Source organism: Anolis carolinensis, chromosome 5, assembly GCF_035594765.1.
Source record: "Anolis carolinensis isolate JA03-04 chromosome 5, rAnoCar3.1.pri, whole genome shotgun sequence".
NCBI lineage: Eukaryota > Metazoa > Chordata > Lepidosauria > Squamata > Dactyloidae > Anolis > Anolis carolinensis.
In genome coordinates, this window is record NC_085845.1 from 51702674 (window position 1) to 51818107 (window position 115434).

Here is a 115434-nt window from a genome sequence, read left to right on the forward strand (position 1 = left end):
ATTAAAGAAATGATATAAAAAGGAAAAATACCAAGGAGTCAGTAAAAGATATAAAATGTGCTTCTCAAAAGAAGCCAGCATTCAGAAACAGTAATCCAAAAATGCCAGGTTAGAACACAAAACCAAGGAATCCAAAACCACATCATTAATCCAAAGGTATATCCAGGAACATGTAGACAGGAACTTCTCCAAGGTAATTTCTCCAAAGACACATAGGCATGAAAAGAAACATGAAACAGGAACATGAAACAGGAACCTTGACAATACATCAACCAAGAACTTAGAATAATTAACAGGAGACTGATTTCCTTTAGCAACGTTGTCTCCTCTGAAGGCCTGAAAGCAAAACCACTTAATTTAAGCCCTCCAAGACATCCATGACATCATGCCGAACACATCTGGGCCTCAAGGTCTTATCTCAAATCCTCTGAGAATATCTAATTTGCTGACTTTTAATGCCCTGTGTTCTCTGGTCTAATCTATTCTCCCTTGAAAACTTTTCATCTTCCCAAGGCCTTTTCTCAAGGGAACTGGTACCTCCAGTTTCCTCTGTTGCCTGGAAAAGAGCTGAAGAATCCAAAACATCAGCCTCATCTGCCTGCAATTCACTCACAGGACCCTCATTTTGGAACCCATCATCCCTCTCATCCTCCGAACATTCAGAAAAATCCTCTGATGCTTGCTAGACTACCACAAGTACTTCTTGATTCAGCATCATTCTGGCAGCAACAGAGCTCTGGAGGAAGGGATGGGGGTTACTTCCAGGCTCTTACGCTGCCAGAATGATGTTAAATCAGGAGGTACAGACCCTGCATCAATGGCAAGGGACACTTTTCTGTGGTTTTGGTGGAGAATGGGGTGGAAAGGAGGGTAAGATAGCCAGCTGATTACCAAACCAACTTTGGCACAGCTGAAATGTCTGGCCAGTCTTCCATTGTGGAAGCCTCTTAAGGCCACTTAAAAGCTGGTTTCAGCTGCATTTCACAGCTGTGTGGAAGGGCTCTGAGTGAGGCCCAAAAGCCTCCTAGATGGCCACAAGACACTTTACCCCATTTGGGGTGGGTGGGAAACACACTGATTTGGGAGTAATTTTTTACCTGGCCCAAAGCTTCCCAAGTTCCCCCCAAATGTAGCACTTTGTTTTCCCCAACCTCCCACTTTCCCTTTCCTCTTGTAGTTCTTGAAAACCTGTGGCCTGTTCACATTGCTCAATTATAACAGAACGATTCCACTTTGATTGCAATTTCTATGAAATCCTGGAATTTGTCATTTGGTGAGGCAGTAGAAATTCCTGTCTGGGAATTCTAAATACCCCCTCCCTAAATTGTGAATTTCAGCATTTATCTCAGTTATTTGTAGTGGAATCATAGTGTTGTCAATATATTGTGTGAAAAGGTTGAGAAACCATCTGGAGCAATTTTTATGTTTATTTTTCATTAATGTGGAGCTTCCGATGGCCTAGGGGATAAAAGCCTTGTGACTTGAAGGTTGGGTTGCTGACCTGAAGGCTGCCAGGTTCGAATCCCACCCGGGGACAGCGTGGATGAGCTCCCTCTATCAGCTCCAGCTCCATGCAGAGACATGAGAGAAGCCTCCCACAAGGATGGTAAAACATCAAAACATCCAGGCGTCCCCTGGGCAACGTCCTTGCAGACGACCAATTCTCTCACTCCAGAAGTAACTCCGGTTGCTCCTGACACGAAAAAAAAAAAATTAATAGGAAGAAAAAAAATCCCATTTCTGCTGGGGCTGGATGCAAAAATGGACCACTGTACAGTGACCCATGTTCTTATCTATAGTATATATTACTACATCCATACTCTTCCGGCCATTCCTTCCATTAGCGAGAGCTCTAATTTATAGTATGCGTGTGTTTTCCTTTGTGCCACAGACACGAGAAAAGAGTATCATAACAAAATTAATACTTGAAAGCAGGATTTTAAGAAAGTTGGAAAGATTTTTGGACACATCCAGGCTAAGAAATGAATGAATCAATCTGGTTTTTGAGTTAACAGCTGGTTCAAAATAAAACCGAAAAGGGCATTTTTAATATGAGCTCTCTGTACTCAGTATTTACAGCATACAAGAGGATTTTTTCAGCCTCTGGAGTGAGTACACTGAAAGAGAAATAAATAAGGAGTATTTTCTTTCTGTGTAGGAAAAATAAAGCAAAGCAAAAACATGTATGGTTGTTAACTATATGGGAAAACTGACCCCCAAAATGCTGTTGGATTCCAGTTCCCATCAGCTCCAGTTAGCATAGTGATGAATAAGGAAGAATGGAACTGTAGTCCAAATGATCCAGAGGATCATGGATCCATACAAAGCCATGGCAGTAGTCATCATTTTACCCCAAAGTGGGAGGAATGATTTGGATCTGTGAAATGGCTAATGCAGATTATGCTAAAATATTAAAGTCATCACAGATCTCACCATCGCATTTTTTAAAAATTGTGTCAGAAGCGACTTGAGAACATACTGCAAGTTGCTTCTGGTGTGAGAGAATTGGCTGTCTACAGAGACATTATCCCAGGATGCCCAGATGTGTTATTGGAAGGCTTCTCTCGTGTTCCTACAAGGTAGTGCTGACAGATGGAAGCTCACCCTGTCCTGCAGATTCGAACTGGCAACCTTCAGGTCAACAGCCAACCTTCAGGTAAGCAGTTCACAAGGGTTTAACCCATTGCACCACCATGGCTCCTACCATCGCGTTAAAAGCACACATAATGTAAAGTGGGTCGTTACTGTTGTTACTGCTACAAGTATATGGTTGCTTTTCACTGCGTATCATAAATTAATATCGAAGTCATGCACAACAGTAAAACAACACTAGATTAATATCTAGACATATATTCACATGTTCAACAGAGAGTCATCAGATGAGTGAGCACTGAATAATGTATGTATGTGGAATTTTCCTAATTATGTGGGATAATGAAAAAATACGGCTGGCTTTTGTCTATTGTCAGTGGGAAGGAAGCAATTTTTTATGCTGTTTGAAGACACATTTCATCTAATTAGGAGGAAAGCTGCCAAACTCTAATTGCAAAAGTATGCATTAGCACATAAAGGTGAATAAATTATCTTATCACATGTATGGACAGGTAAAACACATGTCACAAATGGGCTTTTAACTGTTTTTTCTCAGGTGGGCATAAGTATTATCTGAGGTGCATGTGAATACAGAAAGTTTTAATTGTGTTTCCCAGATATGTTTAGATCATTAATGTCACAAGTGGCTACAAGAGAACAAAATATGTTATTCCGGATATCGCACCCAGCTGTCATACTAAAAAAAAAAGTCCCCCTTTCTATATTTTTTAAAAAATATAACAATCTGAGTAAATCCACATTTTGGAAAACGTGTCTTAGTTTCACACATAAGCAAGACTACAAAGCTTATGTCACCACAAAACCTCAAAATTGATCCTAGACTAGAAAAATGTGGTATTATTTAAGATGGTAAATGTCATGTGGTTAACCAAGTGCCATACCCAATGTTATGTCATGTTTTACTTTCAGGGGTAAAATTGATTGCACTGTACTTGCTTTGGTTGTAACATATTCTATTTCCTGATTAAAAACTACCTGATTTAAACATTCTTCCAATTAGAAATAGCCCATAGAAATGTATAAGACTTGTTAGTCAATGCAAATATAGTGATTTCAATTGGTTTACTCTATTTGGGAATAAAATTGCATTTAGTTCTATATATTGTATTTCTTCTGTCTCTGTTCAAATATAGATTGATTATTCAACCAACTGCACTATCTCACACAGAGGCATGTACAAAAAAAAAGAATCCAGTTGGAACCAAGTTAATGATTGCACAAAATTGGAACATTATATAAAAAAGGTCTTGTACTACATTCCGTGTGAAAAATCAATCGCAAAATGAGCTGTGCAATTAATCAGACTTTCTCTGTCATTCTCTAAAGACTGTAACAATAGACAATACCAATAAGCAACATAGATTCAAATGAGGTTGACTAAGGACATGGTCTGTGTGCCAGTACAGCTAGTGAGGCACCAATTATATCTCAAACAGAACCCTCTTGGCTGCAAAGTGCTATATAGTGTTTTGGGGACAAGAAAACTGAGTAGACCCTTGTCACCACATCCAAACCGATATGCTTCTCAAGACCAAAATGACTCAGACATAAGAGAATGAGAAATAAAAACAGATTGCAGGAGGCTACAGGAAAGGCATCAATTAGTAATTTTTCCAATGGCAAGACAGCTGCCCAAACAAGCTGTGTTTATTTGTTTGATGCTAGAGGCGGCTGGTAGCTCCCATGTCAGTGAAGTGGTGAAGCGATTATAAGTTTTATCCTGGACATAAAAAGGAGCCAAGCCAGGTTCTGAAACTACTTGGGGCATAGGATTCAGCACCTTGGGAAGCTCCTTTAATGTCTGGGTTAAAACCAGGAATGGATTTGCTGGTCTACTGCCATGGAAGACCCCGGTCACTATTCTTTGATGTTCATTCAAACAGGTCTGTTTTTGTAGTTGATTCCAGCACTTGAGTACTCAGAAAAGGGAGACTGTAAGAGAGGAGACGGGTAACCAAAGAGAGACAGAAAGAGAAAGGTTACCTGTCTATTTTTGGCTCTGCTCATGCCTTCTGCGGGACCCACTGTCTAAGTGCAGATTATGACCTATAAAGCCTTAAATAATTCAGGTCCTATCCTATCTTTGTGACTGCATCTTTCCCTATGAACTGGCGCAGGCTCTAAGATCTGCCGGGGAGGCCCTTCTCTCGCTCCCACTACCGTCACAAGCATGGTTGGTGGGGACGAGGGAGAAGGCCTTCTCGGTGGCCAGCCCTATGCCATGCTATTTGCACTATCCCATGCCTGGCCCTTCTTATAGCCTGGTCACGCCCATTGTACTACTGGCAATTGGTTTGTTGAATATTGTTTTGATTGAGCTTTTGCTGTTTTATTTTCTGCTGTTTTATCTGTGTTTTATCTAGTTTGTTATATTTTATCATGTTTTTATTTTAATTCTGTTTTTGATTTAATGGATTGGTTTTTTAAATGTTTTGTGGGCATTTTGCCCCATATGTGAGACAAAAGTGGTCTCTAACTCCAAATAACATCATCATTTGTACTATTGGGAAAGAAGGATCAGATTTTCATAACGGTATCAAAGTAAATATGCTGGTGGAGATTTTCATTCTGTAAGCAGTCAAATGGGAATTTGTGCTCATCTACACCTACCAAAAGATCCAGGGCTAGTCAACAATGGCACCCATGACAGCCAAGAGCTTTCCATAGCTTTGCTACTGCTACAACAAGGTGTGTATATATGTGTGTGTCTGACAGAGGCCTAAGTGCAAGGAAAAGAGGTGGCTGCTGGTCCATGTGGACAGTAGAATGGCTTTCATTGGAGCCATTTTGCTGTCAAAATTCCTCCTGAATGTCATTTGAAGCAACTTCTGGTCCATTTTGGGTTTTAGAGCTAGTGTAGACAAACCCTTAGATTCCGCTTCCAGCTTAAGTGAGCAATAAGACAACTGGCCTGAACTGGGTAACACACACTATACAGATCTAGATCTATATCCCAGTTTAGCTTCCCATGCCAGACACTGCTTTACTTGTATTCCTAGAGAGATAAGTTGATTTGTTTCAACACAGTCTTTTCATGAGCCTCCAAAAGGAAGCCTGTTTAGAAACCCGTACTAGAGGACTCACTGGAGAAGGAAACCCCTTGTTTCTGTAGACCTCCTTATGCAATGCCAGAAAAAGCAGGTCTGTTAGCACAACTTCACCTGCTGTAAAGACACAAGAGGGTTCTATCTGGAGTTGTCACCTTTTATTTTCCATGGAACATGTAGGGCTACCTTGTTTTATTGTTTAAAATACATTTATAGGATAATATTTTATAGATTTTGGAAAGTGGTTGTGATTACTGTACCAAGCAAACACCCAATTAATGTCATACTGATTACAATTCTAGGTTGTTACTTGATGGAGAGATGAAAAGATTTTATACAATCTATATAGTCCAATAATCAGAGGTTGGACTTCTTTTATTGTGATTTTCCACAAAGTAGGGAGATCAACTCTACCCATAGAATTTCAGAACAGGAACACTGCTTATTAGTGACAGTGAAATGATTTTTTTTTTTCGTGTCAGGAGCAACCGGAGTTGCTTCTGGAGTGAGAGAATTGGCCGTCTGCAAGGATGTTGCCCAGGGGATGCCCGAATGTTTTTTTTTTGTTTTGTTTTTTTGATGTTTTTACCATCCTTGTGGGAGGCTTCTCTCATGTCCCTGCATGGAGCTGGAGCTGATAGAGGGAGCTCATCCACACTCTCCCCAGGTGGGATTCGAACCTGGCAGCTTTCAGGTCAGCAACCCAACCTTCAAGTCACTTAGTCCACTACACCATCTGGGGGCTCCAGTGAAATGATTAACAGCCAATAAGAACAAGATAAGTGTAGCTTTCCTGCTAGAAAAATGTGGGAGTCACCGGTTGCCATTTTACATCTTCCAGCAATTATTGCAATGCTTTGTGCTGCTGGTAGATCTATATAATGTACCACTACTTCTGTTCTTCTCTCCAATTACTGTAGGATATCATAAGGCAGAATCTTTTTTTCATCTGAAGACATAATCACCTTGAAATAAGAAATATTCCACAAAGTTTTCTACTGTTTTAATGAATGGTCATCAAGAGAATAACAAAAGCCATTAATAGCAAGTCACAGCAAAGGTGATGATACCCAATTAGAGAATGTTGTATTTTTTGTGCTGCCCGGCTTATTTCCGTGTATGAAATGGCAAGGGAAAACATGTTGTGTTTAGTGATAATTTGCCTGTTTTTTTCAACGTGTTAAGCAGAAAGAATTTCTTTATGCATTTGATGCTATGACATATCAAAGAGCATCCCCTTTGAAATGGCTTCCATGATATTGAATTCTTTTTATGTGAGAGGGTTTTTTTTAATTGAATGGCACTGAGAAGAAAAACTTCAAGGAATACATCAATCATTCAAAATGTTATATATTGATAGTTACACAGGATACTCCATAAAACCAAGATTCAAAATTATTCTGATGATGATGGTGTCCAAATATTTCTTTCTAAACCTTTGTTAATACAATGATAGCTATCAAATTCCTATGTCTTGGTATTCAGTATTAACCAGTACAATCTTTACTAAATTGTTTACACAAAGTCAGTCCTTTTAAAGGCAGTGCGAATTTTTTGGGGGGAAAAGATATAATATTGACTCTAATTCTCTATTACTCATCTAAACTCTAAAAAAATATGCTCATTATTTTCCTCTAATGGAAAAAAGCACTACATGATTAATAGAATGGTAAATATATAAATGTTGAAACAGGTGTTTAGCTAAAGTATTACAGCACTGAGAGGGTTGTTTTAAACAATCTATATATATTGATTTGAGGAATAGGATTAAGTGTGAACAGAGGCACACTTGTTTGGAATTCAACTGCAGTTGAAGCTGGACAAATGTTACCAAATATATATGTTTAAAATCTTAATATATTCCGAGCAAGAGATCATGTTTGTCTTACTGAAGAGAAAACTTTACCTTAAATAAAATATGTTTGGTAATAGGGAGAAAAGCTTGGTAGCATTGCATTATTGGACTACAACCCCTAGAATTTCCCAGTCACCATGTCAGTGAATGACTTACTACTTAGGCAATCCCTCGTTTTCTGAATATGATGGCCTTCCAAGTGTAGTGTCTTGGTGGTGGATACATAGCTGACCGTGGAACCCTATTCTTGATCTGCATGTTCTTAAACAGTGAAGGCAGTCCCAACAAGGGTTGGTTTGACATGCCTTCCTCTAGGCACATTTCTCCTTTTCACCCTCCATTTGTGCCTCTTCGAATTCCACATCACTGCTGGTCACAGCTGACCTACAGCTAGAGCACTCAAGGACCAGGGCTCCCCAGTTCTTGGTGTCTCTGCCACAGTTTTTAAGGTTGGCTTTATGCCCATCTTTAAATCCCTTTTCCTGTCCACCAACATTCCATTTTCCATTCTTGAGTTGGGAATATAGTAACCGCTTTGGAAGATGGTGATTGGGCATTCAGACAATGTGGCCAGCGGAGTTGATGGCTAAAGGAGCATCACTTCAATGCTGGTGGTCTTTGCTTCTTCCAGCATGTTGATGTTTGTCGGCTTGTCTTTCCAAGAGATTTGCAGGATTTTTTTGGAGGAAATGCTGATGGAATGGTTCCAGGAGTGTGACATCTGTAGACAGTCCATGTCTTGCAGGAGTATAACAAGGTTGGGAAGACAATAGCTTTATAAACAAGCACCTTGGTATCCCTTTGGATGTCCCGATCCTCAAACACTCTCTGCTTCATTCAGAAAATTTCTGCACTTGCACAGCTCAGGCAGTGTTGTCTTTCAGTGTCAATGTTGACCTTTGTGGAGAGGTGGCTGCCAAGGTAGAGGAAATGGTCAACATTTTCAAATGTTATACAATTAAGCTGTATTTCTGGCATTGCAGAGAGACTGGCTGGTACCTGCTGGAAGAGCACTTTGGTTTCTCCATGTTCAGTGAGAGGCCGAGCTTCTTGTATGCTTCTATAAAGGTGTGTAGAGGGGCTTGTAGGTCTTCTTCTGAATGACTGGGAGATTCTGAGAATTATGCTCCCCAAAAACATGTTTCCAAAGGATATATAGAGATGCTTTAGCAGTTTTATCAATTAAGAGGGCCGGCCCCACTATAGAGGCCCCTGACGCCGCCGCCTCGGGCGCAGGCCCGGGGGGGCGCCGTCAGGCTGGGTGGGAGGCGGGGCACCGCCCTGACGGTGCCCCGCCTCCCGCCCAGTGCGCCCTGGCCCGTCTGGCCTTTTCTAGCTGGCCAGACTGCAGCGGAGGTCCCTCCAGGCCGCAATTGCGGCCTGCAGGGACCTCCGCTGCAGTCTGGCCAGCTAGAAAAGGCCAGACGGGCGAGCGGGAGTAGCGTGGGAGGCGGAGCCAGCTCTGGCGCCGCCCCCCCCGCCCAGCGTGCCTTGGCCCCGCCTCCCACGCAGCGTGGGAGGCGGGGCCAGGGCACCCTGGGCGGGGGGGGCCAGAGCTGGCCCCGCCTCCCACGCTACTTCCGCTCGCCCGTCTGGCCTTTTCTAGCAGGCCAGACTGCAGCGGAGGTCCCTCCAGGCCGCAATTGCGGCCTGCAGGGACCTCCGCTGCAGTCTGGCCTGCTAGAAAAGGCCAGACGGGCGAGCGGGAGTAGCGTGGGAGGCGGAGCCAGCTCTGGCGCCGCCCCCCCCCGCCCAGCGTGCCTTGGCCCCGCCTCCCACGCAGCGTGGGAGGCGGGGCCAGGGCACCCTGGGCGGGGGGGCCAGAGCTGGCCCCGCCTCCCACGCTACTTCCGCTCGCCCGTCTGGCCTTTTCTAGCAGGCCAGACTGCAGCGGAGGTCCCTCCAGGCCGCGATTGCGGCCTGAAGGGACCTCCGCTGCAGTCTGGCCAGCTAGAAAAGGCCAGACGGGCGAGCGGGAGTAGCGTGGGAGGCGGGGCCAACTCTAGCGCCGCCCCCCCACCCAGCGTGCCTTGGCCCCGCCTCCCACGCACCGTGGGAGGCAGGGCCAAGGCACGCTGGGCGGGGGGGCGGCGCCAGAGCTGGCTCCGCCTCCCACGCTACTCCCGCTCGCCCGTCTGGCCTTTTCTAGCAGGCCAGACTGCAGCGGAGGTCCCTGCAGGCCGCAATCGCGGCCTGGAGGGACCTCCGCTGCAGTCTGGCCTGCTAGAAAAGGCCAGACGGGCGAGCAGGAGTAGCGTGGGAGGCGGGGCCAGCTCTGGCGCCGCCCCCCCGCCCAGCGTGCCCTGGCCCCGCCTCCCATGCTGCGTGGGAGGCGGGGCCAGGGCACGCTGGGCGGGGGGCGGGGCCAACTCTGGCCCCGCCTCCCTCACTATTCGCCCTGGCCCCGCCTCCCACGCAGCGTGGTAGGCGGGGCCAGGGCACGCTGGGCGGGGCCAGGGCGCGGGAGGCAGGGCCGGTGGCGGGGGCGCTTTTCAGCACCCCCGCTTCACATTAAAAAATATCTCCGGCCGGCCCTGTCAATTACCCTTCCACAAGGTGGACAAAAAGAGATCATATTGCTCTGATGGAAAGCGAGTGGGCTTTATCATTAATTTCTCAGCTTATTTTTGACTTTTCTAGTATATTCTAACTGTATCCCAATGGGAATGCTTGCATTGGGGATATTTCCTCCTCATTGTTAAAGGCACTGATCTACAACCCTTAGAATTCTGACATTATTTATTTCTACGTAGATGGGACATTGAGAAGGGTGAGATGCTGACACTCTGAATATGGTGCTTTCCCTATCTGTCAGGTTTACATCTCTCACCATAGCGAGCTAATGGCCATGGTAATTTTAGTTGATGGGTGTAAACAGTCCACACATGTAAAGCTGACCAGCTTACTTGATAAGGTTTGTTTTGTTTATAGTGAGGAAATAGATATGAAAGAGGAGTGCTGAACTAAACTAATGGAAGCACTTCTTTCTGAGAACATATACAGATGCATTGACATTTACTGTCCACATATTTTTAAAAGTTGTTTTAGTTATCCTTCACAGCTTGGTTTCAAGGACATGTAGAGATGGTACTTTATGACTTGCATTTTGATGTGCCGCAGTCATAAAGTGAGTTATCAATCCCTGAGGTGTTCCCAGTAATATATTTCTCCGAGGCGACTGTCCATCCCCTTGAGACTTACTCTGGAAGTCTTTGCTGTACTTTACAAGCTGGGTTGTTTCCATTAGCCTTTGAAGAGACTGAAAATGAATCCGTTAACAGAACTGATTTGTTCTACTGCAAGGCAATTTTTGCATGGCCCTTCTGCAAAAGCTACTCTCGGGAAAATACATCTCTTTGGCTCTTCACATGGCAACCTCTAGATCAGGGGGTCCCCAAACTTTTAAAACAGGAGGCCAGTTCATGGTCCCTCAGACAGTTGGAGGGCCGGACTATGGTTTGTTTGTTTTTAAACTATGAACAAATTCCTATGCACTGCACACTGCACATATCTTATTTTGAAGTTAAAAAAAAAAACAGGAATAAATACAGCCTCAATGTTAATCATAATCATAATAAAAATAATAAAGAGGGTTGGAAGAGACCCCTTGGGCCATTTAGTCCAACCTCCTTCTGCCTTTGTGCACCAAAAGCACTAACAAAGCACCCCTTAATAATGAATTATTAATTAAATAATAATTAAAATACCATTATAAACAAGCAAAGCTTTGGAAGGCACACACCAGGCGAGGGAGGAGACGGGAAAGGTGTGCCCCTTTCCCTCTTACCCCACGCCTCACGCACCTTCCTCGGCAGAGGAGGAGGGAGCTGCCACCACAGGGGCCGGATAAATGGTTTTGATGGGCCGCATGTGGCCCCCGGGCCTTAGTTTGGGGACCCCTGCTCTAGATCATTGCTTTTCAGCCTGTGGGTCCCAGGTGTTTTGGCCTACAACTCCCAGAAATCCTAGCCAGTTTACCAGCTGTTATGATTTTTGGGAGTTGAAGGCCAAAACATCTCGAGACCTACAGGTTGAGAACCACTGCTCTAGATGCTGTTACTATCAATACCATAGTATTGGAAAAGGTGATCATATGAGAGATTTAAAGCTTAGAAAACCTTTTCCAAACACTGGATGAGTTTTAATCATTCAAAGTATCTCTGAAAATATGGAACTCCCTGCTAATTTTGATTGTAAGATGTAGAGCCCTTGGTATCATGGGTTCATGTTTTGTAACTTTTTCAAAGTTCAATGTTTTTTTTTAAAAAAAAATCCTTAGATGCTGAATATATGGCTATTATTGAGTAATAACATTGTTGGGTAGATTTAACAAAATGCTTTGACCCTTTAAGAAAAACAGTAATGAGTACCAGCAGCAGCACCCCCTGCCCTCCCTTCCCAGTACACCAAAGCACTTTGCTATTTTTACCAGGTTCTGTTTGTTCTAGCTCTGTGAAAGCTGTGTACTTCCAGAATAAAAAGAAGGATAAGTATGACTGCCTAAATCCCTATAGAAAAACAAGCATCCCATGGCTATGGAAAGCATGTTTCCAGCACTAGGAGGACAGCCCTACCTTGAAGCAAAGTACGATTTTATGATTTAGATTCTGGAGGAACACTGAGATCTTATGCATGTTATGCACTATGTGATCATCCCCTCCTTGCCCTCACCACATCCCTTGAACCTGCCTGCACTGTTCTTCATAGTACAAAGATGTGATCCTTGGACTCTATTATTCCATAATGTTGAACTAGGACTCTCCAGAAATCACATCAGCACAACACAAAGGCAGTAGGTCTCTCTACTACTATGAGTAGTGTGACAGTAGGGATTAGATCCAAGATGACCAAAACATGGCCCTAGAGTAGCATGGGATTTCAAAGACTGGGATTTTCAGTCTCAACCTCCTCTAAACCTCCTAAACTACCCTTTTCAAATTCAAAAAAAGAAAAGTTGGAATGAAGTGGGAAGGAACTATCTCTTCCTGAAGCCTCTATGAAGAAGGAATCAGCTTTTAAAATAATTTACCATCCCCTAATGCCTGAAAAACTAATCACTTTCAGTTTCAACCCCTGTGATGCCTCATGGGCCCTGTAGTCCTGTTCCTAGTACTATTGCGGCACATGAAGATGAAAACATGGGGTTTTCGCCGGTGCAACAAGAGCCGGAGTCTCTTCACCTGCCGGATGTTGACGTTTGCCCTCAAGAATTCAGTAAAACAGGCCTTGGGCAGAACTCCCCTCCGTTTCCCAGGAAATAATTTTATTCTAAAGACAGAGGAGTCAGAGAAGCCCAGCGGAGGAGTTTGCGGATTGCAGCCAAACAACAGACTGATTAGGCCTGCTTCCCTTGGGAAAATCTAAGGAGTCTTGCATCTGGACAGAGTTGGGTTTCGTTTCTTGTTCTCTAGGGAAAGAGATTTGTTGGCGGGAAACGAGACCCAATATAGGTGGTTGACACGGGAGATTCTTTGCGGAGTCAATTGATCAGCTTCAGGAGAGAGATCGTGTGTGGACTTCGTAACCCCAGTTCCTTGCTTCCCGGATCAAGCTTCAAGCCTTGCCTTGCCTTGCGGTTTAACCACGGACCCTGCTCCACGCTTCATGTTTTGCCTTGTCTCCAGTCACGGACCTAGCCAAGTACCAAGTTTATTTCCAGCCTTGTTGTCAAGCTTCATTGGACTCTAAGACTCTGTCATTTCCCCACACTATTGCTTGGCAATAGTGTGTGTTTCGGTCAAGTGGATTAAAACTTTGGACTCTAATATCATTTATTGGACAATACATTTTTGGACTATATTTGACCTCATTTGAAAGGTCTGCTTCTGAACTATATTCTTCACTTGTTTTTATTGCTTTTATATATTTCTTTAATAAAGATATTAGATAGAGACTGGCCTCCGTGTAAGGTTATTGGTGCCCAGCAGCCAGGGTTCTGACAGCCCCCACCTTCCCCCCCACAAGCCAAATTAATGTCCTTAGCCCCCAAACCCAGTCATAGAATCATAGAATCATAGAGTTGGAAGAGACCTTGTGGGCCATCCAGTCCAACCCCCTGCCAAGAAGCAGGAAAATCACATTCAAAGCACCCCTGACAGATGGCCATCCAACCTCTGTCAAATGATTTGGAATACAAGAAAGAATATCTACCAAAAAGCGACATGGTTTCCATTTGTTCGTCTTCACAGCATCTCTGTTCCACCGTAAAGCTGCTCTGAAGTTTACAACATTCATCAGAACAACATGGAATGTCATATAGATTACAATGGGAGAAGAAAACTGGCAGAATCAGATCAGAGTACCTTACTCAATTGTGTAAACAAGCCATTAAAGAAATTCCTTTTATTATGTCTGCTATGGAATCCATTAAAAACGTGCCCAACCTTGTTTGGAGTCCATACCTGTTAAATGGGAGAGGGTGTGACATTATCCTTCACTCAAATTGCTTCATGGTGTTTCAGGAACTTAAGTCGCTATGGAAGCATCAAATTTTGACATATCCAAATGTCTTCAATACAGTCATCCTTTAAGACTTTAATAAGGCTGCTCAGTGGGTTGTTTCAGCATGCCTTCAAAATAACTCCTAACAAGAATTAATATTAATAGACAAGTGTTTATTTGAATTCTATAACATAATTGGGGGGGATTCATTCAGAGGCACATATTTAATTGCTATTTTGATGGATCTGCCAACCATCTAGTCTAAAAGTTTCTGAAACACTGCTGCCTTAAACCTAACTCATGGAAGTGGGGGTGTTTAACCCAGAATCTCAGTACTGTAGATCAACTTCTAATCTGCCATTTTTAGGACATGCCATGCATTTGGGGAAAAACATTTGTTTCCCATAATATACTTTCATGGAGCCCCTGGTGTCACAGTGGATTAAACCGCTGAGCTGCTGAACTTGCTGACCCCAAAGGTTGGTAGTTTGAATCTGGGGAATGGGGTAAGCTCCCGCTGTTAGCCCCAGCTTCTGGCAACTAGCAGTTTGAAAACATGCAACTGTTAATAGATCAATAGGTACTGCTCTGGTGGGAAGGTACCAGTGCTTCATGCAGTCATGCTGGCCACATGACCTTGAAGGAGTCTATGAACAATGCCGGCTCTTCGGCTTTGAAATGGAGATGAGCACCAACCACCAGAGTCGGACATGACTAGATTTAATGTCAGGGGGAAACTTTTACCTTATCTTACTTTCAGAATGCTGTGACAGAACAATTTTTAAGCAGAAGAGTAAATATGTGATAGGACTGTAATTGATGGTTAAATGAGGGTATTTTTAAGGTTTAAAATTGTATTGTTTTTAAGGTTGTGAGCTGCTTTGGGCCTCAGTCAAGACAGAAATGTGGGAAAGGAGAAGGAGGAGTTGCAGTTGCTAAAAGGGATGTGTAGATGTGTATTCCCTGACAGTACTAACCCATTTTCAATCTTACAATTGGATATTTTTAGAGATATATTTCTCAGCAATTAGATTTGCTAATTAAACTTATGTGCTTCAATGACCAAACATAAAACAAAGCATGGTAAATGCAAGTTACAGAGGGGAGAAAAATATTGTGCTATACAAACAGACATATTTTATCACTTGAACACTTTTGCAAAAAAAAAAAAGTGCTAAACTCATCTAGTTTTACACTGTGTGACAGATACACATTTGGCATGCAAAATATCCTGGGTCCAATCCCTGATGTGTAGGGCTGGGTAATCTCCAAGAAGCCACTACAATGCAGAACATAGTGAAGTCGATCTGTTTGGTGCAAGGCAGGTTCCTATTAGTTGCACACACTTTCTTCAAAAGGCAAGTTGAGAAAGATTCACTGCTAGAAATCTATTAAAATGTTCATGCATGACACTATATATATGTGTTCCCACTGCCCACATGCTTTACCTTTTTGTGACACACACAACACACACTTTCTGTAGTTTCTAGTCCACACATCACACTCTCCACTGTTCCTGTAACTTGCAAACTTGTTAAGATATTTGTGTGAATCTCTCTGTTTTGTTTCAGTTCACACATTATGGTGTAGACACATTCCCACTTCCTGCACATTTGTTTATAAGTATGTGGGAATCATAGACACAATAACTCTCTGTTTGGGAAATGCTTTCAGTTTGGGGTGGAAGCTAGGAGAAAGCCTACATCACATCCTCAGAGACCTCAACAATTCTGGGCCTGCATAGAGAGGGAGGAAAACTTATTTCAGTGAGTCTCCCCTTGTTAGGATTAACAATTGGATTTATACCATTGAATTGACGACTCATCATTTCTATTGCCAAACAGAGTCCATCTAATAAAATTACTTCTTATTGCTTCTATCTTTGTCCAATTGGTAAGCAAGACTTCTACCACAAACCCAATAATACTAATTGATGTCACTGCACTGAAAAATGTGTATATGTATATTCTTTGAAATATACTCTGAAAAATAGTGGTTGACAGCTAATGTACCATCATACTTAAAATCATAACCAGAGGTCATCCCTTGTAATATTACAAAGTTTTTATTCATATGTCTCAGGTCTTGACCCTGGCAAGATATGAACCTGGCAACTGTACTTTTTTTTAATTGTGTCCGAAGTGACTTGAGAACATATTGCAAGTTGCTTCTGGTGTGAGAGAATTGGCTGTCTACAGAGATATTGCCCAGGGGATGCCTGGATGTGTTACCATCCTGCTGGGAGGCTTTTCTCATGTCCCCACAAGCTAGAGCTGACAGACAGACAGCTCACCTCATCTTGCGGATTCGAATCAGCAATTTTCAAATTAGCAACCCAACCTTTAGGTCAGCAGTCCAGCCAGCAAAAGAGTTTAACCCATTGTGCCACCGCAGCTCCACCCATCTATGGACTCAGTCTGGCTACAAACAGTTGTATAACTTGCATGAGAATTACAGATCTAAAAAGACAATTTTTCAGGGACAGTCATTGAAGGATAAAAAAACCCCAGCATTTTCCCCCAAATAGAACTGTGGATTGGGATAATTGCCTTTCTACATATTGGTCTCAAGTGTTTGTTTTTATTCCTTGGGACCACTCCTGACTTGATTGTGTTTTATTACTACCCTGTGGCTCTTTTAAAATCTGTTGATGACTTTTACTTCTTTGAGAGCCTCTTAACTTGAAGAAAACACAATCAAAAGAATGGAGGACAGCAATCAGTGATGATTAAACTGATAGAAGACCTGTCTCTTTCTAAGATGGTGTTTCAAACATGCTAATCCAAGAGTAAGCCCTCTTGAATGTTTTGGAACTTACTTTTGACTGAAGACATAAATGATTTCACTGTTAATCTCTGACATGGAGATGCATTTTGCAGTGGTAGTGATAAACCAAATTATATCAAAAAAGAAGATGTCAAATAGAAGGAACTGGTATGAACTAGGAGAAGTCAGTTTTCAAATTGTTTTTATCTTAATGTTTGTGAACAATGCTCAGTGACTTCATTTATATTGACATCACTCGAACACTGAAGGATGATTCTGTCTTTCTGACAGCTAAAAACAACAAAAGCTCTTTCAATATTCTTTTGGGAATAAATTGTACCAAGGACTTTTGTCTAGAAAGTCAAAAATATCTCTTTGACAAACACAACTTTTGATATGTGCCAGGGCTTAAAGCCAATTGTTAGTCCTAGTTAGAATATGCCCATTGAATCAATGGTACTTACATAAGTACTGACTTATCAGATTTCCAAAAAAATCTAATCTACTGCAGTTGGGACTAGCAACTGGATTTTGGCTCTTATCATTTTGTTCAAAAAGACATCAAAAGATATTAAGAAGCATCTGTTTTCAAATAACTGGTATGTAATTTATAAAATACATTTAATAAATAACTTTAAAAGTATTATCAGGTAGGCCAAATGCTCTATTCGATGGCTGAGAATATATAGTCCTTATTAGATTCCTGTCAAAATTGAAAGAAAAAAACTTTTGTGCCATGAATTTGCCAACTTTGTCATATTTCTTTCTACAAAATGGGGATAGACACTATCGTGTCTTACTCTATGGGGTCGTTGTGGAAAACAAATATAATAATAATAATAATTATTATTATTATTATTATTATTTATTTATTTATTTATATTCTGCCTATCTCCCCAGTCTCAGGGCAGATTCCAAACATAAAAGGCAAACATTCAATGCCCTAACACAACAACAATACACCCATAATAACAAAAATTGACAAAATAATGAAATGTTGAATAAAACTTTGCAAGAAGTACAATACAAATATAAACTATAGCATGTAAACAGTATTTTGGGGGATGGGGTTAGGCTCAAAGTTTCTTCCTCTTTTTATACAATTTGTCATTTCAGGAGGTGTCAGTTTTCTGACACAGAAATCCAAATGCCTTGCAAAACTACAAATCTCAGGAGCCCATCCAGAAAACTGTTAGTAACTTTGTAAACAAGCAAAGGGTGGGATTAATTTTACAACAAGGGAGAAGGAAGCAGCTGCCTTGGGTGATTAAAGATAGGATAGACTTAGTGGTCAGAACAGTGGTCACATTTTTTTTGTGTCAGGAGCAACTTGAGAAACTGCAAGTCGCTTCTGGTGTGAGAGAATTGGCCGTCTACAAGGACGTTGCCCAGGTGATGCCTGGATGTTAGATGTTTTACTATCTCATGGGAGGCTTCTCTCAGGTCCCTATGTAGGGAGCTGGAGCTGACAGATGGAGGTCACCCACTCTGCCCAGATTTGAACCACCAACCTGTTGCCAGCAGTCTTGCCGGCATAAGGGTTTAACCCGTTGCACCACCAAGCAATCCTACTGGTCACTGATAGGTTCCATATTAGTGAGGCATTGGGTTTTAGTCTGAACCCAGCCCTTAAAACAGGTTCAGCACCTTGGATAGCTCCTTCAAAAACGTAGGAATAAAACCTAGAGAGGATTGGCATGGGACCTGCCAGTTGCCATTGATGACATTGTTGCTTTATGCACCAAATTTTTCATGACATGAAAAGGTGTCAAGTGGCTACTTATCATTGTACTGCTGCATTTCTTACTGCTGAGAGCAGGGAGGAGTGCTTGTAGGATTTTTTGATGGGGTGCCAATTTTTTTTTTAGTTGAGCTTGGATAGTATTCCCTTGACATAATGATAGGTGCTCCTTTTGACATCTTCGGGTTGCCCTGATTGATCATATTCTATCAAGTTACTCAACAAAAATAGATCACAAAACTTCAGGGTAAGAGCAGTTTGCTTCACTGATATGAAGGATCCCAGCATAAAAAGTAGACAATAGTATCTCAAGACAGTTGCAAAAGGAATGAGAGCCATTCACAAGGCTTTCATGTGTACAAATTAGACATGTTTGAAAGATCTGTTCCAATGGGCCTACACACCACTTGCCATCAGTTTGGGAAAACTATTTTTCCCAAACTGCTCCAAGAATCTCCTAGTTGGCACATCCACTGACCCTACTAGATGGGGGATTCTGGAAAACACAGCCCAATTGAGCACTTTTCCAGCCTCTACAATGGTTCACAACTACTGGATGGATACCACCAATCCTTAGATACCCATATGTGAAGGTAGATGTTTGCAAACAGGCAGGGAAGTTAACCATGTGGATTGCCTGTTCTAACTCACCTCAAGATCTTTGCAGATGTCTGGTTGTGAAGTATAGATCCATTTGGGTTGAATTAGTAGCACACCTCCAACGTGCATTATCAGTGTATACTATGGATAGATTGATAGCTTACAAACAGAACTTAAGATGTGAAAGCAGGTAAAATATGTTGTTTCAATAACATTTAAGGGAATAAATATTCTCCATAACCAACAAAGACTCTGGACACCATCCAGCACAAGGTGAATGTTTATGAATGTCATTGAAATCAGCCGTTGAGTCATTGAAATCAAGGTGGCCTTAACATATCTAATTTATGCTGATTCTGAAGATTGCTTTCCATTGCAAACTTCCTTGATTTCTGAGATTGGCACCCAGTCTTTTCATTTTGGGACGTTCCTAGCATATGACCAGATCCTGAAAAGTTTGCTTGTTTGGACTACGGCCCCTAGAATTTCCCAGTCTAGGAACTATAATGGCTGGGGGATTCAGAGAGTTGTAATCCAAAGAATATTTTTAAGGTTTGATATATGGATCATTTTCTTCATTGAAGCCTCTGGATCAATATCTTTGAACTAAATATGGCAGAGAGTTTTGCCAGATGATTCCTATAAAGTTTATGATATAGATATATAGTTTATGATATAGATACATACATAGATAGATATTCATTACTTTTGTAATTTGGGTTTCTAGTTTTATTCTGAATCTTGATTTGATTGTATACACTGTCCAAAAGCTTGTTGTTTATCAAATCACTCTTAGAAAATCATCCTTTCCATCAGAAGGTTGATTATCAGATCAATGCTTTATGTCTGAAATGTAAATGGATGTGTTTCCTAAAAACTGTAAGTTTTAAAAATAGGATGGTTCATAGCACCATGTTTTAGTCAAATTAGGTTCTTCAAATTTATCAAAATCTGCCAGTTTGTTATGGCTTTCACTCACTTGTTCCATTTACTGGAGCAGACAAGTTTGGTTAAATAATGTGAAATTCATGGAATAAAATCATTTAATTATGCATATTTATGGACCATATTGTACCATCAATTTTTCATTGGCTTCTCATTGCTGTCAAGAGGGAGCTACTAAAACATTGATGGCACATTGCAAAGTGGTGTGCTGTGTTCTATTTTAAACACAGAACAAAGAAAGATTTGCTGGAGCACAATCCAAGGGGGATAAACTGCAACACACTCTCACACACACAGCCTTGGGCAAGTCACGTAAGGACAGAAGACAAGTCAAATTGCAGTTCAGATTTTTGCCAGCAAACCCTTAGGCCAAAAACACAAAAAATAAAAGAGCTACATTAGAGTTACAGTGCCCTAATATTTCAAATAAACTGTGCAAAAGGTCTAAGTGTAATAGTGTATTACCTTGCTTGTCTGCTTTTGCTATCGCAGGCATCTTTTTGAGGATATGAAGGTGTGCTGGTTTTCTTTATGCTTCAGCAAAGTAATTTCTCCCCCTCTCAAACACCCCTAATCTTTCTTCTTTTGACTCAGCCTTCTTAATTCTTTCCAGAATCTGCTAGAGAGGAAGACAGGAACCAGAAAAATATTATACAGCTCTTCAGTCTTTTCTTCTGTCACAAAGAATAATAGCCCAATTTATACTATAACTGCTACTGAATGAGGTTTAACAAGAAACAGAAAATGCAACAGACTTCTTAAATTTGAAACATCAGAAAACTTTTTTCCCCAGCTACTGGAGTTTTTGAGTTGGAGCTTCATGGAACTGAGTGGAGATCCTGGTGTGGGCTCACTGATTCATGGCTTCAGAGACTAAGATTTTAGCCATAGAATCATAGAGTTGGAAGAGACCACAAGGGCCATCCAATCCAACCCGCTGCCATGTTGGAAAAGCACAATCAAAGCACACACCCCTCCAAACATATGGCTATCTAGCCTTTGTTTAAAATCCTATATGCTCTGTATGTCTGTCTGTTTGTTAGCATGTTTATCTGCATCCTCAGCCCAAACTTCTTATGTTTGCAGGCTTATGATCTAAAAGATTCACCATACAGATAAGGAAGTGGGAGAGAGGAAAAAAAACAAGTTGCCACTTCATATGTCTTAGTGGAAAACAACTGTTTCCCATGTGTTGTCGAAAGCTTTCATGGCCGGGATCACAGGGTCGTTGTATGTTTTCCGGGCTGTATGGCCATGTTCTAGAAGTATTCTCTCCTGATGTTTCACCCACATCTATGGCAGGCATCCCCAGAGGTTGTGAGGTATGAAGAAACTAAGCAAGGAAGGTTTATATATATCTGTGGGAAGTCCAGGGTGAGGGAAGAACTCTTATCAGTTGGAGGCCAGTGTAACTGTTTCCTATTTCATTTCCCTCTGTGTCAACCTACTAGAACAGTGGTTCTCAACCTGTGGATCCCCAGGTGTTTTGGCCTACAGCTAGCAGAAATCCCAGCCAGTTTACCAGCTGTTAGGATTTCTGGTAGTTGAAGGCCAAAACATCTGGGGACCCACAGATTGAGAACCACTGTACTAGAATTTCTCAATTGTATCACTTTTGTGTCAGGTGACTGACTAAATAATGGAAATGTGGTTCAAGGAGCAATGTTTATGCATGGTGCATGAGGAGTCAAATCCATTAAAACTTCACAATGGAGTTTTAGATTTAGATATGAGAAATCTCAATTTTGTTCAGCCATGAAACTCATTGAGTAGCTTTGGACAATTCATTGTTCTCTTACACTATATGTTGTATCTTCTGTTGTTATTGTTGTTGTGTGCTTTCAAGTTATATCACATGTATAGTGATCCTAAGGTGTTACGGAGTTTCCTTGGGTTAGGAGTGTGTAATTCACCCAAGATCATCCAATGGATTTCCATGACTAAGTGGATAAATAACCCCTGGTCTCCAGAGTTTAATGTTCAAACTGCTACCAAAAAGACTGTTGTGGTTATTTTTTTTTCCTGTCAGGAGCGACTTGAGAAACTGCAAGTCACTTCTGGTGTGAGCAAATTGGTCATCTTCAAGGACGTTGCCCAGGGGACGCCTGGATGTTTGGTGTTTTACCATCCTGTGGGAGGCTTCTCTCATGTCTCCACATGGGGAGCTAGAGCTGACAGCCAGGAACTCGTCCCGCTCCTCGGATTCAAACCACAGACCTTTCAGTCAACATTCATGCCAGCACAAGGATTTAACCCACTGCACCACGAGTTAATATGTGATTAATATGAATGATATAAATAGATTCAGAAGTACAGTTCCCCATTCTGGGGTGGCATGAACCATTACAGTCTTACTACCATTTGTGACATTGTTGAAACCATTTGCCTTCAAAAAATATTACCCAAATCTCCCATTTTTGTCCCTCTGTATCCATGGATTCAACCATCCATGGCCTATATATATATATATATATATATATATATAGTTCCAAAAACAAGCCTTGATTTTGCCATTTTAAATAAAGAAAAGCATTTACTACAACAGTGTGTATAATGGAACATGAGCATCCATGAGATGGGAGGTGGGAGGAGAGGTGGGTTCCTGGAAGCAATCCCTCATGGAAACCACAGCCACACTTATTATTCAAAGTATGGAGACTGTTGGAGTTATCATTGGGGTAGAAAATAAAGAAGATGTATACCATATCCCCTAACCATAATCTAAATCTGAGTACCCAATACAGTGGAATTTTTCTTGGGTTGAAAAGTAACCCACAACTTATTTGATGAATGTTGTTTTTTCCTGATATACATGGGTTAAGTCTGGAAGTGATTTATGGTCCAGTAGTTCAGTCCCCTATTAAGTATGATCCAGCTTGCTGTTTCAAGAAACTAAATAGCCTTGGGCCAGGTAGACCCTCGCAAATATAAATTAGACTCCAGTAGTGTTGTTAATATATGTGTCTTCAAGCTTATTTTGTGGAGAAATGTTGTTCTTATTATGAGGAAACTAGAGGTGCTATTTGAATTCTAGCCTATTCTGGTTTCTCAAACCCTGCAAACTTATTTATAGACCTTGAAAGTACATAACCAAACATGGGTAAAACTATTTCCAGGGAAACAGTGTGTGTGTTTAACCCCGCCCCACGCCTTTGACGAAGCAATCTTTGTTCAGGAAATGCTAATATCAGACACTACTTTGTTTCTTTGTGTACAGTGTGTTTGGACGTTTTCTTTGAACAGTACAGGGTAGAAGGGCATTTTGACCTCCTCTGTGTAGGATACCATGTTTCAAAATTTGTTGTTATGTTAGGTCATCTTGACAAGTTTATTGTCATATATAAGGTTTGAAAATCAGCATTACTAGTGAGTTTTGTGTAACCACAGAAAGATATGACAACCATTTTCATGGAAAACAAAACATATTCCCCTTGCTCAAAATGTTGGAATAAGATTTTTTTTCCCTGTCTCTCACACAAAAAAGATGACTGGAATACTCTTATACTGTATGCACTAGGCACATTCCATGATCTCATATCATGCTCAAAATTAGGCAGGCATTTTCTTTTGAGTGAGAACCACTGTGACAGAAGTTTCATACTAGAGACTCTCTCTGCTACTTTAAAATTCACAAGCAGTGGCAACATCTGCAGTACTATCACTCCCATCTGTTTCCCAGGTGCCAAAATAATCTGCTGACCTTTCTGCTTCTCCTACCAGCTGTACCAAGCAAGACTTGAGCTTTGTGTCACATCAGACAGAAGCAACTCACAGGTGGAGGGATGCCTGGAAAAACACCATAAGAAGCAACATTGCTGCCTACTGATTCATCCATTCTTTTAAAATTTCAGGCTTTAGTTTTTGTGTAACGTACATTGTTCTACCACATACACACAAGATCACAGCTTTGAATTCCATGTTACTTTATCTAAAAGAAATATCCAGACTGCCCACTACTTTTGTATTCACAAGGTCAAAAATTCATTAGGCAGCTTTTTACAGCCTTGCATTAAACCACAGTTTGCATCATCTCAGTGTTCATAGGGATGATAAGTATTACAGTGCAACGAGTTTTTGAGATTAATGAGATGTAGTTTATTCAAAGTTACTTACCTCAGGCAAACATCCTGGATGTAAAATGGGTCCACCTCTTACACAGTTTCTGAATCAATGTGTTCCCTTTTTCTTCCAAGGGCAGCTGATAAACCAGTTTATGTCTTGACATGCCATTTATGACACAGGGGCATCAGATCAGCTCTGTGACCATTATATGACACACAGAGATAATCTAATATAACTGTGCCACTTTCCGTTCTGTACACCAGCACAGGGAAAGGGGATAACACCTGCCTTGCCCCCCTCTAACTTACCTTAGCAGTGCCCATCAGGCACCAAAATGACAACAAACACTTCTTGACACTTGGAATTACAACAACAACAACAATAACACTTTTTTTTATATACCACCCTATCTCCCTCAGAGGACTCAGGGTGGTTTCCAACATCAGCAAAACATTCAATTGCCAATAGGCCGTACAACAAAAGTAACATCATCAAACGAAAACATACAATCATTCTAAAACAACTACAGCATTTAAAATCCAGTTTCAGTCTACTCCATCAGATGAGTTAAAGATACCAATGACTAGAATTTCAGAATGGACATGGCCAAATATGAAGGACTAGTCAAAGGCTAATGCAACAGAGTATCATAGAGCCGGGGAAGTGGGTAAAGTGTAGAGCAGGGTCCTGGTTGGCAACCAAGTAGGAGGGGCCTAGGGACTAATCATGCTAAAAAAACCTGCTGGAACCACCAGGGTTTCAGGTCCCTACAAAAGGAGGACAGTGTGGGGGCCACCACCAAGAAGGCTCTCTCCCTTGTCCCCACCAACTGTGCTTGTGACGGTAGTGGGAACAAGAGGAGGGCCTCCCTGGCAGATCTTAGAGCCCGTGCTGGTTTGTAAGGGGAGAGGTAATCATGGAGGGTCCAAGCCATTTAGGGCTTTGTAGGTTATCACCTGCACCTTGAATTTGGACTGGCAGCTTATCGGCATAATGCTAAGGAGATTAGAGACAGAGGAGTGATTTTTCCTCTCTTCTCCAATATCAGCATTTGAGGTGCTGAGGAATAATCAGTGCCATTTTGGAGCCCATGGTCATCACTGAGGTAAGTTAGAAGAGGATAAGATACTAGTGCTGTGGACAGCTGGCAGAGAACCAATTTTGATGCAGCTACTGGGTAGGCTCAGAGGCCATGCAGTTCATCTACCACCAATGCTGATCTGGAGTAGGTCCCTTAATGCTGATCCAGAGTAGCTCACTCTGCATCAGCATCAGGACAACTGCCCTGTGGAGATACATCCCTGGTTTAACATTTCAGCAAAAAGAAACAATTGGGGAGAATATTTATTTTCCCCAACTAGAGCTGAAGTAGGCCTGCTTGCTTCTCCCCAGTTGTAAACTGTGATGTATCTTGTATACAGCTGATTAGATTTCAGTAGGCTGCCCAGAAAGCTGAAATCCTTTTTGCCCATTTAGTTTAGCATGAAATGCCTGCTCAGCCTTGGTTGCAAATGTAATCAGTGGAATTTGCAGTAATAAGTGGGCAATCTCAAAAGAACAAAATGCATGTAAGATTTCATTTAGGAGGTAAAAAGTGCACCACCTGTATAATGCATCTTCATTAATTTTGCCTACTGTTCCTTTACATTTCAAACACCATTAATATGTATGATATCCTTGATTGTGTTTTGCTGGCTGAAGGTCACCTTGCTGCAGCCCGGTGTAATCAGCTTCTGTTAAAAAGAACTGGAATTATTCCAGTGTTGTTTCTCTCTCCTCCCAATGTGCTGATAGGCAACAGCTTATAGGAATGACTAAGTTTTACTATGATGGTTTTCTCATTTTACACCTGCAACTGCTGCAATTTGTCATGGCTTATAAAGCATCATGTGAAGGAAATGAGTTTTTACATCACCATTTTTACTATTTTATCCACTTGTTTAGTTTCTGAATATCAAGGTTGCTGGCAGGCAGCAGATTAGAAAGTTCTGCCTTTTATTAATGTAACAATTTGTGTGAACTGTATGCACTCACACATCCTGTGTGTACAACATATTTTCAAACAACACATAGGAAAATTCATTTCATTTACAGAAATAAGCATGGTGAAATGATTGAGATATAATTGTTCACTGCTTTATGAATTTTCTTCCTACCATTAGAGAGACTTCAAAAATTGCATGTGAAAAATTTGACTGATCATAATAAATTATTCATTTATGCCATTGTTTTGCATGGAGAACAGCATTTTCTGCTCAGGAAACAGCTTTAGTTGAAAAGAAAATATTATTTTGTATAGTAAACACTGTTTCTTGCAGTTATATGTACTCATGCTATTTTCAATGCAAGCCAACCTCATACTAATCTGTGAATGGATAGGCCTGGATCTATGTGGATGCTGAAGTAAAACATGACTCTGATTAGTCTAAAACAGACTGTGTTAACTGTTATATTTTAGGTGGATATATAGAATCATAGAATCATAGAATAGTAGAGTTGGAAGAGACCACATGGGCCATCTAGTCCAACCCCCTGCTAAGAAGCAGGAAATCGCATTCAAAGCACCCCCGACAGATGGCCATCCAGCCTCTGCTTAAAAGCCTCCAAGGAAGGAGCGTCCACCACGGCCCCGGGGAGAGAGTTCCACTGTCGAACAGCTCTCACAGTGAGGAAGTTCTTCCTGATGTTCAAGTGGAATCTCCTTTCCTGTAGTTTGAAGCCATTGTTCCGTGTCCTAGTCTGCAGGGCAGCAGAAAACAAGCTTGCTCCCTCTTCCCTATGACTTCCCTTCACATATTTGTACATGGCTATCATATCTCCTCTCAGCCTTCTCTTCTGCAGGCTAAACATGCCCAGCTCTTTAAGCCGCTCCTCATAGGGCTTGTTCTCCAGACCCTTAATCATTTTAGTCGCCCTCCTCTGGACGCTTTCCAGCTTGTCAACATCTCCCTTCAACTGTGGTGCCCAAAATTGGACACAGTATTCCAGGTGTGGTCTGACCAAGGCAGAATAGAGGGGGAGCATAACTTCCCTGGATCTAGACGCTATTCCCCTATTGATGCAGGCCAGAATCCCATTGGCTTTTTTAGCAGCCACATCACATTGTTGGCTCATGTTTAACTTGTTGTCCACAAGGACTCCAAGGTCTTTTTCGCACACACTGCTGTCAAGCCAGGCGTCCCCCATTCTGTATCTTTGATTTCCATTTTTTCTGCCGAAGTGAAGTATCTTGCATTTGTCCCTGTTGAACTTCATTTTGTTAGTTTTGGCCCATCTCTCTAGTCTGTCAAGATCGTTTTGAATTCTGCTCCTGTCTTCTGGAGTGTTAGCTATCCCTCCCAGTTTTGTGTTGTCTGCAAACTTGATGATCGTGCCTTCTAACCCTTCGTCTAAGTCGTTAATAAAGATGTTGAACAGAACCGGGCCCAGGACGGAGCCCTGCGGCACTCCACTTGTCACTTCTTTCCATGATGAAGACGACGCATTGGTGAGCACCCTTTGGGTTCGTTCGCTTAGCCAATTACAGATCCACCTAACCGTAGTTTTGTCTAGCCCACATTTTACTAGTTTGTTTGCCAGAAGGTCGTGGGGGACTTTGTCGAAGGCCTTACTGAAATCCAGGTACGCTACATCCACAGCATTCCCTGTATCGACCCAACTCGTAACTCTATCGAAAAAAGAGATCAGATTAGTCTGGCATGACTTGTTTTTGGTAAATCCGTGTTGACTATTAGCAATGACCGCATTTGTTTCTAAGTGTTCGCAGACCACTTCCTTAATGATCTTTTCCAGAATTTTGCCTGGTATTGATGTGAGGCTGACCGGACGGTAATTGTTTGGGTCGTTCTTTTTTCCCTTCTTGAAGATAGGGACCACATTCGCCCTCCTCCAATCTGCTGGGACTTCTCCCGTTCTCCAAGAACTCTCGAAGATAATTGCCAGTGGTTCTGAAATAACTTCTGCTAGTTCCTTCAGTACTCTTGGGTGTAGCTGATCTGGCCCTGGGGACTTGAATTCGTTTAGAGAGGCCAGGTGTTCCTGGACAACGTGTCTCCCTATTTGGGGTTGGATTTCCCCCAATCCTTCGTCCATTCCGTGTTGCTGAGGTTGAAGATGGCTTTCTTTTTCTGAGAAGACCGAGGCAAAGAAGGCATTGAGCAGTTCTGCCTTTTCCCTGTCCCCTGTCGCCATCACCCCATATAATGGGAAGGAGAAGTAAATTCCACTATGTCTGAGGTTGACTGCTGTTTCAGCATTGGGTTTCAACCTTGGATTGTCTCAATGAACCACAGAACCTGATTTGTAAGCTGAAGGGAGCATTGGAATCATTCTTCTTGAACAATAGCTTCATGCTATGTGGGAGAAAGGCTTTTGACACCAAGGAGTAGGTCAAAAATAGCTTGGGATATGGTAGGAGGTTCTGCTATTCAAAAAGATGGTAATACATTTTGCTTTTGATAAACTGAGATCCAGAATAATTTAAGGACAACCTCCTCACATCTCATTATATAGAAACCTTTCTCTGTGTGGCAGGCATGATAAGTTTAAAAAAGAGAAAATGTCATCTCCATAGCTGCTACAAAACCCTATAATTTCTTTCCCCAAAAGGTCAGACTGGCACCCTCTTTGAATTGTATTTTGGCAAATAATTCTGTTCAGGCAGGTATTTGCTTCTGGTGTAGACTTGTGCGTGAATCTGTTTTCCTTCGGTACTTCCGGTACCTTCAGTACCTTCAGGAGAACGTAACAGAAGGTGCCCTCCCGATACAAAAATCTTCTCAACACAAAAGCAAGCGGAAGCCAATCTCAGCTCATCCTCTCCTATTCGGCATCACAGTTTAATCTTTTTTATTAATCCCAGCAAACAAAAAACTCTCGTTCACTGAAAACTACCACTTAGTTACCTATCCCCTACTAGAAAATATAAACAGCTCTTAGGAAGCGTTAAAACCAAAGCAGAAAGGAGATTGAATCATGCCAAGAAAAAAAGGGGGATTTTTAAGGTAGCCCAGGGAGGATAGCTCCAGGAGATCATCACTCCTCCTTACTTGGAAGTAGGAAGCCACCTTAAAATGCCTTCTCCTAGGAAACAGCTATAAGAACTTGCCTCCTTTAAATGCCTTGGAAAGAGTGTGTGTGTGTGTGTGGCATGAAGGCCCAGGAGATAAAGTGTGCACCCCTGCCTGCCTGCAGTGCCTCTCCTCGCCTCCTCTAGAACAGGAAACAACTTAAATGCCTAAAATGATGAAAAGAGAAGCCTTGGAAGCACTCCCCTCCCCATTATGGGCCAGATTGAAAATGAATCTTTCTGCTCCCCAGAACGAAAACGGATGTCTGCCCTCCCAAACTCTGGAGGCTTTTGAAAAAAACAGATGGAGGTCCCATGAAAACCTGGGACACAGAAACAGATTGCGGTTTACCTTGATTGCACAGCCTATTCTGGAGTGCTTTGTAATGCTGCATTCATATTCTATCTTCTTTTATTATATTGTATATTTATATGTTTACTTTACCTTTATATTTATATGTTATCTTTTATAACTGCTATTGGTTGCTATAAGACAGTATTTAGATACTATAAGGGTTGTGTGTGTATGAGAGAGAGAATACATAATTAAACAGGCAAACAAGCAACCACATTGCAAGGGCTTTTTGGCTCATTAGGAGTGACTGCAGGTGGGTTGTGCATGGAGCTATCATAAGGACATCAAGTACGAAATTTTATTTTGAGTTTTAAAAATGGAAAATAATTCAAGCATAGTCTCAGAAACAACAGTCAGTGCCATTGCAGGTCACCAGCTCATTTGCACTGTGCAAAAGCAACATTCTGACACATGTTTATCTCATGAGCTATTTTTAAAGGAATCCACTTGTGGTGATGGAGACTTTACAACTTCCCCTGCAATTTGTTCCACTTCCTAAATATGTTTATGTTTAGAAAACTCTCTTTTACACTTATCTTTCTTCCTGCAACTTTATCTCACTTCCCTTAGTTTGCTTCTCCGTTGCCATAGTGAGCATTTTGTCAGACGGTTGAGTTTGGAAACATCTAGAAGTTTTTCCTTCTGTTCTGAGGACAGAATATCTCACAGAGTAAATACAATGAAGGAATCTACTTGCGTTATGACAGATTGCTATATATATCTGAAAATGATTGTTTTTTTCTGGTTATATCCATTACCAGTATGTGGCAAACATACACAATCATACATCTAATCAGCAGTCCCATCAGTTAAACCCATAACTGTTGATAGACTCTATAAGTTAGCTGGCATTGCCCCCCCCAAGATGCGTGATGGGAAGTTGCTGCCAATTCTGAGAGAAATAAGGTTGAACACTGTAAAAACCACTCACTGTATGTGTATCAGCCTTCTCTCAGTATAATTAAATCAAGGAAAAGTTTTATGAGAACCCCCACTCCTCTAAATGTTCCTCTAGCAACAACAAGAATATCCCTGTGGGTAGAAAAATCAGGCAATTCCAGCTGGATTCCCCCCCCCCCCCCCCAAGAGGGCCTTCCTCCAGGAGCAAACCAAAAATGGGCAACTTGGAAGTCCCTGAACAGACTCAGAAATGGAGTTGGCAGTTCAAAAAGACAACCTGGCAAAATGACACTACCTAGAGGAATCTCCCACATTATGCAACTGTGGAGTAGAAGAAACTACTCAACATCTATATGCTTGCCCACAATGCCCTCATGCACAGAGGAAAAACTGTTTAAAGCTACAGACAATGCAGTCACTGTTACCTGTTTTTGGTCTAAAACAGTTTAGCTGCTTATGATCCCTTCATTTTATCTGTTTTAAACTTATTTATTTATGCAATGCTTTTGACATGAAATAAATACATAAATCAGTCCCAACTGGAACTGGAATCAATTGTTGAATGATTTGTCAATGTTTATGTACATTCCATTGATTTATTTAATCATTTCTAGCTTGGACTAGCAATTAGATATAGTAAGAATCCCAGAATGGACAGGGCTGAAAAGTAAAGACTATTGAGTCCAATCTGCCACATTTAGACCTGAGAGGAAGTTTCCAATACTCTGCTCTTTTGAACAATGAATCAATATATAGACTCATCCAGGCCAACCACCTATTTCATCCATGAACAGCCAACTCCAGCAAGATGGCTCTTGAATCCTGTGTTGTTTGATCCTAATACCTGACAGATAATGTATCAAAAGGCTGGACTGTTTGATATCAGATCTGAGAACTAAGTTAACATTTTAATTTTAAAAAACAAAACAAATGTAAATGCATATGAACATCTCAGCATTCAATCAGTGAACTCCACAGGCTAACTTGTATGAAGAGTTGCTTTCTTTATTCTTCCTCGGTCTGCCACATAATCAATTTAATTGGATGACCCCAATTAAGTTCTTGTTTTTAAGGGACTGTGACCTTTTTCTTAATTCATTATTACTATAGAGTGAATTATCTTACAATTTAATTTCTTCTTAAACTGCAACATTGATCAGATAGAGACAGGCAATGTATTCACAACTGTTGATCACTAATTGAGTTTCCCCGGTGAACTTGAAAAGTTCAAAGATTGGTATTTTACAACAATGACATTATCATTCTGTTTAGTCACTGTGTAGACATAGTAAATATCTATCTAGGGTTGTTTTATAAATCTAAGCTAATTGCATGATTCACTAAAGATGGAAAAGGTGTTGAAAAATACTACAATTGATAATCCTGATAATTTGTTAAGGAAATTAAATAAAGAAGCTGATATATATATGGAGCCCCGGTGGCGAAGTGGGTTAAAGCGCTGAGCTTCTGAACTTGCAGACCGAAAGGTCCCAGGTTAAAATCCCGGGAGCGGCGTGAGCACCCGCTGTTAGCTCCAGCTCCTGCCAACCTAGCAGTTCGAAAACATGCAAATGTGAGGTACCGCTCCGGCGGGAAGGTAACGGCTCTCCATGCAGTCATGCCAGCCACATGACCTTGGAGGTGTCTACGGACAACGCCGGCTCTTCGGCTTAGAAATGGAGATGAGCACCAACCCCCAGAGTCAGACATGACTGGACTTAACGTCAGAGGAAACCTTTACCTTATATATATATATGATTTGACATGTACGATATGATAGTAGTAGTGGTTGCAGTAGCAGTAGTGATGATGTTGTTTCTTTTGTCTAGCTCTCATTACCATTTCTCTCCTTACTATTGTTATATGTTTTGTGGGTTGGGGGAAATAAGTCCCCACATGGTATTTTTATCGTGTCAGAAGCAACTTGAGAACATATTGCAAGTCACTTTTGGTGTGAGAGAACTGGCCATCTACAGAGACGATGCTCAGATGTGTTGTTGGGAGGCTTCTCTCATGTCCCTGCAAGATAGAGCTGACAGATGGGAACTCATCCCATCTCATGGATTTGAACTGGCAACCTTCAGGTCAGCAACCCATTCTTCAGGTCAGCAGTTCAGTCGGCACAAAGATTTAATCCATTGCACCACCACAACTATCCCACATGGTGTAGTGGTTTGAGTGTTGGCTAGGACTCTAGAGACTAAAGTTAAATTCCTCACTAATAGTGGTAGCCCACTATTATTGCTACCTCTTATCTGCTTCTCTCTCCCAGTGTATCAATTAATGGGCAAGACTTCTCCCCAAAACTCAAGAATGCTAATGGTCTAATTAAAAGCAAGAACTTAAGAGGACAAGCAGGATACTTGCTATTTTCCCAAGAGCAGTTATTATTTTCTTCAACAGAGTAGATCAGTGGCTCCTTCAAAACCTCTTTTATGATCCTAGTGACTTTTCTTTGCAGCATTTTGTCAGCATCTTCCTTAAATCATGTTCTCTTGGAGTGAAGAGTTTACCCTACATATAGATATGAATGTATTACTGCTAAGCAAGTATGGTATAGTGAGTGTTGGAACTATAACTCTGGAGATAAGAGTTCAAATCCTTGCTCAGCAATGGAAACCCAGCAGGTGAAATTGGGCAAATCATACTTTCCCAGCCTTGGAGAAAGGAAAGGGCAAATCCCTTTCTGAACTACAGTAGAGTTCTACTTATCTGACTTCCACTTATCTGACACACCATATTATCTGACGCGCCACCAGGAGCTTGGTGGCATGTCGTATTCTCCCCGCGCCTTGCTTGCTCACCTTTGAGGAGCTCTGTGGTTCCCACCAGCTGCACCGAGTGGTAGACGATGGGGCAGGCTCCATGCGGATGAGGGCGCGGAACTGCAAAGAGGCACAGGAGGAAGCTGCCACTGCCACTCATGGCTGCTGCTGCCTCTGCAACCCCCTCCTCCGCTGCCTCCTCCTTCGCATCCTCCTGGGGCAGCCCGGGGAAGGGAGCGCTGTTGAGCCGGAGGGAGCTCAAGAGAGGGAGAGGGAGGAGGACTTTTCTCTCCCTCTTCCTCAGGCTGCCCCAGAAAGATGCGAAGGAGGCGGCGGCGGAGGAGGGGGAGGCAGATGCAGCGGCAGAGGCAGCCATGGAAGAGGAAACTCCGGTAAGGGCCCGGGCCTTTCGAGAAGCCCAGAGTGTGTTGCTAAACAGCAACACACCCCATGCTTCCCTAAGCCAGGGCACTTGCCAACATATCCCACATATCTGATTATCCAACATTCGGCCCACCCGTTTAAGTTGGATAACTGGAACTCAACTGTAATTCCATTAATCACAAATGACTTGAAGGCATACAACAACAGCAACAACAACAACAACAACAAGAAGCACCACCATTGTTGGGACCAGCAATTTGGTTAAGGCCGTGGTTCTCAACCTGTGGGTCCCCAGGTGTTTTGGCCTACAACTCCCAAAAATCCTAGCCAGTTTACCAGCTGTTAGGATTTCTGGGAGTTGAAGGCGAAAAAATGTGGGGACCCACAGGTTGAGAACCATTGGGTTAAGGCTTTGAGATAGGATTGGGAATGGTATGCCCGCCTACTATTCCTCACCATTGACTGTCCTGGCTAGAACCACTGCAATTTAACATTTTGAGGGGAGCATGATTCCCATCTCTGCTTTAAATGCAATCTTTCAAAATGTCATTTCTAATTTCATGAATATTCGAATGCAATATATTTCTGGAGGGCCAGTATGTGAAGTCTATGGAGAAGTGTATTTTCAGAGATTTCTTTCTTCCCCATATCATTCTTGCATTTGAATTGATTAGGAAACATGCTAATTCTTTTCAAGGAGCTCTATTCAGACTTGGAGCCTCCAACTGAATATTTTGATTTGAAATCTGATTGGTTTCTGAACATTTCCAGACAGGTGGATTTTTTTCCAAAGTTCATTTCTACTGCTTTTTTTAAAAAAAAAATTCTTAAATGCCTAGATGCCTGTGCATAGCTCAAGCCAAATCAGAAATCTAAACCATTGCCAAATACTACTTCACAACAGCTGCTATCAACAGAGCCTTAGACCCCTTCCACACAGCTGTATAAAATCCACATTGAATTGGATTATATGGCAGTGTGAATTCAGATAATCCATTTCAAAGCAGATATTATGAATTATTTGCCTTTATATTCTAGGTTATATGGCTGTGTGGAAGGGCCCTTAGAGTAATAATGGACCCCTGAAAATAAACAGGATGTAGAGCAAACAATATGAAGATCAGCTAAGATTCCAGACAAAGCTATGAGTGTTGCCTGCTAGTCTGGGCAGGCAAGAGGGCATGTAACAATAATATAAACATGATTGCTCGTTCATCATCATTATCAGCACCACTATCATTATCATGACCATAATACACGAACAAATTAAATAAAAGTGAGTTACTTTAGAGCAGCAGAAAGGAATGGGTCTTCCAGATGTTGCTGAATGTGGTCACCATTGCTTATGCTGGCAGGTATGTCTAGGAGATAGAGTCTAAGAACAGCATGATTTCAACAATACTGTTGCATTCAACATTTGGGCTGTCCAACAAGGTAAGTAGAAAAACAGCCTTTAAAAAAAGAAGGTAACGGATTACTTTGATGGACATGGTGTTTTTTAACTAGGCTAAGGAAGAACTGGGCCATCAAATTTACATCATTTCTTAAATGTCCCAAAGCCATTTGGTTGCATCCTCTGAAAACATTTCAGTCTTAGAGCAGTCTACTTATTGTAGTAGGAACATGGGAAAGTCAGAGCAGAAGATGGCTTCACTTGGTTTGTTGCTTTTTAAAAACTCAGCCCCTGGTGTTGCAGTGGTTTAAACCACCAAGCTGCTGAAGTTGCTGATTGAAAGGTCGGTGGTTTGCATCTGGGGAGTGGAGTGAGCTCCTATTGTCGGCCCCAGCTTCAGCCAACGTAGCCATTCGAAAACATGCAAATGTGAGCAAATCAATAGCTACTGCTTCTGTGAAAAGGTAACAGTGCTCCATGCAGTCATGTCGGCCACATGACTTTGGAGGTGTCTACAGACAACACCGGCTCTTCGGCTTAGAAATGGAGATGAGCACCAAACCCCAGAGTCGGACATGACTGGACTTAATGTCAGGGAAAAACTTTTACTTTTACTTTAAATACTTTTTGGAATTGGGTAAAGGGTACCGATTCATTCCATCTGCTCCCAACCATCAGGGCCATTTTTAAGGCAACATTCTGCCTTTGTCTCCTTAGATCGGGCCTCCTCAACCTGTGACTCTACAAGAGTTTTGGACTTCAGCTCCCAGGAGTCTTGACAATTGGACAAGCTAGCTAGGGCTCCTGGCACTATGAGTCCCAAACACTTGAAGAGGCCAGGTTGTGCAGGCCTGCCTTAGAGCCAACAATGAGAGGTTGATAGCGTGTAATGTCTTGTTGATGAACTGGACAGCTGCACTTAAGCCTATTTTTTTAATTCCTGAAAATGTAAATTTGAAATAACAGGAAAGGAAGTAGATAGACAACATGAATTCTAGCTGTCTCATTGTTCTTCTAAAAACAGAATTTGGGCAGTTAAATAACATGAATAACAGTGACACAAAGCTTGCCAAATAGTGCTTGTCAGAAACAATTAAGGTAAAGTTCATTACAGCCTATATCTTCCAGCCATTATAATACAACAGATTTTTTTATACTGAGTCATACAACATTTAGCTTCAATAGTGTTTCAATCAAAATAGCAAAATACCAGCAGTCCCTTTTATAAGGATGATATTTACAGGCATAATTAGAGTGCAGATTGGAAAGAGCAATAGAGTGAAATATTAGGACCATCACAATTTTAAATTCCTTGTAATTCTTTATATGACTGTAGGGAAAATATGAGCTTTCACTTTCAGAGACAAAAAAATAGACAAATTTATATTGGGAATGTCAGTCCTGACAGTTGCATTGCTTTTTCGGCACAGGAAAAGAACCCTGTGTATTTAATGGCTACTATAATCCTCAAGATGTGCTAGAACTCCCCCAAACAGTCTATATTGTGATAAATGAAAGAATAGCAAGCTTGGAAGTAATCCAAAAATGCAGCAGACATTCAAATGAAAAATCTGGGTCTCCTCTGTTGAACTGAGTGGGTGATTTTGGTCACATTTTATTTGGTTGTTCAAAGGCTCACACAGTTGAATATGAAGCATTGCACAGATTTCACATTTGCATGCTCCCTCTTTGTATTAGCCAGATATGGTTTTCCAACCTGTCATAGAGGGTACTAGTTGACTCCTAATTATTTTGAACTGGGTGACATTTCAAAACCCTTTTACTGCGTTTTCATTTTTGCACCTTTAAAGTCACCAGAGAGCTAACTGGGATGCATGCAAGCTGAAATATATCTAAATATGAGGAATCCTTGGTGCTATATACCTATTGGTATGCAGAATGTTTACCTATATCCTCAAGAACTTAAAAGTGCTATTGTAATCAGATATATATATAAAATCTTATTAACCACAATTGTTGGTGAGTGATTTTCTCATCTGGCTCAGGTATGTGCAATATGAAAAATACATTTAGTTTCAGGTAGTTAGATAGCTGCTTGTTTCAGAATAGCATTGTTCCCGTGTGTGAAAATGTGATGGCAGTTGAATTAAACAGTTCCAGTGACTGTTACCATTTATTTCATAATGGTTATTAAAACAGTCTACTTTGTTTTTTTAGTTGTTGAACTAAAAATATCCACTCTTTGGAAGAACATCCAGCCCAGGTCAAATGCTCTGATAAGAGCAACATTTTGTTCTGTAGAACGTTTACAGAACGGAGCTAATGAGTCACAGTTAAAAGTGTTGAGATTGAGATTTAGAAACCAACACTTAATGGATTCCAACTTCTTACCAAGGAACTTTAAAAAAAAGTTTTAGTTTTTTAAAAATGGTATCTCGTTTTACCTTTTTAAAAATCAAAACATCTAATAAACACATTTAATCCATATATTGTAAATGAACTGTTGAAAAGGAACAAATCCACAAAATTAGAGCAGAGAAAAGGGGGGAAATAGAATCAGCTGGCCAAAAGAACCCAAACCTTTTCAGAAAATTTCAGATCATTTCCTGAAAAGCCAGATTTCTATCTAGTATCTGAAAGCATACAGTTTTGGGCAAGTTTGGCATCCTGGGGAGACTATCTAATAATATTAAACGATTACTGAGAAAATCTTCCTCATAGTAGACAGCCACCAAACTACTTGTAGACATCAGAAAAGAAGGCTGAAAGGAGACATGATGCCTTGGTGAGACCCAGAGCCGGCCCTAGGTAATTTTCAAGTGTAGGCGAACAGAATTTTGACGCCCCCCCCCAAAACCAATCACTGAAAAATAAAAGCGTTGGATAAGCAAAAATGTTGGATAATAAGGAGGAATTAAGGAAAAGCCTATTAAACATCAAATTACATTAAGATTTTACAAATTAAGCACCAAAGCATCATGTTTCACAACAAATCAACAGAAAAAGCAGTCTCAACTGTGCCCTCGTATGTTTTGCGCCCCAAGTGACCGCTTAATTCGCCTCATTGTTGGACCAGCTCTGGTGAGACCACACCTGGAATACTGTGTCCAATTGTGGATATTGCAATTTAAGGGAGAGGTTGACAAGCTGAAATGTGTCCAGAGGAGGCTGACTAAAATAATCAAGAGTCTGGAGAACAAGCCCTATGAGAAGCGTCTTAAAGAGCTGGGCATGTTTAGCCTGCAGAAGAGAAGGCTGAGAGGAGACATGAAAGACAGGAATAAATATGTGAGGGAGAGTCATAGGGAGGAGGGAGCAAGCTTGTTTTCTGCTGCCCCAGAGACTAGGATGTGGAACAATGGCTTCAAACTACCAGAAAGGAGATTCCACCTGAACATTAAGAAGAACTTCCTCACTGTGAGAGCTGTTCAGCAGTGGAACTCTCTGCTCCAAACTGTGGTGGAAGCTCCTTCTCCAAAGAAGCCTCCAAAGGCTTTTAAACAGAGGCTGGATGGCCATCTGTCGGGGGTGCTTTGAATGTCATCTTCCTGCTTCTTGGCAGGGGTTTGGACTGGATGGCCCACAAGTTCTCTTCCAACTCTCTGATTCTACCATCAAATTTGTTTGATGCCACTTGACAAAGGCATGTGGACCAAGTACACAAAAGTTGAATGGAGTGTGTATAAGATGATGAACCTAGAAGGTCCCAAAAATAACTAGTATCCAAACTATTTAGCATGATAAATGTCTTATAACTTAGATACTTGAAGAACCCAGCACAGGTGAGAACAAGCACCTTGACCTGGGCTTGAAAATGAACAGGGAGTCAAGTCAGTTCAAATGACAGTGAGGCAATACAGTCTTATCAAGTATCAGGTAGCAGCCCAGTGAAGTTTATGAGTGCTTTTCAAGTTTACCATCTTGTAGAGCACATTACAGCCCTTTTATTGTCGGTCCTGGGGCATTCTAGGACATGTATTCAATATGGCCAAGTTCATCTACTTCAGGAAGGGACTCAGGTGACAAGGCACCTGGAAATAGGCAAAATTGTCAATGGAACATCTCACAGTAATCCTGGACAGAGGGCAGGAACCAGAGTCTTCAGAGGAAATGTGACCCCACCCAAGACAGGCCAAATACTCATTTCTGGATGAGACATACATTCCCAACCAACAGTGCCTCCATTTATTTTCTCTCCAACCCCCTAGAACTGCTACACAACATTTCATAGATATCTCATATTAGAATGGGTATAAGTTACTACTTAGTCATGAAGCCACTGTAAAATTAATGTGATTTGACATCACTTTAACTGCCATGGCTCAATCCTATGGGATCATGTGAGTTGCAGTTTTACAAAATCTTTAGCCTTCTTGGCCAAACTATAATTCCCATGTTTCTATAGCATTAAACCATGGCAGTTAAAGTGGTGTTAAGTGTCATTAATTCTACAGTGTAGCTTCACTGCTTGAGCAGAGGACTTTTGTATAAATTAACATCTCCCAATTTAAGTCTCTCACAAGGTGGTTTTACAAAGGATAAGAATGATAAAACATTTAGTAAACTACAATGGTCACACATGTGATGAATAATAACATACTCAGTGGTCACATTACAGTAAATGATGTGAGTATAAAAGAAAATCTAATCCAAAAGCAAATGTAAATAACATTAGAGGCAATCTTTATAATAATGATGTGAAAATGTTTCTGGCATTTATTACCACTTAAGAACTTAAGACTTTTCATCTGTATAAACCAGAGTAATTGCAAAACTACCGTCAGTCAAATGTTAGCCCAATTAATGATTCAGCCTCTTGAATGAGAAAGATTTCATCTGCATCCAATTGTGTGGGGTTTTCTTTTACAAAAACATTACATGATTTTTGGAATACAGTGCACACACAGAGGATTTTCCCATAAAGTGAAGAGTGGATCCAGATGTTTGTGAAAAGGAGACATTTTATTATCAGCTTCAGAAATACTGTGCGTGCATTTGTTGATCCTCATGGGGCTTTTGCCAAGTCATAGCACATTAAATGGTTACAAAATACAAATCAACATATTAAAATCCCAAACAAAACTTAGGTTCATGCATCAGTGCAAAGTACAGAAGTCCTCATATTGAAACATTATGGAGTTGAAGCAGTATTTGCTGTATGAACATGGCAAAATTAGATTGCTTTTTTGAAGGAAAATGTTAAGAAGAGTTAAACAATACATGTACACAACTCCATTTAGATCAATAATTATTAAGATATGCTAGAATTATATTTCTGACTTCCTCCCCCCCCCCCATTTTATCTTTTTATATCTGTAGATTTCAAAACATTGCCTATCATTATTGTGTAGACTCTGCATGCCCACTGTGCAAACAATTGCTTGTACTGTGTATTTTTGCATTTGCATTATTTGTTTTCTTCTTAATACACTGATAACTTTGTAGTAGCTAGCTAGGGTTGCCAGATCTCAGGCCTGTCCCAGAGATCTGGCTATCATGACCCTAGAGATTATCGTGGGTCATCTCTAGCCAGAAAACAAGGCTACAAATTCTCCTATTATGTGGGGCTCACTCCAGACAAGAGGGGAAAAAAAAACTACATGCAGATCTCCAGCTCAGGTAGGAGGAAATCTTCATATGCCATTTGCAAGGCTCAGTGTTACACAGCACCTAAAGAAGGCAGTGTAATTCTAGGCTATCTCAATAATACTATAGTGTCTAGACCAGGGGTCCCCAAACTAAGGCCCGGGGGCCGGATGCGGCCCTCCAAGGTCATTTACCTGGCCCCCACCCTCAGTTTCATAATATAATATTTTATATCAGTTTTAATAATATAATATATTGTATATACATATATTGATAATAATATTATGTTATACAATATAATACTAATAGTAATACCATATAATAATATTAATTATATGTTATATATTACATATTATATAATAGTATAGTGGTATAGTTCAATATAGTAATATATAATGTTAATATTGTGTTATGCTAATAATATAATATATTGTATGTACATACAGCTGCTCTGAGTCCCCTTCGGAGTGAGAAGGGTGGGATATAAATGTAGTAAATAAATGTAGTAAATGAATAATTAATTTTAGACTTAGGCTCGGCCAAAGTCTGAAATGTCTTGAAGGCACACAACAACAACAACAATCCTAATTAACTTGACTATCTCATTGGCCAGTAGCAGGCCCACACTTTCCACTGAAATCCTGATAGGTTTATGCTGGTTAAAATTGTTTTAATTTTTAAATATTGTATTGTTTTTTCATTGTTGTTGTTGTTGCACTATAAATAAGACATGTGCAGTATGCATAGGAATTTGTTTCGTTTTTTTCAAATGATAATTCGGCCCCTCAACAGTCTGAAGGATTGTGGACTGGCCCTCTGCTTCAAAAGTTTGGGGACCCCTGGTCTAGACCAATAGTTCTTAACCTGTGGGTCCCCAGATGTTTTGGCTTTCAACTCCCAGAAATCCTAATAGCTGGTAAACTGGCTGGGATTTCTGGGAGTTGTAGGACAAAAACACTTGGAGACCCCAGATCGAGAAGCACTGGTCTAAACTCTACTCTCTATTCTACTCACTTGGAATACTGTGTCCAGTTCTGGGCATTGCAATTCAACAAGGATATTCACAAGGAGGAATGTATCCGGAGAAGGGTGACTAATATGACAAAAAGTCTGGAGACCAAGTCCTCTGAGGAACAGCTTAAAGAGCTGGATATGTTTAGCATGAAGAAAAGATTGAGAGGGGACATGGCAACTGTGTTTAAATATTTGAAAGGATGTCAAGCTTTTTTTATGCTGCTCTAGAGACTTAGGACCTCATAAAAAAACTCCATGGACTTGCCCTACATCAGGGCGAATCCATGGGCTCTCTGTGGGGCACATGAAGAAGCTGCTGCTCCACACCACGTATTGTCCACTTTACCTTGCCCCACACCTTATGGGGGAAAGTGTCATTGCCCGGCTTCCCCACATTACTGGTAAGGCAACACAGAAAGGTATTACGCCAAAATGCTAATGTGTATGTGTGTGTGTGAAGAAATCCTTGCAAAAGTTAGTTTGCAAGGGAACTCTGCAAAGGGAGCTCAGCTCTTTGCAGAGAGGAGAAGCCACGCCTAAAACAATGTATCGTTTTGAGAGCAGGTGGCTCAGATTGTCAGTTGGAATTTGAGCTTGCTAGAGAGAGCACACAGAAATGGAGAAGGCTCGCTAATAGCTACGGTCAAGTAGCTGATTAATATGCTATGCTGTATATATATTGATGCTGATTGATTAGGTTATTGATCTTATGCAACTACAAGGACATTGTAAGATTGCAGAACTGTTTTATATTTCAACTCTACAAGCAAGAGTAAAGTTCCTTTGTTCATTTCAATTCCTCTGCCTGGTCTGAGTCTTTTGCACATGGTGTTAACTGGACGCTACTGATTCCGCTATACTCTCACCTGGTAACAAAAGGTTCCTATGTTGGTTGAGTGAGTCTCTTCCTTTTTGACATGGAACCTGACTAGAAGTGCCTGTACACTGTGTGAAGGGCTCCATGCTGAAAATGGAGGGGTAGCAGCAAACGACGGGCAAATAGGCCCATCTGATGAGGTAGTAGGACACAGAGCAATGGATTCAAATTGTAGGAAATGAGATTCCACCTAAACATTAGGAAGAACTTCCTGATGATAAGAACGGTTTGGCAGTGGAATATGCTGTCTTGGAGTGTGGTGGAGTCTTTCCCTCTGTTTTTTTTTTAAACTGAGATTAAATGACCATCTTTCGAGAGTGCTTTAGTTGGCCTGGATGGCCCTTGTGGTTTCTTCTAAATCTATGATGCTCTGATTTGTTGTTGCAATTTGCAAAGACCCAATAGGGATGTCTTAGTATGCTACCTTGTTTTCTTCCTTCCAGTATTTGTGTGTCAAGGCTCATCCTCTTTTCTGCTCTACATCCACCTTCTAGCTAAAAGCCAGCAGATTAAATGCCTTTTAGCAGAGATTTCTCTCTTAATTTCCTACTCGAAAATATGTTATGTGTCTCTTTTAATGACTGTAAGCATCTGTAGTCAATACTGAATGCATAACATTTGATAATATCACCAGAGATAGTCACCAGATCTCACAATTTGGCCTGGAAATTTCAGGGCCAAGGACAATCCTAAACTGACAACTTTAGTAGTAGGTCTTGATTAGTACATGGTCCCAACATAAGAAAATTCTTGCTCCACAGCCATCGCTCCTCTGTCCATTTTTAGAACATCAATCTTTCAAACATGAAGATAAATATAGCCAATGTAAATTGCTGGAAGGAAAAGGGATCTAGAAAACTAACAATTTATTTATATCAGAATTGTTCAAACAATTTTAAAAAATAAGCTAAAGCCAATTAAAAACATTTCAGACAAATATAATCAGGAAACAAGCACCTCCCCCCCCCCATAAAAGCATTAATATTATCTGAATCAATGGGCAATGAGAAATCAAACCAAACTAAAGCACAAGTATCAAAATTACACCAGGTAATTTCGGAAGGAAAATTTGGAACATTACATTGACTAAGATTAGTATGGGAATCAGACAGACGATTTAAAATTAAAGAGAAGCAATGGGACTTAATCTGGAAAACTCAAACATATAAATCAATTTCGGCACAACTAAGGGAAAATACTTTGAACATTTATTGTCAAAGGCTTTCACAGCTAGAATCACTGGGTTGCTTTGAGTTTTTCGGGCTGTATGACCATGTTCCAGAAGCATTCTCTCCTGACGTTTCACCCTCATCTATGGTAGGCATCCTCAGAGGTTGAGGGGTCTGTTGGAAAAAAACTAAGCAAGGAAGGTTTATATATCTGTGGAAGGTCCAGGGTGGGAGAAAGAACTCTTGTCTGTTGGAGGCAGGTGTGAATGTTGTAATTAATCACCTTGGTTAGCATTTAATGGCCCTGTGGCTTCAAGGCCTGGCTGCTTCCTGCTTAGGAGAATATTTTGTGGGGAGGTATTAGCTGTCCTTGATCGTTTCATGTCTAGATTTCCTCTGTTTTCACAGTGTTGTTCTTTATTTACTGTCCTGATTTTAGAGGTTTTTTTAAATACTGATAGCCAGATTTTGTTCATTTTCATTGTTACCTCCTTTCTGTTGAAATTGTCCACAAGCTTGTGAATTTCAATGGCTTCTCTGTGTAGTCTGACATGACAGTTGTTAGAGTGGTCCAGAATTTCTATCTTCTCAAATAATATGCTGTGTCAGATTGGTTCATCAAGTGCTCTTCTATGGCTGACTTCTCTGGTTGAAGTAGTCTGAAGTGCCTTTCATGTTCCTTGATTCGTGCTGCTCCCTATGTAGACTTGTCCACAGCTGTATACAGTAGACTCCTGCAGAGGTGAGAGGATCCCTGTTGTCCTTAGCTGGATGTAGCATTTGTTGGATTTTCTTAGTGGGTCTGTAGATAGTTTCTAGGTTGTGCTTCTTCATCAGCTTCCCTATGTGGTCAGTGGTTCCCTTGATGTATGGTAAGAACACTTTTCTTCTGGGTGGATCTTTATCTTTACTCCCGTGGTTTGTTCTTGGCCTTGCAGCTCTTCTGGTGTCTGTGGTGGAGTATCCATTGGCCTGTAGAGCCCAGTTTAGATGCTTTAGTTCCCCTTGGAGGAGGTGAGTTTCGCAGATACTTTGTGCATGGTCTGTCGGGGCTTTGATTGTGCTTCTTTTTCGACTTGGGTGATGGTTGGAGTTTTGATGTAGGTATCTATCCATGTGTGTAGTTTTTCTGTAAAATGTGTAGCCCAAGTGTTGATTGGCTTTGCATATGACCAGGACATCTAGAAAAGGCTGTTTTCCTTTACTTTGGAAATTATACATAGATGGTGCTACTATCTGCTTAAACTACATAGAATTAATAATAGTCTCCCTATACTCTTTTGGAGAAAGTGTGAAGAAATGGGATTGGGCCCAAATGGGGCTAATGTGCCCAAAAGTACAACTATTTTAAGATGAAGTTCTAGCATGGATAAAGCCAGTAGTGGGAGAAACAATACACTTCAGGAGAGCTCTGCTACCAATCTATATATTCAAAAATGAAAATAAAGATTTTGTAAATAAAAACCTTATATCACTCATGCTGGGCACTGCAAGGCTTGAAACAGTCAGAACATGGGAAAAAGTAGAAAAATTGTCAATAAAGAATGGGCTAAATAAGATATGGGCTATCGCAGATAAGTTAATCTACAATTCAAGATTAGCAAAAGGGGAAACAAAAGAAGACCTATTTGAAAGTACATGGAAGCCACTTATTAGATACATGTGCAAAAGGAATAGCAAATTTAAACCACCAAAGGAACAAGAAAAATTATGAATGAACAATTAGAAAAAATTACCATAAGAACTACAGTATATGTAATGGTTGAAATTAGAATAACTAAAAGCAAGAGAATTGACAAAGCCGTAATTGGACAGTTATGTGTATGATGGGGGTACGGTGGGTGAGCATAAAGCTGGGAATAATCAATGTAACAATGTAATTGCATCATGTTAATTATTTTTATTATAAAAAGAGTTTTAAAAATTAAGATAAAAAAACTTTAGTAGTAGTAGTATGTGCAATTATACCAACAGCTGCGATCACTTCAATCCTGAATAAAGTCACTTAGAAATCAGTCAGATTTATTTCAAGGACATGAGTCCAAATAAGCATACTTTAAATAAAAGCTTGAGGAAAATCCCCAAGAAAAGAAACCACTGGGGAAATACATTATTAAGCACATTTTCTCCCCCTTTTTTGTTATATTCATCTCAACCATGAATCCCTTTCACCTGCTTAGAATAAGTGATCTTCTACTACATTGCATGGAATGTAACCTTATGTGGCTTATTATTGCTTTCATCACAGCTCACATGAATGATTTCAATAATAGCTGCATTATTTTAAAAACTGAAGGATCACTTCTACTGGGAATAAGATTTTCTTCATAGTATTCAAAATCTTTTGTTAAATTGCACAAATATTTTGCCTGTTAGGATTTATATATTAATTGCACTTATTTTTCTTTTTAAAACCCTGCTTTTTATTGTCTATTTTAATTTTAGTGTTTTTCAGAGTCAAAATATTTTTAATGTTGACCTTTTATATTAAAAAAATACTACACTGAACCTGTTTTAATCTGTAAGTTTCTTTGAGTCCTCTTTTGGGGAAAAAGAAAGTTATAAACTCAAACAAAGCCTTTGATAAAGAAGCTTCCTTTTCCAAAATCTTTTAACATAAGCCAAGCCTCCTTTTCCTCCTTGTTCTGTTTCACATGAAGAGCATTGATAGTTGACACTGGGATGATAGTGAAAGAGAACAGACAAAAACACTGGTAACAATTTTTAGCAATGTGACTACAGGTAGAATTTATTATTTATTTATCGTGTCAGAAGCAAACCAAGGTACAAGTTGTAATGTATTTGAAAAAACAAACAAAGTTTTAAAAACTTGGCATTATATTAAATGTCCTTTGACTAGTAGCTGGCCACTTGGAGTGCCTTTGGTGTTGCTATAAGAAGGTCCTCCATTGTGCATGTGGCGGGGCTCAGACTGCATTGTAGTAGGTGATCTGTGGTTTGCGCTTCTCCACACTCGCATGTTGTGGACCCCACTTTGTAGCCCCATTTTTTAAGGTTGGCTCTGCATCTCGTGATGCCAGTCTATTCAGCACCTTCCAAGTTGCCGAGTCTTCTGTGTGCTCATGAGAGAGTCTCTCATCTGGCCAGCCATTGATTGAGGTTCCAGGTTTTAGCCTGCCACTTTTGGTCTTCTGTTTGCTGGGGTTTTCCTGTGAGTATCTCTGTACATTTTAGAAAACTATTTCTTGATTTAAGGCATTGGTGTGCTGGCTGATATCTGAACAGGGGATGGGCCGGAGATGTCAATGCCTTGATCCTTTTATTCTAGGCTGCTACTTCTCAGCGGATGTCAGGTGGTGCTGTGCCAGCTAAATAGTATAATTTCTCCAGCAGTGTGGAGCTTAGACATCCTGTGATAATGTGGCATGCCTCATTAAGAGCTACATCCACTGTTTTAATGTGGTGAGATGTATTCCACACTGGGCATGCGTATTTAGCAGCAGAGTAGCAAAGTGGAAGGGCAGATGTCTTCATTGTGTCTGGTTGTGATCCCCAGGTTGTGCCAGTCATCTTTTGTACAATGTTATTTCTAGTGCCCACTTTTTGCTTGATATTCAAGCAGTGCTTCTTGTAAGTCAGAGCATGGTCCAGGGTAACTCCCAAGAATTTTGGTGTGCTGCAATGTTCCAGTGGGATTCCTTCCCAGGTAATCCTCAGAGCTTGAGATGCTTTCCTGTTCTTAAGGTGAAAAGCACACGTCTGCATTTTAGATGGATTAGGGATCAGCTGATTTTTCCTGTAATAGGCAGTAAGACCACCTAAAGCTTCGGAGAGCTTCTGTTCGACCATTTCAGAGCTCCCTGCTTGGGCAGAATGGCAGGATCGTCAGCATAGATGAAATGCTCTGTCTCTTCTGGCAGTGGCTGATCATTTGTGTAAATGTTAAACATTTACACTTACAACATACAAATACAGGTATGATGGAATCTGAATAAAGGGCTCAAAATGATAGATTAAATTGCAACCATGCATCATTAAAACACATACAAAACACTCCCAAAAATCCTGGCACTTAGTACACACTTACAAGCCAAGATATATAACTATCAAAGTCTAAAATGGGACCTTTCCTCACCTAATGATGCAAAGTTGGGCCACAGAAGACAGAAAAATTTTACAGAGCAAAATTTAGATTACAAATGGAATGTGGGAGCTCATTTCTCAAAGCATGGATTTGGAAGAAAGAAAAAAGAGTACTTTCCAACAAGAAATATTAAAAATGTTTGCAGAACACAAGTATTGCTGGCTAACATTGTTTAAAAAACCCATGAAATACCATGTTATTGGCGGTACTGAACAAGCTATCCACCAAACAGAAAAATAACAAATGTATTGTTTCATAATAAGTTACAAAAAGAAAGAAATACTGTTAGAATGGTTCTGATCTGAACATATAGACACATCCTAACTTTCTTTTACTAAGCTACACACTGATCTTTCATCCAGTAAGAAAGCATTGTCCCTACAATGTTGAAGTGCTGGAGGATCTTTTTATAATTTGCACTGAACAGTTTTATTGATTTGAAATGGCAGTTTAAGGGGTTCTTGAAGGAAAGAATTGCTGAAAAAGAAAAGCTTTCCATGAACATCCAGTATGTATTTCAGTGGCAGTTCAATCCTCTTGATCATGGATTTGTTTTCCTCTATATCTGAAAGCCATCACTGTGTCAGATGACATAATAGCATAGTCTTGCAGACATTAGAGCCAGACAGGAGAAGGAGGGTTTGCAACAGCAGCCAAAAACATGCATCTGCTTGAGACAAGTAGAACATACAAGAATGAGGCAAAAATATAGAAGCTGGCTTTTCCGATACTTTAATGTTTGAAATATATAATTATAGTAGAGTCTCACTTATCCAAGCCTCGCTTATCCAAGCCTCTGGATAATCCAAGCCATTTTTGTAGTCAATGTTTTCAATATATCATGATATTTTGGTGCTAAATTCATAAATACAGTAATTACAACATAACATTACTGCTTATTGAACTACTTTTTCTGTCAAATTTGTTGTATAACATGAAGTTTTGGTGCTTAATTTGTAAAATCATAACCTAATTTGATGTTTAATAGGCTTTTCCTTAATCCCTCCTTATTATCCAAGATATTCGCTTATCCAAGTTTCTGCCGGCCCGTTTAGCTTGGATAAGTGAGACTCTACTGTACTAGGTTTTGCCGTAAAGCAAAAGAGAGAAGTCTGGATTGTAGCTGTTTTCGTGTTTCCAGAGACAGGAACACATCAGTTTGTCTCCATCCAGCAGACATTGGTGGATGATATGTGAGATCTGCATGCCTTTCAGTGATGCATTAAGACCACATTCTCCATTTCTGGAGCAGTAAGAGGTCATGTCTCTCATATCATTAGGCCAGGGAATCTACATTTTGAAAGATAGGCCTTTGTATCTTGACTAGTTCCAATTGCAGAATGTTAGTTGGTCCCACAAAAAGGCTAATGCATTTCTGGATTTGGGAACAGCTAGTTGTGGCAACCAGGAATGCATCTGTGTCCAGCAAATGGATTGATGGGTGACTCCAGGGAATAATAAATGTCTCACTTTGTCAGGGTAAGCTTCTATTGCTTGCATCCCATTTTGGAGCAAGCTGCAATGCAGACATTCTTGGAGGAGACAGATTATTCCGAAGCTTTCGAAGCTAGATTGTGACACCAAAATAGCCTTTGTTGTCCTAATTGATGACTCACTTTGGATAAAAGATGATGGGGGTGGGGATGCAACCCTGTTGATTCTGCTAGATCTTTCAACAAGTTTTAATATCACTGATTATACCACCATCAGTATTATGGGTGAAGATGGGCTATTCTTCTGCTCTTACCTACATAGTAATTTGCAGAGAGTGGCACTAATCCAAGGAAGTCATGATACCCCCTTATTCTTCCTTGGCCAGACCACACCTGGTATCACACTGTGTCCAATTCTGGACATTGTAATTTAAGGGAGAGGTTGACAAGCTGGAATATGTGCAGAGGAGGGTGACTAAAATGATCAAGAGTCTGGAGAACAAGCCCCATGAGAAGCGGCTTAAAGAGCTGGGCATGTTTAGCCCACAGAAGAGAAGGCTGAGAAGATATATGATGGTCATGTATAAATATGTGAGGGAGAATCATAGGGAGGAGAGAGCAAGCTCGTTTTCTGCTACCTTGGAGACTAGGATTCAGAACAGTGGCTTCAAACTACAGAAAATGAGTTTAGGAACATTGGGAAGAACTTCTTAACTGTGAGCTGTTCAGCAGTGGAACTCTTTGCCCTGGAGTATGGTGGAGGCTCCTTCTTTGGAGGCTTTTAAACAGAGGCTGGATGGGCCATCTGTCTGGGGTGATTTGAATGTGATTTTTTGGCTTCTTGGCAGGGGTTAGACTGGATGGTCTCTTCCAACTCCATGATTCTATGTGTTATATATAGAATAGCTATATATCTTGAGATTACTCCTATATCCATCTCTGTTGCTGGTTTGTGTGTGTGTGTGTGTGTGTTAGGAATGACTTGAGAAACTGCAAGTCACTTCTGGTATGAGAGAATTGGCTGTCTGCAAGTCCATTGCCCAGGGGACGCCCAGATGTTTTGATGTTTTTGCCATCCTTGTGGGAAGCTTCTCTCATGTCCCCACATGGAGCTGGAGCTGATAGAGGGAGCTCATCTGTGCTCTCCCCTGGTTGGATTCAAATCGGCAACCTTCAGGTCATCAACCCATCCTTCAAGTCTTCAGTCCTCCCAGCACAAGGGTTTAACCCACTGCACCACTGGGGGCTCCTCTCTGTTGCTGGTAAACAACCTGGACTCCATGGTTCAATTTAGCACTGCTCTGCCAACAATGATTTATCATGTACTGGGGACAACATGGCACAGACATTCATTGTGCTGGTAATTTTCCAGTTAGACTGTTATAACACGCTGCATGGAGTAGTGGTTTGAGCACAGGACTATTACTCTGGAGACCAGGGTTTGAATCCTTGTTTGACCATGAAGCCAATAATACAGTAGAGTCTCACTTATCCAACATAAACGGGCCGAAAGAATGTTGGATAAGCGAATATGTTGGATAATAAGGAGGGATTAAGGAAAAGCCTATTAAACATCGAATTAGGTTATGATTTTACAGATTAAGCACCAAAACATCATGTTATACAACAAATTTGAAATAAAAAGTAGTTCAATACGCAATAATGCTATGTAGTAATTACTGTATTAACAAATTTGGCACCAAAATATCACGATGTATTGAAAACATTGACTACAAAGATGCATTGGATAATCCGGAATGTTGGATAAGCAAATGTTGGATAAGTGAGACTCTACTGTAATACTAAAAAAAACTTTATTTATAACCCGCTTCCATCTCCCCTAAGGGACTTGGAGCGTTTCACGTGGAGAACAAGCCCAATCAACAGATAAAACAACATGACGATATCATATATAATTAAAATAACAGTAAAATAACATTCATAAAATACTTCAGTGAGCATCAGGACTAAATGGCGGGGCTATTAAGAAATTACAGGGAAGGCAAGAGTGTGCAAAAACGCAAGGCAATGAGATTCAGGAATAGGGTAAAGTGCTGAGAGTTAGGGCAGTAAATAGTTAAGACTGGATGGTGATAAAAACAGACCTACTGTTCAAAAGCACATTGAAACATCCAAATCTTCACATTTTTACAGAATGTGGTCAGGGTAGGTGCTAATTGATCTCCCTAGGGAGAAAGTTTCAGATCTGGGGGGCCACCAGTGAGAAGGCCCTCTCCCTCATCCCCACCAGTCGTGTTTGTGACAGAGGCGGGAGCGAGAGAATGGCCTCCACGGCGGATCTAAGAGCTCACTCTGGTTCATAGGAGGAGATACGGTTTTAAATAAGCAGGACTGAGCCATTTAGGGCTTTATAAGTCATAACCTGCACTTTGAATTGGGACCGGTAAGTTATCGGCAGCCTGTGGAGCTGCTTCCGGAGAGGCGTCATACGCTTCCTGTAGCTAGTTCCTGTTAGTTCTCATCCAGTCCACCACAGCAGTTAGGCACTGGTCCAAGACACAGGGAGCTTCCTTGGAATTAGGTGGAAAAGAGTGATAGAGTTGAGTGTCATTTGCATAGAGATGGCACTGAACTCCAAAACTCCAGATGACCTCACCCAGCAGTTTCATGTAGATGTTGCAAAGCATGGGAGCAAGAATAGAACCTTGCAGGACTCCACAGGTCAAAGGCTAGGGGTCCGAGCAGGGGTCTCCCAGCTTCACCAACTGGGTATGACCCTCCATGAAGGAGCAGAGCCACAGCAGAGCCGTGCTCCCAAGGCCCATTCCAGAGAGCCGTCCCAGGAGGATACCATGGTTGATGGTATTACGATGGTATACACAAGGGGAGAGACGGAGAGGGAAGGAAAGAAGGGAAGATGAAACCCAGGGGAGTGGGAGCTGTAACTGGTTGACCATGAGGAAACCACACACTCAGCCTCAGGTAATGGTAATGTAAACAAATCAAAATTGGGTTGAGGTAGTGCTTCTGTTCTGGAGGGGCTTTAATTGTTTTCTTTGCATACATAGACTTGGCATGGGGATTTTGTTAACCAGTTAAAATTCATGAGTAAACCTAGTTGGTTTTTTGGTTACCTGAAAACATTTGGGGGTGTTTTGAATCCCTAAAAAGGAGCCCCTGGTGGTGCAGTGGATTAAACTGTTGAGCTGATGAATTTGCTGACCGAAAGGTTGGTGGTTCGAATCTGGGGAGGGGAGTGAGCTCCTGCTGTTAGCTCCAGCTTCTGCCAACCTAGACATACAAATGTGAGTAGATCAATAGGTACTGCTTCGGCCAAAAGGTAACGGTGCTCCATGCAGTCATGCTGGCCACATGACCTAGGAGGTGTCTACGGGCAATGCCGGCTCTTAGAAATGGAGATGAACACAATCCCCAGAGTCGGACACGAGGAGACTTAATGTCAGGGGGAAACGTTTTGCTTTACTTTGAACCCCTGAATCGCCCCCTTGGCTGCAGGCTTGGTTGGCACTTGCAGCGTGGCCCCATGGAGAGGGGGAGAGGTCTCTGGGTGCGCATCTGTCTGGGCTTCTTCGGACAGCTCCCTCTCTGCCTGCAGCCCCCGGGCTTCCTCTTCCCTCCCTCCCTCCCCGTCTCTCCCTTTTTGTGCGCCTCCCTCCCCTCCCTCCTTCCTCTTGAGCGCCTCCCTGATTGGGCAGCGGCCGAGGCGCCTCCTCGCTGGGAGACAGAAGAAGCGGCTGAAGCCAGCCGTCCGAGCGCACGCTTCCAACATGAGTTAGTGAAGCCCCGGAGAGAGAGAGAAAGAGAGAGGCAGAAGCAGGGTGGAAAAACGCGCTTCTCAGACCCCCGAGCGGCTGCTGTCGGGCTTTCAGAGACGGTGAGTCCAAGCCCAAAATAAGAGGGAATTGAAAGGTTAAGTGGCTGCCTTCCCCAGAGGACGACGCTGTGTGTGTGTGTCTCCGTCTCTTTTCCCCTCCCCTGGCAAGACCAGAAGGCGAAGTAGACGCGAAGGGGCCAAAGGGGGACCCTGGACAGCGCCAAAAGGAGAGCAGCGGGGGGGGGGGGGGCGCAGTGGGAGGAGCCAAGAGGGACCCCACCTGCCTGACTCCGAGACACCTGCGTGCGCACCCCTCCTCTCCCTCCTCCGTGGTTTCGCCCCCCTCTTCTGGGCTGAATTAAGGGATACTTTTCAAGGGAGGGAGATTTGGGAGGAGTGGGATGTTCCACCTGCGGGAGTGGAGGGGGGGGGGGGGGATTTGGGAAGGAGGAAAAGTACCTCGGCTTGTTTTCTCTCAGAGGAAGGCAGTGGCAAAAAAACAAACAAAAAAAACCCACCCCTTGGGTTGCTGTGAGTTTTCCGGGCTGTATGCCCATGTTCCAAATGTATTAGTTTGGAGCCTAAGTAGTAGTATACTATTATTACACACACACACACACACATATATAGATACACTAGAGTCTCACTTATCCAACGTTCTGGATTATCCAACGCATTTTTGTAGTCGGTGATTTCAAAACATCATGATATTTTGGTGCTAAATTCGTAAATACAGTAATTACTACATAGCATTACTGCATATTGAACTACTTTTTCTGTCAAATTTGTTGTATAACATGATGTTTTGGTGCTTAATTTGTAAAGTCATAACCTAATTTGATGTTTAATAGGCTTTTCCTTAATCCCTCCTTATTATTCAACATATTCACTTATCCAACGTTCTGCCGGCCCGTTTATGTTGGATAAGTGAGACTCTACTGTGTATGTGTGTGTGTATATATATATATATATATATATATATATATAATATTATTATACTATTATATTATACTATTATACTATGTACTATTATATGTACTATACAAATAGTAAATTGTGACCCCTTATAGAAAATATATTATCTGAGAAACGATTATAGAACACTAATAGCTGAGAAGTATTGCACTGTATGCAACAGTGCAATAAATGTATGTCTATTTGAATAAATAAAAAATGGGGAAAAAGTATTATCTCCTGATGTTTTGCCCACATCTATGACAGGCATCTTCAGAGGTTGTGAGGTCTATTGGAAACAAGGCACGGGAGGTTTATCTATCTGTGGAAGGTCCAGGGTGGGAGAAAGAATTCTTATCTGTTGGAGGCAAGTGTGAATGTCGCAAATAATCACCTTGATTAGCATTGAAAAGCCTTGCAGCTTCAAGGCCTAGCTGATTTTGCCTGGAGGAATCCTTTGTTGGGAGGTGTTAGCTGGCCCTGATTTATTCATGTCTGGAATTCCCCTGTTTTCAGAGTGGTGTTCTTTATTTACTGTTCTGCTTTTAGAGTTTAAATAGTAGCCAGATTTTGTTCATTTTCATGGTTCCCTTCTTTTGTTGAAATTGTCCACATGTTTGTTGATTTCAGTGTCTTCTCTGTGTAGTCTGACATGATGGTTGTGAGAATGGTCCAGCAATTCTGTGTACTCAAATAATATGCTGTGCCCAGGTTGGTTCATCAAGTGCTTTGCTATGGCTGACTTCTCTTGTTGAGTTAGTCAGCAGGGCCTTTCATGTTCTTTGAATTCCGGAAACAATCAGGGCCAGCTAATCACTTTCCATCAAAGGATTCCCAGAGGCAGGAAGAAGCCAGGCCTTGAAGCTGCAAGGCCATAAAATGCTAATCAAGGGGATTAATTGCAACATTCACACTTGCCTCCAACAGACAAGAGTTCTTTCTCCCACCATGGATCGTCCAGATATATAAATCTCATTTGCCTAGTTTCTAACAAACCTCACAACCTCTGAGGATGTCTGCCATAGATGTGGGTGAAACGTCAGGAGAGAATGCTTCTGGAACATGGCTAGACAGCCCGGAAAACTCACAGCAACCCAGTGATTCTGGCCATGCAAGCCTTCGACAGCACAAAAAAAAAAACCCTTGCCTTGATAGTCATCATGACTTGAAAGCTGTAGCCGCCAGACAACAAAGCGTGGGAAAGAAAGCCTTTGAATGTGCCCCAGTGCTCTGTGGTTTGTCTCATCCCCACCCAGACCTCAAAGAAGGCCCAGGATTTTCTCTGTCATCAACAGCACAGCAAAACCAGTTTCTTCAATATTTTGTTTGAAACAGCATTAAATGCTCAGTGGAGATGGGGGGTTTGTCGGAGTTTTTTTTTTTTTTTGCCTAAACAGGAGCGTACCTCATCACACTAGATCATCTGTCCACTTTAAATCTGGTTGCTGCCTCCAGCAGAATTCTGGGATTTGTAGTTTAGAGAGGGGCCTTTAAACTGCTCATCCAGGCAAGTCCGGGGCTTCACTAAACTAAAAATCTCCGAACTCTGCAGGAGGCAGCAACCAGATTCAAAGTGGATATATGCTTTAGTGCAGGCATGGGAAAATTTCAGCCCTCCGGATGTTTTGGACTTCAGCTCCCACAATTCCTAACAGCCTACCAAATTTGCCCATGCCAGCTCTAGTGTGATGAAGACCTTGTGGGGAGATATCCCCACACATCACTCCTGTTCTCATTTAGAAGGGCAAACTGAGTGGGTATGGAAGAGGTATCTCTATTTTATTCCATTGGTTATTGGAGATAATGCTGATTGTTTTCTTGTATCCCTCTTAGGACACAGTCTATAGCATTGCATGAAGGAATGAAGTTAGGTCCCACTTTTAAGTGTCATGACTTACAGCCCTTCCACACAGCTATATAACCCAGAATATCAAGGCAGATAATGCACAATATCTGCTTTGAACTGGATTATTAGTCTACACTGCCATATAATCCAGTTCAATGTGGATTTTGTATAGCTGTGTGGAAGGGGCCTTAGGCCCCCTCTACACTGCCATATAACATCCAGATTATCTGCTTGGAAATGGATTATATGGCAGTGTAGAATCATAATCCAATTCAAATTAGATAATGTGGATTATCTGCTTTGATAATCTGTTTTATATGGCAGTGTAGAAGGCCTTATTAATGTGGAATTGTGGGAGTTGTAGTTTGGTAAAGCACCAGCAATCTTTGCTAGAGAAGGCCCAAGAACTTGTAGAACTATAACTCCCCATGGCATTGAAGCATGGCAGTTTAAAGTAGTGTCAAACTGCAGTCATTCTACAGTGTTGATGTATCCTTCCTCTAGTCATAATGGCTCCCAAAATGACTCCCCATTACAATTATCCTTGGTATCTACTGGGGGTTGATTCCAGCATTCCCATGGATACTAAAACCCATGGATACTCAAATCCCATCATATACACTTGCATAGTAACATGAGGTCCTATATATAAAATGGCAAAATCAAGATTTGCTTTCGGGAATTTTTTTGGAGAGGAATATTTTCAAGCTGTGGATCGTGGAATCTGTGAATGCAGAACCCATGAACCCAGAAAACTAATTGTATACATGTATTTGTGTGTGTGCCTTTCAGTTGTCTGTCTACTTGTACAAATCCCATGAATGGTATTGAGCTTTCTTAGGCAAGGACATTTTTAGGCAAAGTTTACTCAGAAGTAATCCAACATAATAGGCCAGTGGTTCTCAACCTGTGGGTCCCCAGATGTTTTGGCCTTCAACTCCCAGAAATTTTAACAGCTGGAAACTGGCTGGGATTTCTGGGAGCTGTAGGCCAAAATACCTGGGGACCCACAGGTTGAGAACCTCTGATATAAGCACAAGCCAATTGCTAGGGCAGGGGTTCCCAACCTTTGGTCCTTCAGATGTTTTGGATGTCAACTCCCAGACATCCCAGCTATTTTGCTAGCTGTGGGAACTAAAGTCCAAAACACTTGGGAGACCTTTGAGTCAGGAACCACCATAGGGGATTGTGGAAACATCTGGAGGGTCAACCGTTTCTTAGCTTTTCTGTAAGGAACAGAGAAACATTCACCAGGGCCCTGCCACACTATACTATGATTCAGTTTTAACTGTCATGGAAACATCCTGTGGAATCCCTGGGTTTGCAGTTTCTATGTGTGTGTGTGTTTGAGTGCCTTCAAATCACCTGTTGACTTCTGGTGACCCCACAGAGTCTTCTTAGGCAAGGAATCCTCATGAGTGGTTTTGCTAGCTCTTTCCTCTGAAATATATCATGCAGCACCTGATATTTATTGGCAGTCTCCCATCCAAGTGCTAAAAAAGGGTTGACTCTGCTTAGTTAGGATGCTTAAGGACTCTGGGATGTCTTACAAGGTGTTCCACACATACATGCTCACTCTTCTTGACCCTGTGATATAGAAAAGGCTCAAAGAAAATCAGTGGGTCAAAGAGACCCAGTGAGCTCCCTGGTTAAGAGGGAATTTGAATCTCCACTCTTCAGCTCAGAATTTCTAACCACAGCAGCATACTGACTGGTGCTGTGGTTAAGCAACAATTAAAAACGATGCTATGTAAAATAAGTAGTTATAAACCAGAACAAGCTGTTCAAAGGAGAAAAGGACAACAGCAGGGGGAAGGGTGGAGGCACATTTTCTAGCACTCCTAATAGTAAAGGGAAATTAAAAGGGGCAACACTTAAAAATATCTCTGTCCCCTTGGTGTAGATGAAAAAATATGCTGACCTTTTCTCCAGGGAAAAGGAAAAGGACAGTTTGGATTTGTGAAAAGCTTCACTTTCACATGTTTATGCATCAAGAAGCTATTAAAAGTGTGAGAATAAGCTGACACAGGTTTGTTTCTGGTCAGTTTGGCTAACGAAACTGAGAATGCACTCCACCAGATGACAGAAAAAGGAATAAGACAAGGTTGCAAAAAAACAAAACAAAAACAAAAAAAAAACCCTTCCCTCCCATGAATTCTGCACTTGGTTCTGAAATACATTTTTATGCAGGCTGCATCACTAGAAATTCACCAAATTGGTTAATTCCAAGTATTTGTTTACAATTCCTTTGTATGTGTGTGTGATGTATTATTATGATTATTACCATCACCATCTTTATTTGTGTCCTGCCTTTCTACCCATAAAGAAATTGCTTAATTTAAGTGTGTGACCTAGATTAGGAGAAGGGCTGCACTTGGCAAAATGCTGTTTACAACTATGATTTTATATCCTGTTGCAATGGTGTTTTCAGTAACGTAAGAGAAAGAGTTTGTATTGAATACAACAATATTTGGTGTATTATGTATTTCATGTGCTATAGTGCGCTGTGGTCTTTGGAAAGGTGTATTAGTGGATAGGAATATGTAACTTTCTCTGTTGCTTACTGAGACAGTGGATTGCTGGATGCGTGGCCAGAACTTTATTCAGGTTTAGGAAGGACCTCACAATTGATTCTGATGTTGTATTTGGCTCCACAAATGCTGTTGGGAGTAAAATGGAAAGCTTGTGGTTATGATGATATATTTGAGTTACTACTGGGAAAAGAAGCCTGGGGGAAAAAACCCTAAAAGCTAAAAATGGTTCAAGATACTAAGCTAAAAATTCCTTCTCTTTCTAGCTGTTTCTCTCTATTTTTAATTCAGTGTGAAAACATTCAGCACTGTTCATTTAATATGTTTTGATGTTATTTTTTGTCTTTTGCATGTTTAGACATGCAAAAGACACCTTATACCAAGAGATGCATAGTGTAAACATTCTTGAGTCTGCCTCATCACATGCGTGACAACAAGGGTTCCTGGTCAGAAAAGCTTTAGTACAATGCTTTCCGTGAATATCAAGAGGCCTCCAACATGGAACCTTTATGACTTATTGTACTGTTTTACAGATTGCCATTTGCTGGCTTTTTGGTTTTGATAGGCACTGTAATGCTCATGGAGAAAATAAAGCTTTTCATCTTCAAATATTGTGCATTGTAAAATCACAGCAGTGTGGGATAGAGTTGTGGTAATAATATTTTTTGGATATTTTTTTAAGGAGTGGCAAAGAAATTTTTTAATATTGTTAAATTTCTCTTTTCATTGAAAGAATAAGTTCTTTCCAATTAATTTTTTAAAATGCAAAATAATACCCATATGTGATAAATGTCTAGTATTATTTTCCTAGCTGTTTGTATTCATAGAAGATACATCACCAGTTCTATATTTTTTATTTAATGGGATAACCATGTTAACACATTGCCTGATCTCTGGGTGATTTTATCTTTTTGCATCATTACCGCTATCGGCTGCCATCTGCACTATCAGTAGAAGCAACCCCTTTTCTGATGTTTAGTAGAAATAATGAAGATCAGGCTTGGAATCGGAGCCTCTGGTGGCCTAGGGGATCAAAGTCTCGTGACTTGAAGGTTGGGTTGCTGACCTGAAAGCTGCCAGGTTCGAATCCCACCCGGGGAGAGTGTGGATGAGCTCCCTCTATCAGCTCAAGCTCCATGCGGGGACATGAGAGAAGCCTCCCACAAGGATGGTAAAACATCAAAACATCCGGGCATCCCCTGGGCAACGTCCTTGCAGTCGGCCAATTATCTCACTCTAGAAGCAACTCCGGTTGCTCCTGACACGAAAAAAAAAAAGGCTTGGAATGCTGCAAATATGAATGTCCGTCCTCAGAATTTAGTTTTGTGGATTCTGAATGAATGGATCATTTGTTCTTTATATATTTTAAAAAATCAGTACTGGTTTTCATTAGTAGCTACAAAAATATAGATGTAGGGAAGTAGGACAAATGATTTAAAGCAAATGGTGCAGCATCATATCATGTTTTGTAAATTGGTGCCAAGAACTTCCATAGAGATAAAGGGCCCTTCAACACAGTCATATAACCCAGAATATCAAGGCAGAAAATCCCACAATATCTGCTTTGAACTGGGTTATCTGAGTCCACACTGCCATATATCCCAGTTCAAAACAGATAGTGTGGGATTTTATTCAGCTGTGTGGAAGGGGCCTGAGTCCACACTGCCATATATTCCAGTTCAAAACAATGTGGGATTTTATTTAGCTGCATGGAAGGGGCCCTTTATGAGATAAAAAATCTCCTGGAAACATGGTTTTTTATATAATATAAGCTACATTTGCTTCAGATAGGCAAGATTTAAAAAAAAACATAAAAACCTTCACGAAATTATAATATCCACCTACATATCTACTGTCCATCTGTGTAAAGATTAGATAGATATATACTGTAGATTATATTTCTAATTTTTCAACCTTTCTGAAGTCCTCCACCCCTATCAATTGTAATGCATTTTGTGTGTGCGGTGCTTTGATTTCTGGCTTTTCAGGCCTTGAGCCCAGGCCTCTGTCAATCATGAGAAGACCTGAAAGATTACTAAGGAAAGAGAGGATGAGAGGCCCATCAGCTGAGCCGATCATTATCTCTCAATAGCAGAGTAACCAAAGGAATTATTTCCATCTACAATCCTAGGAGGGGAAGCAAAAGAAGCAGGAAACTGGAAAAGCATCAGTGGGCGATCATAATCTGATTATTCTTTGTGGTCTATTTCTTATGATAGCAGAGTAGGCAACTAATGGTTGTGTAATAATGAAAATAATTGTGCTGTAATGCAACTGAATATACTTTGCAGTTGTTTGAGGCCTTTTTAAAACCTTCCTTTTTATCAGCTATCTGGGGGCAATCTATGAAAAGCATGATTCTCCTCTCTGATGTGATCTTAAATTACTCTTGGTCAACTGATGGGGAAACCAAGTGATATCACGCTTTATTAAAGCATCCTTACATGCTTCAGACGTCATTGCTTAGAATTTCAAAACAGTAAAATCCTATTTGCACACAGTCCTAAACCTGTATATCTGAAAGTAGATATTGAAATTAAGAGGCCTTGGGGACTATTGGCATCAATATCTAAATGGGGCCGCGGTGGTGCAACAGATTAAACTGCTGAGCTGCTGAACTTGTTGACTGAATGGTTGGTGGTTCAAATCCAGGGAGCAGGGTGAGCTTCCATGGTTAGCCCCAGCTTCTGCCAACCTAGCAGTTTAAAAGCATGCAAATGTGAGTAGATCAATAGATACAACCCGGTGGGAAGGTAACAGTGCTCCATGCAGTCATGCTGGCCACATGACCTTGGGGTGTCTATGGACAACACTGGCTCTTCGGCTTAGAAATGGAGATGAGCAAATACCCCGTTGGACACGACTAGACTTAATGTCAAGGGGAAACCTTTACCTTTTTATCTAATTGTACTAATGGTGGGACTTTAGAATTAGTTTTGGGCATCAGTATGTCTCTTGCAAAATGTGTGAAGCATTCCATGGCACTATACTTATGTCACCCATAATATTCACCTGGTCTTTTCAGTAGGAAAGGCTTAAATGCTCTAATGGTGCCAGAACCCACCTGATCTTCAGAGGAAGAAACTCTTTGCCTAAGAAAACTATGAAATTCATAGTTTCACTATAAATTAGCAGGTCTTTGAAGGCACACACATATACATACCTTTTAGTGGCATATAGAAATGATCCCTTATATCGAACATACATAAGAATATATTTATGAGCTTTAATATGAAAGCATTCCTCATGTTCTTCCCCATACAGTATTTATTTATTTATTTACATCATTTATTTCCGCCCTTCTCACCCCGAAGGGGACTCAGGGCGGATCACATTACACATATTAGGCAAACATTCAATGCCTTTTTAACACAGGACAAAGACGAACAACATAGCTCCGAGTGGGCCTCGAACTTATGACCTCCTGGTCAGTGACTCATTGCTCTCCCGTCTGCACCACAGCCCCGGGCAGTACATGCAAGGAAGTGCTAATTTCCCAACCTAGTATGGAAGCCTACAGGTTGAGGCAAATAATCAGTATGTAGATCAAATCAGTATGTTATACTTATTTTCTTTCAAGTGAGTATGCTTCTGATAACTTCCCTGCAGGAGGAAGTTAATCATAACTGAGTATGAACTGAAGCAATCTAATAAAAAAGAACAAATTTTTTCATGAATATAGATAAGTGTTTTGTGCCTTCTCTGTCAAGGGACAGTGGATGAAAGTGCAGAGCTACGTATATTCCTTTTGAAAGAATGGCAACTATGTTTGTTTTGTTAGTATAAATGCTTTGTTTTATATAGCAACATAGACCTTTGATAGCTGCTGAAGTGTTATATGAATTATATTAAAATCATTCTTCTGAGTTTTCTCTCTTGTACAATTGTAGATTGTTTCCCTCTCAAATGTACACTTAATAGCAAATGAAATAAAGTGATCAGAGATAAATTATAGGGATGATTATAGTTTCCTGGCAATAAAATGAAATATATTACCAGATTATTTTGAATTTTTGAACTGGGAGCCTTCTCTCATGTCCTCGCTAGCTAGAGCTGACAGAAAGGAGCTCGCCCCGTCTCACGGATTCGAACTGGTAACCTTCAGGTCAGCAACCCAGCCTTCAGGTCAACCCAACTACAGTTCATCTGGCACAAGGGTTTAACCCATTGAAGAGGAAAATAGCATGATGTTTCCTTAAAAAAAAACTCCAAAAACCTGAGATAGTAAACATGTACAGTTCCTGAAAAAATTGGAAAGTAAGCATTTAAACCCATTTTTGAACATTTCCCCATTAATTGGTATTTTAAAGCCCCGAGATAGAATCCAGAGGAAAATACCTGTACCTGTTTTATCATGAAGGATCCGGAAATAAAAAGTTTGCCTTGTGTATTTTTACATGGGTGTATTTATGTACCTATATTAGCTATATAAGAAGAAAATACCGCAAGGGATGCATTGATAACATTTTGATGAAAATCCTGTTTGTCAAATTTTGTATGGAAGTTTTTAGAGCACACTTCCTAAATGCTACGAAATATAAGACCATCTACGTTTGTTTGCCTTTATTATCTTTACCATAAGATCAATGGATTTAATAGTGGTGTACTGGGTATGATAGACTGGAACAAAGCTGGAACATCCTTGGCCACTACTTATCCTTGTTTATGTGACACCCTTAGTTGCTTTTCCAGACATTTAGGACGTTATTTATTCCTGGGGTAAGGAGGAGATCTAAGATCATTGTTGCTCCATGGAATCTGTATCCAGAAAAGGGAAAAGAAAACAATTTTGAATACAGGCAGCAGAAGAAACAGTTTTTGGGGAGTCAACTGGTGCTTTTGTCAACTGGTGTTTATTTCAAATGCCTGCTTCCTGCCCATCCCATTCCCACTTAAGCTGCATGTTTTTAAATAAATTGATCTCCAAAAAGCACCACAACTCTGCAGTACTTTGGTTTCCTAATGTAATTTACTTTAGAAAACATTGCTTGGAGACTATTGAACAGCGTTATATAATATGAAAAAAACAAACTTCATCAAAATGAAAGCTTCATAGTATCAATGAGTTTGTTTAATATTTTAAGGCATTCTGTGGAAGAGAATCACAGTATTTCAAGCACATTGAAAGGATCGTTCTGTTAAAAGTTATGAGTTTATAATGCAAGGATTTTAGTACAACTTGGAGAGTTTCTTGAACTAGCTTCCAAATGGCTGGCATCTACGAAATAGCTAATGAGAACTATTCCATGTAATCATAATTATATTTTTGTATTTTCCTATAATGTTTGGCTTAATACTGTGACTTATTTGAAGAAAGTCTGTGATTGGTTGCTGTGAGTTTTCTGGGCTGTATGGCCATGTTCCAGAAGCATTCTCTCCTAACATTTTACCCACATCTATGGCATTCTCACAACTTCTGAGGATGCCTGCCATAAATGTGGGCAAAATGTCGGGAGAGAATGGTTCTGGAACATGGCCATACTGCCTGGAAAACACACAGTAACCCAATGATTCCGGTCATGAAAGCCTTCGACAACGCAAAGTCTGTGATCTCAATTTAAGATACAGATGGGGGGATTACAATTACAATAAATGGTTTTGAGTTGGTTAGTTTCCTAAAATCGTTTAGGCATGTTCAGAGTGTGTACTTTAAAATTCTTTATTCCCAATGTTTTATCTCATCTCTGAATTTCTGGGAGCAAAATCATATGAAGCTGTCTAATATCTGAACCGAGATGACAAACGGCTAGGTTAGAAAGATAGGAAACTTCAAAGCAATTAGCCATAAACATTACTAGCCAGTTTAGACCTCCCTGAAAAGATGAGTCTGTTTTGTTTTTTGTTGTTTTAGAGGTTTCCACTAATGCTTATAATCACTGACCCAATTCTAAATCAAGCTGAAGGGATTTGCATTCTCTTGTGACTACAGTAAGGTGTTCTCATATGGCTATTCTTGGTTGGCAAACATAGCTCTGAAAATTAAAGTCACGAGACTTGACTTAAAATAGTGAGATTAAAAAACTATATAGAACTCAAATCATATGCATCGAGTGTAGTAAACCTAGAGGCAAAACTGACTAGGCTTTTTTTTCCTCCAGTTAAAATGCTATCCCTACCTATTGCTCAAATGCTTTAATTAAAAACCCTATTTATCCTGTTTCTTTTTAAATACCTTAATAGATTTCCATAATGTGCTAGAGTTTCCCCCTTGTGTGTGTGTGTGTGTGTGTGTGTGTGTGTGTGTGTGTGTGAATATGATGAAACCGTCTAGAAATAAACAAATAACAGGGTGGACATTGTTGGCACATTCCTTATCATACAGAGCTAGAAATGCTAGACTGCATCACACTGGAGAAAAGATCTGTTAGAACTGACCACAAAAGAGATGATGTTTAATAGGAGGGAAGTAGGAGAAATTTAAATATATAGCCTACTTTCTTGAAACTCTTCACAAGTTAATCTGCCTCAAAGGGCATTCTGAATGTTGTCAAAGGCTTTCATGGCCAGAATCACTGGGTTGCTGTGAGTTTTCCAAGCTGTATGGCCATATTCCAGAAGCATTTTCTCCTGATGTTTCACTCATATATATGGCAGGCATCCTCAGAGGTTGTGAGGATGCCTGCCATAGATGTGAGTGATACGTCAGGAGAGATTGCTTCTGGAACATAGCCAGACAGCCCAGAAAACTCACAGCAACCCATTCTGAACATTGTTAGGTTTGTGTCACATTGTATTTTGTTGTTGATATTTTAAATAAAGTAACATGCTTTCCTTTAAAAAAGGAATACCATATTTACATGATTCTCATGCTCACCTTTTTGACTAAATACCTTCCCAAAATTATGGTGCGCATTAGATTTGTGTAATATGGTAAATACTTTTTGGGTTTCAGGGTTTTGAAAATTGAGGAGTGCATTAGATTCAATTGCACATTAGATTTGAATAATTAAGTGGATTTTTTCTCTAGTGTGATGAAGTAGTAAATACAATAACATGAATGTCTGTATGACTTCATGATCTTCAACTGCCATTCATGATTGGCAGCTGAAGACCATCTAAACCACTACCTTTCCTTTCTCCTGACCATTCTATCCATTTATGTGTCTTTGTGTTAAACAATGTGTGTTAATATTTTTCGGTTTTATTTCAGTGTTGAAATAAAAAAGCAACAACAACAAACAAACCAAAGACATAAGATATGTAGAATTTTCCACTGTACTGTACCACAAATCCTGTGTATAGAAAGATCTTTTTAAAATATCCAAGGCTCTCATATTTTAACGTATACAACGTTTTTCTTCATTTGAGTCTTTAGTTTCTAGATATTCTGTAAATGACTTGTGGTTTGTATTGTCGAAGGCTTTCATGGCCAGAATCACTGGGTTGCTGTGAGTTTTTCAGGCTGTGTGTCCTTGTTCTAGTAACATTCACTCCTGACATTTCACCTGCATCTGTGACTGGCATCTTCAGGAACCTCTGAAGATGCCAGCCACGTGTGCTGGAGAATTGTCAGGAGCAAATGTTACTGGAACATGGACACACAGCTCAAAAAACTCATAGCACCACAAACTTGTGGAGTTTTTATATATATTTGCATAAAATAGTATATTCTTCTTTTTACCAGTTGTCAGCCTGCTGTGGACAAACCTGGCTTGCAGTGGGTTTGCAATGTATGCCCAAGGGAAACGGTGTTGCCTCAAGGACATTTTTGTGCGTGAGAGATGAAAGGACAGGAGAGAGATTTGGGATTACAGAACTCTGGGTACACAGTTTGGTTTCTTGGATTTCTCAGATATCACCTGCTTCTATCAGAGCCAGTCTCTTAAGGCAAACCTAATATGACAGGATAGTCATAGTCATGAATTTCGAAATGCAGAACTTCACCATGACAGTTCCTATAGCAGCTCTCCAAAGAAGTGTCCAGAAATGCAGACAGAGTTTGGCTGGTTGGTATAAGTGAATGAGTTCTAGCAGTTTCATCTCAACCAAGAACAACAGCTCTTTCGTAAAAATAATGGGTTTTAAATGCTTATTAAAGATCAAGCTACTTTGCATCTTTGCAAGGATAGTTCACAATTGCTGGTAGATTAATTGTCCCGCTATCTATTGTGAGGATTGCAGTTTAGTTTTCTCTTGACTGTTCTTTGGTAATGATGGTATCATCTCTGTGGATCCAAATGGCCTGGTGTTTTGACCTTACAAGCCCTGCCTCTCCTATCTCACTGGTGATTTATGTGCTTGTCACATATCAACTAAGGCATTGAATTTTTTGCTAACTGTAGAAGGAGGATGTAGTAGACAGGAAATAATACTGTTTTTTATTATTCTAAGATGCCATTGATTGAAATACACACACTAATTTCAGTACAACCAATAGAATATATGCATCCATGATTCTAAGATGCACCCTGTTTTTAAAGATGTTTATATGGAGGAAAGATGTATCTTAGAATCAAGGAAATGCAGTTTTTCCTTCTTGTGTTTATTGTTCCAAGCACTTTTTCATGAGCAAGCTGGCAAATGAGAGGCATTGGAAGTCATTTTCATGCCTGCATCAAACATGGATTTTCATTCTTAGAATAATATTTGACAGTACCTTTTGCATTGAGTGTAAACAGGCAGAGTCTACCTGACAGAGAGATGGAAAGAACTTTGTGCCTGCCAATGGGATATCTAATTTGCTCCATATTTTCTCTGGATCCTGATTCTTCTTATACAAAATGAGAATTATAATTTTACCTGTGCTCCCTTTGTAATCACCCTTTCTGATGTTGTGCCAGTCAGAGAAATGATGTAAATAGAGCACTAACTAAGAATTAAGTTGAGAAAATGCTTCAGTCCACCCGTGTAAAAAACAAAACATTATTTCAATGTTCAACATATGCAAAAGAAGAGAAAAAAATGTCCTCTAGGGTTCAAAGAGAGTTGGGCAGACCTACTTTTTGGAATTACAGTTTGCAGAATCTCACAGCCAGAGGAAAGTGTGTGTAATGGGATTCACTCAGCTGCAGTTCAGAAGAGTAGCATTTCCAGGTGCAGATATATGAGTACTGTGTACTGTCATTCTGTGGGCAGAGAAAAATATGAACAAAGGGAAGCATTCATTTGTGTAAATCAGGCATGGGCAAACTTCGGCAAACTTCAGCCCTCCAGGTGTTTAGGACTCCAACTCCCACAATTCCTAACAGCCGGTAGGCTGTTAGGAATTGTGGGAGTTGAAGTCCAAAACACCTGGAGGGCCAAAGTTTGCCCATGCCTGGTGTAACCTGTCCCTCACTTACTTGAGTGTTAGAACATTGACAGTGATCCATCATGTTTATTCTGAACATAATGGTATTCATAATATTGACTTGTATACTTCCGTTTAATTAATGCCTTAAGTTTTATGACAATGTTGTAAAATAATATTTTAGAGGAACAAAGCTAAATAGTCATAGGGAAGACACAGTGTCTCAGGGACAATTTCACTGCCTTTCAAAAAAAGATACATTCTTTTAAAAATAACTAAAATGTTCAGGATTTCTTGAATGTGCAATGAGCAAAGGCATGTAGGGTTAAAAAACAGCTATTAAAGAGTTAATCTGTTCATTGAGTCAAAAATGCATCGATTGCTTCCTGGCCTAGACAAAGTAAATAGTAATTAAATAATCCCTTTCCAAGCCAAAGGCTTTCATTGACTAAAGATGATTAATATAGTTAATATTATGCCCTTTGGGGTAGAAGAGAGTTGCTGTAAATGCATGTTTGTTTTTGCATCAATCAGACCACCACAATGCAGTCTGGTTTCATAAGATCTTCCTCACACAACTTTTCTGAACATGCTTTGCAATGCTAAAGAGCCCAAGTATATAGAGCAATGTAAAACAGCAGAACGAGATGTGGTGGTTTTATATTCCTGTATGCACTAATTAGAACGTCTAATGTAGAAAGACTATACAGATGGAACTCCCTGAAAGATGATAAAACATAAATAGTTCATATGTATTTGAGAACTGCAGTAAAACACAATTAGAAACAAGACTTTGGTGTGAACAAACTGGATTGGATGAATCCCTAATCTGCATTTGTACAGAAATATTTGTATGCACACTGCTACTCACTGTAAGCACATGGCATTTTGCTTATATTTGAAAGCTTCAGTAACGTGAATGCATATGGTGGAACATCATCCTGTGATAGGTGGAAAGAGCAGAGAAGTTAAATATATTCCAGCTGTTTGCATCAAAGAGGTGTATAGAAAAGACTAAAGCAAAAAGATTTTTGAGCTCTGAAGCCTACAGGAGATGGAGGAGGTCTAATTATGCCTTTTATATATTTTTAAAGAAAGCACATTAAGCTTATACTGGAGACCTGGTTCCTTGATTATTCTGGATGTAGCATTTGTTGAAATGGGAAGGGATTTATCTTGATCCTGTAAATCTTCTTTCCTGTAATGGCTCAAATATTGACCTACTACACAAAAGCTGAAGCTTAATTTTCTGCCTGGCAAAGGCAGACCTTTGCAGCTCTACTGAGACAGAGTGGCTCATAGGGAGCTGGAATACCTCTGATGTCTCTGGCCACTTGTTATCTATGCTATGGAGTGGCCCTCCAGGTGTTGTTGGCCTCCATTTACCATCAGCTTCACCTGGGATAGCCAAGGATGATGGCAGTGTACTGCAAGGCTGGGTAGCACCTCTGTACGTAACACCACATTCCAGTCCAAGGTGAAATAGCAAAGCAGTTTATTGAAGAATATATATGAAAAGCAGTTCAGCAAAAAAGTACAAAAACAAAGTCTAAACGTCAGAAATAGTCCACAGAATTCAAAGTACAAGCATAGCATCAAAAACCAGGAATAAATCCAAAACATGAAATTCAGGAACAATCCTTAAAACTTGGAACAATGAAACATGAGCAACAGGAAACATGGAACTAGAAATCCCTTAACAGGCTTGACTTGGCAAGAGATGTATCCTCAAACACCAACGTTGACCAGACTGGTGAAAAAGCCTTCTGTTCTTGCTAATAGAGACAGGAAATCGTGCCTTTTCCTCTGATAAACTGATAAGGAATTTTAGGCTTAAAAGCGTCTTGACCTTCGTAAACTGTTGATTTGCCCTGAGCTGATGAAACATAAATCTCCCATCTAACTGCTCATTAGACTGTATATCTGGAATCTCCTCCCTTGAGCTCATCACAAGTTTTGTTGTTGTTATGACCTTGCTTCCCTAGTGAATTGCCTTTCTGGAATGTGACCTTGAGACAGATGCCATTCAGTTTCAGGGTTTAAAATCTCTTGCTGACTCTCCTGCTGGTCTGCAGGCACAGAATCCCCAGTAACATCAGTCTGGCTTGTTGGTACAGAATCCCCACTGACATCAAGTGCAGGCACCATCAAAGACTGAACTACAACAGATGGAATAATAGTCAGAGGCAGTCCTAGCATTAGCCAGTAGGGTGTCTGCTTCAGGCAGAAGGTGGGTAGGGAAGGAAAGTGGTGACTGGCAGCAAGGTATTGGATAACAGACACATGTAGCAAACATAACCTTTAGGCTCTTTTAGTGTGCTCAGGAGTAGTAGGAAATGTTGTTCCCTTGTGAGTAGTGATATAAGATTCAACTGCTTCTACTTTCATTATTTGTACATAGTAGGAAGCATAACTCCACTGGCTGCTGATAAACTGCCGGGCCCAATTCAAGGTGCAGGTTTTGACCTATAAAACCCTATACGGCTCGGGCCCTACCTATCTCCATGATCGCATCTCCTCCTATGAGCCAGTGCGGACCTTGAGATCATCCGGGGAGGCTCGCCTCTCGTTCCCACCACCGTCTCAAGTGCGGCTGGTGGGGATGAGGGAACAAGCCTTCTCGGCAGTGGCCCCCGGGCTCTGGAATGCACTGGCAAATGAGATCAGGCAATCCCCTACATTATCCAATTTCCGTAAGGAACTGAAGACCTGGTGGTGTCGGCAGGTTTTTGAGTAATTACATTGGAATACCGCCGATCTCTGGGCCTGAATATATTGTACAAGATTTATCTAGCCTACAATGATACATTTTAATATATTGGGTTTATGGTTCCCGTCCCCCAAGAAATTTTTATTTCTTCCTATATAATTGTATTGTTTTACCTTGCTTAATAATGTGTTATTATGTTGTTATGTAATGTATGTGTGGTTTTTATGATTGGAAACCGCCCTGAGTCCCATCCGGGAGATAGGGCGGTATATAAATAAAGTGTTATTATTATTATTTTATTACCATCTTGTATTCTCTAGGCATCAAAATGTGGCCAGCTTGCTTGTAGTCCAGGAATCCAAAGCAGTCCTTCACTTTTTTCTTTTGTTTATATTGAATGCTAAGTTGCTATTGATTCCTTCTTGGTAGTTTGCTGCTATTTAGTATTTACAATTCATTTTAAAAATTACTTTATTCATAATTTTGAGATTTTTCTCCAGGTATAGTTGAGTTGAAAGTTGGAATCTTATTTTTCATAATGAAATAGCTAATTAACTAACTTGACTAAATGAATAAGATCACAGTCTTTCAAAGTACCTGCAACCCCAGGTCACAGAGGCATTAAGGATAAGTGCAAGCACCTTGAATGCAGCTGGGAAACTAATTGGCACCCTACAATAATGCTTTGTGTATGCTTCCTGTGGTTGATCCTTGTGAAGAGCCTAGCTATTGAATGGTATAGTTGTGAATTGCAAAGGCATATTATAGTACTTATTCCTAGGGGGGAAAGGGTCAGTAATTCTTCTATTCTCAAAATGTCGACCTCAAGGATTTTGGGATTGTGGCATACACAAGTGTAGCCTTATTGTGACTTCATTATTACCAAATGCCCTAAATGCCAAACAATGTGCACACACCATTGGAGATGTGATTGGATCTCAACATCATTTTCATTTTTAATGAAAAGTAGCTGTGCCATGTTTAAATTAGATTGAAGCCAAGGCCCTGGGGAAGGAGTGCTAAACTCTTCCCCGATACTGTTTTATCCCTTAGTACTATTAATCTAGCAGTTTTCCCTTCCCCTCTGCTGTTGCTCCAAGCCAATTTAGAGCTCCCCGTGGCGGCTTTGAACTGAGAATGAAAACTGAAAGATTTCATCAAAGATCTGCTCCAGTCATGTGTAGTTTTGTGCCAGCTCTCCCTTTCAATCAGTGAAACATTCTGCTTTCACCAACAGGTCATGCTTTGGGTATCTATATTAAAATAAATATTATCTAACATTGTTAACAAGACAAAAGTATTATCTATAATTCCAACTTTATTACATTGCTAAATTCAGCTGCTAGAATGAGATAATGCGTAAGAATGGTATGTGCAGGTTTAGTTGTAGTCACTGGTTGCTGTTGCTGAAATATGTGTCCTAAAGTTTATCCTTCACATCTTGAAATGCAAATGCTTTAGATAAAGATGGTGGGTATTTGTTTATATAACTTCTCACAATGAATTCAATTTAGGAATAATTACAAGTCACTGGAAAATATTCGTAATCCTAAATCAAATAGTAACAATTCTCGGATCTCTAACATTGCACCTGGAATTTTGTCTTTTTAGTGAAAGTGTATTAAGTAGTTTTGGCATCTTCTCCTGTTGTCACTTTGATGTATTGCAAACCATGGTAGGCTATAAATAGGATTTTAAAATTCTCTGTCCAGTGTGCAGTGAGAGGTAGTGCCTAAAACGTTTTAAAATTATACTTTCTGTGACAACCTGACCTCTCCATCATGCCTTAGTACTTGTAGGAAATTGGCTCGTTACTTCATGCATGGAAAATAAGTTTTTAAAATCCCTTATGTTATGGGTCAAGCAAAGAAAGAAAAAAAGGAGGGCTCAGATAGGCTCCACCAGTGTGATGTGCCATTTCTATCTATCTGTCACTCTTTTTCTCTCCTTCTCCACCCCCTCTCCCAGCTGCACTCCTGTCTGAAAAAATTACCAAACCCCAAGAGTAATAAACATCAAAATCCAGAATTCCTTGGCATTTTAAAAAATAAATCTAGTGCTTTTTGTTCTTGTTGTTCCATTCTGATTTGGACTGCTAAGACTAGTTGTCAGTACAGGTAGAGTCCATCTTTCCATTCAGTAGAGAGGATAACAAAGCCAGGCAATCCATAGAGATGAAGTAATGAGATGCGTCTCCTCTCTGCTTTCATGCTTCCTTTGTCTGTTGGCTGGTTTATGAAATCTGCATGAGCCAGTTAGGGCCAGGAGTGACTCTGCAGCTGCTGCTCAGGTATTATTGATTCAGTGCAATTTAGGAGGTAAAGTTGTGGTACTTTACATTCCAAACACAGAACCTTATCATTACATTATGGCCATTGTATGTCAGTACCGTCAGCCTTCCATATCCATGGATTCTGCATCCATAGATTCAATCATCCATAGTTTGAAAATATTTTTAATCCAAAAATCAAACCTTGAGATATATATATAAATATATATATAATACACACACACACACACACACATACATACACGAACATATGGAAAGCCATTTTACTGTGCCAATTTTTATACTATAAAATAGCCACAGATTTTGGTATCCACAGTGGATCCTGGAACAAAAGCCAATTTAATACCAAGGGCCCACTGTATTCTAGAAAGCTTGGATGAAATTCTTACAACTTTCACTGCCTTAAGCCTTAGCCAAATAAATGAATAAATAAGATTAGTCTGAAGTCTTTGCCACTGATTTCATTTACAATTTAAAAAATTTTATTTATACATTTTTGGGAGCCTCCGCTGGCGCAGTAGGTTAAACCGCTGAGCTGCTGAACTTGCTGACCGAAAGGTCGGCGGTTTGAATCCGGGGAACGAGGTAAGCTCCTGCTTCTAGCCCCAGCTTCTGCCAACCTAGCAGTTTGAAAATATGCAAATGTGAGTAGATCAATAGGTACCGCTCCGGTGGGAAGGTAACGGCACTCCATGCAGTCATGCTGGCCACATGACTTTGGAGACATCTATGGACAATGATGGCTCTTCAGCTTAGGAATGGAGGTGAGCACCACCCCCAGAGTCAGACACGACTAGACTTAATGTCAAGGGGAAACCTTTACCTATACCTTACTTATAAGTTTTTATTTTCATATTTCTGCTAAAAATACACAAAACTGAGTACTTTAGGCTCTAGAGCCAGTTATCATGGTATTCAAATAGAAATACAACTGTTACAGAAATGGGACGCAATTTTCTTTGCTTCAGCCTTCCTTCCCACCTGAGGCTTAGGCCTTACCAAAAATAATTATAGTAAGTTCAAGTTCACTTTATTATCGTCAATGACCAGCTCATAATAATTATAGTAATTAACATTTAGGACCCTGGATATATGGAGAATTATCATCCTATGAGTCCTGAAAACGTTTTTGTCTAATAATAATGGTATTAATGTTAGTCCAGACTCTAGATTTCTGCAAATTAATTTTCCTTTTCTATGTAATTAAATAAGAACCTGCATAGCATGTCTTGTCCACATTGCTAAATTAAGTAACCATGAAATATGGTTGAATTTTAATGGTACAGATTAATCTCCATTTTAATAAACCCTTCAAATTAGTTCTGATATATTCCCTTTGGGAAAATTGTGGCGTCAGTTGAATGGTCACAATGAAAACTGAATCTCAAAGAGGGCTTAGGTTCTGTTTTTCATATAGTTTTGGAAGAAACAGATCTTTTGTGTAGAAAGCCTTTTCCGGTGATGTCCTGATAACATTCAAATAGGAGAAATCCTAATTCTAATGGGAACCTCTGTTGTGTCATCCTGTAATAGAGAAGTTCTGAGCAGGACAGGTTTATCTATGCTTAGGCATTCATCACTGGTGAACAACAAACATGATAATTCAGGCTTGCTATTGACATGCTTCATTTGTGCCCATTCTTCAAACATTTTATTTCTCTTTGTGGCATTATACCATATTGTATAAGGAGCCCCTGGTGGTACAGTGAATTAAACCCTTGTGCTGGCAGGACTGCTGACTGACAGGTCAGCAGTTTGATTCCAGGAAGAGTGGGTGAGCTCCCTCTGTCAGGTCCAGCTTCCCATGCGGGGACATGAGAGAAGCCTTCCACAGGATGGTAAAACATCAAACATCAGGGTGCCCCCTGGGCAACATCCTTGGAGATGGCCAATTCTCTCACTCCAGAAGCGACTTGCAGTTTTTCAAGTCACCCCTGACACAAAAAACCCATACTGTATGTACGACTGGAAGAGAATAAAATTATTTGAACTGTGTTGTTGGGCGACCGTTCATTGAATAACATGGACTTCCAAAATGACCAGTAAATTGATCTTATGGTTAACCAACCCTGAATTCTCCCTAGAAAGCCAAAGGTGCTAACGTGAATCTATCGTCCTTTAGACACACCATGAGATAACACGACTCATTAGAAAATACAGTAATACTTGGTTAGGTGGAAGTGGCAGAAAAAGGGGAAGAGTATGTTACTGGTAGATAGACTCAGTCAAGAAAGCCACAGTCCTGCATTTGCAAGATCTTAGCAGAGTTGTTTAGTTGTTTAATAACACAATGTCTTTCATTCATAGGATTGCCAGAAGTTGAAGGTAACTTGACAGCAGTTAATAGCAACAATTATGAATCGTTTCTGGCTTGTGGTATTTTCTCATGTAACCCAAGGAAATAAAGATATCATTCCTGATAACAGCTGAAGAGCTAATCCACACATCTCTATAGCATCCACTAAAGCAGCGTTTCTCAACCTGGGGGTCGCAAGGAGGCTTTAGAGGGGCCGTCGAAGACCATCAGAAAACACATATTTCTGATGGTCTTAGGTGACCCTTTTGGCAGAGAAGGCTGAAGATCTCTCCGCCTGTCCTTTGGCCCAATTCTATCATTGGTGGGGTTCAGGGAGCTCTTTGATTTAGGTGAACTGTAAATCCCAGCAACTACAACTCCCAAATGTCAAAGTCTATTTTCCCCAAACTCTACCAGTGTTCACATTTGGGCATATTGAGTATTCTTGCCATGTTTGGTCCAGATCCATTATTGTTTGAGTCCACAGTGCTCTCTGGACGTAGGTGAACTAGAACTCCAAAACTCAAGGTCAATGCCCACTAAACCCTTCCAGTATTTTCTGTTGGTCATAGGAGTTCTGTGTGCCAGGTTTGGTTGGATTTCAGAATGCTCTTTGATTGTAGCTGAACTGTAAAACCCAGCAACTACCACTCTCAAATGACAAAATCAATCCCCCCCCAACACCACCAGTATTCAAATTTGGGCGCATTGGGTATTTGTGCCAAATTTGGTCCAGTGAATGAAACGCACCCTGCATATCAGATATTTGCATTACAATTCATAACAGTAGCAAAATTACAGTGATAAATAGCAAAGAAAATAATTTTATGGTTGGGGGTCACCACAACACGAGGAACTAAGGGGTTGCGGCATTAGGAAAGTTGAGAACCATTGCACTAAAGGATGAAGAAATCTTGATCCTTCAACAGAGAAAGATCAATATTGGTGTTAAGAACATTTTAGCCCTGGACTAGTCTGCCTTGAGCTGTGACGGACTTTGCTTTGTTGAGCTCAGTAATCAAAGGTTTAAACAGTGATACATTAGCTTTGGGTTCTTGTACTGGCAGGGAATTGGATTAGGTGGCCCTTGGAGTCACTTCCAACTCAATGATACTATGATTCTATGCAAATTCCCATCAGTTCAGATCTTTATATAGCCGTCCTGCAAATATATTATAGATACAAAGGAATAAAAGCTATATGTCTGGCTCTGGGATTGTACAAAATACTTATATGTATATCTGCATATAGCAAAGTGGCAGTTAATTAATTTTGTATTTCTGCCATTTTTGTATGCTCCCTCACTGATTCTGGGTTTGCTGATTTTGGCAGCAAAGCTATTCAGGCTGTGAAAATAAACATGTGTAAAATACGGCAAGAGATGAAAATATGTTAACACCTATGGCGACAGGTACGTATAACTAAGGGATTTTTTAGCAACAGAAATCCTGTGTTTTACTTTGTGATCTATTTTATTTATAATACCAACTATATCTAGCTAAAACAATTCATCATGGCTTATAAAAATTGTAAATACCAGCTGTAGATGTTACAAAGAACGTGCGATGAATCGTGTACCCACTTTAACCGAGCTTGGAAAAGTTACTGCAGGCTCTGGATCTTAGTAATAAATTTGACTGGCCTCAGGACTGTTTATGTAATACTTGTTGCCCAGATAGATTCAACTGGTTTGATTCTGCTTCATTGTTCCAGGAATAACTCTCAGTTACTTGGCAACTAAAATAACCCTTAGAGAACTTTTTTGAAGCAATAATCATCATGTGCCAACTAGCATATTTTTCCCCAGAGTAGGCTCATTTCTATAATATAGGAACAATGTAAATTTATATCTGTTGGCTGTCCCTTTCCCCATCAAACTAGCAAGGTAGCATGGTCAACAGGGATTCAATTCTCTTTAGGAGAAACTATTTTTATGTCAGGTGTGAGCAAATATCCAAACATTTTTAGACAATCATATCTGAAGGCCATAGTTGCCCACTTGTGACTTGTATGAGAAATACTGTTTCATTTTCGCCTTGTTTGCTTTGACTATTCCCTTGTGGCAAGCTAAAACCTGTCAAGGTGAATTAATATTTCTGTTGTATTCAGTACAAAAGATTATAACCTGGTAGAGAAGACTGGACAAAATACTTTTACATTTCTATGATTCTGTGTACACTGCATTTTGTCATGTTTGCTACATTTCTCTGTGTTAATAATTGTTTTAATTTCTTAGCGTAGATACAAGCGGAGGCTAATGTTGAATGTTGAATGAAAATGATAGAATGATTAGGTAAAAATGCATATCAACGTATTCTTTAGTTTGTTGAGTGTTGATCTTGATTTAACTCATGTATGAGTTGTTTTGCATCTTCTTTTCCAACCTAACATCCATAATAAGATCATATTGAAATATGGTACATACTCCATAAGGTTTAGTGAGGCTGTTTGTATAATCTCAGTATGTCTCAGTTTGTGTTTACTGTTAAGCTTCTGGTGTGATTCTGTTTGTTTATAGATGTTTTCTCAGTATAAATAGATTTTTTGCCAAGCTGATTGGTTGTGCTTTTGCTTTTTTTAAATGCCATAACCAGAGTGGTTATATGGCATTATAATGATACAATTGAATAATTGGACTGGTCTCTTTACTAAACAAACAAACATTGCTCACTTCCAAACCATTTATCTCTAAGATATAGCCCACTTTTAAAAAATCTGAGAGCACACTCATCAATGACCATGTGTTTTTGCTTTGCTGTCTTCCACAAGTCCATGAACATCTGAAACCACTTGCAAAAACTGAAGAAAAAGTAAAATTGGGTGAAAAAAAATCTTGTAATGGATTATGTGATGAAGAGAAACATGTGAAGTTATCATTGAAATAATTCCAGTTTATTCTGTTTAAAAAATATCACTGCAATTTATCAATGAGTAAAGTAGCCATATTTCACATTATTTTTGATGGAGACAAGGTGGTACTGACATAAGTCATTAGCTGTTGAGATCAGCCCTCCAAATATTGTTGGACTGCAGTTCCCATCAGTCTTAGCCAGCAATAGCCTACAAGAAAGGATAATGGTTGCAGCCCAACAGCCAATGACAGGTCACACCCTCCCACCCACTCATCTCTAGGGCGGGGGGGGGGGGGAGGTGAAGTAGCAGTCAGGAGGCTTGTTGTTGCACTTTTCATGGGAGCCTCTCCCTTCCCGACATCCCTGTTTCTTCGGTACTATAAGAGGGTTTTGCGAGACCAGTTGCTTTCGTTGCAACGGTTTAGTAATGGTGAGACCACGGACCACGGTTCTTGGGTACAACTTGTGGTTCACTGACCACAGGTTGGGAACCACTTATCAAAGGGTTGCCATTCATTGGAAATGGCTTGAAAATACACAACAACAAAATATTAGTCCTGGTTTTACTGCTGGTCGATGTGCTAGCAGTTGATTCTGCTAGCCCTTTCTTCCTCTAGCAGTGATCAACATGGAGTCTGACATAGACACCAGGAGGATTTCATCTGCCAAACATATTGTGAGTCTTAAAAACACTTTACGAAAAACAAATATCTGTTGTATTCTTGAATTAGGGTAGAGAAGTTAACAGCTCTGGGTTCTCTAGCTAACACTGGGGAAATTTACTTTTAGAGTCAGATGCATGTTTCAACATACGATGATATAATCCAGAATGATATACCATGGCTGCAGTCCTTCTTTAAATTAATTTTACCAGTGAAAAGGCAAGGGCTACAAAACTAATGCTGGCAGATCAACCTTAATAAGCATATAATTCTTTCTGTCTGGCTCTCACGCACCTTCTGACCTAAAATGCCAATTGAAGTACATGCATGTTTTTTCTCCATCACATATGAAATAGCCTTAATCAGCCCAAAAGCTGAGCTGTTTGTAATTCCAAGGAATGTGTTTTTGTGGATAGTTCAGAAATCACTTCTACAGCTCCTTTCTGGATCCAAAATCTGTGCTGTATGATGTAGCCTTCAAAGTCACTAGGAAAAGTCAGATGTCATAATGTATCATAATTTAGTGTTTTGATGGGCAGCTATGCCAGGGAAATATGGGCAATTTGCTCTCTTATGTCCCCTCAGCAGGACACACCAGTGTTTTCTCATAACACAAAAATTATCTATTTTTGTTCTCAGCCAAAGTTTGGTCTTCTTGTGTTTTGGGGGGGATGGGGGAGATCTAATTAACCTGTCACATATTTATAATGTTTTAAAGATTATTTTCATGTCAGGAGCGACTTGAGAAATTGCAAGTCACTTCTGGTGTGAGAGAATTGGCCGTCTGCAAGGATGTTGTCCAGAGGATGGTTGATGTTTTACAATTCTGTGGGAGGCTTCTCTCATGTCCCCACATGGGGAGCTAGAGCTGACAGACAGGAGCTCACCCCACTCCCCAGATTCAAACTGCCGACCTTTCAGTCAACAGTCCTGCCAGCACAAGGGTTTAACCCATTGTGCCTCCTGGGGTGCAATGTTCTTTAGCAGTTGAAACTGTTTAGGGGCACTTTCTTCTCAGGAAAGGAGTAGAAAAGGAGTACTGTTTGAGGTGGATGGGTACAGAAGTGGCATCAATGACTTATGGACTTGAGGCATCACAAAACGGAGCATGGCCCCCACATGTTGTTCAAGGGCTGCATTTTCCCCAACTCAATTTACTATGATGACAAGATAAACTGTGGTTAGACTGTGATGCACTTTCTCTTTTCCCACAAATGAAAGGAGTAGTTTTTAGAATGTGTCTGTAGTTTAATTACATAAACCTGATAAACTGTGGTTAGACTTAACTATGCTTTTTTAACAAGTGATGAGTTATAGATAAACCACAGTTTGGATGAACCACATCTCAGGGGTTGCATCCAATGCAAAACTGTGGTTAATTGAAAGTGGAATCTAAAACCTTTATTTTCCTCATGGCCATATCAAGTGATAAGACTATAGGAGAAAGCTTGAAGTTTGTTGCAGGTTGATTTCATCACAAAAAGCTCTGGTTAAGTGAGAGTCTGAATATAATAATTGAACATTAGCTATGAAGTTGTTCTGTAGAGGAGCCGAGATTGCTGACTTAATTAGGGATGTTACTAAGAAGTTAGCAGCTATACCTTCTGGTTTTCTTCACCTTTCTTTTTTCTCTTTTTTTGCAGGTATATAAAGTTTCGAGTAGTCCTGTACTTGGTTTCATAGTTGCCAATCACTTGGCAGAAGAACTTGGCTGTAGCTGCGTTTTGTCATCAGTCAATAGAGCAGACATGTTAAGTAAAAAATAAAGACACAGTTTTGATGAAAAAAGAACTTGTGCAGTATGTTCTGTACTAAACTGAAAGACCTGAAAATCACTGGCGAATGTCCTTTCTCCTTACTGACCCCAAGTGGCATTTCTGGTGAAAATGAGGAGGAATGTGTTGAAGTACCAAATAGCTCAAAGACTTCTTTACCAGTTTGCAAAGAGAAGGACACTCAAGGAGACCATCCACAAAGGAAAACCAGCAGGAGCAGAGTGTATTTGCACACTTTAGCTGAGAGCATCTGCAAACTCATCTCTCCGGAGGTAATTTTTTTAAAAAAAATTATAAAGTCATTGAGATAATATTTAGAAAGACTCTTTTAAATAACAATGGGAGGAAGCGTGGGCATCTAAATACTTTTAACCAATTCCCATCACCCCTACAAAGAGTGATAAGTGATTGTGGAAGTTGCAGTCTAAGATGTCTAGAGGACCTAAATTCTCTACACATTTGCTAAAATAATAAATTTAAAATGCTTACGATGGTAAGAAATGGTTTAAAAAGCCAAAATAATAAAAATTGACTAATGGTCCCCTAACACATCTTTCAGTTCTTGTGTTCTTGATAGCTTTTGTCTTTGTTTTAATTATGCCACAATCTATTGCCTGAAATCATCTCCATTTTTTTCAATCATATTTAATTACTACTGCATCCAGGGAAAGGAAATTAATAATAATACAACATAGTTAATTTAGCTCTTACTTTACTCTGTGAAACTGACAGTGTATTATTCTTGGTGCCTGTAGAATCCCAGGAGTAGCTCAGTGGAGCAGGATAGGAAGTACTACTTGTCAGTACTTTTAACAAATCATACGATTCCATACAACAATAGACTCAAAGCATTGGAAGGCACTGCAGCCTCTTGCCATGCACAACTAAAGCACTCCCCAGAGATAACTATCTAACCTTTGTTTAAAGCAGTGGTTCTCAACCTGTGGGTCCGCAAATGTTTTGGCCCACAACTCCCAGAAATCCCGGCCAGTTTACCAGCTGTTAGGATTTCTGGGAGTTGAAGGCCAAAACACTTGGGGGCCCATAGGTTGAGAATCACTGGTTTAAAGACTTCCAAAGAAGAGTCCACCACTCTCTTTGGAAGTTGAACACTGTTGAACAAGAAGTTGTTCCTAATGTTTACATGGAACCTTTTTTCTTATTGCTATGCATCGTGGCAAATCCGATGGTGCCAGTCAGGGTGTGTGGGGAACCTGTTACTTCATGCCCCACATCACCCAGCTTAACAGCAAGCCTATCCCATGAGGGAAAGCATTGACTACCCAGCTTCTCCTCATTGTTGCTGATGCAACACGGGAAGCCTTCCGTATTGCAGCGGTGGCATACAGCAGTTCCACTAGAGTTTACCATGGAGTCCCTCTGGAAGTTCCTCTGCATCCTGGGATGGAGGTGGCAGGCTTTGTGGGTAAATGATTGCTGAACTGGCATGTGCTGTCAAAATAAGCCCCATCTGATGATGTCATAAGAGAGGAAGCTATAACAATATGTGAAGAGTCTTGTCTGCAGATCCATTCATTTTAGACATGCTGTTTTGTTCCAGCAGAATGGTCTTTGTGTTAGCCACAGTTTCTTAAATTTAGATGGCTTGTGGGCTCTTGTCCCATTTTCTTCCTGTTAATGCTTTTGTGAGTTTCCCATGAATTTTGTCCTGGATATGATGGCACTGGTCTTTATGTCATGATTGGAGCTGATCATTGCCTAGTGAGGCTAACACAGCTTGTGCTAATATTGTGGTTGACAATGTTATTTCATACTGCTTCTTAGACACTATTTATTTAGATCAGTCTTAAATGAGCATATTGGGTTGAATGCAAATGTTGCAAATGTTCTACTTCACTCACAAACAGAGCTTGTGCTCGCAAAATCTGAAGTATTTTACAAGCAGAAAGAATTCATCAGTAAGAAAAACTCCTGATACAGTAGAGTCTCACTAATCCAAGCCTCGCTTATCCAAGCCTCTGGATAATCCAAGCCATTTTTGTAGTCAATGTTTCCAATATATCGTGATATTTTGGTGCTAAATTCGTAAATACAGTAATTACAACATAACATTACTGCGTATTGAACTACTTTTTCTGTCAAATTTGTTGTATAACATGAAGTTTTGGTGCTTAATTTGTAAAATCATAAACTAATTTGATGTTTAATAGGCTTTTCCTTGATCAGTCCTTATAATCCAAGATATTCGCTTATCCAAGCTTCTGCCGGCCCGTTTAGCTTGGATTAGTGAGACTCTACTGTATATCATTTCCTAAGTACAACACCAGAAGATAAAATCCACTGTAATTATGTCCTATTACAATCAGATGGATTGTCATTTTATATAGTACATTGAAACAATCTTTTAAAATTATCCTTAAGTTCTATAGATGACTGAAACTTGTGGTGCACAAATAATTGTAGAGAAAAGGTTGCATATTATTATCAGTATTTTTATTTGTTTTGTTTTAATGATGTTTTCTTCTTTCAAGAGATCCAAGTAGCTTTCAAGTTTAAATCAAAGTTTAGCTAAAAATATGCTATTATAAAAGTTTTTTTTCTAAATGTACAAAGAAAGCCTGAGCAACTTATGAACAGGTCACCTTTAAAAAAACAAAACAAAACAAAAAACAGACTTCGTTGATTGTTCCATATCCTGCAGACCTTTGTGGTAACAACATGATAATGGTTTGTTTTGTGGTGGTCTCCTTTTCACAATGTGCTAACTATATGCCGATTCTTTACATAATTTTTGTTATTTTGTTCCTTTGAATGTCTTAGCATTGTAAAAAATGCAACCAAATCTCAAGAATACTTTATAAATCAATTTGAAATGGGCACAAAAAGCCTCCAGATAGTAGGTAATAAAGCATTCAATAATGAGACAAGTAGTATCCAAATACTGGATCAGACAAATCAGAAATATGGTATACGAGAACTAACATTAAATTAAAACAAGTATCTTCTCATGTCTATGTATAAAATGATGAAATTCGGTATAATGTTGCCAAACTGTTAGGGTCTCTATTAGGCTTGTGCATTTGCATGGAATTACTTACCATTTCTGTTTGTTCCATTTGTATGGCCCCAATTCCATTTTCATCCACTGCTTATGGAAATGGGCACGTATAAGAATGGGCTTTTCCATCCAAGGTCTGAAAAAAAAAATCTGGCCTTGGGTGGCAAAGCGCCATGCCCTGCGAGCCAGGTCTATAAGCCATTGAGTGTTCGGTGCTCGGCCATAGGCCCTGCGAGTCGGGCCTACGAGACATGGAGCACTCAATGCTCATAGGCCCAGCAGGCAGGGCCTATGAGCATCAAGTGCCCAGCACATGGCTAAAGGCCCTGCAGGCCAGGGCCTACAGCCAAGCGCCAAAATTGGCCAGCCAAATGGCTACCGTTCCCCTCTGCGTTTCGTTTCATTGTTTCTTTTGTTCCCATGGGGTTCTACCGTTCCGTGCAATCCAAATGGACAAAACAGTACAAAACCACAACAAAAAACTCAGATGAAACAGGATTCAAGCCCAACCCTAGTCTCTATACATGAATATTGGTGCTGAAGCATATAGAGGTTCAGCCACACCTGTGTATTTTTCCATGGTTTGCAACTTACACTAATAGATAAAAGGTTGGAATGTTATTTGCATAGGTCCAGAGTTTCTCAAAGGAACTTAAATTTTGTGGAAAAACTGACACCTAATTGCACCATATCCTTAAATGGTCTTAAGTTAACATCTCTTTCCACTGGCTAATTGGCAGAATCAGCTTATGTTGCCCATTTTCCACATGGAAAACTTCATAACAGAAATGGTCACTATCGTGTCCTGGATCAATGCACGCTGCTTCCATTGACGTCAGTAAGAGTAAGGATCATGGGGACAATGCAGGGTGGCCCAAAATAGTATTTGATGAAATTAAAGATACTAGTGAATGCATGTGAGTTTTTGTTTTCACATTTATTCATTTGGGTAAAAAAAAAAAAAGAGGGAAACTGTAGAATCATATTAGCAGCTGGAAAGTCTTTCACATATTGTTTCTGGTTAGATATAAACATTAATTACATCTTGTTTTAATAAGGTAGAACATTTTCTCAGTGTTTTGTTTAATGTCAAATGTAAAACACATCTTGCACAAGATGTCTTTTCTTCTGTCTTCATTCAGTCTATCACACAACTGTCAAGCAATATTTTTATCATGCAGTAAAATTTACCTGAAATGCTAAAAGAGGTCCAAACTTGTTACTGTTGTTTTAAAAAAATAAAAAAATAAAAGCATATATAGTTTTCACGTTAAATGTTCTGCAAGAATGTTGGTTTTGATACTTGGAGTGTAAGTAGCATTCTTTTGGGAATACTCTAGCTTTGTATTCCAAAGGCAAATGAATGATCTACACCAGGAATGAAAAGTTTGGGAGGATCTAGAGAAAAATTACTGCCCATACATGGAACCCTTTCACACTATACAATTGCAGTCAGCCCTCCACATTTTCAGGTTAGCATTTGCAAATGTGATTATTCACAGATTTGATTAATGTGTTTTCTTTGGGAATCTCTAGGTCCTCCAATGTGACTCTCATTGTCAACTTTTTCCTGAAGTTGACAATTGAGTTGCTCGGGAGGACCTAGAGGTTCCTTGAGATAACATTTGTAGATCCTCCAGTGCAATTCTGTGGTGAGCACATAGTAGAAGTTGACCACAGAGTCACTCTGGAGGACCTAGGAATTCTATATAAGTATTCTCTGAGGTTTTCAAAATTAGTGCTTTATTTGCTCATGGTCATTTTCTCAGAGGTCCTGTGCTCCAAAATCTTGTGAATATGGAGGGCCTACTGTATAGTAGTCTTGTGCTTTTGTATAGAATTGCTATTTGTTTCTGTTTGTTTCATTCTTATGGGCCAGAGTACGGAGCGCCTCTTACTAGGCACTTGGTACTAGGCGCTCACCTGGCCAGGGCTTGCAGATGAGTGCCAAGTGTCAAATGCCTAGTATGAGGAGCTTTGTGCTCCACTCAGCACTCGACACACAGCTGCAAGCCCTGGCAGTCATGGAGGCTTTAGGACTGGGAGCCACACACACACACACACACTCTTTCCAATTTACTGTGTGTTGAAAGATGGGGGGGCTTGTTACCCTTTAAAAAAAGATAATGGAGCTTGAAGAACAGACAAGGGCTGCAAAAACAGCATCAATTAGCCACAGGCTGCATTTTGCCTATTCGGATTTAGAGGCAGGGGTTTACCAACCCTAACAACTCAAATGAATGCTGTGGAGAGCCTGAGGATCAATGAAATGGTGATACCCTCTAGCTCTAAAGCTGAGGAGAAGGGGAGTGTAGGAAGCCCACACATTGCTGCATGTGGGATGAAAATCAGGTGACCAAACAGTTACTTTCCTTTTGTTTCACTGCTTCTTCTATTTGGGGAGGGGTCTGTCATATTGTGCCAAATTAATGAATGGCACGAAACAGAAATACAGACGAAACAGATGAAACACATTTCGGGCCCATCTCTACTATATAGTGCTATGCTATTTGTTTCATTGCCATGATCCATTCCTATAGAATTGTGGAATTTGAAGTTTAGGGAGAGGTTTTTAAAATTCCAGGCCAAAAACTTTATCTAGTTCTTTATCAAAATCCAAGGATTCCACAGGATGTTCTCATGTGTCACGACCCAGGCTACAGAGCACCAATAACCATACGCAGAGGCCAGATACTATCTAATATCTTTATTAAGGAAATATATAAAGTTAATAAAAGCAAATGTAAAAGTTAGTCCAGAAGCAGACCTTTCAGGAAAGGTCAAAATTAGTCCAAAGAAACAATGTCCAATATGAAATATTAAGGTCCAAAGTTGTAATCCAATAACCGAAACACTCACTTTGCCAGGCAAAGTGAGGGGAGATGACAAGGTCCTTTAGTCCATGAACTTGAGCAAGGCTAGGAATTAACTTGATACTTGAAAACAAGGCTTGAATCGTGGCACAAGGTAACAAGGAACAAGAACAAGATCCGTGGAATTACTTGGTAAAATCCGTGAAACAAGGCAAGGTTTAGTCCTGAAAGGCGAGGCAAGGTCCGTAGGTAAACAAGGCTGGAAAACAGGAGCGAAGGCTTGAAAACAAGAACAAGGCTTGAACAGGAACGAGGCTTGGATCGGAGCGCGCTGTCCAGACACAACTCGCTCCGGAGGCTGACGAATTGACTCCGCAAAGTTACTCCGCGGGTAAAACACCTATATAGAGTCTAACTTTCCCGCCGAGAGCAGTTCTCTGGGAACCAGAAACGAAAGCTAATCTCTGAGACCAGATGTTTGACTCCTTAAAGATTCTCATGGAAAGCAGGCTTAATTGGCTAAATTCTTAGCAATTATTCTAGCACTCCTGCGCGAGGCCGCTTCCAAACCTCTCTGTTGTTTACAAAACTCATGGCGAGAAAACACAGGAGATGTAGCCTCAGTGTTTGTTTGACATACTTCTGGAACATAACCCTCTTGCAGGTGCAAGGTTCCCAGATCTGGCTGGGAAGAATCTGTCTGGGAAGAATCCAGTTCTGACTGGGAAGGTAAAAAACCCAAGTTTTCTTCTTCATCAGGCATCACAATGTCATGAGCAGGACTACAAGGCCCATGGGTCATCACACTATCCCCCTCCTCAAGCCCCCTCCCAAACTGGGACTCTCTCCCCGAGGCGCGAGGTCGCGGCTTGGCGGGATAGGTCTGATGAAAGCGACGGGTTAGATCAGGAGCATGGACTGTGGAGGCGTCTTCCCAAGAGCGTTCCTCAGGGCCAAAACCCACCCAGTCAATGAGATATTGCAGGCGGCGGCGGTGAAAGCGAGAATCCAAAATGTCCTGAACCTCGAACTCGTCCTCCCCATCCACCAAAATAGGGACGGGGGCCGGCCGGTCTACATCTGGCCGCACACCATCCGCCGGAAGGAGCAGGGAGCGGTGAAACACTGGGTGAATGCGCATTGAACGCGGAAGTTGGAGTTTGAAAGTCACGGGGTTTAATTGCGCCACCACTGGATAGGGGCCAATGAAACGGGCATCTAACTTCCGGCAAGGGCGATGGGAGGGCAAAAAGCGAGTGGACAGAAAAACCCGATCTCCTACCTTGATTTCGGGGCCCGGCTGGCGATGTTTGTCCGCGTGACGTTTATAGTCCTCCTTGGCTTGTTCCAGTTGCTGGAGCAAAAGTTGTTGCACCGCTGTGAGTTCCTGCAGCCAATCTTCTGCTGCGGGAACTTCTGAAGTTTCAATGACAGGGGGAAAGAAACGTGGATGGAAGCCGTAGTTTGCAAAGAACGGCGTTTCTTTTGTAGAAGCCTGGACTCCATTGTTGTAGGCAAACTCCGACAGTGGTAACAGAGAAGCCCAATTGTCCTGTTGGTAGTTTATATAACAGCGAAGGTACTGTTCCAAAGTGGCATTGGTGCGCTCCGTTTGCCCATCCGTTTGGGGATGATGAGCTGAAGATAAACGAGAGTCTATGCCCAATAGTTTTTGTAGTGCCTTCCAGAAACGAGAGGTGAATTGGGATCCACGGTCTGTGACCAAACTCTTGGGCAATCCATGTAGTCTGAAAACATGTTGGAGGAATAAATCTGCAGTCTCTTGGGCCGTGGGAAGGCCTTCACAGGGAATGAAATGGGCTAACTTGGTGAAAAGGTCCACCACCACTAGGATCGTGGTGAATCCACAGGAAGGTGGTAAGTCAGTGATAAAATCCGCAGAAATTATTTCCCATGGGCGAGATGGGGTAGGAAGGGGGTGTAGAAGCCCTGAGGGCTTCTCCCTTCTTATCTTGGAGCGCTGGCATACTGGGCAGGTGTTGACATATTTTTCCACATCTTTGCGGATCTTGGGCCACCAGAAATCTCTTAGGATCAGATGCATGGTTTTAAATAGTCCGAAATGCCCTGCTGGTTTGCAGTCATGACACAGACGAAGTGCTTTTTCCCTGCCCGGTCCGGGTGGGATATAAACATGATTTCTATAGCAAAGCAGTCCATCTTTAAGCGAAAAGGGAAAATGCAGACCTTGACGAAGTTGGTCCTGCGCCCAGGCATCTGCTTGCTGACTAGCCCTGATTTCTTGAGCACAGATGGGTCCTGGAGTAGAGGGAGTTGAATCAATGGGAGTGGATTTGGTGTTCCCCACTGTGAGCGTGGCAAAGTTCTCGGGTTGTAGTAGTTGGGATTCAAAGGTCTCCTTGCGTCCTGCAGCGTATTCCGGTTTACGTGACAGGGCGTCTGCTTGCTTGGTTTGGGCTGGGGTCACATAATGAATCTGGAAGTTGAAACGTTCAAAGAATAAAGCCCAACGTTGCTGCCTCTGATTTAGCTTGCGGGCAGTTCTTAGATGTTCTAGATTCCGATGATCAGTGTGGACTTCAATGGGAAATTTGGCCCCTTCTAGCCAATGTCTCCAAGTTTCAAAAGCTGCCTTTATGGCTAATAGTTCTTTTTCCCAAATGGTATAGTTCTTCTCTGGTGCGGTTAGTTGACGAGAATAATAGGCACAAGGATGAAGGTGATCTCCCACCGGTTGTAGGAGCACAGCCCCAATTGCCACATCAGAGGCGTCCGCTTGCACCACAAAAAGGGTTTCAGGATCTGGATGCTGAAGGATTGGCTGGGATGTGAATAATTTCTTTAGTTGCTGGAACCCTTTCTCTGCTTGATCAGTCCAGCGGAAGGGCTGTTTTCCATGGATGCAGCTGGTGATTGGGTCAGACCAGCGGGCAAAATCTGGAATGAACTTGCGGTAATAGTTCGCGAACCCCAAGAATCGCTGCACCTCTTTCTTGTTGGTTGGCGCCCGCCATTCCAATACTGCTGAAACTTTTGTCGGGTCCATGGAGAGCCCTAGAGGCGAGATGCGGTACCCCAGGAAATCTACCTCTTGTAGATCAAAAGCGCATTTTTCCAGCTTGGCATAAAGTCCATGATCCCGCAATCGTTGTAACACCATTTTAACGTGGTTCTCATGTTCTGATTGTGATCTAGAAAACACCAAAAAATCGTCCAGGTAGATGATCAAGAACCGATCTAGATAGTCCTGAAAAATGTCATTGACAAAATGCTGGAACGTTGCGGGAGCTCCGCATAAACCATAATTCATAACTCGGGACTCGAATAATCCGAATTTAGTCTGGAAGGCGGTCTTCCACTCGTCCCCTTCTCTGATGCGAACTAGATTATAAGCCCCCCGTAGGTCCAGCTTGGTGTAGACCTTGGCTCCTCGAAGTCGGTCTAGTAGATCCGAGATTAAGGGCAGGGGATAGCTGTTCCGCTTAGTGATATTGTTCAATGCTCTATAGTCCACCACCAAGCGTAATTCCCCTGACTTCTTCTTCACAAACATCACTGGGGAGGCGGCTGGGGATTGAGAGGGTCTGATGAATCCCTTGCGAAGGTTTGTCTCTATGAATTCCCTGAGAGCTTCTTGCTCTGGTTCAGTCAGGGAGTAGAGATGCCCTCGCGGGATCGGGGCCCCCTCCACCAAGTCAATGGCACAGTCATAAGGTCTATGTGGGGGTAATTTTTCGGCTTCTTTTTCATTGAATACATCCCAATACTCGGAGTACTTCTTTGGCAAGGTGATAATGGGCTCGGTGTCTGTGGCATGGCAGACCTTGGCTACGAGGCAATGGTTTTGGCAGTACTTTGAAGCAAACTGCAGTTCTCTGTTGGACCAGGAGATGCTTGGGTCGTGAAGTGTCAGCCATGGAATCCCCAAAATCACAGGGAAATGGGGAACCTCAGTAACAAAGAAGGAAATTTCTTCCATATGTTCCCTTATCCACATCCTGGTGGGTTCCGACCACTGGCTTACGGGGCCCGTCTTGAGAGGGCGGCCATCGATGGCTTGCACCACACGGGCATTCTTGAAGTCATGATATTGTAATCCCAGAGAGTCGGCATACTCTCTATCAATGAAATTGTTGGTAGCTCCTGAGTCTATCATGGCGTGGATCATGACGGGTCCCTTTTTTGCTGACCATAAGGTGACCACTAGAAGGAACAGGACCCCGGTTGGCGGCTCTTGAATGGGTTTCTTGACCGGGTTGGCGAGCCTCTCTACGCCCGGTCGTTGGCTTCCCCCGCCGGCTGTGTGCCAGCCGCCTCAGACGCCTTCGTCTCCGTGGAGGACGCCGCCGCAAGACGGGCGGCGGGCTTCCCTTTGGCTGGGCACTCTCTGGCGAAGTGGCCCCCATTTCCGCAATACCAACAGAGATTTAGGCGTTGGCGGCGGGCCTTCTCGGCGGCATCTAATCTGGGACGCACATTGCCCAACTGCATCGGCACCTCCTCGCTCCCTCTGGGGTATGGGGATGGTGGTGGGGGTCTCCACACTGGACGCGGCTGAACGCTGGCGGGAGCGGGGGGTTTTGCCCCAGCTCTACCGCTCTGGCCTCCTACCCACTGTTTCCTGTTGGCAATCATGACTTCAGCCCGTAAACATTGATCGATGAGTGCTTCAAGCGTTTGGGGAGGATCCACCTTGGAGATTTCCTCCAGCATTTCAATGTTGAGACCCTCCCGAAATTGTCCTCTGAGGGCAACATCGTTCCAGCCGGTGTTGTGGGCCAGCACTCGGAACTCGGCTATGTACTGAGACATGGGTCTGTCTCCTTGGAAGAGGCGGCGGAGTTTGTGACCGGCTGCCTCCAAATTGTCCTCGATTCCCCAAGTCTCCTTAAGGTGGTCCAAGAAACGTTGCGCTGATCTTAGGTGTGGAGAGGCTTGGTCGAACAGTGCCGTCGCCCAGTTGGCCGCTGGCCCGTCTAGAAGACTGTAAACCCACGCCACCTTGATGTCTTCTTGGGGAAACTCGGCAGCACGGGCCTCTAGATAAGCTTGACATTGGCGACGGAAAACATGAACCTTAGAAGCTTCTCCAGTAAACTTGGTTGGCAACGCCATGGCCGGAAGACGGATTCCGCGTTCCTTCAAACCCTTTATTTCCCCATCCTGTGCATTGAGCTTATCACGGATTCGGTCCACCTCATCCTTGTCGATGGTGTAGGTAATCGGCTGGCCGCCCGGTCCAGGTCCGGCTCCGGTAGACATTCTGGCCGAGGTTAATTGGTGCTTAGGGTGGCGGAGTCAAACTGTCACGACCCAGGCTACAGAGCACCAATAACCATACGCAGAGGCCAGATACTATCTAATATCTTTATTAAGGAAATATATAAAGTTAATAAAAGCAAATGTAAAAGTTAGTCCAGAAGCAGACCTTTCTGGAAAGGTCAAAATTAGTCCAAAGAAACAATGTCCAATATGAAATATTAAGGTCCAAAGTTGTAATCCAATAACCGAAACACTCACTTTGCCAGGCAAAGTGAGGGGAGATGACAAGGTCCTTTAGTCCATGAACTTGAGCAAGGCTAGGAATTAACTTGATACTTGAAAACAAGGCTTGAATCGTGGCACAAGGTAACAAGGAACAAGAACAAGATCCGTGGAATTACTTGGTAAAATCCGTGAAACAAGGCAAGGTTTAGTCCTGAAAGGCGAGGCAAGGTCCGTAGGTAAACAAGGCTGGAAAACAGGAGCGAAGGCTTGAAAACAAGAACAAGGCTTGAACAGGAACGAGGCTTGGATCGGAGCGCGCTGTCCAGACACAACTCGCTCCGGAGGCTGACGAATTGACTCCGCAAAGTTACTCCGCGGGTAAAACACCTATATAGAGTCTAACTTTCCCGCCGAGAGCAGTTCTCTGGGAACCAGAAACGAAAGCTAATCTCTGAGACCAGATGTTTGACTCCTTAAAGATTCTCATGGAAAGCAGGCTTAATTGGCTAAATTCTTAGCAATTATTCTAGCACTCCTGCGCGAGGCCGCTTCCAAACCTCTCTGTTGTTTACAAAACTCATGGCGAGAAAACACAGGAGATGTAGCCTCAGTGTTTGTTTGACATACTTCTGGAACATAACCCTCTTGCAGGTGCAAGGTTCCCAGATCTGGCTGGGAAGAATCTGTCTGGGAAGAATCCAGTTCTGACTGGGAAGGTAAAAAACCCAAGTTTTCTTCTTCATCAGGCATCACAATGTCATGAGCAGGACTACAAGGCCCATGGGTCATCACATCATGGCCGTTAAAGTGGAATCATAGTGCTATAGCTGAGTAGTGTAAAAGGGCATCAGCCATGCCATTGACTATACATATAGTGAGAATGCAATTTTATAATTGCTATTTTAACCATGAAAGCCTCAATAGTCACATAACCTATAACAGTTAAATTTCCTAAGAGTGTGTTTCCCCTTATTTGGATAAGAACACTTCATTTCCTGACACTTTTGGGAGGCCCAGCAGCCAGAAATAGCAAGTAGGAAGCCACACAGTGGTCTGACGGTAGCATGTTGTTCCCACTTGAGTGGATGGGAGACAAAGCATTATTGGATTTTTGCACACAATAATGATGCCATAGGAAAATATTGTCTCAGAGTTCTTTGTGTGTAACCTGAAAAAAGCGTGGAGGATTGTCAGTTGATGCAACAACATACTCAGTTCTGACTTACGTCTAAACTCTCGTAAAGTACACCTTCTTCAGACTTAATGATGCATTTCTTAAGATACAAAAAGAGACCAGGAAAATTGTATATTTTGAATTTTGAATAAAGACCTTCCATAAGGCAATAACATAATGCTTTTAATATTATTGTAATAGTTGCTACAATATTCTCTTTCTATTTAGATACTTTCATATGGAAAGCTTCAATTTGTTTTATGGTCTTATGTGTGTCATCTATTATGATGGAGCCAATGCGAAGACAAATGAACTTCATCCACTGAATTGGGGTGTGGGGGTTCAGATATTCAGATCATTTCCACCCTTTGTATATGTTTATAAAAATATTAAATTAGTACTTTTTGGTGCTAATATGACTATTAAGATATTAAATGCAACTTGAATTAAATTATTAAATGTCATCTTTCTTATTTCAGTTTGAAAGGCTATATCTTGCATTTCAGAGAACGCTAGCAAATAATAATATAAAAGAAATCAGGTAAGCTACCCATGTTTGAAATGTTAAATAAATGCAATAAGGATAGTACATTTAGCTGGTAGCTGGGACACAGACTAGTTGCCTTTCCATTTCAGCTCACCAATTTAATGTCATTTAATATCTATATGTAATTTATAAAACCAAGTATTTGCAATGTGATGTGTGGAGAGTGGTGATTTTTAATTTTTGTTCTTTTTAGAGTTAGTTGATAGAATATTTATTTACTGTTAAATTGTGAACTTAAAAATTAATTTATAATAATGACTGCATAGTCCTTGCAACACAGAGATACATAGAAAGTAAATATGATTTTTCCATTGGACTTTTTTATCATTTATAATAGAATCATAGAATCATAGAGGTGGAAGAGAATTCACCGGCCAATCCCCTGCCATGAAGCAGGAAAATCACATGGAAGAGTTTTCTTATTCCCATGTGTCCTGCCCAATTATATTGCTGAAACAATATAACTACGTCTACAGCTACAGCTGCTAAAATGCACCCCATAGACTGCACCTTCCCTTTTTGTTGTCCCTAAATATTAAATATTCCACCAACATTACATTTGCTTCCAAAACGTGGCAGTACCTGATGAAAGTCAATTATCTTGATTGAAGTAGGAAGTTTTTTATTTGCTATGAAAACCTTGGTTTTATAAGCATTTTAAAGTCTAGCGGCTAATTGTTGGTGCTGTTGGTCCTGCTTCTACTTGTATGGTCTATACCACTCTGTTGTACTAAGTTAATTGCAAATTCCTGATTTCCCATGTCATTTTGAAATTAAAACGTTCTATAATATTATAGAATTCCATAATATTAAACTCATTCAGATACTTTTGATTAATTCTATTTATCTCTGTGTCTATCTATCTACCTATCTATCAATCTCACTCAGAACAAAACACATGGCCAGCCTGAAAACTAGTCCCTGACTGGAAAGTTGGCTTAGAATAACTTGGAATGGATTTTGAGTATGGAAGAACTGTGAGCTATGTTTATTCTTGATGTTGAAAACCTATTTCTGGGATCAGAAAATACAGAAATCCAACTTTGTAGATTAGAGTCAGTGGTTGGCTGCTAGATCATCAAAAGGGCTTGTATGAAGAAACCAATTTCAACTGGACACCAATTGGACCTCTGCTTCAACTGGAGAAAAGGTCCTCTCCCATCCATCCACATAGTAGATTGCTCACAATGATGGTACATAGAGGAGAGCTTGTGCTAATAATAACAACAACAACAACGTTTTATTTATATTCTGCCCCTCTTCCCAAGGAAACTCGGGCTGGCTTACAACAAGAGGAAACCATATACATAATGTCAGTCACACTTTCAATCCAAAAAAGGTTAAATCAAAACAAACAAATGAAAAAAGACAAATCACAATACATAGAAGAAAAATAAACAAATAAATATCTCAATTGAATAATTTGTTTTATTTGTTTTACTGTTAATCTGGAAAATGTTTAAACTTCTCTTTTGCCTTGTTAATAGGAATTTTGGGGAAAGAGAAGACTTTGAAAAGCTTATCACAGACCATGCAACCATAGCAGGTAATGCAATAAAATATCTATGAATAACAACTACAATTTCTAATGGTTTGTTAAACATCTCTGACACTTTCTGTTCTGAGGTAAAGGACTTTCCAATAATAGTACATGTATGGCATTCAACTGGAGAAATCTCAGATTTCTATTGCTTAGTTGGACTGTTAGTTTTGAGTAGAGTCAAATGCTACCTCATTTTGACCATTTTGGGTGGGCTTTTGTTCAAAGTCATCTGTAGCAAATGTTCACCATATTTTTGCCCAGTATAAATAGCTGGGTAAAGTAAGCAAGTTGTTTGTTCCTACCATACAAGGTCTCAGGGCCGTGAGAGCTGAAACACTCAGATGTTGATCTCAAATGGCCACATTATTATGAACATTTGTCATAATGGAAAACAGAAATGGGTAAATGAAGAGAAATAAAGCATTGAAAATCAGAGGCATGTTGTGGTGGAAGTAATTAGAGGAATACATGTGACAGAAATGTTTTTTTGTTTTTGTTTTTGTTTGCAGGAGTCCCAGTAAACATTATTAAGGAATCCCTTGGTGAAGAGCTTTTCAAAATATGTTACGAAGAAGACGAACACATCCTAGGTGTTGTTGGAGGGACTCTTAAAGACTTTTTGAATAGTTTCAGCACTCTACTGAAGCAGAGCAGTCACTGTCATGAAGCAGAAAAAAGGGGTAGACTCGAAGAGATTTCCATACTATGTCTGGAAAAGGACCCAGACTTTTTAAATGTGTACTATTTCTTTCCCAAGAAAACAACTAGTATCATCCTGTCTGGCATCATTAAAGCCGCTGCTCACACTTTGTATGAGACAGAGGTGGAAGTGACCGTCATGCCCCCCTGCTTCTGCAAGGACAACACCGAGTTTATTAACCAGCCATATTTGTTGTACTCTGTCCAAGTCAAAAGTGCAAAGCCCTCTTTATCACCATGCAAACCTCAGTCTTCTCTTGTGATCCCTGCTTCTATGTTCTGCAAGACTTTCCCATTTCATTGTATGTTCGACAAGGATATGGCTATTCTGCAAGTCGGCAATGGTATCAGGAGACTGTTAAGCAGAAGAGAATTTCAAGCAAAGCCAAACTTTGATGAATGGTTTGAAATCTTGACCCCCAAAATAAATTGTACCTTTAGTGGGATCATGACGATGCTGAACATGCAGTTTACCATAAGGGTGCAACGAGGGGACAATGCTCTTAAAAAATCAACAGGGGTAAGAACTGATTACATTAGCTGTCTGTCTTGTCCAGTTTGTTTATCTGGCTCTAATTCAAGTACAAGACTAGGGTAGAATCTTTGCATTTTATTAGAACAGCAAGGGAGTGGATACATATGATATGTGTGTATTGGACTTTGGCAATAAAACCCAGTTAGATGGTGAAGTTTATATTCATTTAGAGTTTTACAGTTCCTACAATGACAGTCTAAAGAACACAACTGTGAGCTGTTCATGTGTGCACTTTTGTTATTGCTTCGGATAACATTGGAAGACCTTGTCCCCATGTGAGCCGCCCCGAGTCCCTTTGGGGAAATGGAGGCAGGATACAAAAATAAAGTTGTTATTGTTGTTGTTGTTGTTAAGACCTACTTGAATCAGAATACTCACTACTTGGTAACTCAGTTGGGGTGTGTAGCATAGGACTGCAATGGAGTGTATGTGTGAATGTTTGAACCCTATCCCAGCTGTTCACAGATAATTAGCACATCTGGGAGAAGATATAGAACTCTACCCCCAGCATCTAGATTTCACTGATAAAGATGTCCATTCACAAAAGCTCTCCAGCTCTTGTGTCATTTCTAGTTCCACTATCTAGTGAATCTTTTTTTCCCTTTGAAGTTCCATGTGTATTGGATTACCACAAAAACTACTTGAATGATGAATATAGATAAAAGGATTTTGCAGTAATCTTGCTTCTGCATTTGGTTTTGGTAATCGAAGGCTCCAGACCTGTATTTAGTATTCTGAAATCACCCTGTTCTGAACCATGCTGATATCATATTAGGGCAGGATTTTCAATGCAAGTGATAGATGTGAATCAGAGAATAGAATTGTCCCCTTTCTGTTTTCACTGTGAATACATGGTTTGTCGATTTTCTTTTGTCATCCCTTTTCTTTATAATGCTAATACAGGAGCATTTGAGGGCTATCTTTAGGAGAATTTGTGAAGATGCTTGTATTTTCCAAGGTCCTCTAATTTTTTCCTTCAAATACCACCCAAGCCATTTTAAATGGATCAGGAATGTAAATCCTAGCATGTTTTGTTCTTTCTCCTTGCTATGAGAAAGTCTTCAAAAATGAGTTTTCAAGACCTATTGGCTGTTTGGGACTTGTTCTTCTGGAAACAAAATTTTAAAAAAGTACGGGTGGAATTTTGGGGGGCAGAAAACAACATTTTCTGTGGAGAAAAAAAAATTGTCTTACCAGGAATTTATTTTCTGCACAGAAAATGCCATTTTCCTTTTTAAAAATACATATGTTTTTCATGCCACATAGGTTGAAGATTATATTTGCCAAGATTTTCAATGTTCAAGAAACCTGGGGGTTTTTTGGTCTACTGTTTGAATATCCCCCCCTCCCTCTTCCTCCCAACTGGCCTCTTTTTGTTGAAGGACAGAGATTTTATGCAATTCTTACAGTCAAAATAGATACATTTATCATGTTTGTTTGTTTTTCAGAATTAATTCCCCTCATTCTTAAACCACTGTGGTCTTGAGTCAGTTACCCATTTAGTAGTTGTCTTCTAGGGTTTCATCTCATTCCTTCTCAACTTCTGTCACAAAGCTACTTCTGTCTCAAGGAATTATAAAGCTTCACTCCCAACCAAATTCACAACTGTTTCTTTTCTTTCTTTTTTTTGCAAAAACTGGCTTACATCACAAATATTCAGATAGCTGTCTCCCTGAGCAGTGAGAATGGCCATTAACATCAAGCAACTTGGTGACAAGTTGTATGGCCAGAAGCAAATGCAATATTTGTTTGCCTGACCCTGACGCATGCGTGACGGAAGATAATAATCTTTTTCATCCCTTCTCACTTATTACAGATCCAGGAAACTGATATTTTATGGGCCACATCCAGCTCATACTTTGCTTTTTATTTTAAAGATCCTACTTATCCCTTTCCAGACTATGAATGTGAACTATTTTTACCCGAAATCCTAAAGCATGTTGGGTTCTTAAACTAGTTGGATCAGCATCTCCTTGGATAAAGCTGGTTTACAGGGGGAAAGGGATGGTGGGACATAGTAGTAGAGAGAATTGATGAAGGTTGACTAGGGCTTCAGGTCAAGACATTATGTGGAGAGAATTGGTACTACAAGCTAGTAAATTGAATACCATGACCTTAATAAACTTTCAGAGTTCTAGAATTCTCACATCACTGTGTCTTTCCCTCATTGTTTCAGGTTATGGACCTTAAAGGACAGATGATCTACATGTTTGAATCAAGTGCCATCTTGTTCTTGGGATCTCCCTGTGTGGATAGACTAGAAGATTTTACAGGACGCGGCTTATACCTTTCAGATATTCCCATTCATAATGCTCTTAGAGATGTTGTTTTAATAGGAGAGCAAGCCAGAGCTCAAGATGGACTGAAGAAAAGGCTAGGGAAGCTTAAAGCTACTCTTGAGCAGGCACACCAAGCTCTTGAAGAGGAGAAGAAGAAGACAGTTGATCTGTTGTGCTCCATTTTTCCCGAGGAGGTTGCACAGCAGCTGTGGCAGGGACAAGTTGTACAGGCAAAGAAATTTCATAATGTCACCATGCTTTTTTCTGACATTGTCGGATTCACCGCAATCTGTTCCCAGTGCTCACCTATGCAGGTCATCACCATGCTTAATGAGCTCTACACCCGCTTTGATTATCAGTGTGGGGACTTGGATGTCTACAAGGTAGGGAATTTATTGCAGCAATTTGGTCAAGCAAATCCATAACAAAATGAGTGCAATCTGAAAGAAATGTATTTTGAATTAGACAAACAATAATAGAGTGAAAGTAGGATAAATCAGAAGACAGAGCGAGCTGCATGTACAGCCATATAGGAAGCAAAATATAATTTAGAAAATAATGGTGTGACTCCAGAATAAGGAATTTAGTAAATTATATGCCTAGAACTGCAATATCCGAATCACATAGTGACATTATCACTAGTATGTATCTTGCAGAAATATTCCTAGAATCTTATAAATGGTGAATAAAGGATAAATATTTCAGCACTATTTCACTGCGGTAATGAACATCCACCACAAGCCAGACCTTTTGACTCAGAGTAACCTCCTTCAAGAGTTGGCAAATGAACATGATACTTCCACTTCAGTTCACATGTATCTTGAGTAAGGGAATGGGTTGGGTATTGGAGTGAGAGTTATCAAAGTACTCTAAAAGGCCTCCTGTATGTTATTTCAATTGTGTTGTAAGAATTGCATCTTACTTTGTTTTAGGTTGAAACCATTGGAGATGCGTACTGTGTGGCTGGAGGCTTGCACAAAGAAAGTGAGACCCATGCCATGCAGATTGCACTGATGGCATTGAAGATGATGGAGCTATCTAATGAAGTCATGTCTCCTCATGGAGAGCTCATCAAGGTCAGCAAGATGTCCCAAAAACCCAACTACTGCTGTTTTGCAGCAGTTTCATTACAGTAGAGCAGTGGGTCTCAAGCTTCCTAATGCTGCGACCCCTTAATACTGTTCCTCATGTTGTGGAAACCCTCAACCATAACATTATTTTCGTTGCTACTCCATAACTGTAATTTTGCTACTGTTATGAATCATAATGTAAATATCTGATATGCAGGATGTATTTTCATTCATTGGATCGTATTTGGCACAAATACCCAATACACCCAAATTTGAATATTTTTGTTGAGAGGATTCGCCGTCTGGAAGAGGAAGAGAAGGACAGGCAGAGAGATCTTCAGTCTTCTCTGTCAAAGGGATTCCTAAGATCATCAGAAATATGTGTTTTCTGATGGTCTTTGGTGACCCATCTGACACCCCTTCGCGACCCCCCCCCCCTCCAGGTCCCAACTCCCAGGTTGAGAAATGCTGCAATAGTCTCGCTTATCCAACATAAACGGGCTGGCAGAATATTGGATATGTGAAAATGTTGGATAATAAAGAGGGATTAAGGAAAAGCCTATTAAACGTCAAATTACGTTATGATTTTACAAATTAAGGACCAAAACATCATGTTTTACAACAAGTCAGCCATTTGTTTGGGAGCATGGCTGCACTTGTGTTGTTGTTGGGCATGTTGGCTTGCTGTGCGTTGCTGCCTAGAGAAATAGCTGTGGATTTGGGTGGGAGGCAGACTACGTTGGAAAATACAGAATGTTGGATGAGTGAAGGTTGGATAAGCAAGACTCTACTGTATGTAGAAAATACAGTTAACCCTCTAATTCAATAGGGTTACAGGCACAGGGCCCCCATGAAAGTGAGAAACCGTGAATAAAGAAATTGCTAAATTTTTACCTGCAAACCTTAGAGCCTAACTAGATGTAACAACAGATCTGCCATCAAAATTACTTTTTTACACTCATATTAGGTAATGGTTTGAACAGGAAAATAGTATTGGAGTTTTTGTGTTTTAAACCTATCTCTGTATTTTTACAATCCCAATAAAACTACGATTAACTGCACAGATGGGAAGAAAATACAGGTTACAGTAGAGGGTGGATAATTGAGTCCATCGCTGACAGAAAAGAAAATCTGGCATTTCTGAATTCCTCCACAACAACATTTTACCCAGCAACTCTGGGGGTGTTCCGTGAGGGCCAGGAATGTTTTTACATGCAGATCTGAATTATGAACTAAATGCAGGCTTCCAGAAAAAAGATGAATGCTTTCATGGAAACAATTAAGTGTGTATAGTTTATTTTACAGCTCAGGCAGCTTGTGAATATGAATCATCGAGTGAATACTAATAAAAATTCAGAAGAGCACCTACTGGTGTGCTGAGCTCATCTTATAGTCTCCCTGCTTTCTTTCCACACTAAACTTACTAGGGCTCTGTCTGTTGCATATCAATCACTAAATTGTTGGAGTATATGGACCCAAAGAATCAAATACTTCAAAATTGTATTGCTTTCTTTTTGGATTTCTCTCTGTCCGTCATCATCGTGACCATCCATTTGTTTAAATCCCAGTTTCACTATTTTAGCATATTACCTGCATAATGTCAATTTCTGGAATAGGTTTCTTTGAGTTCAGTATAAAACTTTTTTCAAATCACAGCCTCTTTTGCAGTGAAGCATTTGTGCCAGAGCGATACCTATTGATCTACTCACATTTGCATGTTTCTAAACTGCTAGGTTGGCAGAAGCAGGAGCTCACCCCTCTCCCTGGATTTGAACTGCCAAACTTTTAGTCAGCAGCTCAGTGGTTTAACCCATTGCATCACCAGGGTTTATTAGGCAAGGGATAATCAGAGGTGGTTTTGCCAGTTACTTCCTCTGAAATGCAGCACCTGATATTTGTTGGCAGTCTCCTATCCAAGTATTAACCATTGCTGACCCTGGTTAGCTACTAAGATCATCTAGGATCTGGTGCTTTTAAAGAATTTAGGCCAATATGTCATTGCTTATGCAGACACTTCAGAGATAGGCAGTGAACATGTAAAGAAAGAGCAGTGTGTGAGGTTGATATAAATAGCTGATTTTTCTCCCTGGAAACAGGTAGCAAGTGGCAAAATATTTTGTTGTGAAAAGGAGGATAAACAGGCTGCAGTACACTTACCATTAAAATTTAATGGTGGCATCCGAGAATTGAAAACTGGAATCAATGCTTGATATGAGTTGAAGGACAAGAAGATTTGAAATAATTCCATAGTGGGGCATGGCAGTTAAAGTAGTATCAAACTGCATTCACTCTACAGTGTAGATTTAGCCTTTCTCTCAGGGAGTCAGCTGCTGCCTTAAGTTATCTAGAATTCTGATAAGACTCAGCAAAACACTACCATTTGTAAATTCCCTCTGTTTCAGCAGGGTTTGATCACAAGAACTATACATGCCTTGTTTAAACTGACATGATGCGACAACAGCGATTGCTGGACTGTACTTACCTCTCTGCATGAATAAGACTTGTTTTGACTAATTGTTACAGAGATATTTCCAGTATTGTTTTTGTTAAATCTAATTGCTTTTATTCTTTGGAATTTTTTTTGTTGTTGTTTTACTCTAGATGCGCATAGGCTTGCATTCTGGCTCAGTCTTTGCTGGCGTCGTGGGTGTTAAAATGCCACGATATTGTCTATTTGGAAACAACGTAACACTAGCCAACAAATTTGAGTCCTGCAGCATCCCAAGGAAAATAAACGTCAGCCCAACAACCCACAGGTGTGGTAGTCTAAATGTCTGGGAATTATGTTATGCTAGTGATGATCTATTTTTCGTTTTCACAAAAAATAGGTCATCACATCTGCATCTTTTTTTTACCCCATAATATTGCATCAAATTATGTTCGGATCTCAATTGATAATGATATTCTGTTTTAGTCTTCTTGTTTGTGGCTTTTGGTGACTTATGCATCTCAGTCCTGAATCTGTTTCACAAAAGTGGTGTTTTCCTTTCAGTGAGCCACTTTGATGTTGAATGAACTAGAATTAAGTATGAACTCATCTGATACATTCCTAAACACAGGAACAGGGGAGCACTTAGTCTCATCCTTTCCAACATTGCTTCAGTCATGCGCAAAATGATGCACCTGGAGAAGAAAATGTGTGTTCACGTGGAGGCAAGATCCATAAATTTCAAGCACATTTTTGCTTTTGTGGAGAGTTTACATACAAAGAACTCTTGTTGATTTGCATTATTTTCCATATGAGGAAAGTTTTTTTTTCATGTCAGGGGTGACTTGAGAAACTGCAAGTCGCTTCTGGTGTGAGAGAATTGGCTGTCTGCTAGGACATTGCCCAGGGGATGCCCAGATGTTTTGATGTTTTTTTCCATCCTTGTGGGTGGCTTCTTTCATGTCCCTGCATGGAGCTGGAGCTGATAGAGGGAGCTCATCTGCGCTCTCCCCAAGTTGGATTCAAACCAGCAACCTTCAGGTCAGCAACCCAACCTTCAAGTCATTAGTCCTGCTGGCACAAGGGTTTAACCCACTGCGCCACCAGGAGCTCCTATTAGGAAAGCAATAATAGAGTAATTGCTCCCTTGTTTTTGTATTCAGTAAGAATAAGGCTCAAATGACCATAAATTATTGCCCCCAAGCACTGGAAAATATGTTATACCTGGGATCTTAACACTAGAAGTACAATAAAGCCCCTAGTACTTAGAAGAAAAACACCATCTGAGCTGCCTCTTTTTTCATCAACTTCTGACAATAATTCCAGTAAAAGGTTTTCCTTGTGCAACTGCTATAGAATTGGTACCATAAATATGAATGAATCCTTTCGTTCACTTTACGTGGCAGCATTTCAAAACAGGTGTCATGTATTTGATACTTCCTAGGTGTCAGGTAATATGAAAGGGAGCTATGCATTTGCAAATAATTGCTTGTGGTTCTGAATTTCATCTGACAGTTATCAAATGAAACACATGGCACCTGTATTGAGATGCACATACTTAATGTGAGCTAAGATTGTTTATATAAATTTAGAACTCGTGTATTGCCTTATTCATTATATTGTGATAATAATTACATCATTTTTTAAATTTGGTAATTTTAGCACAATACTAGATCATCATTTGTGTTTTCATTTGTTTTTAAAATGATACCCCTAAAACATTTATGTTGTATTTTATGTGAGTTTTATTGTGAGCAATTATTTTAGTATATCTTATTCCCGTTTGAATTGTGGGCTTTGGGGGAAAAGAGAGGTCAGTGTTAACAATCCGCTCAGCTGGCATCCTCTAGATTTGTTGTAGTATCATTCCCATCATCCAGTCTGATTCTGGAGTATGCTTTTTGAAAAGAATGGTGGTTACAGTGAAACACAGATGAGAAATATGTATCATAGAAAACAACACAAGCACCATTTCAAATTTTAGCTTATTTGTAAAGTAGCAGAACAAACTATGGTCTGTATATGATAGATATTTTTAAAAAAATAATTAATTGTATTTAGATTAATACAAGGACATAGTTTTCAAAACAGAAATAGATTTTGGCCTATAATTAGACATATTGTTATCGTTATTGTTGAATGCATTGTCGAAGGCCGGAATCACTGGGTTGTGGTGAGTTTTCTTGGTGGTATGGCCATGTTCCAGAAACAGAAAATCAGAACAGTAAATGAAGAACAACACTCTGAAAACAGAGGAATTCCAGACATGAATCAATCAGGACTAGCTAACACCTCCCAACAAAGGATTCCTCTAGGCAGGAAGCAGCCATTAAATGCCAATCATGGTGATTAATTACAACATTCACAGTGGCCCCAACAGACAAGAGTTCTTTCTCCCACTTTGGACCTTTACAGATAAATAAACCTCCCTTGCCTAGTTTTCCAATATACCTTACAACCTCTGAGGATGCTTGCCATAGATGTGGGTGAAACATCAGGAGAGAATGCTTCTGGAGCATGGCCATACAGCCCAGAAAACTCACAACAACCCACTATTGTAGTTTATTTTACACTCTTAGTGATCCTCCAAGGTTCTCCAAAGAAGCCTGTTAATTCTTTTACTTATCAGAGACAGTTGTGTGTAGATCTTAGGAGGAGCCCCTATACAAAAATTCTGCTGAGTTATGAGGGAATTTGAAACTTTATTTATGAATTGCTGTGAATTTTTTGGGCTGTATGGCCATGTTTCAGAAGCATTCACTCCTGACGTTTCGCCAATATCTATGGCAGGTATCCTCAGAGGTTGTGAGATCTGTTGGAAACTAGGTAAGTGGGAGTTTATATCTGTGGAATGTCTAGGGTGAGAGAAAGAACGCTTGTCTGTTTGAGGCAAGTGTGAATGTTGCAATTGGCCACCTTGATTAGCATTGAATGACCTTGCAGCTTCAAAGCCTGGCTGTTTCTGGCCTGTGGGAATCCTTTCATTGATTATTTCCCCCACCCTGGACATTCCACAGAAATATAAACCTTCCTTGCCTAGTTTCCAACAGATCTCACAACCTCTGAGGATGCCTGCCACAGATGTGGGCGAAACATCGGGAGAGAATGCTTCTGGAACATGGCCATACAACCCGGAAAACTCACAGCATCCCAGTGATTCTGGCCATGAACAGTGAACACCTTTGACAAAACTTTATTTATGTTTTGAATTTTCTTTCCAGTGTACTGGTTGTTTCAATGTAAAAGAGTTGTTCACTTGTGCACATAGGAACTAATATATTTTGTTGCTAATTTTAGTTAACAATTATGTTTATCATGTATCCATGATACATAGTTTTCATTTATTTTATATTTTGTAACATCATTTTGATTATCGTTGCAGGTTACTAAAGGATTGCCCAGGCTTTGTATTTACTCCACGTTCAAGACAGGATCTTCCTCCCAATTTTCCAAGTGAAATTCCTGGGATCTGTTACTTTCTTGATGCTTATCTCCAAGGAACACACACAAAACCCTGGTGTCAAAAGGAGGATGCAGAAGATGGAAACACAAACTTCTTGGGGACACCAACTAGCACAGACTAGATTACGTTTTCTTGCAATTTTGAAGATAAAATGTGTTCCAACTTTTGTACTAATGAAAATGATTTTTTTAAAAACAAAATTGTGACAGCACTTTAGTTTCTTAACACCTAAAAGCCAGTATTAAAAGTACAACAGATTTGTCACATGCTACTTTTAATGTTTCTTTTAATATATTTGGCATATAGTAATTTAGAAATTGGAGAAGCAGGATCAAGGCAGATTAGTTTCTCACAAGGGAAGAGAATCCATTTAGCCTGAAAATCAAATCCAATTTCAGAAAAGTTTTTTGGTGCTGCGTCTCTAAGTGGTGTGTGAAGCCAAAGACAAAGGGATGGGACCAAAAATACCAGCGTATAACTTATAGCTTTCACTGCCAATAAAGGAGCATTTTAAAATTGGGGGTGGGGGTGGGGAGGAGGGATGTAAAAGCTAAAATATTGCCAAATAATGGGGAAGAGGGTCTAGCCATCTGGAGACTGCAGAATGTAAGATATGAAACCCCACAAATGCTCTATTTGAACCCAGGGCCTGTAGTTTTTCACCTTAAAATGCAATGTGACAATAGGTGAGAGAAATCCAGTTAGCTAATAGGGCTTTCCTTCTAGCCCAGTGTTTCTCAACCTGGGGGTCAGGACCCCTGTGAGGGGTCATGAGGGGATGTCCGAGGGGTTGCCAAAGACCATCAGAAAACACATATTTCTGATGGTCTTAGGAACCCCTTTGGCAGAAAAGGCTGAAGATCTCTCCGCCTTTCCTTCTCTTACTTTTTGGAAACAATGCCCACCAATTGTTTCCAATGCCCATCAAACCCTTTCAGTATTATCTGTTGGTCATGGAAGTTCTGTGTGCCAAGTTTGGTTCAGTTCCATCATTGGTGGAGTTCAGAATCCTTTTTGATTGTAGATGAACTATAACTCCCAGCAACTACAACTCTCAAATGACAAACTCAATCCCTCCCCAACCCCTCCAGTATTCAAATTTGGGTGTATCAGGTATTTGTGCCGAATTTGGTCCAGTGAATGAAAATACATCCTGCATATCAGATATCTACATTACGATTCATAACAGTAGCAAAATTACACTTATGAAGTAGGAACGAAAATAATTTTATGGTTGGGGGTCACCACAACATGAGGAATTCTATTAAGGGGTTGAGTTATTAGGAAGGCTGAGAACCACTGTTCGAACCCAAAGTTACCAGGCCTGTTTGATAGGGACCCTCTGTTCCTAGAGAGAGACAGAGTGTGTGTTTATATCTTTCCATTATGCCCAGTATTTAGAAACAGCTTCAAGTGAAGGGACTGGACCCTTCAGCATTCTGTCCACACGGAGCCAAATTGTCTGCCTTCCAACACCTGTATTTCAGTAATTGGCATGCAGATGATATTGTCACACCCTGTACTTCAAGTCAGATAAAATGTTAATCATTATAATTTTTGTGTGTGTCAGGGGCAACTTGAGAAACTGCAAGTTGCTTCTTATTAATGATTTCATAACATATAATCCCAACCACAAATTATTGCTAGTATGTGTTAGCATCTCCCAGTTAACAATTCTGAAACCAGTCCTATAAATAGGCAACAAAATTGGAAGTTTGGGAGAGGAAATCACACAGACTAGGAAGGATGAGCCACAGGCTGTTTCTGTCATCCATCTTAAGTCTCTTGTCTCTTTTGTAACCAAGTCTTCTGAAGATTTTGAAGGCAGCAGCTAGGCTTGCTCTCTCACTCCCACGTGGCTTATTTTCCAGCTAGCAATGTGGAATGGGATGGAAGCTCACTTTGTTTAAATGTACTATTAAGATGCATGCTGAATGTCTTGTGAAAGGAATGTTCGGCCTGCATAGGTCAATGATTCCCAAACTTGAGTTTCTAGAGGTTGTTGGATTGCAGACTCGCAGAATCCCTGACCGTTTGACTATGGATACCAGAATTCGTCATCGAACATCTGGGAACCCAAACTTGGAAATCACTGGTTTAGATGTAAGTGGAGTCTTGGGTGATATCATGGATCCTGTATTTATAACCAAGGAATGAGATGATAGGCAGTCATTGAATTGATGGGAGATGAGCAGGATCTGGTCTGATGTTAATGAGGAAGCAAAAATGGATCCAATGAGTGATGCAGTGTTTCGTTTAAAGAGTTTATGTATGTTTAAAACTTCCACTTGTACTCTGTTATTGGTATAATAATATTTATCAATTTATAAACATAAACAAAAATCACACAAATTAAAGCAACCCACTGTAATATTTTACATTTTTCAAGATATGATTAATCTCAGTTCTGTTTCTTCCAACACTAGATCTCTATGCTCTCTTCATTACATGGCTGCTTTTCACAGGGTAGTGCAATGTGCATTTGAAGTATATAGCATTCACATTACATTTGATGTGCATTGCAAGCATAACATTCAGATCTAGACTGAGTTCCAATACCATAGTGTATGTGTATGCATTGTGAAAACCATGCATTTACAGTAACAACAACAACAAAAATGATTTGGCTAATTTCATCTTTGCCTAAATGCCTTTCACAAACTGCAAAGCAGAACTTCCTCCTGCACAACTTTCAGAAGGCAGTCTTTCAAATATGAAAATCAGCTGAAAGAACAATATTCATAGCAGAACTGTTAAGTACTGGCCAATCTTCAACTTCTGTCAAGAGGGATTTTTCTCTCTAGAAACTTTTTCTGGGTCCAAGTCAGACCCAGACAACATTTCATCGCAGTATCTCTTTCCCACACACCCAGATTTCCAGTGCAAGCATCTGTGGATTGGAATGTCATATTGTTCCAGGTTTTTGTTACAAAATTTATAGTGCTTGTAAAAGAAAAATGGACATATTCCCTATCCCTGCCTTGTTAAATCAGTTGAGTAAAATTCTGTATAATTGGGATAAAGATCAGTTGAAAGACCCATTTTCCCAGCATTTTAATTCTCAATTGGAAAATGTCAATGAGACACCTAGAAGCAAGATGCAAATACAATAGTATTTAGCTAGTTCTGTGCCACCACAAACTACTTTAGTTAAGAGGCATGCTGCCTCTAATACTGGAGATAATTTACAGCCAGCGTGATTAGATACCATTACTCTAAAAGAATAAGCATACAATCACACACACATAGCCAACCTTCCAATCCAAGTTAATAACCATCCTCACTTCTTGTAGTACCTAAGGTCATTTTGGCTGCATTATCTATCACAAATCTGCCATCGTTTGTTTAGCTTTGTTGGAAAACAATAGGGTTCAAGTATAGCATGACCCCCATATCCATAAGGGGATACATTCCCAGACTTTGCATAGGTATGCAGAACTGCAGATAGTAGCAACACCTATTGAACTGAAGAACCTCTAGCCTAAGAATATCATAGAGGAGACCTATAAAATATCTAGAATTTTTTTTTGGTCAGGCACAGATAAATGAAAGCACTGAAACCAGTCCTGTGGATAGAGGGGTCATGCTGTGTCTATGGGGAGGAAGGGAGAAAATATTGTGTTGTCAAAGGCTTTCATGGCCAGAATAACTGGGTTGCTGTGAGTTTTCTGGGCTGTATGGCCATGTCCCAGAAGCATTTTCTCATGACGATTCTCCTGCATCTATGGCAGGCCAGGCATCCTCAGAGGTTGTGAGGTCTGTTAGAAATTAGTCAAGTGGAGTTTATATATCTGTGAAATTTCCAGGGTTGGAGAAAGAACTCTTGTCTGCTTGAGACAAGTGTGAATGTTGCAAATGGCCAGCTTGATTAGCATTGAATGGCCTTGCAGCTTCAAAGCCTGGCTGCTTCCTGCCTGGATGAATCCTTTGTTGGGAGGTGCTCTTTGGCACAGATATATAAACCCCACTTGCCTAGCTTCCAACAGACCTCACAACCTCTGAGGATGCCATATATGTGGGCAAAACATCAGGAGAGAATTCTTCTGGAACATGGCCATAGAGCCCAGAAAACTCACAGAAACCCAGAGGAAATACTTCTCCCAATTCACTTTCTTCCTATGCAGTTGAATAATTCTGTCACATTTCCACTTGCCTTTTTCTAAGCTAAATAGTTCCAAGCATTGTAACCCATTCTTTGGGATATTTGCTGTGGCTGCTTGATTATTTTGGTTGTCCTTTTCTGCACTTTCTTCAATTCTAATACACCACTTTTGGGTGCTGTGAGTAGAACTGTGCACAGTATTCCAAATGTGATTACATCATAGATATGCATAAATGCTGATATTTTTAAATTGGTCAGTCTTCCCCTTTTTTAATTCTCAGCATGGAATTTGCCTTTTCCCCACAACATCCATTTACTAGGTTGTCAAGTTATACATCACAAAATCCCTTTGCTAGTCACTCACCACTTCCCAGAGCCCATTCGTGTCTTCATGAAGATAGACACACAAAAGAGAAAGCAAGTTAAGTGAGAAGTTTTTGTCCCAGGGTACATCACTTTACACTTGCTTTTTTTAACCACATTTTCCATTTTTTAATATCCATTTTCCTAGATCCAAGAAACATTTTTATTTGTGCTCTCCATCCAAAATGGTTTGGTGTGTTTGAAAATCTGGCCACCTCACTATTGACCCCACGAACAAGTTTAAAAGCAACAGCTGTAGTACAGGTTATTGGCAGAGTCGGTTTATATGCCCCCATTGTCTGTTCTCTATGTCCTGTCCAGTCACCAGTCCATAACAAGCCCTCTCTTCTTATGTCATGACTCCTAGCGGCACAAAAGTCTTCGGAGAGGAACTTCCTGCTGAGATTCCACTATGGTTTCGTACTACGTTCCAAAAGTCCTGGAAATATTGAACTCTCTTGACTTTTTCTTTCAGTTTTTTATACACCAAATCCTGCATTCTTTTTTTTAATTTCTCTTTTGCAGTGAAGTGTGTCTGGGTTGCACTTTATTGGCAATTTATTACCTATACATAATTTACATTTGATAGCACTGAAACTCTGATTTCAAACTAATTCACATTATGTCTTAGAAATCACTTATGGTTGGCTTCCCTCTAGTCAGTTTCATAAGCAATTGTTCTAATTGTAGTCATTCATCCTATCTATAAATGTTACATCCCTGCTATAATCAGAATATACATTTACTCAATCTATTCTTTTTTTGGATGCATTCCTTCCTGAATTCATTCTCCATCTCAGATCACCCTGAATAGTTTGGTCAAGACAGCAATAACAGATGTCGATGAGATGTTTAGAGTTTCAGCAATTCATTTAAGGTGCAATCTTGTGCATGCTTACTTGGCAGTAAGTCTCACTGAAATTAGTAGGACTTATTTCTGAGTAGACCTACATGGGATAGTTCTACATATGTAATTATCAGTTGTTTCTAGTGTTAGTATACAGAATATGCCACTTATTGCACCCTGCATTTTTTCACTGTCCATAAATTAAATATATGTAAAATATTGTATAACCAATGTCAAAGCCTCTATGTTCAAAAACGCATCTTAATTCTGAGTTAGAAATCTTATTTCAAGGAGAGCAAATCTTCACTGTTCTGTATTATAGCAATATATGTTTTCCAATAGTTGCTATTTAAGTTTTAACTGTTAAAGGTGTAAAGTGAACTGCTTCACAGTATTAAAAATGTCTAAGCGGATTGCATAGCATCCAGCACAAAAGAGTTGAGGACATTAGGTGAGGTACAAATAAAATATGTATATATAGGTTTTGGATGTACTGTGGGTGTGTTTTGATATATGATGAAGTCAATAAAATGAAATACACTAGAGTGGTGTACAGAGCATTTTGTATTGGAAATTCCATAACCTATTGGAAATAACTGCACCCACTCTCTGGGCACATATCCTTTTGGCAAATGTGAATCTCCATGAACATGTGGAGACCACCTTTTGAAAAACCACTAGTCAAGAAAAGTATGACCTTGTTAGAAGTCAACCCTCTGAACAAGTGATATTCATAAACATTAATGTAATGGCACACAGGTAACTCAGCTGTTAAACTGAAGAACCATGTCCTTAAACTGCTAAGGATAAAGACAAGCCACTACAAAAATATATTTGGTTAGCAGAGGATGGTTATTTCTTTGCAGTTGTAATTGCCCAAAAATATGCAATCCTTTGAAACCTCTTAGTTTAAAGTATGCACTCAGAGATTTAAAAAAGTCTTCTTTGAAAAATAACATATCTTGTTTTCTCACAAACATCTTGTATTAATTCACCATACAGGCACATTTCTTATTAAAGTTCAGTTATGGAAAGGATGTAGCTTCTCTAAGTGTTAAGTATACACAGGGAATCATTCTTAATCAATAGTCCATAGTTTTTAAATATAGCTGTACTCACTGAAGTCCATAAGCAAACATGTATCCACCTCCACTGAGGTCTAAAGCAGACTTATAACACTGAAGATCAAACAGCAACTTGCTATCATTGAAGATCAAACACATACTGAACACAAAATGAAGTCCTGAGTCTGAACATGCTCAGTACAATCATATGTCTATAACCACTCCCACATCAAAGAGGTAAATCAAACTAGCAAATCAACTTACACATAGAATACAGGTTAGCAAATGTATACATTAACAAATAAATAGTGAAAGGCTTGGGAGTTTGCTATTTCCAACATTTTGTATAAAAGTTGTGTATGAATCTCCTGTCCTAGTAAGGATGAAACCATAAAACAATAGTCAAGTCTTTCTCCAAATCCTGTCTTTTTCCTCCTCTGAAATTTAGTGGCTTCATTAACATTGACTGAGCAAAGACAAGTATCTGGTACAGGCTATGAACATGGTCACCAGGTTGCTGTGGGTTTTCCAGGCTGTATGGCCATGTTCCAGAAGCATTATTTCCTGATGTTTCACCCATATCTATGACAGGCATCCTCAGATGTGGGCGAAACGCCAGGAGAGAATGCTTCTGGAGCATGACCATACAGCCTAGAAAACGCACAACAACCCAGTGATTCCAGCCTTGAAAGCCTTCAACAACATCATGGTCACCCTTTTCAGATCAAGGTAGATCCCTGCTAAAATCCAGAAAGCTCCCATCTGTACTTGCCATTGTCAAAAAGATGGCAAAAAGTTTGTTTCACTGGAGTATACTATTGGTAGCCAAGACCATAAAACAATAAGAATACAAATTAAGCCATTTTGTATCAGACTAAATGTATGTACTAGGCTTGAGCGATCCATGAAAAAATTGATTCTAAACTCGTTTCAAAAGCAGGGGGTGCCAGCGTTTCGTTTCTGATGTCATTTCCGAATTTTGCCCCCCAAAAAATTCGAAATTAACGAAAATTCGTTATTTTCTAAATTAATTCGTTAATGGCGGACGCGCATGCGCAATTCCCAAAAACAGCACAGAGGGAGAGGACTTTACAGGACTCTCCCACCCTCATTTTTTGAGTGATCTTCTTCAAACTTGGTACAGTGGTAGAACACATTTAACACTGATAGCTCACGTTTCCCTTATCCTCGGATTTTTGGTGAATTTTCATAGCTTTTATAATAAACCATTTTTTAATAATTGCAGAAATCTGTTCCTGGTTTGAAAGTCTTATTTCCTGTTAAATTGGGTTGTCTTTACTGTGAAAGTCATTGTTCTACTTCAGAAACTTTGTTTTTGTGGCTGAAACTTTGTTAAATTGGTGTGTGTGTGATATATACTGTGTATATATATAGTCCCTGCATATGTGTGTGTGTGTTTGTGTGTGTGTGTATATAGGTAAAGGTAAAGGTATCCCTTGACGTTAAGTTCAGTCATGTCTGACTCTGGGGGTTGGTGCTCATCTCCATTTCTAAGCCCAAGAGCCAGTGTTGTCCATAGACACCTCCAAGGTCATGTGGCCGGCATGACTACATGGAGTGCCATTACCTTCCCGCCAGAGCGGTACCTATTGATCTACTCACATTGGCATGTTTTCAAGCTGCTAGCTTGGCAGAAGCTGGAGCTAACAGCGGGCACTCACTCTGCTCCCGGGATTTGAACCTGGGACCTTTCGGTCTGCAAGTTCAGCAGCTCAGTGCTTTAACACACTTCGCCATCGGGGCTCATGTATATATAATATACATACACATACACACAATGTGGAGAATATGTGGAAAGGTAGCTAGATAAGTTGGGAGCCACAGCGAAGGCACCTTCCTGGGAGCAAGGTCTAATAATAATAATAATAATAATAATAATAATAATAATAATAATAATAATAAAAATCCCTTACAATATCCAAGATGGCTCACTGCTACAGAATCTTGGGAGGTTTAGTTTGGTATGGTACCATTATTGGCAGAGAAAGCTAAGCTGTAGGAGTTGAAATCCAATCATTTATCCTCCCTATAGAATCAATTTTATATGCATTTTTAGCTACAGAAAAGCTAAAATCAGGACAGTAAAAGAACAACACTCAGAAAATGGGAATTCCAGACAGGAAACAATCAGGGCCAGCTAATACCTCCCAACAAAGGATTCCCCCAGGTAGGAAGCAGCCAGGCTTTGAAGCTGCAAGGCTATTCAATGCTAATCAAGGTGACCAATTGCAACATTCACACTTGCCTCCCACAGACAAGAGTTCTTTCTCCCACCCTGGACCTTCCACAGATATATAAACCCCACTTGCCTAGCTTCGCACAGACGTCAAAACCTCTGAGTATGTCTGCCACAGATGTGGGTGAAACGTCAGGAGAGAATGCTTCTGGCACATGGCCATAGAGCCCTGATTACATACCACAACAGTGTGATCCCGGCCATGAAAGCTTTCGACAACACAACCACAGTATCCATTCAAGTTCATGTAGCGTCGTATGGAGACCTGTATTGGGGGGAGGGAGGGTGCGAATCTGGGCCCCTGGGAGTCGTAGTCCTCCCTCCCTCCCTCCCCGGGAGCAGCCGAGGACGGGCCTGGCCCACACCCCCTCGCATCCCGGGCCTCTTCCTCCTCACCGCCAGGCCCCGCACCAGCCTCCATCTCTGCGTGTCTCTGTCTCTCTCGGTCTCTCCATTCCCGGCTCCATCCGCCGCCTTCCCGCCTCACAGAGAGACACCAGGCCTGAGCTGAGGCGAGGCGGCGGCGGTGGCCATTTCCCCCCTCCGTCTTCCTCCTCCTCCTCGGCCTCCTTCCCCCTCGCCCCCTCCCATTGGCTGAGGGGCAAAAGGAAAGGGCCTGAATGGTGGGAGTTTGGGTGATTTGCAAAAGCTTTTTTTTCCTAACGAAAAAAACGACGAAATAAGAAAAAACGGCCTCTCGCGATTCGAAACCGCGATATCCAGACGTGTGGACAATCAAGGCCGTATATTGCTTCAAAACTAACGAAAATAATGAATTAATAACGGGTAACGGGGAAATCGAATTATTTGAGCAAGCCTAGTATGTACATCAGGTCCATGTATGCTACTGCCCTGTTTGTCACAATGTCTACTGAAAGCAAAAGCTTTGCCACAATGTTGCTCAGGGCATAGTATCCAGAAGCCCAGCATTTGCTTAATCCACCTGTAATATCCCATTCATAAAACCGTATAAATGTGTTTTATACCTGAAGCTTTGATATTACTTTGCTCTGCATCTGAAGAAGTAGGTTTATATCCACAAAAGTTTATTTTAAAAATAAAAATACAAGTGGTCTTTACTCCCTTTTATCTGTCTCCTTTTCCCTTCCACCTTTTTATGTTTGAGTTCAGAATTTCTGTTGAGGAAAATTGTTTAACTGCATGCTTGGTTGTGAGGACATATGTGTCATATATATGTGTATGTGTGTATCAGAAGCGACGTGAGAACATCCTGCAAGTTTCTCTGCGAGAATTGGCAGTATATGGAGACGTTGCCTAGGGGATGCCCGGATGTGTTACTGGGAGGCTTCTGTCATGTCCCCACAAGCTAAAGCCGACAGATGGAAGCTCAGCCTGTCTCATGGATTCAAACCGACAACTTTCAGGTCAACCTTCAGGTCAGCAGTTTAACTCATTGTACCACTGCGTCTCCATATATAATAAAGGTAAAGGTTTTCCCCTGACATCAAATCTAGTCGTGTCCAACTCAGGGGGTTGGTGCTCATCTCCATTTCTTTTATCTTTTTTAAATGTTTATTTATTTTAATTCATTCAAATATACATACATTGCAAGTGTTTGTTGCATACAGTGCAATACTTTCATCTATTAGTCTTTCATAATCATTTCTCAGACAATATATTTTCAATAAGGGGTCACAGTCTTCTATTTGAATAGTACATATAAAGATATTATAAGTTCCAAATTAATCTCCGTTTCCTCCTGGCCGTCAGTCTATTAGCT

The 115434-nt window shown here is 40.6% G+C and overlaps 1 protein-coding gene across 1 annotated transcript; it reads left to right on the plus strand.

The window, feature by feature from the left end:
* Positions 1-52748: 52748 nt before the first annotated feature.
* Positions 52749-110915, plus strand: gucy1a1 (guanylate cyclase 1 soluble subunit alpha 1). The gene is made up of 9 exons (XM_003221708.4): positions 52749-52936; positions 79890-80293; positions 92976-93037; positions 94531-94589; positions 95096-95805; positions 97997-98482; positions 99032-99175; positions 101771-101925; positions 104980-110915. The coding sequence occupies exons 2-9, from the start codon at positions 80048-80050 to the stop codon at positions 105179-105181; spliced, it is 2064 nt and encodes a 687-aa protein (XP_003221756.1). The 5' UTR covers positions 52749-52936; positions 79890-80047; the 3' UTR covers positions 105182-110915.
* Positions 110916-115434: the final 4519 nt, after the last annotated feature.

Excerpts from the sequence above, each read along its gene's own strand:
- gucy1a1 (XM_003221708.4), top strand. The coding sequence starts at position 80,048 with ATGTTCTGTACTAAACTGAAAGACCTGAAAATCACTGGCGAATGTCCT. Across the intron at positions 94,590-95,095 it reads AGACCATGCAACCATAGCAG|GAGTCCCAGTAAACATTATT; the intron begins GTAATGCAATAA and ends TTTTGTTTGCAG. Across the intron at positions 101,926-104,979 it reads GTCAGCCCAACAACCCACAG|GTTACTAAAGGATTGCCCAG; the intron begins GTGTGGTAGTCT and ends TTATCGTTGCAG.